Genomic DNA, 139,145 nt, shown 5'->3' on the forward strand with positions numbered 1-139,145 from the left:
GTCTCGTTCGAAAGGTCTTTCCAGGGGCTTTCCAGCGACGCCGGCCCCGAGTCCGTGCGACCCCGTGGACCGGAGATACTTTCGGTCGAATATCCGAATTTCGTTCCCGCGCCGCTCCGGCGCCTCGGGCCCGGGGCCTTCGACCTTCGGGTCGATTGGTCCGCCGGAGGGGCCCTTTCGATCGAGCCCACCCGCGAGTATCTGGCCCTTTCCGCGGCGGAGATACGGGGGGCCGTCTCCGGATTTTCCCACTACCGCTGCTCGGGCGCCTTAAGTCCGAGGACGTCGCCCTCGGGGTCGGTCGCTCTACCCGAGGGGACCTTTCGAACGAGCCCGCCCTCGACCCTCCGACCCTTTCCGCGGCCGAGATACGGCGGTCCGAAAAAAAAAAAACGCTCGTCCGGAGTTCGCGCGCCCGTAGCGTCCGCTGCGTTCGTCCGCCGGAGGCGCGGCCGGTCTCGTTCGAAAGGTCTCTCTCGGGGCTTTCCGGGGACACCAGCCTCGGGTCCGTGCGACCCCGGGGGCCGGAGATACGGACTTCCACCGCTGCACATTTAAACGGCCGTAGCTCGGGCGCCTTAAGACCGAGACCTTAGCCCTTTGGGTCCCTCATCCTCCAGGAGGGGCCCTTTCCAACGACCCCACCCCCGTCTCCGTACCCCCTTCCCCGGCCGAGATACGACCCCGGGAACATCGCCCCGTCAACCCGACCACCGTGCACCCGAGGCCGGCTTTGGACCCCGCGACGGACACCCTGGAGCTCGTACCCGGCGCACCGTTCGGTCCCTGCCATCCCACTCTTAAGCACTCCCCCACCGGACTAAGCCCCATCCTCCCGGCCCTTCTGGAGAACCAAACAGTTGGTCAACCCCAAAATTTCTCCAACCGTTGGTCAACCCGAAAGATTTTCCAGCAGTTGGTCAACCCCAATCGACTTAGGTTTTGGAGCGTTCGCGTTTCCAGCAGTTGGTCAACCTCAATCGACTTAGGTTTTGGAGCGTTCGAGTTTCCAGCAGTTGGTCAACCTCAATCGACTTAGGTTCTAGAGCTTTCGCCTCTCCGACAGTTGGTCAACCCCAATTGACTTAGGCTCTGGAGCTTTCACTTCTCCAGCAGTTGGTCAACCCCATCGACTTAGGTTCTGGAGCTTTCGCCTCTCCGACAGTTGGTCAACCCCGATCGACTTAGCTATATACCTGATGGCACCTGTTCGCCCTACCCGCCGGGTCCGCGGCCGGGAGGGTGCGCCTCGGTCGGCCCGGGGGACCGGAGATACTTCCGGTCGAAAATCCGAATTTCGTTACAGCGCCGCTCCGGCGCCTCGGGCCTGGGTCCTTCGACCTTCGGGTCGGTCGGTCCGCCGGAGGGGCCCTTTCGAACGAGCCCACCCGCGAGTATCTGGCCCTTTCCGCAGCGGAGATACGAGGTGCCGTCTCCGGAATTTCCCACGGCCGCTGCTCGGGCGCCTTAAGTCCCAGGACGTCGCCCTCGGGGTCGGTCGCTCTACCCGAGGGGACCTTTCGAACGAGCCCGCCCTCGACCCTCCGACCCTTTCCGCGGCCGAGATACGGCGGTTCGAAAAAAAAAAAAAACGCTCGTCCGGAGTTTGCTCGCCCGTAGCGTCCGCTGCGTTCGTCCGCCGGAGGCGTGACCGGTCTCGTTCGAAAGGTCTTTCCAGGGGCTTTCCGGCGACGCCGGCCACGAGTCCGTGCGACCCCGTGGACCGGAGATACTTCCGGTCGAATATCCGAATTTCGTTCCCGCGCCGCTCCGGCGCCTCGGGCCCGGGGCCTTCGACCTTCGGGTCGATTGGTCCGCCGGAGGGGCCCTTTCGATCGAGCCCACCCGCGAGTATCTGGCCTTTTCCGCGGCGGAGATACGGGGGGCCGTCTCCGGATTTTCCCACGGCCGCTGCTCGAGCGCCTTAAGTCCGAGGACGTCGACCTCGCGGTCGGTCGCTCTACCCGAGGGGACCTTTCGAACGAGCCCGCCCTGGACCCTCCGACCCTTTCCGCGGCCGAGATACGGCGGATCGAAAAAAAAAAACGCTGGTCCGGAGTTCGCGCGCCCGTAGCGTCCGCTGCGTTCGTCCGCCGGAGGCGCGGCCGGTCTCGTTCGAAAGGTCTTTCCCGGGGCTTTCCGGCGACGCCGGCCCCGAGTCCGTGCGACCCCGTGGACCGGAGATACTTCCGGTCGAATATCCGAATTTCGTTCCCGCGCCGCTCCGGCGCCTCGGGCCCGGGGCCTTCGACCTTCGGGTCGATTGGTCCGCCGGAGGAGCCCTTTCGAACGAGCCCACCCGCGAGTATCTGGCCCTTTCCCCGGCGGAGATACGGGGGGCCGTCTCCGGATTTTCCCACGGCCGCTGCTCGGGCGCCTTAAGTCCGAGGACGTCGCCCTCGGGGTCGGTCGCTCTACCCGAGGGGACCTTTCGAACGAGCCCGCCCTCGACCCTCCGACCCTTTCCGCGGCCGAGATACGGCGGTTCGAAAAAAAAAAAAAAACGCTCGTCCGGAGTTTGCTCGCCCGTAGCGTCCGCTGCGTTCGTCCGCCGGAGGCGTGACCGGTCTCGTTCGAAAGGTCTTTCCAGGGGCTTTCCGGCGACGCCGGCCACGAGTCCGTGCGACCCCGTGGACCGGAGATACTTCCGGTCGAATATCCGAATTTCGTTCCCGCGCCGCTCCGGCGCCTCGGGCCCGGGGCCTTCGACCTTCGGGTCGATTGGTCCGCCGGAGGAGCCCTTTCGAACGAGCCCACCCGCGAGTATCTGGCCCTTTCCCCGGCGGAGATACGGGGGGCCGTCTCCGGATTTTCCCACGGCCGCTGCTCGGGCGCCTTAAGTCCGAGGACGTCGCCCTCGGGGTCGGTCGCTCTACCCGAGGGGACCTTTCGATCGAGCCCGTTTCGACCCTCCGACCCTTTCCGCGGCCGAGATACGGCGGATCGAAAAAAAAAAACGCTGGTCCGGAGTTCGCGCGCCCGTAGCGTCCGCTGCGTTCGTCCGCCGGAGGCGCGGCCGGTCTCGTTCGAAAGGTCTTTCCCGGGGCTTTCCGGCGACGCCGGCCCCGAGTCCGTGCGACCCCGTGGACCGGAGATACTTCCGGTCGAATATCCGAATTTCGTTCCCGCGCCGCTCCGGCGCCTCGGGCCCGGGGCCTTCGACCTTCGGGTCGATTGGTCCGCCGGAGGGGCCCTTTCGATCGAGCCCACCCGCGAGTATCTGGCCCTTTCCGCGGCGGAGATACGGGGGGGCCGTCTCCGGATTTTCCCACGGCCGCTGCTCGAGCGCCTTAAGTCCGAGGACGTCGCCCTCGCGGTCGGTCGCTCTACCCGAGGGGACCTTTCGAACGAGCCCGCCCTCGACCCTCCGACCCTTTCCGCGGCCGAGATACGGCGGATCGAAAAAAAACACGCTGGTCCGGAGTTCGCGCGCCCGTAGCGTCCGCTGCGTTCGTCCGCCGGAGGCGCGGCCGGTCTCGTTCGAAAGGTCTTTCCCGGGGCTTTCCGGCGACGCCGGCCCCGAGTCCGTGCGACCCCGTGGACCGGAGATACTTCCGGTCGAATATCCGAATTTCGTTCCCGCGCCGCTCCGGCGCCTCGGGCCCGGGGCCTTCGACCTTCGGGTCGATTGGTCCGCCGGAGGAGCCCTTTCGAACGAGCCCACCCGCGAGTATCTGGCCCTTTCCCCGGCGGAGATACGGGGGGCCGTCTCCGGATTTTCCCACGGCCGCTGCTCGGGCGCCTTAAGTCCGAGGACGTCGCCCTCGGGGTCGGTCGCTCTACCCGAGGGGACCTTTCGAACGAGCCCGCCCTCGACCCTCCGACCCTTTCCGCGGCCGAGATACGGCGGTTCGAAAAAAAAAAAAAAACGCTCGTCCGGAGTTTGCTCGCCCGTAGCGTCCGCTGCGTTCGTCCGCCGGAGGCGTGACCGGTCTCGTTCGAAAGGTCTTTCCAGGGGCTTTCCGGCGACGCCGGCCACGAGTCCGTGCGACCCCGTGGACCGGAGATACTTCCGGTCGAATATCCGAATTTCGTTCCCGCGCCGCTCCGGCGCCTCGGGCCCGGGGCCTTCGACCTTCGGGTCGATTGGTCCGCCGGAGGAGCCCTTTCGAACGAGCCCACCCGCGAGTATCTGGCCCTTTCCCCGGCGGAGATACGGGGGGCCGTCTCCGGATTTTCCCACGGCCGCTGCTCGGGCGCCTTAAGTCCGAGGACGTCGCCCTCGGGGTCGGTCGCTCTACCCGAGGGGACCTTTCGAACGAGCCCGCCCTCGACCCTCCGACCCTTTCCGCGGCCGAGATACGGCGGATCGAAAAAAAAAACGCTGGTCCGTAGTTCGCGCGCCCGTAGCGTCCGCTGCGTTCGTCCGCCGGAGGCGCGGCCGGTCTCGTTCGAAAGGTCTTTCCCGGGGCTTTCCGGCGACGCCGGCCCCGAGTCCGTGCGACCCCGTGGACCGGAGATACTTCCGGTCGAATATCCGAATTTCGTTCCCGCGCCGCTCCGGCGCCTCGGGCCCGGGGCCTTCGACCTTCGGGTCGATTGGTCCGCCGGAGGGGCCCTTTCGAACGAGCCCACCCGCGAGTATCTGGCCCTTTCCGCAGCGGAGATATGAGGTGCCGTCTCCGGATTTTCCCACGGCCGCTGCTCGGGCGCCTTAAGTCCCAGGACGTCGCCCTCGGGGTCGGTCGCTCTACCCGAGGGGACCTTTCGAACGAGCCCGCCCTCGACCTTCCGACCCTTTCCGCGGCCGAGATACGGCGGTTCGAAAAAAAAAAAAAACGCTCGTCCGGAGTTTGCTCGCCCGTAGCGTCCGCTGCGTTCGTCCGCCGGAGGCGTGACCGGTCTCGTTCGAAAGGTCTTTCCAGGGGCTTTCCGGCGACGCCGGCTACGAGTCCGTGCGACCCCGTGGACCGGAGATACTTCCGGTCGAATATCCGAATTTCGTTCCCGCGCCGCTCCGGCGCCTCGGGCCCGGGGCCTTCGACCTTCGGGTCGATTGGTCCGCCGGAGGGGCCCTTTCGATCGAGCCCACCCGCGAGTATCTGGCCCTTTCCGCGGCGGAGATACGGGGGGCCGTCTCCGGATTTTCCCACGGCCGCTGCTCGAGCGCCTTAAGTCCGAGGACGTCGCCCTCGCGGTCGGTCGCTCTACCCGAGGGGACCTTTCGAACGAGCCCGCCCTCGACCCTCCGACCCTTTCCGCGGCCGAGATACGGCGGATCGAAAAAAAAACACGCTGGTCCGGAGTTCGCGCGCCCGTAGCGTCCGCTGCGTTCGTCCGCCGGAGGCGCGGACGGTCTCGTTCGAAAGGTCTTTCCCGGGGCTTTCCGGCGACGCCGGCCCCGAGTCCGTGCGACCCCGTGGACCGGAGATACTTCCGGTCGAATATCCGAATTTCGTTCCCGCGCCGCTCCGGCGCCTCGGGCCCGGGGCGTTCGACCTTCGGGTCGATTGGTCCGCCGGAGGAGCCCTTTCGAACGAGCCCACCCGCGAGTATCTGGCCCTTTCCCCGGCGGAGATACGGGGGGCCGTCTCCGGATTTTCCCACGGCCGCTGCTCGGGCGCCTTAAGTCCGAGGACGTCGCCCTCGGGGTCGGTCGCTCTACCCGAGGGGACCTTTCGAACGAGACCGCCCTCGACCCTCCGACCCTTTCCGCGGCCGAGATACGGCGGATCGAAAAAAAAAAAAAACGCTCGTCCGGAGTTTGCTCGCCCGTAGCGTCCGCTGCGTTCGTCCGCCGGAGGCGCGGCCGGTCTCGTTCGAAAGGTCTTTCCAGGGGCTTTCCGGCGACGCCGGCCACGAGTCCGTGCGACCCCGTGGACCGGAGATACTTCCGGTCGAATATCCGAATTTCGTTCCCGCGCCGCTCCGGCTCCTCGGTCCCGGGGCCTTCGACCTTCGGGTCGATTGGTCCGCCGGAGGGGCCCTTTCGATCGAGCCCACCCGCGAGTATCTGGCCCTTTCCGCGGCGGAGATACGGGGGGCCGTCTCCGGATTTTCCCACTACCGCTGCTCGGGCGCCTTAAGTCCGAGGACGTCGCCCTCGGGGTCGGTCGCTCTACCCGAGGGGACCTTTCGAACGAGCCCGCCCTCGACCCTCCGACCCTTTCCGCGGCCGAGATACGGCGGTTCGAAAAAAAAAAACGCTCGTCCGGAGTTCGCGCGCCCGTAGCGTCCGCTGCGTTCGTCCGCCGGAGGCGCGGCCGGTCTCGTTCGAAAGGTCTTACCAGGGGCTTTCCGGCGACGCCGGCCCCGAGTCCGTGCGACCCCGTGGACCGGAGATACTTCCGGTCGAATATCCGAATTTCGTTACCGCGCCGCTCCGGCGCCTCGGGCCCGGGGCCTTCGACCTTGGGGTCGATTGGTCCGCCGGAGGGGCCCTTTCGAACGAGCCCACCCGCGAGTATCTGGCCCTTTCCGCGGCGGAGATACGGGGGGCCGTCTCCGGATTTTCCCACGGCCGCTGCTCGGGCGCCTTAAGTCCGAGGACGTCGCCCTCGGGGTCGGTCGCTCTACCCGAGGGGACCTTTCGAACGAGCCCGCCCTCGACCCTCCGACCCTTTCCGCGGCCGAGATACGGCGGATCGAGAAAAAAAAAAACGCTGGTCCGGAGTTCGCGCGCCCGTAGCGTCCGCTGCGTTCGTCCGCCGGAGGCGCGGCCGGTCTCGTTCGAAAGGTCTCTCTCGGGGCTTTCCGGGGACACCAGCCTCGGGTCCGTGCGACCCCGGGGGCCGGAGATACGGACTTCCACCGCTGCACATTTAAACGGCCGTAGCTCGGGCGCCTTAAGACCGAGACCTTAGCCCTTTGGGTCCCTCATCCTCCAGGAGGGGCCCTTTCCAACGACCCCACCCCCGTCTCCGTACCCCCTTCCCCGGCCGAGATACGACCCCGGGAACATCGCCCCGTCAACCCGACCACCGTGCACCCGAGGCCGGCTTTGGACCCCGCGACGGACACCCTGGAGCTCGTACCCGGCGCACCGTTCGGTCCCTGCCATCCCACTCTTAAGCACTCCCCCACCGGACTAAGCCCCATCCTCCCGGCCCTTCTGGAGAACCAAACAGTTGGTCAACCCCAAAATTTCTCCAACCGTTGGTCAACCCGAAAGATTTTCCAGCAGTTGGTCAACCCCAATCGACTTAGGTTTTGGAGCGTTCGAGTTTCCAGCAGTTGGTCAACCTCAATCGACTTAGGTTCTAGAGCTTTCGCCTCTCCGACAGTTGGTCAACCCCAATTGACTTAGGCTCTGGAGCTTTCACTTCTCCAGCAGTTGGTCAACCCCATCGACTTAGGTTCTGGAGCTTTCGCCTCTCCGACAGTTGGTCAACCCCGATCGACTTAGCTATATACCTGATGGCACCTGTTCGCCCTACCCGCCGGGTCCGCGGCCGGGAGGGTGCGCCTCGGTCGGCCCGGGGGACCGGAGATACTTCCGGTCGAAAATCCGAATTTCGTTACAGCGCCGCTCCGGCGCCTCGGGCCTGGGTCCTTCGACCTTCGGGTCGGTCGGTCCGCCGGAGGGGCCCTTTCGAACGAGCCCACCCGCGAGTATCTGGCCCTTTCCGCAGCGGAGATACGAGGTGCCGTCTCCGGAATTTCCCACGGCCGCTGCTCGGGCGCCTTAAGTCCCAGGACGTCGCCCTCGGGGTCGGTCGCTCTACCCGAGGGGACCTTTCGAACGAGCCCGCCCTCGACCCTCCGACCCTTTCCGCGGCCGAGATACGGCGGTTCGAAAAAAAAAAAAAAAACGCTCGTCCGGAGTTTGCGCGCCCGTAGCGTCCGCTGCGTTCTTCCGCCGGAGGCGCGGCCGGTCTCGTTCGAAAGGTCTTTCCCGGGGCTTTCCGGCGACGCCGGCCCCGAGTCCGTGCGACCCCGTGGACCGGAGATACTTCCGGTCGAATATCCGAATTTCGTTCCCGCGCCGCTCCGGCGCCTCGGGCCCGGGGCCTTCGACCTACCGCGCCGCTCCGGCGCCTCGGGCCCGGGGCCTTCGACCTTCGGGTCGATTGGTCCGCCGGAGGGGCCCTTTCGATCGAGCCCACCCGCGAGTATCTGGCCCTTTCCGCGGCGGAGATACGGGGGGCCGTCTCCGGATTTTCCCACGGCCGCTGCTCGGGCGCCTTAAGTCCGAGGACGTCGCCCTCGGGGTCGGTCGCTCTACCCGAGGGGACCTTTCGAACGAGCCCGCCCTCGACCCTCCGACCCTTTCCGCGACCGAGATACGGCGGATCGAAAAAAAAACACGCTGGTCCGAAGTTCGCGCGCCCGTAGCGTCCGCTGCGTTCGTCCGCCGGAGGCGCGGCCGGTCTCGTTCGAAAGGTCTTTCCCGGGGCTTTCCGGCGACGCCGGCCCCGAGTCCGTGCGACCCCGTGGACCGGAGATACTTCCGGTCGAATATCCGAATTTCGTTCCCGCGCCGCTCCGGCGCCTCGGGCCCGGGGCCTTCGACCTTCGGGTCGATTGGTCCGCCGGAAGGGCCCTTTCGATCGAGCCCACCCGCGAGTATCTGGCCCTTTCCGCGGCGGAGATACGGGGGGCCGTCTCCGGATTTTCCCACGGCCGCTGCTCGGGCGCCTTAAGTCCGAGGACGTCGCCCTCGGGGTCGGTCGCTCTACCCGAGGGGACCTTTCGAACGAGCCCGCCCTCGACCCTCCGACCCTTTCCGCGGCCGAGATACGGCGGTTCGAAAAAAAAAAAAAAACGCTCGTCCGGAGTTTGCTCGCCCGTAGCGTCCGCTGCGTTCGTCCGCCGGAGGCGTGACCGGTCTCGTTCGAAAGGTCTTTCCAGGGGCTTTCCGGCGACGCCGGCCACGAGTCCGTGCGACCCCGTGGACCGGAGATACTTCTGGTCGAATATCCGAATTTCGTTCCCGCGCCGCTCCGGCGCCTCGGGCCCGGGGCCTTCGACCTTCGGTTCGATTGGTCCGCCGGAGGGGCCCTTTCGAACGAGCCCACCCGCGAGTATCTGGCCCTTTCCGCGGCGGAGATACGGGGGGCCGTCTCCGGATTTTCCCACTGCCGCTGCTCGGGCGCCTTAAGTCCGAGGACGTCGCCCTCGGGGTCGGTCGCTCTACCCGAGGGGACCTTTCGAACGAGCCCGCCCTCGACCCTCCGACCCTTTCCGCGGCCGAGATACGGCGGTTCAAAAAAAAAAAACGCTCGTCCGGAGTTCGCGCGCCCGTAGCGTCCGCTGCGTTCGTCCGCCGGAGGCGCGGCCGGTCTCGTTCGAAAGGTCTCTCTCGGGGCTTTCCGGGGACACCAGCCTCGGGTCCGTGCGACCCCGGGGGCCGGAGATACGGACTTCCACCGCTGCACATTTAAACGGCCGTAGCTCGGGCGCCTTAAGACCGAGACCTTAGCCCTTTGGGTCCCTCATCCTCCAGGAGGGGCCCTTTCCAACGACCCCGTCTCCGTACCCCCTTCCCCAGCCGAGATACGACCCCGGGAACATCGCCCCGTCAACCCGACCACCGTGCACCCGAGGCCGGCTTTGGACCCCGCGACGGACACCCTGGAGCTCGTACCCGGCGCACCGTTCGGTCCCTGCCATCCCACTCTTAAGCACTCCCCCACCGGACTAAGCCCCATCCTCCCGGCCCTTCTGGAGAACCAAACAGTTGGTAAACCCCAAAATTTCTCCAACCGTTGGTCAACCCGAAAGATTTTCCAGCAGTTGGTCAACCCCAATCGACTTAGGTTTTGGAGCGTTCGCGTTTCCAGCAGTTGGTCAACCTCAATCGACTTAGGTTTTGGAGCGTTCGAGTTTCCAGCAGTTGGTCAACCTCAATCGACTTAGGTTCTAGAGCTTTCGCCTCTCCGACAGTTGGTCAACCCCAATTGACTTAGGCTCTGGAGCTTTCACTTCTCCAGCAGTTGGTCAACCCCATCGACTTAGGTTCTGGAGCTTTCGCCTCTCCGACAGTTGGTCAACCCCGATCGACTTAGCTATATACCTGATGGCACCTGTTCGCCCTACCCGCCGGGTCCGCGGCCGGGAGGGTGCGTCTCGGTCGGCCCGGGGGACCGGAGATACTTCCGGTCGAAAATCCGAATTTCGTTACAGCGCCGCTCCGGCGCCTCGGGCCCGGGTCCTTCGACCTTCGGGTCGGTCGGTCCGCCGGAGGGGCCCTTTCGAACGAGCCCACCCGCGAGTATCTGCGCCTCGGTCGACCCGGGGGACCGGAGATACTTCCGGTCGAAAATCCGAATTTCGTTACAGCGCCGCACCGGCGCCTCGGGCCCGGGTCCTTCGACCTTCGGGTCGGTCGGTCCGCCGGAGGGGCCCTTTCGAACGAGCCCACCCGCGAGTATCTGGCCCTTTCCGCAGCGGAGATACGGGGTGCCGTCTCCGGAATTTCCCACGGCCGCTGCTCGGGCGCCTTAAGTCCCAGGACGTCGCCCTCGGGGTCGGTCGCTCTACCCGAGGGGACCTTTCGAACGAGCCCGCCCTCGACCCTCCGACCCTTTCCGCGGCCGAGATACGGCGGTTCGAAAAAAAAAAAACCGCTGGTCCGGAGTTCGCGCGCCCGTAGCGTCCGCTGCGTTCGTCCGCCGGAGGCGTGACCGGTCTCGTTCGAAAGGTCTTTCCAGGGGCTTTCCGGCGACGCCGGCCCCGAGTCCGTGCGACCCCGTGGACCGGAGATACTTCCGGTCGAATATCCGAATTTCGTTCCCGCGCCGCTCCGGCGCCTCGGGCCCGGGGCCTTCGACCTTCGGGTCGATTGGTCCGCCGGAGGGGCCCTTTCGATCGAGCCCACCCGCGAGTATCTGGCCTTTTCCGCGGCGGAGATACGGGGGGGCCGTCTCCGGATTTTCCCACGGCCGCTGCTCGAGCGCCTTAAGTCCGAGGACGTCGCCCTCGGGGTCGGTCGCTCTACCCGAGGGGACCTTTCGAACGAGCCCGCCCTGGACCCTCCGACCCTTTCCGCGGCCGAGATACGGCGGATCGAAAAAAAAAAACGCTGGTCCGGAGTTCGCGCGCCCGTAGCGTCCGCTGCGTTCGTCCGCCGGAGGCGCGGCCGGTCTCGTTCGAAAGGTCTTTCCCGGGGCTTTCCGGCGACGCCGGCCCCGAGTCCGTGCGACCCCGTGGACCGGAGATACTTCCGGTCGAATATCCGAATTTCGTTCCCGCGCCGCTCCGGCGCCTCGGGCCCGGGGCCTTCGACCTTCGGGTCGATTGGTCCGCCGGAAGGGCCCTTTCGATCGAGCCCACCCGCGAGTATCTGGCCCTTTCCGCGGCGGAGATACGGGGGGCCGTCTCCGGATTTTCCCACGGCCGCTGCTCGGGCGCCTTAAGTCCGAGGACGTCGCCCTCGGGGTCGGTCGCTCTACCCGAGGGGACCTTTCGAACGAGCCCGCCCTCGACCCTCCGACCCTTTCCGCGGCCGAGATACGGCGGATCGAAAAAAAAAAAACGCTGGTCCGGAGTTCGCGCGCCCGTAGCGTCCGCTGCGTTCGTCCGCCGGAGGCGCGGCCGGTCTCGTTCGAAAGGTCTTTCCCGGGGCTTTCCGGCGACGCCGGCCCCGAGTCCGTGCGACCCCGTGGACCGGAGATACTTCCGGTCGAATATCCGAATTTTGTTCCCGCGCCGCTCCGGCGCCTCGGGCCCGGGGCCTTCGACCTTCGGGTCGATTGGTCCGCCGGAAGGGCCCTTTCGATCGAGCCCACCCGCGAGTATCTGGCCCTTTCCGCGGCGGAGATACGGGGGGCCGTCTCCGGATTTTCCCACGGCCGCTGCTCGGGCGCCTTAAGTCCGAGGACGTCGCCCTCGGGGTCGGTCGCTCTACCCGAGGGGACCTTTCGAACGAGCCCGCCCTCGACCCTCCGACCCTTTCCGCGGCCGAGATACGGCGGATCGAAAAAAAAACACGCTGGTCCGGAGTTCGCGCGCCCGTAGCGTCCGCTGCGTTCGTCCGCCGGAGGCGCGGCCGGTCTCGTTCGAAAGGTCTTTCCCGGGGCTTTCCGGCGACGCCGGCCCCGAGTCCGTGCGACCCCGTGGACCGGAGATACTTCCGGTCGAATATCCGAATTTCGTTCCCGCGCCGCTCCGGCGCCTCGGGCCCGGGGCCTTCGACCTTCGGGTCGATTGGTCCGCCGGAAGGGCCCTTTCGATCGAGCCCACCCGCGAGTATCTGGCCCTTTTCGCGGCGGAGATACGGGGGGCCGTCTCCGGATTTTCCCACGGCCGCTGCTCAGGCGCCTTAAGTCCGAGGACGTCGCCCTCGGGGTCGGTCGCTCTACCCGAGGGGACCTTTCGAACGAGCCCGCCCTCGACCCTCCGACCCTTTCCGCGGCCGAGATACGGCGGATCGAAAAAAAAAACACGCTGGTCCGGAGTTCGCGCGCCCGTAGCGTCCGCTGCGTTCGTCCGCCGGAGGCGCGGCCGGTCTCGTTCGAAAGGTCTTTCCCGGGGCTTTTCGGCGACGCCGGCCCCGAGTCCGTGCGACCCCGTGGACCGGAGATACTTCCGGTCGAATATCCGAATTTCGTTACCGCGCCGCTCCGGCGCCTCGGGCCCGGGGCCTTCGACCTTCGGTTCGATTGGTCCGCCGGAGGGGCCCTTTCGATCGAGCCCACCCGCGAGTATCTGGCCCTTTCCGCGGCGGAGATACGGGGGGCCGTCTCCGGATTTTCCCACTGCCGCTGCTCGGGCGCCTTAAGTCCGAGGACGTCGCCCTCGGGGTCGCTCGCTCTACCCGAGGGGACCTTTCGAACGAGCCCGCCCTCGACCCTCCGACCCTTTCCGCGGCCGAGATACAGCGGATCGAAAAAAAAACGCTCGTCCGGAGTTTGCGCGCCCGTAGCGTCCGCTGCGTTCGTCCGCCGGAGGCGCGGCCGGTCTCGTTCGAAAGGTCTTTCCCGGGGCTTTCCGGCGACGCCGGCCCCGAGTCCGTGCGACCCCGTGGACCGGAGATACTTCCGGTCGAATATCCGAATTTCGTTCCCGCGCCGCTCCGGCGCCTCGGGCCCGGGGCCTTCGACCTTCGGGTCGATTGGTCCGCCGGAAGGGCCCTTTCGATCGAGCCCACCCGCGAGTATCTGGCCCTTTCCGCGGCGGAGATACGGGGGGCCGTCTCCGGATTTTCCCACGGCCGCTGCTCGGGCGCCTTAAGTCCGAGGACGTCGCCCTCGAGGTCGGTCGCTCTACCCGAGGGGACCTTTCGAACGAGCCCGCCCTCGACCCTCCGACCCTTTCCGCGGCCGAGATACGGCGGATCGAAAAAAAAAAACGCTAGTCCGGAGTTCGCGCGCCCGTAGCGTCCGCTGCGTTCGTCCGCCGGAGGCGCGGCCGGTCTCGTTCGAAAGGTCTTTCCAGGGGCTTTCCGGCGACGCCGGCCCCGAGTCCGTGCGACCCCGTGGACCGGAGATACTTCCGGTCGAATATCCGAATTTCGTTCCCGCGCCGCTCCGGCGCCTCGGGCCCGGGGCCTTCGACCTTCGGGTCGATTGGTCCGCCGGAGGGGCCCTTTCGATCGAGCCCACCCGCGAGTATCTGGCCCTTTCCGCGGCGGAGATACGGGGGGCCGTCTCCGGATTTTCCCACTACCGCTGCTCGGGCGCCTTAAGTCCGAGGACGTCGCCCTCGGGGTCGGTCGCTCTACCCGAGGGGACCTTTCGAACGAGCCCGCCCTCGACCCTCCGACCCTTTCCGCGGCCGAGATACGGCGGTTCGAAAAAAAAAAACGCTCGTCCGGAGTTCGCGCGCCCGTAGCGTCCGCTGCGTTCGTCCGCCGGAGGCGCGGCCGGTCTCGTTCGAAAGGTCTCTCTCGGGGCTTTCCGGGGACACCAGCCTCGGGTCCGTGCGACCCCGGGGGCCGGAGATACGGAGTTCCACCGCTGCACATTTAAACGGCCGTAGCTCAGGCGCCTTAAGACCGAGACCTTAGCCCTTTGGGTCCCTCATCCTCCAGGAGGGGCCCTTTCCAACGACCCCACCCCCGTCTCCGTACCCCCTTCCCCGGCCGAGATACGACCCCGGGAACATCGCCCTGTCAACCCGACCACCGTGCACCCGAGGCCGGCTTTGGACCCCGCGACGGACACCCTGGAGCTCGTACCCGGCGCACCGTTCGGTCCCTGCCATCCCACTCTTAAGCACTCCCCCACCGGACTAAGCCCCATCCTCCCGGCCCTTCTGGAGAACCAAACAGTTGGTCAACCCCAAAATTTCTCCAACCGTTGGTCAACCCGAAAGATTTTCCAGCAGTTGGTCAACCCCAATCGACTTAGGTTTTGGAGCGTTCGCGTTTCCAGCAGTTGGTTAACCTCAATCGACTTAGGTTTTGGAGCGTTCGAGTTTCCAGCAGTTGGTCAACCTCAATCGACTTAGGTTCTAGAGCTTTCGCCTCTCCGACAGTTGGTCAACCCCAATTGACTTAGGCTCTGGAGCTTTCACTTCTCCAGCAGTTGGTCAACCCCATCGACTTAGGTTCTGGAGCTTTCGCCTCTCCGACAGTTGGTCAACCCCGATCGACTTAGCTATATACCTGATGGCACCTGTTCGCCCTACCCGCCGGGTCCGCGGCCGGGAGGGTGCGCCTCGGTCGGCCCGGGGGACCGGAGATACTTCCGGTCGAAAATCCGAATTTTGTTACAGCGCCGCTCCGGCGCCTCGGGCCTGGGTCCTTCGACCTTCGGGTCGGTCGGTCCGCCGGAGGGGCCCTTTCGAACGAGCCCACCCGCGAGTATCTGGCCCTTTCCGCAGCGGAGATACGAGGTGCCGTCTCCGGAATTTCCCACGGCCGCTGCTCGGGCGCCTTAAGTCCCAGGACGTCGCCCTCGGGGTCGGTCGCTCTACCCGAGGGGACCTTTCGAACGAGCCCGCCCTCGACCCTCCGACCCTTTCCGCGGCCGAGATACGGCGGTTCGAAAAAAAAAAAAAAACGCTCGTCCGGAGTTTGCTCGCCCGTAGCGTCCGCTGCGTTCGTCCGCCGGAGGCGTGACCGGTCTCGTTCGAAAGGTCTTTCCAGGGGCTTTCCGGCGACGCCGGCCACGAGTCCGTGCGACCCCGTGGACCGGAGATACTTCCGGTCGAATATCCGAATTTCGTTCCCGCGCCGCTCCGGCGCCTCGGGCCCGGGGCCTTCGACCTTCGGATCGATTGGTCCGCCGGAGGGGCCCTTTCGATCGAGCCCACCCGCGAGTATCTGGCCTTTTCCGCGGCGGAGATACAGGGGGCCGTCTCCGGATTTTCCCACGGCCGCTGCTCGAGCGCCTTAAGTCCGAGGACGTCGACCTCGCGGTCGGTCGCTCTACCCGAGGGGACCTTTCGAACGAGCCCGCCCTGGACCCTCCGACCCTTTCCGCGGCCGAGATACGGCGGATCGAAAAAAAAAAACGCTGGTCCGGAGTTCGCGCGCCCGTAGCGTCCGCTGCGTTCGTCCGCCGGAGGCGCGGCCGGTCTCGTTCGGAAGGTCTTTCCCGGGGCTTTCCGGCGACGCCGGCCCCGAGTCCGTGCGACCCCGTGGACCGGAGATAATTCCGGTCGAATATCCGAATTTCGTTCCCGCGCCGCTCCGGCGCCTCGGGCCCGGGGCCTTCGACCTTCGGGTCGATTGGTCCGCCGGAGGAGCCCTTTCGAACGAGCCCACCCGCGAGTATCTGGCCCTTTCCCCGGCGGAGATACGGGGGGCCGTCTCCGGATTTTCCCACGGCCGCTGCTCGGGCGCCTTAAGTCCGAGGACGTCGCCCTCGGGGTCGGTCGCTCTACCCGAGGGGACCTTTCGATCGAGCCCGTTTCGACCCTCCGACCCTTTCCGCGGCCGAGATACGGCGGATCGAAAAAAAAAAACGCTGGTCCGGAGTTCGCGCGCCCGTAGCGTCCGCTGCGTTCGTCCGCCGGAGGCGCGGCCGGTCTCGTTCGAAAGGTCTTTCCCGGGGCTTTCCGGCGACGCCGGCCCCGAGTCCGTGCGACCCCGTGGACCGGAGATACTTCCGGTCGAATATCCGAATTTCGTTCCCGCGCCGCTCCGGCGCCTCGGGCCCGGGGCCTTCGACCTTCGGGTCGATTGGTCCGCCGGAGGGGCCCTTTCGATCGAGCCCACCCGCGAGTATCTGGCCCTTTCCGCGGCGGAGATACGGGGGGCCGTCTCCGGATTTTCCCACGGCCGCTGCTCGAGCGCCTTAAGTCCGAGGACGTCGCCCTCGCGGTCGGTCGCTCTACCCGAGGGGACCTTTCGAACGAGCCCGCCCTCGACCCTCCGACCCTTTCCGCGGCCGAGATACGGCGGATCGAAAAAAAACACGCTGGTCCGGAGTTCGCGCGCCCGTAGCGTCCGCTGCGTTCGTCCGCCGGAGGCGCGGCCGGTCTCGTTCGAAAGGTCTTTCCCGGGGCTTTCCGGCGACGCCGGACCCGAGTCCGTGCGACCCCGTGGACTGGAGATAATTCCGGTCGAATATCCGAATTTCGTTCCCGCGCCGCTCCGGCGCCTCGGGCCCGGGGCCTTCGACCTTCGGGTCGATTGGTCCGCCGGAGGAGCCCTTTCGAACGAGCCCACCCGCGAGTATCTGGCCCTTTCCCCGGCGGAGATACGGGGGGCCGTCTCCGGATTTTCCCACGGCCGCTGCTCGGGCGCCTTAAGTCCGAGGACGTCGCCCTCGGGGTCGGTCGCTCTACCCGAGGGGACCTTTCGAACGAGACCGCCCTCGACCCTCCGACCCTTTCCGCGGCCGAGATACGGCGGTTCGAAAAAAAAAAAAAACGCTCGTCCGGAGTTTGCTCGCCCGTAGCGTCCGCTGCGTTCGTCCGCCGGAGGCGTGACCGGTCTCGTTCGAAAGGTCTTTCCAGGGGCTTTCCGGCGACGCCGGCCACGAGTCCGTGCGACCCCGTGGACCGGAGATACTTCCGGTCGAATATCCGAATTTCGTTCCCGCGCCGCTCCGGCGCCTCGGGCCCGGGGCCTTCGACCTTCGGGTCGATTGGTCCGCCGGAGGAGCCCTTTCGAACGAGCCCACCCGCGAGTATCTGGCCCTTTCCCCGGCGGAGATACGGGGGGCCGTCTCCGGATTTTCCCACGGCCGCTGCTCGGGCGCCTTAAGTCCGAGGACGTCGCCCTCGGGGTCGGTCGCTCTACCCGAGGGGACCTTTCGAACGAGCCCGCCCTCGACCCTCCGACCCTTTCCGCGGCCGAGATACGGCGGATCGAAAAAAAAAAACGCTGGTCCGGAGTTCGCGCGCCCGTAGCGTCCGCTGCGTTCGTCCGCCGGAGGCGCGGCCGGTCTCGTTCGAAAGGTCTTTCCCGGGGCTTTCCGGCGACGCCGGCCCCGAGTCCGTGCGACCCCCGTGGACCGGAGATACTTCCGGTCGAATATCCGAATTTCGTTCCCGCGCCGCTCCGGCGCCTCGGGCCCGGGGCCTTCGACCTTCGGGTCGATTGGTCCGCCGGAGGGGCCCTTTCGAACGAGCCCACCCGCGAGTATCTGGCCCTTTCCGCAGCGGAGATACGGGGGGCCGTCTCCGGATTTTCCCACGGCCGCTGCTCGGGCGCCTTAAGTCCGAGGACGTCGCCCTCGGGGTCGGTCGCTCTACCCGAGGGGACCTTTCGAACGAGCCCGCCCTCGACCCTCCGACCCTTTCCGCGGCCGAGATACGGCGGATCGAAAAAAAAAAACGCTGGTCCGGAGTTCGCGCGCCCGTAGCGTCCGCTGCGTTCGTCCGCCGGAGGCGCGGCCGGTCTCGTTCGAAAGGTCTTTCCCGGGGCTTTCCGGCGACGCCGGCCCCGAGTCCGTGCGACCCCGTGGACCGGAGATACTTCCGGTCGAATATCCGAATTTCGTTCCCGCGCCGCTCCGGCGCCTCGGGCCCGGGGCCTTCGACCTTCGGGTCGATTGGTCCGCCGGAGGAGCCCTTTCGATCGAGCCCACCCGCGAGTATCTGGCCCTTTCCGCGGCGGAGATACGGGGGGCCGTCTCCGGATTTTCCCACGGCCGCTGCTCGAGCGCCTTAAGTCCGAGGACGTCGCCCTCGGGGTCGGTCGCTCTACCCGAGGGGACCTTTCGAACGAGCCCGCCCTCGACCCTCCGACCCTTTCCGCGGCCGAGATACGGCGGATCGAAAAAAAAACACGCTGGTCCGGAGTTCGCGCGCCCGTAGCGTCCGCTGCGTTCGTCCGCCGGAGGCGCGGCCGGTCTCGTTCGAAAGGTCTTTCCCGGGGCTTTCCGGCGACGCCGGCCCCGAGTCCGTGCGACCCCGTGGACCGGAGATACTTCCGGTCGAATATCCGAATTTCGTTCCCGCGCCGCTCGGCGCCTCGGGCCCGGGGCCTTCGACCTTCGGGTCGATTGGTCCGCCGGAGGAGCCCTTTCGATCGAGCCCACCCGCGAGTATCTGGCCCTTTCCGCGGCGGAGATACGGGGGGCCGTCTCCGGATTTTCCCACGGCCGCTGCTCGGGCGCCTTAAGTCCGAGGACGTCGCCCTCGGGGTCGGTCGCTCTACCCGAGGGGACCTTTCGAACGAGCCCGCCCTCGACCCTCCGACCCTTTCCGCGGCCGAGATACGGCGGATCGAAAAAAAAAAACGCTGGTCCGGAGTTCGCGCGCCCGTAGCGTCCGCTGCGTTCGTCCGCCGGAGGCGCGGCCGGTCTCGTTCGAAAGGTCTTTCCCGGGGCTTTCCGGCGACGCCGGCCCCGAGTCCGTGCGACCCCGTGGACCGGAGATACTTCCGGTCGAATATCCGAATTTCGTTCCCGCGCCGCTCCGGCGCCTCGGGCCCGGGGCCTTCGACCTTCGGGTCGATTGGTCCGCCGGAGGGGCCCTTTCGAACGAGCCCACCCGCGAGTATCTGGCCCTTTCCGCGGCGGAGATACGGGGGGCCGTCTCCGGATTTTCCCACGGCCGCTGCTCGGGCGCCTTAAGTCCGAGGACGTCGCCCTCGGGGTCGGTCGCTCTACCCGAGGGGACCTTTCGAACGAGCCCGCCCTCGACCCTCCGACCCTTTCCGCGGCCGAGATACGGCGGATCGAAAAAAAAAAACGCTCGTCCGGAGTTCGCGCGCCCGTAGCGTCCGCTGCGTTCGTCCGCCGGAGGCGCGGCCGGTCTCGTTCGAAAGGTCTCTCTCGGGGCTTTCCGGGGACACCAGCCTCGGGTCCGTGCGACCCCGGGGGCCGGAGATACGGACTTCCACCGCTGCACATTTAAACGGCCGTAGCTCGGGCGCCTTAAGACCGAGACCTTAGCCCTTTGGGTCCCTCATCCTCCAGGAGGGGCCCTTTCCAACGACCCCACCCCCGTCTCCGTACCCCCTTCCCCGGCCGAGATACGACCCCGGGAACATCGCCCCGTCAACCCGACCACCGTGCACCCGAGGCCGGCTTTGGACCCCGCGACGGACACCCTGGAGCTCGTACCCGGCGCACCGTTCGGTCCCTGCCATCCCACTCTTAAGCACTCCCCCACCGGACTAAGCCCCATCCTCCCGGCCCTTCTGGAGAACCAAACAGTTGGTCAACCCCAAAATTTCTCCAACCGTTGGTCAACCCGAAAGATTTTCCAGCAGTTGGTCAACCCCAATCGACTTAGGTTTTGGAGCGTTCGAGTTTCCAGCAGTTGGTCAACCTCAATCGACTTAGGTTCTAGAGCTTTCGCCTCTCCGACAGTTGGTCAACCCCAATTGACTTAGGCTCTGGAGCTTTCACTTCTCCAGCAGTTGGTCAACCCCATCGACTTAGGTTCTGGAGCTTTCGCCTCTCCGACAGTTGGTCAACCCCGATCGACTTAGCTATATACCTGATGGCACCTGTTCGCCCTACCCGCCGGGTCCGCGGCCGGGAGGGTGCGCCTCGGTCGGCCCGGGGGACCGGAGATACTTCCGGTCGAAAATCCGAATTTCGTTACAGCGCCGCTCCGGCGCCTCGGGCCTGGGTCCTTCGACCTTCGGGTCGGTCGGTCCGCCGGAGGGGCCCTTTCGAACGAGCCCACCCGCGAGTATCTGGCCCTTTCCGCAGCGGAGATACGAGGTGCCGTCTCCGGAATTTCCCACGGCCGCTGCTCGGGCGCCTTAAGTCCCAGGACGTCGCCCTCGGGGTCGGTCGCTCTACCCGAGGGGACCTTTCGAACGAGCCCGCCCTCGACCCTCCGACCCTTTCCGCGGCCGAGATACGGCGGTTCGAAAAAAAAAAAAAAAACGCTCGTCCGGAGTTTGCTCGCCCGTAGCGTCCGCTGCGTTCGTCCGCCGGAGGCGTGACCGGTCTCGTTCGAAAGGTCTTTCCAGGGGCTTTCCGGCGACGCCGGCCACGAGTCCGTGCGACCCCGTGGACCGGAGATACTTCCGGTCGAATATCCGAATTTCGTTCCCGCGCCGCTCCGGCGCCTCGGGCCCGGGGCCTTCGACCTTCGGGTCGATTGGTCCGCCGGAGGGGCCCTTTCGATCGAGCCCACCCGCGAGTATCTGGCCCTTTCCGCGGCGGAGATACGGGGGGCCGTCTCCGGATTTTCCCACGGCCGCTGCTCGAGCGCCTTAAGTCCGAGGACGTCGCCCTCGCGGTCGGTCGCTCTACCCGAGGGGACCTTTCGAACGAGCCCGCCCTCGACCCTCCGACCCTTTCCGCGGCCGAGATACGGCGGATCGAAAAAAAAAAACGCTGGTCCGGAGTTCGCGCGCCCGTAGCGTCCGCTGCGTTCGTCCGCCGGAGGCGCGGCCGGTCTCGTTCGAAAGGTCTTTCCCGGGGCTTTCCGGCGACGCCGGCCCCGAGTCCGTGCGACCCCGTGGACCGGAGATACTTCCGGTCGAATATCCGAATTTCGTTCCCGCGCCGCTCCGGCGCCTCGGGCCCGGGGCCTTCGACCTTCGGGTCGATTGGTCCGCCGGAGGAGCCCTTTCGAACGAGCCCACCCGCGAGTATCTGGCCCTTTCCCGGCGGAGATACGGGGGGCCGTCTCCGGATTTTCCCACGGCCGCTGCTCGGGCGCCTTAAGTCCGAGGACGTCGCCCTCGGGGTCGGTCGCTCTACCCGAGGGGACCTTTCGAACGAGCCCGCCCTCGACCCTCCGACCCTTTCCGCGGCCGAGATACGGCGGTTCGAAAAAAAAAAAAAACGCTGGTCCGGAGTTTGCTCGCCCGTAGCGTCCGCTGCGTTCGTCCGCCGGAGGCGCGGCCGGTCTCGTTCGAAAGGTCTTTCCCGGGGCTTTCCGGCGACGCCGGCCCGAGTCCGTGCGACCCCGTGGACCGGAGATACTTCCGGTCGAATATCCGAATTTCGTTCCCGCGCCGCTCCGGCGCCTCGGGCCCGGGGCCTTCGACCTTCGGGTCGATTGGTCCGCCGGAAGGGCCCTTTCGATCGAGCCCACCCGCGAGTATCTGGCCCTTTCCGCGGCGGAGATACGGGGGGCCGTCTCCGGATTTTCCCACGGCCGCTGCTCGGGCGCCTTAAGTCCGAGGACGTCGCCCTCGGGGTCGGTCGCTCTACCCGAGGGGACCTTTCGAACGAGCCCGCCCTCGACCCTCCGACCCTTTCCGCGGCCGAGATACGGCGGATCGAAAAAAAAAACACGCTGGTCCGGAGTTCGCGCGCCCGTAGCGTCCGCTGCGTTCGTCCGCCGGAGGCGCGGCCGGTCTCGTTCGAAAGGTCTTTCCCGGGGCTTTCCGGCGACGCCGGCCCCGAGTCCGTGCGACCCCGTGGACCGGAGATACTTCCGGTCGAATATCCGAATTTCGTTACCGCGCCGCTCCGGCGCCTCGGGCCCGGGGCCTTCGACCTTCGGGTCGATTGGTCCGCCGGAGGGGCCCTTTCGATCGAGCCCACCCGCGAGTATCTGGCCCTTTCCGCGGCGGAGATACGGGGGGCCGTCTCCGGATTTTCCCACGGCCGCTGCTCGGGCGCCTTAAGTCCGAGGACGTCGCCCTCGGGGTCGGTCGCTCTACCCGAGGGGACCTTTCGAACGAGCCCGCCCTCGACCCTCCGACCCTTTCCGCGGCCGAGATACGGCGGATCGAAAAAAAAAAACGCTCGTCCGGAGTTCGCGCGCCCGTAGCGTCCGCTGCGTTCGTCCGCCGGAGGCGCGGCCGGTCTCGTTCGAAAGGTCTTTCCAGGGGCTTTCCGGCGACGCCGGCCCCGAGTCCGTGCGACCCCGTGGACCGGAGATACTTCCGGTCGAATATCCGAATTTCGTTCCCGCGCCGCTCCGGCGCCTCGGGCCCGGGGCCTTCGACCTTCGGGTCGATTGGTCCGCCGGAGGGGCCCTTTCGATCGAGCCCACCCGCGAGTATCTGGCCCTTTCCGCGGCGGAGATACGGGGGGCCGTCTCCGGATTTTCCCACTGCCGCTGCTCGGGCGCCTTAAGTCCGAGGACGTCGCCCTCGGGGTCGGTCGCTCTACCCGAGGGGACCTTTCGAACGAGCCCGCCCTCGACCCTCCGACCCTTTCCGCGGCCGAGATACGGCGGTTCGAAAAAAAAAAAACGCTCGTCCGGAGTTCGCGCGCCCGTAGCGTCCGCTGCGTTCGTCCGCCGGAGGCGCGGCCGGTCTCGTTCGAAAGGTCTCTCTCGGGGCTTTCCGGGGACACCAGCCTCGGGTCCGTGCGACCCCGGGGGCCGGAGATACGGACTTCCACCGCTGCACATTTAAACGGCCGTAGCTCGGGCGCCTTAAGACCGAGACCTTAGCCCTTTGGGTCCCTCATCCTCCAGGAGGGGCCCTTTCCAACGACCCCACCCCCGTCTCCGTACCCCCTTCCCCGGCCGAGATACGACCCCGGGAACATCGCCCCGTCAACCCGACCACCGTGCACCCGAGGCCGGCTTTGGACCCCGCGACGGACACCCTGGAGCTCGTACCCGGCGCACCGTTCGGTCCCTGCCATCCCACTCTTAAGCACTCCCCCACCGGACTAAGCCCCATCCTCCCGGCCCTTCTGGAGAACCAAACAGTTGGTCAACCCCAAAATTTCTCCAACCGTTGGTCAACCCGAAAGATTTTCCAGCAGTTGGTCAACCCCAATCGACTTAGGTTTTGGAGCGTTCGCGTTTCCAGCAGTTGGTCAACCTCAATCGACTTAGGTTTTGGAGCGTTCGAGTTTCCAGCAGTTGGTCAACCTCAATCGACTTAGGTTCTAGAGCTTTCGCCTCTCCGACAGTTGGTCAACCCCAATTGACTTAGGCTCTGGAGCTTTCACTTCTCCAGCAGTTGGTCAACCCCATCGACTTAGGTTCTGGAGCTTTCGCCTCTCCGACAGTTGGTCAACCCCGATCGACTTAGCTATATACCTGATGGCACCTGTTCGCCCTACCCGCCGGGTCCGCGGCCGGGAGGGTGCGCCTCGGTCGGCCCGGGGGACCGGAGATACTTCCGGTCGAAAATCCGAATTTCGTTACAGCGCCGCTCCGGCGCCTCGGGCCCGGGTCCTTCGACCTTCGGGTCGGTCAGGTCCGCCGGAGGGGCCCTTTCGAACGAGCCCACCCGCGAGTATCTGGCCCTTTCCGCAGCGGAGATACGGGGTGCCGTCTCCGGAATTTCCCACGGCCGCTGCTCGGGCGCCTTAAATCCCAGGACGTCGCCCTCGGGGTCGGTCGCTCTACCCGAGGGGACCTTTCGAACGAGCCCGCCCTCGACCCTCCGACCCTTTCCGCGGCCGAGATACGGCGGATCGAAAAAAAAAAACGCTGGTCCGGAGTTCGCGCGCCCGTAGCGTCCGCTGCGTTCGTCCGCCGGAGGCGCGGCCGGTCTCGTTCGAAAGGTCTTTCCCGGGGCTTTCCGGCGACGCCGGCCCCGAGTCCGTGCGACCCCGTGGACCGGAGATACTTCCGGTCGAATATCCGAATTTCGTTCCCGCGCCGCTCCGGCGCCTCGGGCCCGGGGCCTTCGACCTTCGGGTCGATTGGTCCGCCGGAGGGGCCCTTTCGATCGAGCCCACCCGCGAGTATCTGGCCCTTTCCGCGGCGGAGATACGGGGGGCCGTCTCCGGATTTTCCCACGGCCGCTGCTCGAGCGCCTTAAGTCCGAGGACGTCGCCCTCGGGGTCGGTCGCTCTACCCGAGGGGACCTTTCGAACGAGCCCGCCCTCGACCCTCCGACCCTTTCCGCGGCCGAGATACGGCGGATCGAAAAAAAAAAACGCTGGTCCGGAGTTCGCGCGCCCGTAGCGTCCGCTGCGTTCGTCCGCCGGAGGCGCGGCCGGTCTCGTTCGAAAGGTCTTTCCCGGGGCTTTCCGGCGACGCCGGCCCCGAGTCCGTGCGACCCCGTGGACCGGAGATACTTCCGGTCGAATATCCGAATTTCGTTCCCGCGCCGCTCCGGCGCCTCGGGCCCGGGGCCTTCGACCTTCGGGTCGATTGGTCCGCCGGAGGAGCCCTTTCGAACGAGCCCACCCGCGAGTATCTGGCCCTTTCCCCGGCGGAGATACGGGGGGCCGTCTCCGGATTTTCCCACGGCCGCTGCTCGGGCGCCTTAAGTCCGAGGACGTCGCCCTCGGGGTCGGTCGCTCTACCCGAGGGGACCTTTCGAACGAGCCCGCCCTCGACCCTCCGACCCTTTCCGCGGCCGAGATACGGCGGTTCGAAAAAAAAAAAAAACGCTGGTCCGGAGTTTGCTCGCCCGTAGCGTCCGCTGCGTTCGTCCGCCGGAGGCGTGACCGGTCTCGTTCGAAAGGTCTTTCCAGGGGCTTTCCGGCGACGCCGGCCACTAGTCCGTGCGACCCCGTGGACCGGAGATACTTCCGGTCGAATATCCGAATTTCGTTCCCGCGCCGCTCCGGCGCCTCGGGCCCGGGGCCTTCGACCTTCGGGTCGATTGGTCCGCCGGAGGAGCCCTTTCGAACGAGCCCACCCGCGAGTATCTGGCCCTTTCCGCGGCGGAGATACGGGGGGCCGTCTCCGGATTTTCCCACGGCCGCTGCTCGGGCGCCTTAAGTCCGAGGACGTCGCCCTCGGGGTCGGTCGCTCTACCCGAGGGGACCTTTCGAACGAGCCCGCCCTCGACCCTCCGACCCTTTCCGCGGCCGAGATACGGCGGATCGAAAAAAAAAACGCTGGTCCGGAGTTCGCGCGCCCGTAGCGTCCGCTGCGTTCGTCCGCCGGAGGCGCGGCCGGTCTCGTTCGAAAGGTCTTTCCCGGGGCTTTCCGGCGACGCCGGCCCCGAGTCCGTGCGACCCCGTGGACCGGAGATACTTCCGGTCGAATATCCGAATTTCGTTCCCGCGCCGCTCCGGCGCCTCGGGCCCGGGGCCTTCGACCTTCGGGTCGATTGGTCCGCCGGAGGAGCCCTTTCGAACGAGCCCACCCGCGAGTATCTGGCCCTTTCCGCGGCGGAGATACGGGGGGCCGTCTCCGGATTTTCCCACGGCCGCTGCTCGGGCGCCTTAAGTCCGAGGACGTCGCCCTCGGGGTCGGTCGCTCTACCCGAGGGGACCTTTCGAACGAGCCCGCCCTCGACCCTCCGACCCTTTCCGCGGCCGAGATACGGCGGATCGAAAAAAAAAAACGCTCGTCCGGAGTTCGCGCGCCCGTAGCGTCCGCTGCGTTCGTCCGCCGGAGGCGCGGCCGGTCTCGTTCGAAAGGTCTTTCCAGGGGCTTTCCGGCGACGCCGGCCACGAGTCCGTGCGACCCCGTGGACCGGAGATACTTCCGGTCGAATATCCGAATTTCGTTCCCGCGCCGCTCCGGCGCCTCGGGCCCGGGGCCTTCGACCTTCGGGTCGATTGGTCCGCCGGAGGGGCCCTTTCGATCGAGCCCACCCGCGAGTATCTGGCCCTTTCCGCGGCGGAGATACGGGGGGCCGTCTCCGGATTTTCCCACTACCGCTGCTCGGGCGCCTTAAGTCCGAGGACGTCGCCCTCGGGGTCGGTCGCTCTACCCGAGGGGACCTTTCGAACGAGCCCGCCCTCGACCCTCCGACCCTTTCCGCGGCCGAGATACGGCGGTTCGAAAAAAAAAACGCTCGTCCGGAGTTCGCGCGCCCGTAGCGTCCGCTGCGTTCGTCCGCCGGAGGCGTGACCGGTCTCGTTCGAAAGGTCTTTCCAGGGGCTTTCCGGCGACGCCGGCCACGAGTCCGTGCGACCCCGTGGACCGGAGATACTTCCGGTCGAATATCCGAATTTCGTTCCCGCGCCGCTCCGGCGCCTCGGGCCCGGGGCCTTCGACCTTCGGGTCGATTGGTCCGCCGGAGGGGCCCTTTCGATCGAGCCCACCCGCGAGTATCTGGCCCTTTCCGCGGCGGAGATACGGGGGGCCGTCTCCGGATTTTCCCACGGCCGCTGCTCGAGCGCCTTAAGTCCGAGGACGTCGCCCTCGCGGTCGGTCGCTCTACCCGAGGGGACCTTTCGAACGAGCCCGCCCTCGACCCTCCGACCCTTTCCGCGGCCGAGATACGGCGGATCGAAAAAAAAAAACGCTGGTCCGGAGTTCGCGCGCCCGTAGCGTCCGCTGCGTTCGTCCGCCGGAGGCGCGGCCGGTCTCGTTCGAAAGGTCTTTCCCGGGGCTTTCCGGCGACGCCGGCCCCGAGTCCGTGCGACCCCGTGGACCGGAGATACTTCCGGTCGAATATCCGAATTTCGTTCCCGCGCCGCTCCGGCGCCTCGGGCCCGGGGCCTTCGACCTTCGGGTCGATTGGTCCGCCGGAGGAGCCCTTTCGAAAGAGCCCACCCGCGAGTATCTGGCCCTTTCCCCGGAGAAGATACGGGGGGCCGTCTCCGGATTTTCCCACGGCCGCTGCTTGAGCGCCTTAAGTCCGAGGACGTCGCCCTCGGGGTCGGTCGCTCTACCCGAGGGGACCTTTCGAACGAGCCCGCCCTCGACCCTCCGACCCTTTCCGCGGCCGAGATACGGCGGATCGAAAAAAAAAAAAAACGCTGGTCCGGAGTTTGCTCGCCCGTAGCGTCCGCTGCGTTCGTCCGCCAGAGGCGTGACCGGTCTCGTTCGAAAGGTCTTTCCAGGGGCTTTCCGGCGACGCCGGCCCCGAGTCCGTGCGACCCCGTGGACCGGAGATACTTCTGGTCGAATATCCGAATTTCGTACCCGCGCCGCTCCGGCGCCTCGGGCCCGGGGCCTTCGACCTTCGGGTCGATTGGTCCGCCGGAAGGGCCCTTTCGATCGAGCCCACCCGCGAGTATCTGGCCCTTTCCGCGGCGGAGATACGGGGGGCCGTCTCCGGATTTTCCCACGGCCGCTGCTCGGGCGCCTTAAGTCCGAGGACGTCGCCCTCGGGGTCGGTCGCTCTACCCGAGGGGACCTTTCGAACGAGCCCGCCCTCGACCCTCCGACCCTTTCCGCGGCCGAGATACGGCGGATCGAAAAAAAAACACGCTGGTCCGAAGTTCGCGCGCCCGTAGCGTCCGCTGCGTTCGTCCGCCGGAGGCGCGGCCGGTCTCGTTCGAAAGGTCTTTCCCGGGGCTTTCCGGCGACGCCGGCCCCGAGTCCGTGCGACCCCGTGGACCGGAGATACTTCCGGTCGAATATCCGAATTTCGTTCCCGCGCCGCTCCGGCGCCTCGGGCCCGGGGCCTTCGACCTTCGGGTCGATTGGTCCGCCGGAAGGGCCCTTTCGATCGAGCCCACCCGCGAGTATCTGGCCCTTTCCGCGGCGGAGATACGGGGGGCCGTCTCCGGATTTTCCCACGGCCGCTGCTCGGGCGCCTTAAGTCCGAGGACGTCGCCCTCGGGGTCGGTCGCTCTACCCGAGGGGACCTTTCGAACGAGCCCGCCCTCGACCCTCCGACCCTTTCCGCGGCCGAGATACGGCGGATCGAAAAAAAAAAAAACACGCTGGTCCGGAGTTTGCTCGCCCGTAGCGTCCGCTGCGTTCGTCCGCCGGAGGCGTGACCGGTCTCGTTCGAAAGGTCTTTCCAGGGGCTTTCCGGCGACGCCGGCCCCGAGTCCGTGCGACCCCGTGGACCGGAGATACTTCTGGTCGAATATCCGAATTTCGTTACCCGCGCCGCTCCGGCGCCTCGGGCCCGGGGCCTTCGACCTTCGGTTCGATTGGTCCGCCGGAGGGGCCCTTTCGATCGAGCCCACCCGCGAGTATCTGGCCCTTTCCGCGGCGGAGATACGGGGGGCCGTCTCCGGATTTTCCCACTGCCGCTGCTCGGGCGCCTTAAGTCCGAGGACGTCGCCCTCGGGGTCGGTCGCTCTACCCGAGGGGACCTTTCGAACGAGCCCGCCCTCGACCCTCCGACCCTTTCCGCGGCCGAGATACGGCGGTTCAAAAAAAAAAAACGCTCGTCCGGAGTTCGCGCGCCCGTAGCGTCCGCTGCGTTCGTCCGCCGGAGGCGCGGCCGGTCTCGTTCGAAAGGTCTCTCTCGGGGCTTTCCGGGGACACCAGCCTCGGGTCCGTGCGACCCCGGGGGCCGGAGATACGGACTTCCACCGCTGCACATTTAAACGGCCGTAGCTCGGGCGCCTTAAGACCGAGACCTTAGCCCTTTGGGTCCCTCATCCTCCAGGAGGGGCCCTTTCCAACGACCCCACCCCCGTCTCCGTACCCCCTTCCCCGGCCGAGATACGACCCCGGGAACATCGCCCCGTCAACCCGACCACCGTGCACCCGAGGCCGGCTTTGGACCCCGCGACGGACACCCTGGAGCTCGTACCCGGCGCACCGTTCGGTCCCTGCCATCCCACTCTTAAGCACTCCCCCACCGGACTAAGCCCCATCCTCCCGGCCCTTCTGGAGAACCAAACAGTTGGTCAACCCCAAAATTTCTCCAACCGTTGGTCAACCCGAAAGATTTTCCAGCAGTTGGTCAACCCCAATCGACTTAGGTTTTGGAGCGTTCGCGTTTCCAGCAGTTGGTCAACCTCAATCGACTTAGGTTTTGGAGCGTTCGAGTTTCCAGCAGTTGGTCAACCTCAATCGACTTAGGTTCTAGAGCTTTCGCCTCTCCGACAGTTGGTCAACCCCAATTGACTTAGGCTCTGGAGCTTTCACTTCTCCAGCAGTTGGTCAACCCCATCGACTTAGGTTCTGGAGCTTTCGCCTCTCCGACAGTTGGTCAACCCCGATCGACTTAGCTATATACCTGATGGCACCTGTTCGCCCTACCCGCCGGGTCCGCGGCCGGGAGGGTGCGCCTCGGTCGGCCCGGGGGACCGGAGATACTTCCGGTCGAAAATCCGAATTTCGTTACAGCGCCGCTCCGGCGCCTCGGGCCCGGGTCCTTCGACCTTCGGGTCGGTCGGTCCGCCGGAGGGGCCCTTTCGAACGAGCCCACCCGCGAGTATCTGCGCCTCGGTCGGCCCGGGGGACCGGAGATACTTCCGGTCGAAAATCCGAATTTCGTTACAGCGCCGCACCGGCGCCTCGGGCCCGGGTCCTTCGACCTTCGGGTCGGTCGGTCCGCCGGAGGGGCCCTTTCGAACGAGCCCACCCGCGAGTATCTGGCCCTTTCCGCAGCGGAGATACGGGGTGCCGTCTCCGGAATTTCCCACGGCCGCTGCTCGGGCGCCTTAAATCCCAGGACGTCGCCCTCGGGGTCGGTCGCTCTACCCGAGGGGACCTTTCGAACGAGCCCGCCCTCGACCCTCCGACCCTTTCCGCGGCCGAGATACGGCGGATCGAAAAAAAAAAACCGCTGGTCCGGAGTTCGCGCGCCCGTAGCGTCCGCTGCGTTCGTCCGCCGGAGGCGCGGCCGGTCTCGTTCGAAAGGTCTTTCCCGGGGCTTTCCGGCGACGCCGGCCCCGAGTCCGTGCGACCCCGTGGACCGGAGATACTTCCGGTCGAATATCCGAATTTCGTTCCCGCGCCGCTCCGGCGCCTCGGGCCCGGGGCCTTCGACCTTCGGGTCGATTGGTCCGCCGGAGGGGCCCTTTCGATCGAGCCCACCCGCGAGTATCTGGCCTTTTCCGCGGCGGAGATACGAGGGGCCGTCTCCGGATTTTCCCACGGCCGCTGCTCGGGCGCCTTAAGTCCGAGGACGTCGCCCTCGGGGTCGGTCGCTCTACCCGAGGGGACCTTTCGAACGAGCCCGCCCTGGACCCTCCGACCCTTTCCGCGGCCGAGATACGGCGGATCGAAAAAAAAAAACGCTGGTCCGGAGTTCGCGCACCCGTAGCGTCCGCTGCGTTCGTCCGCCGGAGGCGCGGCCGGTCTCGTTCGAAAGGTCTTTCCCGGGGCTTTCCGGCGACGCCGGCCCCGAGTCCGTGCGACCCCGTGGACCGGAGATAATTCCGGTCGAATATCCGAATTTCGTTCCCGCGCCGCTCCGGCGCCTCGGGCCCGGGGCCTTCGACCTTCGGGTCGATTGGTCCGCCGGAGGAGCCCTTTCGAACGAGCCCACCCGCGAGTATCTGGCCCTTTCCCCGGCGGAGATACGGGGGGCCGTCTCCGGATTTTCCCACGGCCGCTGCTCGGGCGCCTTAAGTCCGAGGACGTCGCCCTCGGGGTCGGTCGCTCTACCCGAGGGGACCTTTCGAACGAGACCGCCCTCGACCCTCCGACCCTTTCCTCGGCCGAGATACGGCGGTTCGAAAAAAAAAAAAAACGCTCGTCCGGAGTTTGCTCGCCCGTAGCGTCCGCTGCGTTCGTCCGCCGGAGGCGTGACCGGTCTCGTTCGAAAGGTCTTTCCAGGGGCTTTCCGGCGACGCCGGCCACGAGTCCGTGCGACCCCGTGGACCGGAGATACTTCCGGTCGAATATCCGAATTTCGTTCCCGCGCCGCTCCGGCGCCTCGGGCCCGGGGCCTTCGACCTTCGGGTCGATTGGTCCGCCGGAGGAGCCCTTTCGAACGAGCCCACCCGCGAGTATCTGGCCCTTTCTCCGGCGGAGATACGGGGGGCCGTCTCCGGATTTTCCCACGGCCGCTGCTCGGGCGCCTTAAGTCCGAGGACGTCGCCCTCGGGGTCGGTCGCTCTACCCGAGGGGACCTTTCGAACGAGCCCGCCCTCGACCCTCCGACCCTTTCCGCGGCCGAGATACGGCGGATCGAAAAAAAAAAAACGCTGGTCCGGAGTTCGCGCGCCCGTAGCGTCCGCTGCGTTCGTCCGCCGGAGGCGCGGCCGGTCTCGTTCGAAAGGTCTTTCCCGGGGCTTTCCGGCGACGCCGGCCCCGAGTCCGTGCGACCCCGTGGACCGGAGATAATTCCGGTCGAATATCCGAATTTCGTTCCCGCGCCGCTCCGGCGCCTCGGGCCCGGGGCCTTCGACCTTCGGGTCGATTGGTCCGCCGGAGGAGCCCTTTCGAACGAGCCCACCCGCGAGTATCTGGCCCTTTCCCCGGCGGAGATACGGGGGGCCGTCTCCGGATTTTCCCACGGCCGCTGCTCGGGCGCCTTAAGTCCGAGGACGTCGCCCTCGGGGTCGGTCGCTCTACCCGAGGGGACCTTTCGAACGAGACCGCCCTCGACCCTCCGACCCTTTCCGCGGCCGAGATACGGCGGATCGAAAAAAAAAAAAAAACGCTCGTCCGGAGTTTGCTCGCCCGTAGCGTCCGCTGCGTTCGTCCGCCGGAGGCGCGGCCGGTCTCGTTCGAAAGGTCTTTCCAGGGGCTTTCCGGCACGCCGGCCACGAGTCCGTGCGACCCCGTGGACCGGAGATACTTCCGGTCGAATATCCGAATTTCGTTCCCGCGCCGCTCCGGCGCCTCGGTCCCGGGGCCTTCGACCTTCGGGTCGATTGGTCCGCCGGAGGGGCCCTTTCGATCGAGCCCACCCGCGAGTATCTGGCCCTTTCCGCGGCGGAGATACGGGGGGCCGTCTCCGGATTTTCCCACTACCGCTGCTCGGGCGCCTTAAGTCCGAGGACGTCGCCCTCGGGGTCGGTCGCTCTACCCGAGGGGACCTTTCGAACGAGCCCGCCCTCGACCCTCCGACCCTTTCCGCGGCCGAGATACGGCGGTTCGAAAAAAAAAAACGCTCGTCCGGAGTTCGCGCGCCCGTAGCGTCCGCTGCGTTCGTCCGCCGGAGGCGCGGCCGGTCTCGTTCGAAAGGTCTTACCAGGGGCTTTCCGGCGACGCCGGCCCCGAGTCCGTGCGACCCCGTGGACCGGAGATACTTCCGGTCGAATATCCGAATTTCGTTCCCGCGCCGCTCCGGCGCCTCGGGCCCGGGGCCTTCGACCTTGGGGTCGATTGGTCCGCCGGAGGGGCCCTTTCGAACGAGCCCACCCGCGAGTATCTGGCCCTTTCCCCGGCGGAGATACGGGGGGCCGTCTCCGGATTTTCCCACGGCCGCTGCTCGGGCGCCTTAAGTCCGAGGACGTCGCCCTCGGGGTCGGTCGCTCTACCCGAGGGGACCTTTCGAACGAGCCCGCCCTCGACCCTCCGACCCTTTCCGCGGCCGAGATACGGCGGATCGAAAAAAAAAAACGCTGGTCCGGAGTTCGCGCGCCCGTAGCGTCCGCTGCGTTCGTCCGCCGGAGGCGCGGCCGGTCTCGTTCGAAAGGTCTCTCTCGGGGCTTTCCGGGGACACCAGCCTCGGGTCCGTGCGACCCCGGGGGCCGGAGATACGGACTTCCACCGCTGCACATTTAAACGGCCGTAGCTCGGGCGCCTTAAGACCGAGACCATAGCCCTTTGGGTCCCTCATCCTCCAGGAGGGGCCCTTTCCAACGACCCCACCCCCGTCTCCGTACCCCCTTCCCCGGCCGAGATACGACATCGGGAACATCGCCCCGTCAACCCGACCACCGTGCACCCGAGGCCGGCTTTGGACCCCGCGACGGACACCCTGGAGCTCGTACCCGGCGCACCGTTCGGTCCCTGCCATCCCACTCTTAAGCACTCCCCCACCGGACTAAGCCCCATCCTCCCGGCCCTTCTGGAGAACCAAACAGTTGGTCAACCCCAAAATTTCTCCAACCGTTGGTCAACCCGAAAGATTTTCCAGAAGTTGGTCAACCCCAATCGACTTAGGTTTTGGAGCGTTCGAGTTTCCAGCAGTTGGTCAACCTCAATCGACTTAGGTTCTAGAGCTTTCGCCTCTCCGACAGTTGGTCAACCCCAATTGACTTAGGCTCTGGAGCTTTCACTTCTCCAGCAGTTGGTCAACCCCATCGACTTAGGTTCTGGAGCTTTCGCCTCTCCGACAGTTGGTCAACCCCGATCGACTTAGCTATATACCTGATGGCACCTGTTCGCCCTACCCGCCGGGTCCGCGGCCGGGAGGGTGCGCCTCGGTCGGCCCGGGGGACCGGAGATACTTCCGGTCGAAAATCCGAATTTCGTTACAGCGCCGCTCCGGCGCCTCGGGACTGGGTCCTTCGACCTTCGGGTCGGTCGGTCCGCCGGAGGGGCCCTTTCGAACGAGCCCACCCGCGAGTATCTGGCCCTTTCCGCAGCGGAGATACGAGGTGCCGTCTCCGGAATTTCCCACGGCCGCTGCTCGGGCGCCTTAAGTCCCAGGACGTCGCCCTCGGGGTCGGTCGCTCTACCCGAGGGGACCTTTCGAACGAGCCCGCCCTCGACCCTCCGACCCTTTCCGCGGCCGAGATACGGCGGTTCGAAAAAAAAAAAAAACGCTCGTCCGGAGTTTGCTCGCCCGTAGCGTCCGCTGCGTTCGTCCGCCGGAGGCGTGACCGGTCTCGTTCGAAAGGTCTTTCCAGGGGCTTTCCGGCGACGCCGGCCACGAGTCCGTGCGACCCCGTGGACCGGAGATACTTCCGGTCGAATATCCGAATTTCGTTCCCGCGCCGCTCCGGCGCCTCGGGCCCGGGGCCTTCAACCTTCGGGTCGATTGGTCCGCCGGAGGGGCCCTTTCGATCGAGCCCACCCGCGAGTATCTGGCCCTTTCCGCGGCGGAGATACGGGGGGCCGTCTCCGGATTTTCCCACGGCCGCTGCTCGAGCGCCTTAAGTCCGAGGACGTCGCCCTCGCGGTCGGTCGCTCTACCCGAGGGGACCTTTCGAACGAGCCCGCCCTGGATCCTCCGACCCTTTCCGCGGCCGAGATACGGCGGATCGAAAAAAAAAAAACGCTGGTCCGGAGTTTGCGCGCCCGTAGCGTCCGCTGCGTTCTTCCGCCGGAGGCGCGGCCGGTCTCGTTCGAAAGGTCTTTCCCGGGGCTTTCCGGCGACGCCGGCCCCGAGTCCGTGCGACCCCGTGGACCGGAGATACTTCCGGTCGAATATCCGAATTTCGTTCCCGCGCCGCTCCGGCGCCTCGGGCCCGGGGCCTTCGACCTTCGGGTCGATTGGTCCGCCGGAGGAGCCCTTTCGAAAGAGCCCACCCGCGAGTATCTGGCCCTTTCCCCGGAGAAGATACGGGGGGCCGTCTCCGGATTTTCCTACGGCCGCTGCTCGGGCGCCTTAAGTCCGAGGACGTCGCCCTCGGGGTCGGTCGCTCTACCCGAGGGGACCTTTCGAACGAGCCCGCCCTCGACCCTCCGACCCTTTCCGCGGCCGAGATACGGCGGTTCGAAAAAAAAAAAAAAAACGCTCGTCCGGAGTTTGCTCGCCCGTAGCGTCCGCTGCGTTCGTCCGCCGGAGGCGTGACCGGTCTCGTTCGAAAGGTCTTTCCAGGGGCTTTCCGGCGACGCCGGCCACGAGTCCGTGCGACCCCGTGGACCGGAGATACTTCTGGTCGAATATCCGAATTTCGTACCCGCGCCGCTCCGGCGCCTCGGGCCCGGGGCCTTCGACCTTCGGGTCGATTGGTCCGCCGGAAGGGCCCTTTCGATCGAGCCCACCCGCGAGTATCTGGCCCTTTCCGCGGCGGAGATACGGGGGGCCGTCTCCGGATTTTCCCACGGCCGCTGCTCGGGCGCCTTAAGTCCGAGGACGTCGCCCTCGGGGTCCGTCGCTCTACCCGAGGGGACCTTTCGAACGAGCCCGCCCTCGACCCTCCGACCCTTTCCGCGGCCGAGATACGGCGGATCGAAAAAAAAACACGCTGGTCCGAAGTTCGCGCGCCCGTAGCGTCCGCTGCGTTCGTCCGCCGGAGGCGCGGCCGGTCTCGTTCGAAAGGTCTTTCCCGGGGCTTTCCGGCGACGCCGGCCCCGAGTCCGTGCGACCCCGTGGACCGGAGATACTTCCGGTCGAATATCCGAATTTCGTTCCCGCGCCGCTCCGGCGCCTCGGGCCCGGGGCCTTCGACCTTCGGGTCGATTGGTCCGCCGGAAGGGCCCTTTCGATCGAGCCCACCCGCGAGTATCTGGCCCTTTCCGCGGCGGAGATACGGGGGGCCGTCTCCGGATTTTCCCACGGCCGCTGCTCGGGCGCCTTAAGTCCGAGGACGTCGCCCTCGGGGTCGGTCGCTCTACCCGAGGGGACCTTTCGAACGAGCCCGCCCTCGACCCTCCGACCCTTTCCGCGGCCGAGATACGGCGGTTCGAAAAAAAAAAAAAAACGCTCGTCCGGAGTTTGCTCGCCCGTAGCGTCCGCTGCGTTCGTCCGCCGGAGGCGTGACCGGTCTCGTTCGAAAGGTCTTTCCAGGGGCTTTCCGGCGACGCCGGCCACGAGTCCCTGCGACCCCGTGGACCGGAGATACTTCTGGTCGAATATCCGAATTTCGTTCCCGCGCCGCTCCGGCGCCTCGGGCCCGGGGCCTTCGACCTTCGGGTCGATTGGTCCGCCGGAAGGGCCCTTTCGATCGAGCCCACCCGCGAGTATCTGGCCCTTTCCGCGGCGGAGATACGGGGGGCCGTCTCCGGATTTTCCCACGGCCGCTGCTCGGGCGCCTTAAGTCCGAGGACGTCGCCCTCGGGGTCGGTCGCTCTACCCGAGGGGACCTTTCGAACGAGCCCGCCCTCGACCCTCCGACCCTTTCCGCGGCCGAGATACGGCGGTTCGAAAAAAAAAAAAAAACGCTCGTCCGGAGTTTGCTCGCCCGTAGCGTCCGCTGCGTTCGTCCGCCGGAGGCGTGACCGGTCTCGTTCGAAAGGTCTTTCCAGGGGCTTTCCGGCGACGCCGGCCACGAGTCCGTGCGACCCCGTGGACCGGAGATACTTCTGATCGAATATCCGAATTTCGTTCCCGCGCCGCTCCGGCGCCTCGGGCCCGGGGCCTTCGACCTTCGGTTCGATTGGTCCGCCGGAGGGGCCCTTTCGATCGAGCCCACCCGCGAGTATCTGGCCCTTTCCGCGGCGGAGATACGGGGGGCCGTCTCCGGATTTTCCCACTGCCGCTGCTCGGGCGCCTTAAGTCCGAGGACGTCGCCCTCGGGGTCGGTCGCTCTACCCGAGGGGACCTTTCGAACGAGCCCGCCCTCGACCCTTCGACCCTTTCCGCGGCCGAGATACGGCGGTTCGAAAAAAAAAAAACGCTCGTCCGGAGTTCGCGCGCCCGTAGCGTCCGCTGCGTTCGTCCGCCGGAGGCGCGGCCGGTCTCGTTCGAAAGGTCTCTCTCGGGGCTTTCCGGGGACACCAGCCTCGGGTCCGTGCGACCCCGGGGGCCGGAGATACGGACTTCCACCGCTGCACATTTAAACGGCCGTAGCTCGGGCGCCTTAAGACCGAGACCTTAGCCCTTTGGGTCCCTCATCCTCCAGGAGGGGCCCTTTCCAACGACCCCGTCTCCGTACCCCCTTCCCCAGCCGAGATACGACCCCGGGAACATCGCCCTGTCAACCCGACCACCGTGCACCCGAGGCCGGCTTTGGACCCCGCGACGGACACCCTGGAGCTCGTACCCGGCGCACCGTTCGGTCCCTGCCATCCCACTCTTAAGCACTCCCCCACCGGACTAAGCCCCATCCTCCCGGCCCTTCTGGAGAACCAAACAGTTGGTAAACCCCAAAATTTCTCCAACCGTTGGTCAACCCGAAAGATTTACCAGCAGGTGGTCAACCCCAATCGACTTAGGTTTTGGAGCGTTCGCGTTTCCAGCAGTTGGTCAACCTCAATCGACTTAGGTTTTGGAGCGTTCGAGTTTCCAGCAGTTGGTCAACCTCAATCGACTTAGGTTCTAGAGCTTTCGCCTCTCCGACAGTTGGTCAACCCCAATTGACTTAGGCTCTGGAGCTTTCACTTCTCCAGCAGTTGGTCAACCCCATCGACTTAGGTTCTGGAGCTTTCGCCTCTCCGACAGTTGGTCAACCCCGATCGACTTAGCTATATACCTGATGGCACCTGTTCGCCCTACCCGCCGGGTCCGCGGCCGGGAGGGTGCGCCTCGGTCGGCCCGGGGGACCGGAGATACTTCCGGTCGAAAATCCGAATTTCGTTACAGCGCCGCTCCGGCGCCTCGGGCCCGGGTCCTTCGACCTTCGGGTCGGTCGGTCCGCCGGAGGGGCCCTTTCGAACGAGCCCACCCGCGAGTATCTGCGCCTCGGTCGGCCCGGGGGACCGGAGATACTTCCGGTCGAAAATCCGAATTTCGTTACAGCGCCGCACCGGCGCCTCGGGCCCGGGTCCTTCGACCTTCGGGTCGGTCGGTCCGCCGGAGGGGCCCTTTCGAACGAGCCCACCCGCGAGTATCTGGCCCTTTCCGCAGCGGAGATACGGGGTGCCGTCTCCGGAATTTCCCACGGCCGCTGCTCGAGCGCCTTAAGTCTGAGGACGTCGCCCTCGCGGTCGGTCGCTCTACCCGAGGGGACCTTTCGAACGAGCCCGCCCTCGACCTTCCGACCCTTTCCGCGGCCGAGATACGGCGGATCGAAAAAAGAAAAACGCTGGTCCGGAGTTCGCGCGCCCGTAGCGTCCGCTGCGTTCGTCCGCCGGAGGCGCGGCCGGTCTCGTTCGAAAGGTCTTTCCCGGGGCTTTCCGGCGACGCCGGCCCCGAGTCCGTGCGACCCCGTGGACCGGAGATACTTCCGGTCGAATATCCGAATTTCGTTCCCGCGCCGCTCCGGCGCCTCGGGCCCGGGGCCTTCGACCTTCGGGTCGATTGGTCCGCCGGAGGGGCCCTTTCGATCGAGCCCACCCGCGAGTATCTGGCCCTTTCCGCGGCGGAGATACGGGGGGCCGTCTCCGGATTTTCCCACGGCCGCTGCTCGAGCGCCTTAAGTCTGAGGACGTCGCCCTCGCGGTCGGTCGCTCTACCCGAGGGGACCTTTCGAACGAGCCCGCCCTCGACCCTCCGACCCTTTCCGCGGCCGAGATACGGCGGATCGGAAAAAAAAAAAACGCTGGTCCGGAGTTCGCGCGCCCGTAGCGTCCGCTGCGTTCGTCCGCCGGAGGCGCGGCCGGTCTCGTTCGAAAGGTCTTTCCCGGGGCTTTCCGGCGACGCCGGCCCCGAGTCCGTGCGACCCCGTGGACCGGAGATACTTCCGGTCGAATATCCGAATTTCGTTCCCGCGCCGCTCCGGCGCCTCGGGCCCGGGGCCTTCGACCTTCGGGTCGATTGGTCCGCCGGAAGGGCCCTTTCGATCGAGCCCACCCGCGAGTATCTGGCCCTTTCCGCGGCGGAGATACGGGGGGCCGTCTCCGGATTTTCCCACGGCCGCTGCTCGGGCGCCTTAAGTCCGAGGACGTCGCCCTCGGGGTCGGTCGCTCTACCCGAGGGGACCTTTCGAACGAGCCCGCCCTCGACCCTCCGACCCTTTCCGCGGCCGAGATACGGCGGATCGAAAAAAAAAAACGCTGGTCCGGAGTTCGCGCGCCCGTAGCGTCCGCTGCGTTCGTCCGCCGGAGGCGCGGACGGTCTCGTTCGAAAGGTCTTTCCCGGGGCTTTCCGGCGACGCCGGCCCCGAGTCCGTGCGACCCCGTGGACCGGAGATACTTCCGGTCGAATATCCGAATTTCGTTCCCGCGCCGCTCCGGCGCCTCGGGCCCGGGGCCTTCGACCTTCGGGTCGATTGGTCCGCCGGAGGAGCCCTTTCGAACGAGCCCACCCGCGAGTATCTGGCCCTTTCCCCGGCGGAGATACGGGGGGCCGTCTCCGGATTTTCCCACGGCCGCTGCTCGGGCGCCTTAAGTCCGAGGACGTCGCCCTCGGGGTCGGTCGCTCTACCCGAAGGGACCTTTCGAACGAGCCCGCCCTCGACCCTCCGACCCTTTCCGCGGCCGAGATACGGCGGTTCGAAAAAAAAAAAAACGCTCGTCCGGAGTTCGCGCGCCCGTAGCGTCCGCTGCGTTCGTCCGCCGGAGGCGTGGCCGGTCTCGTTCGAAAGGTCTCTCTCGGGGCTTTCCGGGGACACCAGCCTCGGGTCCGTGCGACCCCGGGGGCCGGAGATACGGACTTCCACCGCTGCACATTTAAACGGCCGTAGCTCGGGCGCCTTAAGACCGAGACCTTAGCCCTTTGGGTCCCTCATCCTCCAGGAGGGGCCCTTTCCAACGACCCCACCCCCGTCTCCGTACTCCCTTCCCCAGCCGAGATACGACCCCGGGAACATCGCCCCGTCAACCCGACCACCGTGCACCCGAGGCCGGCTTTGGACCCCGCGACGGACACCCTGGAGCTCGTACCCGGCGCACCGTTCGGTCCCTGCCATCCCACTCTTAAGCACTCCCCCACCGGACTAAGCCCCATCCTCCCGGCCCTTCTGGAGAACCAAACAGTTGGTCAACCCCAAAATTTCTCCAACCGTTGGTCAACCCGAAAGATTTTCCAGCAGTTGGTCAACCCCAATCGACTTAGGTTTTGGAGCGTTCGCGTTTCCAGCAGTTGGTCAACCTCAATCGACTTAGGTTTTGGAGCGTTCGAGTTTCCAGCAGTTGGTCAACCTCAATCGACTTAGGTTCTAGAGCTTTCGCCTCTCCGACAGTTGGTCAACCCCAATTGACTTAGGCTCTGGAGCTTTCACTTCTCCAGCAGTTGGTCAACCCCATCGACTTAGGTTCTGGAGCTTTCCCCTCCCCGACAGTTGGTCAACCCCGATCGACTTAGCTATATACCTGATGGCACCTGTTCGCCCTACCCGCCGGGTCCGCGGCCGGGAGGGTGCGCCTCGGTCGGCCCGGGGGACCGGAGATACTTCCGGTCGAAAATCCGAATTTCGTTACAGCGCCGCTCCGGCGCCTCGGGCCCGGGTCCTTCGACCTTCGGGTCGGTCGGTCGGCCGGAGGGGCCCTTTCGAACGAGCCCACCCGCGAGTATCTGGCCCTTTCCGCAGCGAAGATACGGGGTGCCGTCTCCGGAATTTCCCACGGCCGCTGCTCGGGCGCCTTAAATCCCAGGACGTCGCCCTCGGGGTCGGTCGCTCTACCCGAGGGGACCTTTCGAACGAGCCCGCCCTCGACCCTCCGACCCTTTCCGCGGCCGAGATACGGCGGATCGAAAAAAAAAAATGCTGGTCCGGAGTTCGCGCGCCCGTAGCGTCCGCTGCGTTCGTCCGCCGGAGGCGCGGCCGGTCTCGTTCGAAAGGTCTTTCCAGGGGCTTTCCGGCGACGCCGGCCCCGAGTCCGTGCGACCCCGTGGACCGGAGATACTTCCGGTCGAATATCCGAATTTCGTTCCCGCGCCGCTCCGGCGCCTCGTGCTCGGGGCCTTCGACCTTCGGGTCGATTGGTCCGCCGGAGGGGCCCTTTCGATCGAGCCCACCCGCGAGTATCTGGCCCTTTCCGCGGCGGAGATACGGGGGCCGTCTCCGGATTTTCCCACGGCCGCTGCTCGAGCGCCTTAAGTCCGAGGACGTCGCCCTCGCGGTCGGTCGCTCTACCCGAGGGGACCTTTCGAACGAGCCCGCCCTCGACCCTCCGACCCTTTCCGCGGCCGAGATACGGCGGATCGAAAAAAAAAAAAAACGCTGGTCCGGAGTTCGCGCGCCCGTAGCGTCCGCTGCGTTCGTCCGCCGGAGGCGTGACCGGTCTCGTTCGAAAGGTCTTTCCAGGGGCTTTCCGGCGACGCCAGCCACGAGTCCGTGCGACCCCGTGGACCGGAGATACTTCCGGTCGAATATCCGAATTTCGTTCCCGCGCCGCTCCGGCGCCTCGGGCCCGGGGCCTTCGACCTTCGGGTCGATTGGTCCGCCGGAGGGGCCCTTTCGATCGAGCCCACCCGCGAGTATCTGGCCCTTTCCGCGGCGGAGATACGGGGGGCCGTCTCCGGATTTTCCCACTACCGCTGCTCGGGCGCCTTAAGTCCGAGGACGTCGCCCTCGGGGTCGGTCGCTCTACCCGAGGGGACCTTTCGAACGAGCCCGCCCTCGACCCTCCGACCCTTTCCGCGGCCGAGATACGGCGGTTCGAAAAAAAAACGCTCGTCCGGAGTTCGCGCGCCCGTAGCGTCCGCTGCGTTCGTCCGCCGGAGGCGCGGCCGGTCTCGTTCGAAAGGTCTCTCTCGGGGCTTTCCGGGGACACCAGCCTCGGGTCCGTGCGACCCCGGGGGCCGGAGATACGGACTTCCACCGCTGCACATTTAAACGGCCGTAGCTCGGGCGCCTTAAGACCGAGACCTTAGCCCTTTGGGTCCCTCATCTTCCAGGAGGGGCCCTTTCCAACGACCCCACCCCCGTCTCCGTACCCCCTTCCCCGGCCGAGATACGACCCCGGGAAAATCGCCCCATCAACCCGACCACCGTGCACCCGAGGCCGGCTTTGGACCCCGCGACGGACACCCTGGAGCTCGTACCCGGCGCACCGTTCGGTCCCTGCCATCCCACTCTTAAGCACTCCCCCACCGGACTAAGCCCCATCCTCCCGGCCCTTCTGGAGAACCAAACAGTTGGTCAACCCCAAAATTTCTCCAACCGTTGGTCAACCCGAAAGATTTTCCAGCAGTTGGTCAACCCCAATCGACTTAGGTTTTGGAGCGTTCGCGTTTCCAGCAGTTGGTCAACCTCAATCGACTTAGGTTTTGGAGCGTTCGAGTTTCCAGCAGTTGGTCAACCTCAATCGACTTAGGTTCTAGAGCTTTCGCCTCTCCGACAGTTGGTCAACCCCAAATGACTTAGGCTCTGGAGCTTTCACTTCTCCAGCAGTTGGTCAACCCCATCGACTTAGGTTCTGGAGCTTTCGCCTCTCCGACAGTTGGTCAACCCCGATCGACTTAGCTATATACCTGATGGCACCTGTTCGCCCTACCCGCCGGGTCCGCGGCCGGGAGGGTGCGCCTCGGTCGGCCCGGGGGACCGGAGATACTTCCGGTCGAAAATCCGAATTTCGTTACAGCGCCGCTCCGGCGCCTCGGGCCTGGGTCCTTCGACCTTCGGGTCGGTCAGTCCGCCGGAGGGGCCCTTTCGAACGAGCCCACCCGCGAGTATCTGGCCCTTTCCGCAGCGGAGATACGAGGTGCCGTCTCCGGAATTTCCCACGGCCGCTGCTCGGGCGCCTTAAGTCCCAGGACGTCGCCCTCGGGGTCGGTCGCTCTACCCGAGGGGACCTTTCGAACGAGCCCGCCCTCGACCCTCCGACCCTTTCCGCGGCCGAGATACGGCGGTTCGAAAAAAAAAAAAACGCTCGTCCGGAGTTTGCTCGCCCGTAGCGTCCGCTGCGTTCGTCCGCCGGAGGCGTGACCGGTCTCGTTCGAAAGGTCTTTCCCGGGGCTTTCCGGCGACGCCGGCCCCGAGTCCGTGCGACCCCGTGGACCGGAGATACTTCCGGTCGAATATCCGAATTTCGTTCCCGCGCCGCTCCGGCGCCTCGGGCCCGGGGCCTTCGACCTTCGGGTCGATTGGTCCGCCGGAGGGGCCCTTTCGAACGAGCCCACCCGCGAGTATCTGGCCCTTTCCGCAGCGGAGATATGAGGTGCCGTCTCCGGAATTTCCCACGGCCGCTGCTCGGGCGCCTTAAGTCCCAGGACGTCGCCCTCGGGGTCGGTTGCTCTACCCGAGGGGACCTTTCGAACGAGCCCGCCCTCGACCCTCCGACCCTTTCCGCGGCCGAGATACGGCGGTTCGAAAAAAAAAAAAAACGCTCGTCCGGAGTTTGCTCGCCCGTAGCGTCCGCTGCGTTCGTCCGCCGGAGGCGTGACCGGTCTCGTTCGAAAGGTCTTTCCAGGGGCTTTCCGGCGACGCCGGCTACGAGTCCGTGCGACCCCGTGGACCGGAGATACTTCCGGTCGAATATCCGAATTTCGTTCCCGCGCCGCTCCGGCGCCTCGGGCCCGGGGCCTTCGACCTTCGGGTCGATTGGTCCGCCGGAGGAGCCCTTTCGATCGAGCCCACCCCGAGTATCTGGCCCTTTCCGCGGCGGAGATACGGGGGGCCGTCTCCGGATTTTCCCACGGCCGCTGCTCGAGCGCCTTAAGTCCGAGGACGTCGCCCTCGCGGTCGGTCGCTCTACCCGAGGGGACCTTTCGAACGAGCCCGCCCTCGACCCTCCGACCCTTTCCGCGGCCGAGATACGGCGGATCGAAAAAAAAACACGCTGGTCCGGAGTTCGCGCGCCCGTAGCGTCCGCTGCGTTCGTCCGCCGGAGGCGCGGACGGTCTCGTTCGAAAGGTCTTTCCCGGGGCTTTCCGGCGACGCCGGCCCCGAGTCCGTGCGACCCCGTGGGCCGGAGATACTTCCGGTCGAATATCCGAATTTCGTTCCCGTGCCGCTTCGGCGCCTCGGGCCCGGGGCCTTCGACCTTCGGGTCGATTGGTCCGCCGGAGGAGCCCTTTCGAACGAGCCCACCCGCGAGTATCTGGCCCTTTCCCCGGCGGAGATACGGGGGGCCGTCTCCGGATTTTCCCACGGCCGCTGCTCGGGCGCCTTAAGTCCGAGGACGTCGCCCTCGGGGTCGGTCGCTCTACCCGAGGGGACCTTTCGAACGAGACCGCCCTCGACCCTCCGACCCTTTCCGCGGCCGAGATACGGCGGATCGAAAAAAAAAAAAAACGCTCGTCCGGAGTTTGCTCACCCGTAGCGTCCGCTGCGTTCGTCCGCCGGAGGCGCGGCCGGTCTCGTTCGAAAGGTCTTTCCAGGGGCTTTCCGGCGACGCCGGCCACGAGTCCGTGCGACCCCGTGGACCGGAGATACTTCCGGTCGAATATCCAAATTTCGTTCCCGCGCCGCTCCGGCGCCTCGGGCCCGGGGCCTTCGACCTTCGGGTCGATTGGTCCGCCGGAGGAGCCCTTTCGAACGAGCCCACCCGCGAGTATCTGGCCCTTTCCCCGGCGGAGATACGGGGGGCCGTCTCCGGATTTTCCCACGGCCGCTGCTCGGGCGCCTTAAGTACGAGGACGTCGCCCTCGGGGTCGGTCGCTCTACCCGAGGGGACCTTTCGAACGAGCCCGCCCTCGACCCTCCGACCCTTTCCGCGGCCGAGATACGGCGGATCGAAAAAAAAACCGCTGGTCCGGAGTTCGCGCGCCCGTAGCGTCCGCTGCGTTCGTCCGCCGGAGACGCGGCCGGTCTCGTTCGAAAGGTCTTTCCCGGGGCTTTCCGGCGACGCCGGCCTGGAGTCCGTGCGACCCCGTGGACCGGAGATACTTCCGGTCGAATATCCGAATTTCGTTACCGCGCCGCTCCGGCGCCTCGAGCCCGGGGCCTTCGACCTTCGGGTCGATTGGTCCGCCGGAGGGGCCCTTTCGATCGAGCCCACCCGCGAGTATCTGGCCCTTTCCGCGGCGGAGATACGGGGGGCCGTCTCCGGATTTTCCCACGGCCGCTGCTCGGGCGCCTTAAGTCCGAGGACGTCGCCCTCGGGGTCGGTCGCTCTACCCGAGGGGACCTTTCGAACGAGCCCGCCTTCGACCCTCCGACCCTTTCCGCGGCCGAGATACGGCGGATCGAAAAAAAAACACGCTGGTCCGGAGTTCGCGCGCCCGTGGCGTCCGCTGCGTTCGTCAGCCGGAGGCGCAGCCGGTCTCGTCCGAAAGGTCTTTCCCGGGGCTTTTCGGCGACGCCGGCCCCGAGTCCGTGCGACCCCGTGGACCGGAGATACTTCCGGTCGAATATCCGAATTTCGTTACCGCGCCGCTCCGGCGCCTCGGGCCCGGGGCCTTCGACCTTCGGGTCGATTGGTCCGCCGGAGGGGCCCTTTCGATCGAGCCCACCCGCGAGTATCTGGCCCTTTCCGCGGCGGAGATACGGGGGGCCGTCTCCGGATTTTCCCACTGCCGCTGCTCGGGCGCCTTAAGTCCGAGGACGTCGCCCTCGGGGTCGGTCGCTCTACCCGAGGGGACCTTTCGAACGAGCCCGCCTTCGACCCTCCGACCCTTTCCGCGGCCGAGATACGGCGGTTCGAAAAAAAAAACGCTCGTCCGGAGTTCGCGCGCCCGTAGCGTCCGCTGCGTTCGTCCGCCGGAGGCGCGGCCGGTCTCGTTCGAAAGGTCTCTCTCGGGGCTTTCCGGGGACACCAGCCTCGGGTCCGTGCGACCCCGGGGGCCGGAGATACGGACTTCCACCGCTGCACATTTAAACGGCCGTAGCTCGGGCGCCTTAAGACCGAGACCTTAGCCCTTTGGGTCCCTCATCCTCCAGGAGGGGCCCTTTCCAACGACCCCACCCCCGTCTCCGTACCCCCTTCCCCGGCCGAGATACGACCCCGGGAACATCGCCCCGTCTACCCGACCACCGTGCACCCGAGGCCGGCTTTGGACCCCGCGACGGACACCCTGGAGCTCGTACCCGGCGCACCGTTCGGTCCCTGCCATCCCACTCTTAAGCACTCCCCCACCGGACTAAGCCCCATCCTCCCGGCCCTTCTGGAGAACCAAACAGTTGGTCAACCCCAAAATTTCTCCAACCGTTGGTCAACCCGAAAGATTTTCCAGCAGTTGGTCAACCCCAATCGACTTAGGTTTTGGAGCGTTCGCGTTTCCAGCAGTTGGTCAACCTCAATCGACTTAGGTTTTGGAGCGTTCGAGTTTCCAGCAGTTGGTCAACCTCAATCGACTTAGGTTCTAGAGCTTTCGCCTCTCCGACAGTTGGTCAACCCCAATTGACTTAGGCTCTGGAGCTTTCACTTCTCCAGCAGTTGGTCAACCCCATCGACTTAGGTTCTGGAGCTTTCGCCTCTCCGACAGTTGGTCAACCCCGATCGACTTAGCTATATACCTGATGGCACCTGTTCGCCCTACCCGCCGGGTCCGCGGCCGGGAGGGTGCGCCTCGGTCGGCCCGGGGGACCGGAGATACTTCCGGTTGAATATCCGAATTTCGTTCCCGCGCCGCTCCGGCGCCTCGGGCCCGGGGCCTTCGACCTTCGGGTCGATTGGTCCGCCGGAGGAGCCCTTTCGAACGAGCCCACCCGCGAGTATCTGGCCCTTTCCCCGGCGGAGATACGGGGGGCCGTCTCCGGATTTTCCCACGGCCGCTGCTCGGGCGCCTTAAGTCCGAGGACGTCGCCCTCAGGGTCGGTCGCTCTACCCGAGGGGACCTTTCGAACGAGCCCGCCCTCGACCCTCCGACCCTTTCCGCGGCCGAGATACGGTGGATCGAAAAAAAAAAACGCTGGTCCGGAGTTCGCGCGCCCGTAGCGTCCGCTGCGTTCGTCCGCCGGAGGCGCGGCCGGTCTCGTTCGAAAGGTCTTTCCCAGGGCTTTCCGGCGACGCCGGCCCCGAGTCCGTGCGACCCCGTGGACCGGAGATACTTCCTGTCGAATATCCGAATTTCGTTACCGCGCCTCTCCGGCGCCTCGGGCCCGGGGCCTTCGACCTTCGGGTCGATTGGTCCGCCGGAGGGGCCCTTTCGATCCAGCCCACCCGAGAGTATCTGGCCCTTTCCGCGGCGGAGATACGGGGGCCGTCTCCGGATTTTCCCACGGCCGCTGCTCGAGCGCCTTAAGTCCGAGGACGTCGCCCTCGGGGTCGGTCGCTCTACCCGAGGGGACCTTTCGAACGAGCCCGCCCTCGACCCTCCGACCCTTTCCGCGGCCGAGATACGGCGGATCGAAAAAAAAAAACGCTGGTCCGGAGTTCGCGCGCCCGTAGCGTCCGCTGCGTTCGTCCGCCGGAGGCGCGGCTGGTCTCGTTCGAAAGGTCTTTCCCGGGGCTTTCCGGCGACGCCGGCCCCGAGTCCGTGCGACCCCGTGGACCGGAGATACTTCCGGTCGAATATCCGAATTTCGTTCCCGCGCCGCTCCGGCACCTCGGGCCCGGGGCCTTCGACCTTCGGGTCGATTGGTCCGCCGGAGGAGCCCTTTCGAACGAGCCCACCCGCGAGTATCTGGCCCTTTCCCCGGCGGAGATACGGGGGGCCGTCTCCGGATTTTCCCACGGCCGCTGCTCGGGCACCTTAAGTCCGAGGACGTCGCCCTCGGGGTCTGTCGCTCTACCCGAGGGGACCTTTCGAACGAGCCCGCCCTCGACCCTCCGACCCTTTCCGCGGCCGAGATACGGCGGATCGAAAAAAAAACGCTGGTCCGGAGTTTGCGCGCCCGTAGCGTCCGCTGCGTTCGTCCGCCGGAGGCGCGGCCAGTCTCGTTCAAAAGGTCTTTCCCGGGGCTTTCCGGCGACGCCGGCCCCGAGTCCGTGCGACCCCGTGGACCGGAGATACTTCCGGTCGAATAGCCGAATTTCGTTACCGCGCCGCTCCGGCGCCTCGGGCCCGGGGCCTTCGACCTTCGGGTCGATTGGTCCGCCGGAGGGGCCCTTTCGATCGAGCCCACCCGCGAGTATCTGGCCCTTTCCGCGGCGGAGATACGGGGGGCCGTCTCCGGATTTTCCCACTGCCGCTGCTCGGGCGCCGTAAGTCCGAGGACGTCGCCCTCGGGGTCGGTCGCTCTACCCGAGGGGACCTTTCAAACGAGCCCGCCCTCGACCCTCCGACCCTTTCCGCGGCCGAGATACGGCGGTTCGAAAAAAAAAAACGCTCGTCCGGAGTTCGCGCGCCCGTAGCGTCCGCTGCGTTCGTCCGACGGAGGCGCGGCCGGTCTCGGTCGAAAGGTCTCCCTCGGGGCTTTCCGGGGACGCCAGCCTCGGGTCCGTGCGACTCCGGGGGCCGGAGATACGGACTTCCAACGCTGCACCTTTAAACGGCCGTAGCTCGGGCGCCTTAAAACCGAGTCCTTAGCCCTTTGGGTCCCTCATCCTCCAGGAGGGGCCCTTTCCAACGACCCCACCCCCGTCTCCGTACCCCCTTCCCCGGCCGAGATACGACCCCGGAAACATTGCCCCGTCAACCCGACCACCGTGCACCCGAGGCCGGCTTTGGACCCCGCGACGGACACCCTGGAGCTCGTACCCGGCACACCGTTCGGTCCCTGCCATCCCACTCTTAAGCACTCCCCCACCGGACTAAGCCCCATCCTCCCGGCTCTTCTGGAGAACCAAACAGTTGGTCAACCCCAAAATTTCTCCAACCGTTGGTCAACCCGAAAGATTTTCCAGCAGTTGGTCAACCCCAATCAACTTAGGTTTTGGAGCGTTCACGTTTCCAGCAGTTGGTCAACCTCAATCGACTTAGGTTTTGGAGCGTTCGAGTTTCCAGCAGTTGGTCAACCTCAATCGACTTAGGTTCTGGAGCTTTCGCCTCTCCGACAGTTGGTCAACCCCAATCGACTTAGGCTCTGGAGCTTTCACTTCTCCAGCAGTTGGTCAACCCCATCGACTTAGGTTCTGGAGCTTTCGCCTCTCCGACAGTCGGTCAACCCCGATCGACTTAGCTATATACCTGATGGCACCTGTTCGCCCTACCCGCCGGGTCCGCGGCCGGGAGGGTGCGCCTCGGTCCGCCCGGGGGACCGGAGATACTTCCGGTCGAAAATCCGAATTTCGTTACAGCGCCGCTCCGGCGCCTCGGGCCCGGGTCCTTCGACCTTCGGGTCGATTGGTCCGCCGGAGGGGCCCTTTCGATCGAGCCCACCCGCGAGTATTTGGCCCTTTCCGCGGCGGAGATACGGGGGGCCGTCTCCGGATTTTCCCACTGCCGCTGCTCGGGCGCCGTAAGTCCGAGGACGTCGCCCTCGGGGTCGGTCGCTCTACCCGAGGGGACCTTTCAAACGAGCCCGCCCTCGACCCTCCGACCCTTTCCGCGGCCGAGATACGGCGGATCGAAAAAAAAACCGCTGGTCCGGAGTTCGCGCGCCCGTAGAGTCCGCTGCGTTCGTCCGCCGGAGGCGCGGCCGGTCTCGTTCGAAAGGTCTTTCCCGGGGCTTTCCGGCGACGCCGGCCCCGAGTCCGTGCGACCCCGTGGACCGGAGATACTTCCGGTCGAATATCCGAATTTCGTTACCGCGCCGCTCCGGCGCCTCGGGCCCGGGGCCTTCGACCTTCGGGTCGATTGGTCCGCCGGAGGGGCCCTTTCGATCGAGCCCACCCGCGAGTATCTGGCCCTTTCCCCGGCGGAGATACGGTGGGCCGTCTCCGGATTTTCCCACGGCCGCTGCTCGGGCACCTTAAGTCCGAGGACGTCGCCCTCAGGGTCGGTCGCTCTACCCGAGGGGACCTTTCGAACGAGCCCGCCCTCGACCCTCCGACCCTTTCCGCGGCCGAGATACGGCGGATCGAAAAAAAAAACGCTGGTCCGGAGTTCGCGCGCCCGTAGCGTCCGCTGCGTTCGTCCGCCGGAGGCGCGGCCAGTCTCGTTCAAAAGGTCTTTCCCGGGGCTTTCCGGCGACGCCGGCCCCGAGTCCGTGCGACCCCGTGGACCGGAGATACTTCCGGTCGAATATCCGAATTTCGTTACCGCGCCGCTCCGGTGCCTCGGGCCCGGGGCCTTCGACCTTCGGGTCGATTGGTCCGCCGGAGAGGCCCTTTCGATCGAGCCCACCCGCGAGTATCTGGCCCTTTCCGCGGCGGAGATACGGGGGGCCGTCTCCGGATTTTCCCACTGCCGCTGCTCGGGCGCCGTAAGTCCGAGGACGTCGCCCTCGGGGTCGGTCGCTCTACCCGAGGGGACCTTTCAAACGAGCCCGCCCTCGACCCTCCGACCCTTTCCGCGGCCGAGATACGGCGGTTCGAAAAAAAATAACGCTCGTCCGGAGTTCGCGCGCCCGTAGCGTCCGCTGCGTTCGTCCGACGGAGGCGCGGCCGGTCTCGTCCGAAAGGTCTTTCCCGGGGCTTTTCGGCGACGCCGGCCCCGAGTCCGTGCGACCCCGTGGACCGGAGATACTTCCGGTCGAATATCCGAATTTCGTTACCGCGCCGCTCCGGCGCCTCGGGCCCGGGGCCTTCGACCTTCGGGTCGATTGGTCCGCCGGAGGGGCCCTTTCGATCGAGCCCACCCGCGAGTATCTGGCCCTTTCCGCGGCGGAGATACGGGGGGCCGTCTCCGGATTTTCCCACTGCCGCTGCTCGGGCGCCTTAAGTCCGAGGACGTCGCCCTCGGGGTCGGTCGCTCTACCCGAGGGGACCTTTCGAACGAGCCCGCCTTCGACCCTCCGACCCTTTCCGCGGCCGAGATACGGCGGTTCGAAAAAAAAAAACGCTCGTCCGGAGTTCGCGCGCCCGTAGCGTCCGCTGCGTTCGTCCGCCGGAGGCGCGGCCGGTCTCGTTCGAAAGGTCTCTCTCGGGGCTTTCCGGGGACACCAGCCTCGGGTCCGTGCGACCCCGGGGGCCGGAGATACGGACTTCCACCGCTGCACATTTAAACGGCCGTAGCTCGGGCGCCTTAAGACCGAGACCTTAGCCCTTTGGGTCCCTCATCCTCCAGGAGGGGCCCTTTCCAACGACCCCACCCCCGTCTCCGTACCCCCTTCCCCGGCCGAGATACGACCCCGGGAACATCGCCCCGTCTACCCGACCACCGTGCACCCGAGGCCGGCTTTGGACCCCGCGACGGACACCCTGGAGCTCGTACCCGGCGCACCGTTCGGTCCCTGCCATCCCACTCTTAAGCACTCCCCCACCGGACTAAGCCCCATCCTCCCGGCCCTTCTGGAGAACCAAACAGTTGGTCAACCCCAAAATTTCTCCAACCGTTGGTCAACCCGAAAGATTTTCCAGCAGTTGGTCAACCCCAATCGACTTAGGTTTTGGAGCGTTCGCGTTTCCAGCAGTTGGTCAACCTCAATCGACTTGGGTTTTGGAGCGTTCGAGTTTCCAGCAGTTGGTCAACCTCAATCGACTTAGGTTCTAGAGCTTTCGCCTCTCCGACAGTTGGTCAACCCCAATTGACTTAGGCTCTGGAGCTTTCACTTCTCCAGCAGTTGGTCAACCCCATCGACTTAGGTTCTGGAGCTTTCGCCTCTCCGACAGTTGGTCAACCCCGATCGACTTAGCTATATACCTGATGGCACCTGTTCGCCCTACCCGCCGGGTCCGCGGCCGGGAGGGTGCGCCTCGGTCGGCCCGGGGGACCGGAGATACTTCCGGTCGAATATCCGAATTTCGTTCCCGCGCCGCTCCGGCGCCTCGGGCCCGGGGCCTTCGACCTTCGGGTCGATTGGTCCGCCGGAGGAGCCCTTTCGAACGAGCCCACCCGCGAGTATCTGGCCCTTTCCCCGGCGGAGATACGGGGGGCCGTCTCCGGATTTTCCCACGGCCGCTGCTCGGGCGCCTTAAGTCCGAGGACGTCGCCCTCAGGGTCGGTCGCTCTACCCGAGGGGACCTTTCGAACGAGCCCGCCCTCGACCCTCCGACCCTTTCCGCGGCCGAGATACGGTGGATCGAAAAAAAAAAACGCTGGTCCGGAGTTCGCGCGCCCGTAGCGTCCGCTGCGTTCGTCCGCCGGAGGCGCGGCCGGTCTCGTTCGAAAGGTCTTTCCCGGGGCTTTCCGGCGACGCCGGCCCCGAGTCCGTGCGACCCCGTGGACCGGAGATACTTCCTGTCGAATATCCGAATTTCGTTACCGCGCCTCTCCGGCGCCTCGGGCCCGGGGCCTTCGACCTTCGGGTCGATTGGTCCGCCGGAGGGGCCCTTTCGATCCAGCCCACCCGAGAGTATCTGGCCCTTTCCGCGGCGGAGATACGGGGGCCGTCTCCGGATTTTCCCACGGCCGCTGCTCGAGCGCCTTAAGTCCGAGGACGTCGCCCTCGGGGTCGGTCGCTCTACCCGAGGGGACCTTTCGAACGAGCCCGCCCTCGACCCTCCGACCCTTTCCGCGGCCGAGATACGGCGGATCGAAAAAAAAAAACGCTGGTCCGGAGTTCGCGCGCCCGTAGCGTCCGCTGCGTTCGTCCGCCGGAGGCGCGGCTGGTCTCGTTCGAAAGGTCTTTCCCGGGGCTTTCCGGCGACGCCGGCCTCGAGTCCGTGCGACCCCGTGGACCGGAGATACTTCCGGTCGAATATCCGAATTTCGTTCCCGCGCCGCTCCGGCACCTCGGGCCCGGGGCCTTCGACCTTCGGGTCGATTGGTCCGCCGGAGGAGCCCTTTCGAACGAGCCCACCCGCGAGTATCTGGCCCTTTCCCCGGCGGAGATACGGGGGGCCGTCTCCGGATTTTCCCACGGCCGCTGCTCGGGCACCTTAAGTCCGAGGACGTCGCCCTCGGGGTCTGTCGCTCTACCCGAGGGGACCTTTCGAACGAGCCCGCCCTCGACCCTCCGACCCTTTCCGCGGCCGAGATACGGCGGATCGAAAAAAAAACGCTGGTCCGGAGTTTGCGCGCCCGTAGCGTCCGCTGCGTTCGTCCGCCGGAGGCGCGGCCAGTCTCGTTCAAAAGGTCTTTCCCGGGGCTTTCCGGCGACGCCGGCCCCGAGTCCGTGCGACCCCGTGGACCGGAGATACTTCCGGTCGAATAGCCGAATTTCGTTACCGCGCCGCTCCGGCGCCTCGGGCCCGGGGCCTTCGACCTTCGGGTCGATTGGTCCGCCGGAGGGGCCCTTTCGATCGAGCCCACCCGCGAGTATCTGGCCCTTTCCGCGGCGGAGATACGGGGGGCCGTCTCCGGATTTTCCCACTGCCGCTGCTCGGGCGCCGTAAGTCCGAGGACGTCGCCCTCGGGGTCGGTCGCTCTACCCGAGGGGACCTTTCAAACGAGCCCGCCCTCGACCCTCCGACCCTTTCCGCGGCCGAGATACGGCGGTTCGAAAAAAAAAACGCTCGTCCGGAGTTCGCGCGCCCGTAGCGTCCGCTGCGTTCGTCCGACGGAGGCGCGGCCGGTCTCGGTCGAAAGGTCTCCCTCGGGGCTTTCCGGGGACGCCAGCCTCGGGTCCGTGCGACTCCGGGGGCCGGAGATACGGACTTCCAACGCTGCACCTTTAAACGGCCGTAGCTCGGGCGCCTTAAAACCGAGTCCTTAGCCCTTTGGGTCCCTCATCCTCCAGGAGGGGCCCTTTCCAACGACCCCACCCCCGTCTCCGTACCCCCTTCCCCGGCCGAGATACGACCCCGGAAACATTGCCCCGTCAACCCGACCACCGTGCACCCGAGGCCGGCTTTGGACCCCGCGACGGACACCCTGGAGCTCGTACCCGGCACACCGTTCGGTCCCTGCCATCCCACTCTTAAGCACTCCCCCACCGGACTAAGCCCCATCCTCCCGGCTCTTCTGGAGAACCAAACAGTTGGTCAACCCCAAAATTTCTCCAACCGTTGGTCAACCCGAAAGATTTTCCAGCAGTTGGTCAACCCCAATCAACTTAGGTTTTGGAGCGTTCACGTTTCCAGCAGTTGGTCAACCTCAATCGACTTAGGTTTTGGAGCGTTCGAGTTTCCAGCAGCTGGTCAACCTCAATCGACTTAGGTTCTGGAGCTTTCGCCTCTCCGACAGTTGGTCAACCCCAATCGACTTAGGCTCTGGAGCTTTCACTTCTCCAGCAGTTGGTCAACCCCATCGACTTAGGTTCTGGAGCTTTCGCCTCTCCGACAGTCGGTCAACCCCGATCGACTTAGCTATATACCTGATGGCACCTGTTCGCCCTACCCGCCGGGTCCGCGGCCGGGAGGGTGCGCCTCGGTCCGCCCGGGGGACCGGAGATACTTCCGGTCGAAAATCCGAATTTCGTTACAGCGCCGCTCCGGCGCCTCGGGCCCGGGTCCTTCGACCTTCGGGTCGATTGGTCCGCCGGAGGGGCCCTTTCGATCGAGCCCACCCGCGAGTATTTGGCCCTTTCCGCGGCGGAGATACGGGGGGCCGTCTCCGGATTTTCCCACTGCCGCTGCTCGGGCGCCGTAAGTCCGAGGACGTCGCCCTCGCGGTCGGTCGCTCTACCCGAGGGGACCTTTCAAACGAGCCCGCCCTCGACCCTCCGACCCTTTCCGCGGCCGAGATACGGCGGATCGAAAAAAAAACCGCTGGTCCGGAGTTCGCGCGCCCGTAGAGTCCGCTGCGTTCGTCCGCCGGAGGCGCGGCCGGTCTCGTTCGAAAGGTCTTTCCCGGGGCTTTCCGGCGACGCCGGCCCCGAGTCCGTGCGACCCCGTGGACCGGAGATACTTCCGGTCGAATATCCGAATTTCGTTACCGCGCCGCTCCGGCGCCTCGGGCCCGGGGCCTTCGACCTTCGGGTCGATTGGTCCGCCGGAGGGGCCCTTTCGATCGAGCCCACCCGCGAGTATCTGGCCCTTTCCCCGGCGGAGATACGGTGGGCCGTCTCCGGATTTTCCCACGGCCGCTGCTCGGGCACCTTAAGTCCGAGGACGTCGCCCTCGGGGTCGGTCGCTCTACCCGAGGGGACCTTTCGAACGAGCCCGCCCTCGACCCTCCGACCCTTTCCGCGGCCGAGATACGGCGGATCGAAAAAAAAAACGCTGGTCCGGAGTTCGCGCGCCCGTAGCGTCCGCTGCGTTCGTCCGCCGGAGGCGCGGCCAGTCTCGTTCAAAAGGTCTTTCCCGGGGCTTTCCGGCGACGCCGGCCCCGAGTCCGTGCGACCCCGTGGACCGGAGATACTTCCGGTCGAATATCCGAATTTCGTTACCGCGCCGCTCCGGTGCCTCGGGCCCGGGGCCTTCGACCTTCGGGTCGATTGGTCCGCCGGAGAGGCCCTTTCGATCGAGCCCACCCGCGAGTATCTGGCCCTTTCCGCGGCGGAGATACGGGGGGCCGTCTCCGGATTTTCCCACTGCCGCTGCTCGGGCGCCGTAAGTCCGAGGACGTCGCCCTCGGGGTCGGTCGCTCTACCCGAGGGGACCTTTCAAACGAGCCCGCCCTCGACCCTCCGACCCTTTCCGCGGCCGAGATACGGCGGTTCGAAAAAAAATAACGCTCGTCCGGAGTTCGCGCGCCCGTAGCGTCCGCTGCGTTCGTCCGACGGAGGCGCGGCCGGTCTCGTCCGAAAGGTCTTTCCCGGGGCTTTTCGGCGACGCCGGCCCCGAGTCCGTGCGACCCCGTGGACCGGAGATACTTCCGGTCGAATATCCGAATTTCGTTACCGCGCCGCTCCGGCGCCTCGGGCCCGGGGCCTTCGACCTTCGGGTCGATTGGTCCGCCGGAGGGGCCCTTTCGATCGAGCCCACCCGCGAGTATCTGGCCCTTTCCGCGGCGGAGATACGGGGGGCCGTCTCCGGATTTTCCCACTGCCGCTGCTCGGGCGCCTTAAGTCCGAGGACGTCGCCCTCGGGGTCGGTCGCTCTACCCGAGGGGACCTTTCGAACGAGCCCGCCTTCGACCCTCCGACCCTTTCCGCGGCCGAGATACGGCGGTTCGAAAAAAAAAACGCTCGTCCGGAGTTCGCGCGCCCGTAGCGTCCGCTGCGTTCGTCCGCCGGAGGCGCGGCCGGTCTCGTTCGAAAGGTCTCTCTCGGGGCTTTCCGGGGACACCAGCCTCGGGTCCGTGCGACCCCGGGGGCCGGAGATACGGACTTCCACCGCTGCACATTTAAACGGCCGTAGCTCGGGCGCCTTAAGACCGAGACCTTAGCCCTTTGGGTCCCTCATCCTCCAGGAGGGGCCCTTTCCAACGACCCCACCCCCGTCTCCGTACCCCCTTCCCCGGCCGAGATACGACCCCGGGAACATCGCCCCGTCTACCCGACCACCGTGCACCCGAGGCCGGCTTTGGACCCCGCGACGGACACCCTGGAGCTCGTACCCGGCGCACCGTTCGGTCCCTGCCATCCCACTCTTAAGCACTCCCCCACCGGACTAAGCCCCATCCTCCCGGCCCTTCTGGAGAACCAAACAGTTGGTCAACCCCAAAATTTCTCCAACCGTTGGTCAACCCGAAAGATTTTCCAGCAGTTGGTCAACCCCAATCGACTTAGGTTTTGGAGCGTTCGCGTTTCCAGCAGTTGGTCAACCTCAATCGACTTAGGTTTTGGAGCGTTCGAGTTTCCAGCAGTTGGTCAACCTCAATCGACTTAGGTTCTAGAGCTTTCGCCTCTCCGACAGTTGGTCAACCCCAATTGACTTAGGCTCTGGAGCTTTCACTTCTCCAGCAGTTGGTCAACCCCATCGACTTAGGTTCTGGAGCTTTCGCCTCTCCGACAGTTGGTCAACCCCGATCGACTTAGCTATATACCTGATGGCACCTGTTCGCCCTACCCGCCGGGTCCGCGGCCGGGAGGGTGCGCCTCGGTCGGCCCGGGGGACCGGAGATACTTCCGGTCGAATATCCGAATTTCGTTCCCGCGCCGCTCCGGCGCCTCGGGCCCGGGGCCTTCGACCTTCGGGTCGATTGGTCCGCCGGAGGAGCCCTTTCGAACGAGCCCACCCGCGAGTATCTGGCCCTTTCCCCGGCGGAGATACGGGGGGCCGTCTCCGGATTTTCCCACGGCCGCTGCTCGGGCGCCTTAAGTCCGAGGACGTCGCCCTCAGGGTCGGTCGCTCTACCCGAGGGGACCTTTCGAACGAGCCCGCCCTCGACCCTCCGACCCTTTCCGCGGCCGAGATACGGTGGATCGAAAAAAAAAAACGCTGGTCCGGAGTTCGCGCGCCCGTAGCGTCCGCTGCGTTCGTCCGCCGGAGGCGCGGCCGGTCTCGTTCGAAAGGTCTTTCCCGGGGCTTTCCGGCGACGCCGGCCCCGAGTCCGTGCGACCCCGTGGACCGGAGATACTTCCTGTCGAATATCCGAATTTCGTTACCGCGCCTCTCCGGCGCCTCGGGCCCGGGGCCTTCGACCTTCGGGTCGATTGGTCCGCCGGAGGGGCCCTTTCGATCCAGCCCACCCGAGAGTATCTGGCCCTTTCCGCGGCGGAGATACGGGGGCCGTCTCCGGATTTTCCCACGGCCGCTGCTCGAGCGCCTTAAGTCCGAGGACGTCGCCCTCGGGGTCGGTCGCTCTACCCGAGGGGACCTTTCGAACGAGCCCGCCCTCGACCCTCCGACCCTTTCCGCGGCCGAGATACGGCGGATCGAAAAAAAAAAACGCTGGTCCGGAGTTCGCGCGCCCGTAGCGTCCGCTGCGTTCGTCCGCCGGAGGCGCGGCTGGTCTCGTTCGAAAGGTCTTTCCCGGGGCTTTCCGGCGACGCCGGCCTCGAGTCCGTGCGACCCCGTGGACCGGAGATACTTCCGGTCGAATATCCGAATTTCGTTCCCGCGCCGCTCCGGCACCTCGGGCCCGGGGCCTTCGACCTTCGGGTCGATTGGTCCGCCGGAGGAGCCCTTTCGAACGAGCCCACCCGCGAGTATCTGGCCCTTTCCCCGGCGGAGATACGGGGGGCCGTCTCCGGATTTTCCCACGGCCGCTGCTCGGGCACCTTAAGTCCGAGGACGTCGCCCTCGGGGTCTGTCGCTCTACCCGAGGGGACCTTTCGAACGAGCCCGCCCTCGACCCTCCGACCCTTTCCGCGGCCGAGATACGGCGGATCGAAAAAAAAACGCTGGTCCGGAGTTTGCGCGCCCGTAGCGTCCGCTGCGTTCGTCCGCCGGAGGCGCGGCCAGTCTCGTTCAAAAGGTCTTTCCCGGGGCTTTCCGGCGACGCCGGCCCCGAGTCCGTGCGACCCCGTGGACCGGAGATACTTCCGGTCGAATAGCCGAATTTCGTTACCGCGCCGCTCCGGCGCCTCGGGCCCGGGGCCTTCGACCTTCGGGTCGATTGGTCCGCCGGAGGGGCCCTTTCGATCGAGCCCACCCGCGAGTATCTGGCCCTTTCCGCGGCGGAGATACGGGGGGCCGTCTCCGGATTTTCCCACTGCCGCTGCTCGGGCGCCGTAAGTCCGAGGACGTCGCCCTCGGGGTCGGTCGCTCTACCCGAGGGGACCTTTCAAACGAGCCCGCCCTCGACCCTCCGACCCTTTCCGCGGCCGAGATACGGCGGTTCGAAAAAAAAAAACGCTCGTCCGGAGTTCGCGCGCCCGTAGCGTCCGCTGCGTTCGTCCGACGGAGGCGCGGCCGGTCTCGGTCGAAAGGTCTCCCTCGGGGCTTTCCGGGGACGCCAGCCTCGGGTCCGTGCGACTCCGGGGGCCGGAGATACGGACTTCCAACGCTGCACCTTTAAATGGCCGTAGCTCGGGCGCCTTAAAACCGAGTCCTTAGCCCTTTGGGTCCCTCATCCTCCAGGAGGGGCCCTTTCCAACGACCCCACCCCCGTCTCCGTACCCCCTTCCCCGGCCGAGATACGACCCCGGGAACATTGCCCCGTCAACCCGACCACCGTGCACCCGAGGCCGGCTTTGGACCCCGCGACGGACACCCTGGAGCTCGTACCCGGCACACCGTTCGGTCCCTGCCATCCCACTCTTAAGCACTCCCCCACCGGACTAAGCCCCATCCTCCCGGCTCTTCTGGAGAACCAAACAGTTGGTCAACCCCAAAATTTCTCCAACCGTTGGTCAACCCGAAAGATTTTCCAGCAGTTGGTCAACCCCAATCAACTTAGGTTTTGGAGCGTTCACGTTTCCAGCAGTTGGTCAACCTCAATCGACTTAGGTTTTGGAGCGTTCGAGTTTCCAGCAGCTGGTCAACCTCAATCGACTTAGGTTCTGGAGCTTTCGCCTCTCCGACAGTTGGTCAACCCCAATCGACTTAGGCTCTGGAGCTTTCACTTCTCCAGCAGTTGGTCAACCCCATCGACTTAGGTTCTGGAGCTTTCGCCTCTCCGACAGTCGGTCAACCCCGATCGACTTAGCTATATACCTGATGGCACCTGTTCGCCCTACCCGCCGGGTCCGCGGCCGGGAGGGTGCGCCTCGGTCCGCCCGGGGGACCGGAGATACTTCCGGTCGAAAATCCGAATTTCGTTACAGCGCCGCTCCGGCGCCTCGGGCCCGGGTCCTTCGACCTTCGGGTCGATTGGTCCGCCGGAGGGGCCCTTTCGATCGAGCCCACCCGCGAGTATTTGGCCCTTTCCGCGGCGGAGATACGGGGGGCCGTCTCCGGATTTTCCCACTGCCGCTGCTCGGGCGCCGTAAGTCCGAGGACGTCGCCCTCGCGGTCGGTCGCTCTACCCGAGGGGACCTTTCAAACGAGCCCGCCCTCGACCCTCCGACCCTTTCCGCGGCCGAGATACGGCGGATCGAAAAAAAAACCGCTGGTCCGGAGTTCGCGCGCCCGTAGAGTCCGCTGCGTTCGTCCGCCGGAGGCGCGGCCGGTCTCGTTCGAAAGGTCTTTCCCGGGGCTTTCCGGCGACGCCGGCCCCGAGTCCGTGCGACCCCGTGGACCGGAGATACTTCCGGTCGAATATCCGAATTTCGTTACCGCGCCGCTCCGGCGCCTCGGGCCCGGGGCCTTCGACCTTCGGGTCGATTGGTCCGCCGGAGGGGCCCTTTCGATCGAGCCCACCCGCGAGTATCTGGCCCTTTCCCCGGCGGAGATACGGTGGGCCGTCTCCGGATTTTCCCACGGCCGCTGCTCGGGCACCTTAAGTCCGAGGACGTCGCCCTCGGGGTCGGTCGCTCTACCCGAGGGGACCTTTCGAACGAGCCCGCCCTCGACCCTCCGACCCTTTCCGCGGCCGAGATACGGCGGATCGAAAAAAAAACGCTGGTCCGGAGTTCGCGCGCCCGTAGCGTCCGCTGCGTTCGTCCGCCGGAGGCGCGGCCAGTCTCGTTCAAAAGGTCTTTCCCGGGGCTTTCCGGCGACGCCGGCCCCGAGTCCGTGCGACCCCGTGGACCGGAGATACTTCCGGTCGAATATCCGAATTTCGTTACCGCGCCGCTCCGGTGCCTCGGGCCCGGGGCCTTCGACCTTCGGGTCGATTGGTCCGCCGGAGAGGCCCTTTCGATCGAGCCCACCCGCGAGTATCTGGCCCTTTCCGCGGCGGAGATACGGGGGGCCGTCTCCGGATTTTCCCACTGCCGCTGCTCGGGCGCCGTAAGTCCGAGGACGTCGCCCTCGGGGTCGGTCGCTCTACCCGAGGGGACCTTTCAAACGAGCCCGCCCTCGACCCTCCGACCCTTTCCGCGGCCGAGATACGGCGGTTCGAAAAAAAATAACGCTCGTCCGGAGTTCGCGCGCCCGTAGCGTCCGCTGCGTTCGTCCGACGGAGGCGCGGCCGGTCTCGTCCGAAAGGTCTTTCCCGGGGCTTTTCGGCGACGCCGGCCCCGAGTCCGTGCGACCCCGTGGACCGGAGATACTTCCGGTCGAATATCCGAATTTCGTTACCGCGCCGCTCCGGCGCCTCGGGCCCGGGGCCTTCGACCTTCGGGTCGATTGGTCCGCCGGAGGGGCCCTTTCGATCGAGCCCACCCGCGAGTATCTGGCCCTTTCCGCGGCGGAGATACGGGGGGCCGTCTCCGGATTTTCCCACTGCCGCTGCTCGGGCGCCTTAAGTCCGAGGACGTCGCCCTCGGGGTCGGTCGCTCTACCCGAGGGGACCTTTCGAACGAGCCCGCCTTCGACCCTCCGACCCTTTCCGCGGCCGAGATACGGCGGTTCGAAAAAAAAAACGCTCGTCCGGAGTTCGCGCGCCCGTAGCGTCCGCTGCGTTCGTCCGCCGGAGGCGCGGCCGGTCTCGTTCGAAAGGTCTCTCTCGGGGCTTTCCGGGGACACCAGCCTCGGGTCCGTGCGACCCCGGGGGCCGGAGATACGGACTTCCACCGCTGCACATTTAAACGGCCGTAGCTCGGGCGCCTTAAGACCGAGACCTTAGCCCTTTGGGTCCCTCATCCTCCAGGAGGGGCCCTTTCCAACGACCCCACCCCCGTCTCCGTACCCCCTTCCCCGGCCGAGATACGACCCCGGGAACATCGCCCCGTCTACCCGACCACCGTGCACCCGAGGCCGGCTTTGGACCCCGCGACGGACACCCTGGAGCTCGTACCCGGCGCACCGTTCGGTCCCTGCCATCCCACTCTTAAGCACTCCCCCACCGGACTAAGCCCCATCCTCCCGGCCCTTCTGGAGAACCAAACAGTTGGTCAACCCCAAAATTTCTCCAACCGTTGGTCAACCCGAAAGATTTTCCAGCAGTTGGTCAACCCCAATCGACTTAGGTTTTGGAGCGTTCGCGTTTCCAGCAGTTGGTCAACCTCAATCGACTTAGGTTTTGGAGCGTTCGAGTTTCCAGCAGTTGGTCAACCTCAATCGACTTAGGTTCTAGAGCTTTCGCCTCTCCGACAGTTGGTCAACCCCAATTGACTTAGGCTCTGGAGCTTTCACTTCTCCAGCAGTTGGTCAACCCCATCGACTTAGGTTCTGGAGCTTTCGCCTCTCCGACAGTTGGTCAACCCCGATCGACTTAGCTATATACCTGATGGCACCTGTTCGCCCTACCCGCCGGGTCCGCGGCCGGGAGGGTGCGCCTCGGTCGGCCCGGGGGACCGGAGATACTTCCGGTCGAATATCCGAAATTCGTTCCCGCGCCGCTCCGGCGCCTCGGGCCCGGGGCCTTCGACCTTCGGGTCGATTGGTCCGCCGGAGGAGCCCTTTCGAACGAGCCCACCCGCGAGTATCTGGCCCTTTCCCCGGCGGAGATACGGGGGGCCGTCTCCGGATTTTCCCACGGCCGCTGCTCGGGCGCCTTAAGTCCGAGGACGTCGCCCTCAGGGTCGGTCGCTCTACCCGAGGGGACCTTTCGAACGAGCCCGCCCTCGACCCTCCGACCCTTTCCGCGGCCGAGATACGGTGGATCGAAAAAAAAAACGCTGGTCCGGAGTTCGCGCGCCCGTAGCGTCCGCTGCGTTCGTCCGCCGGAGGCGCGGCCGGTCTCGTTCGAAAGGTCTTTCCCGGGGCTTTCCGGCGACGCCGGCCCCGAGTCCGTGCGACCCCGTGGACCGGAGATACTTCCTGTCGAATATCCGAATTTCGTTACCGCGCCTCTCCGGCGCCTCGGGCCCGGGGCCTTCGACCTTCGGGTCGATTGGTCCGCCGGAGGGGCCCTTTCGATCCAGCCCACCCGAGAGTATCTGGCCCTTTCCGCGGCGGAGATACGGGGGCCGTCTCTGGATTTTCCCACGGCCGCTGCTCGAGCGCCTTAAGTCCGAGGACGTCGTCCTCGGGGTCGGTCGCTCTACCCGAGGGGACCTTTCGAACGAGCCCGCCCTCGACCCTCCGACCCTTTCCGCGGCCGAGATACGGCGGATCGAAAAAAAAAAACGCTGGTCCGGAGTTCGCGCGCCCGTAGCGTCCGCTGCGTTCGTCCGCCGGAGGCGCGGCTGGTCTCGTTCGAAAGGTCTTTCCCGGGGCTTTCCGGCGACGCCGGCCCCGAGTCCGTGCGACCCCGTGGACCGGAGATACTTCCGGTCGAATATCCGAATTTCGTTCCCGCGCCGCTCCGGCACCTCGGGCCCGGGGCCTTCGACCTTCGGGTCGATTGGTCCGCCGGAGGAGCCCTTTCGAACGAGCCCACCCGCGAGTATCTGGCCCTTTCCCCGGCGGAGATACGGGGGGCCGTCTCCGGATTTTCCCACGGCCGCTGCTCGGGCACCTTAAGTCCGAGGACGTCGCCCTCGGGGTCTGTCGCTCTACCCGAGGGGACCTTTCGAACGAGCCCGCCCTCGACCCTCCGACCCTTTCCGCGGCCGAGATACGGCGGATCGAAAAAAAAACGCTGGTCCGGAGTTTGCGCGCCCGTAGCGTCCGCTGCGTTCGTCCGCCGGAGGCGCGGCCAGTCTCGTTCAAAAGGTCTTTCCCGGGGCTTTCCGGCGACGCCGGCCCCGAGTCCGTGCGACCCCGTGGACCGGAGATACTTCCGGTCGAATAGCCGAATTTCGTTACCGCGCCGCTCCGGCGCCTCGGGCCCGGGGCCTTCGACCTTCGGGTCGATTGGTCCGCCGGAGGGGCCCTTTCGATCGAGCCCACCCGCGAGTATCTGGCCCTTTCCGCGGCGGAGATACGGGGGGCCGTCTCCGGATATTCCCACTGCCGCTGCTCGGGCGCCGTAAGTCCGAGGACGTCGCCCTCGGGGTCGGTCGCTCTACCCGAGGGGACCTTTCAAACGAGCCCACCCTCGACCCTCCGACCCTTTCCGCGGCCGAGATACGGCGGTTCGAAAAAAAAAACGCTCGTCCGGAGTTCGCGCGCCCGTAGCGTCCGCTGCGTTCGTCCGACGGAGGCGCGGCCGGTCTCGGTCGAAAGGTCTCCCTCGGGGCTTTCCGGGGACGCCAGCCTCGGGTCCGTGCGACTCCGGGGGCCGGAGATACGGACTTCCAACGCTGCACCTTTAAACGGCCGTAGCTCGGGCGCCTTAAAACCGAGTCCTTAGCCCTTTGGGTCCCTCATCCTCCAGGAGGGGCCCTTTCCAACGACCCCACCCCCGTCTCCGTACCCCCTTCCCCGGCCGAGATACGACCCCGGGAACATTGCCCCGTCAACCCGACCACCGTGCACCCGAGGCCGGCTTTGGACCCCGCGACGGACACCCTGGAGCTCGTACCCGGCACACCGTTCGGTCCCTGCCATCCCACTCTTAAGCACTCCCCCACCGGACTAAGCCCCATCCTCCCGGCTCTTCTGGAGAACCAAACAGTTGGTCAACCCCAAAATTTCTCCAACCGTTGGTCAACCCGAAAGATTTTCCAGCAGTTGGTCAACCCCAATCAACTTAGGTTTTGGAGCGTTCACGTTTCCAGCAGTTGGTCAACCTCAATCGACTTAGGTTTTGGAGCGTTCGAGTTTCCAGCAGTTGGTCAACCTCAATCGACTTAGGTTCTGGAGCTTTCGCCTCTCCGACAGTTGGTCAACCCCAATCGACTTAGGCTCTGGAGCTTTCACTTCTCCAGCAGTTGGTCAACCCCATCGACTTAGGTTCTGGAGCTTTCGCCTCTCCGACAGTCGGTCAACCCCGATCGACTTAGCTATATACCTGATGGCACCTGTTCGCCCTACCCGCCGGGTCCGCGGCCGGGAGGGTGCGCCTCGGTCCGCCCGGGGGACCGGAGATACTTCCGGTCGAAAATCCGAATTTCGTTACAGCGCCGCTCCGGCGCCTCGGGCCCGGGTCCTTCGACCTTCGGGTCGATTGGTCCGCCGGAGGGGCCCTTTCGATCGAGCCCACCCGCGAGTATTTGGCCCTTTCCGCGGCGGAGATACGGGGGGCCGTCTCCGGATTTTCCCACTGCCGCTGCTCGGGCGCCGTAAGTCCGAGGACGTCGCCCTCGGGGTCGGTCGCTCTACCCGAGGGGACCTTTCAAACGAGCCCGCCCTCGACCCTCCGACCCTTTCCGCGGCCGAGATACGGCGGATCGAAAAAAAACCCGCTGGTCCGGAGTTCGCGCGCCCGTAGAGTCCGCTGCGTTCGTCCGCCGGAGGCGCGGCCGGTCTCGTTCGAAAGGTCTCTCTCGGGGCTTTCCGGAAACACCAGCCTCGGGTCCGTGCGACTCCGGGGGCCGGAGATACGGACTTCCACCGCTGCACCTTTAAACGGCCGTAGCTCGGGCGCCTTAAGACCGAGACCTTAGCCCTTTGGGTCCCTCATCCTCCAGGAGGGGCCCTTTCCAACGACCCCACCCCCGTCTCCGTACCCCCTTCCCCGGCCGAGATACGACCCCGGGAACATCGCCCCGTCAACCCGACCACCGTGCACCCGAGGCCGGCTTTGGACCCCGCGACGGACACCCTGGAGCTCGTACCCGGCGCACCGTTCGGTCCCTGCCATCCCACTCTTAAGCACTCCCCCACCGGACTAAGCCCCATCCTCCCGGCCCTTCTGGAGAACCAAACAGTTGGTCAACCCCAAAATTTCTCCAACCGTAGGTCAACCCGAAAGATTTTCCAGCAGTTGGTCAACCCCAATCGACTTAGGTTTTGGAGCGTTCGAGTTTCCAGCAGTTGGTCAACCTCAATCGACTTAGGTTCTAGAGCTTTCGCCTCTCCGACAGTTGGTCAACCCCAATTGACTTAGGCTCTGGAGCTTTCACTTCTCCAGCAGTTGGTCAACCCCATCGACTTAGGTTCTGGAGCTTTCGCCTCTCCGACAGTTGGTCAACCCCGATCGACTTAGCTATATACCTGATGGCACCTGTTCGCCCTACCCGCCGGGTCCGCGGCCGGGAGGGTGCGCCTCGGTCGGCCCGGGGGACCGGAGATACTTCCGGTCGAAAATCCGAATTTCGTTACAGCGCCGCTCCGGCGCCTCGGGCCCGGGTCCTTCGACCTTCGGGTCGGTCGGTCCGCCGGAGGGGCCCTTTCGAAAGAGCCCACCCGCGAGTATCTGGCCCTTTCCGCAGCGGAGATACGGGGTGCCGTCTCCGGAATTTCCCATGGCCGCTGCTCGGGCGCCTTAAGTCCCAGGACGTCGCCCTCGGGGTCGGTCGCTCTACCCGAGGGGACCTTTCGAACGAGCCCGCCCTCGACCCTCCGACCCTTTCCGCGGCCGAGATACGGCGGTTCGAAAAAAAAAAAAATGCTCGTCCGGAGTTTGCTTGCCCGTAGCGTCCGCTGCGTTCGTCCGCCGGAGGCGCGGCCGGTCTCGTTCGAAAGGTCTTTCCCGGGGCTTTCCGGCGACGCCGGCCCCGAGTCCGTGCGACCCCGTGGACCGGAGATACTTCCGGTCGAATATCCGAATTTCGTTCCCGCGCCGCTCCGGCGCCTCGGGCCCGGGGCCTTCGACCTTCGGGTCGATTGGTCCGCCGGAGGAGCCCTTTCGAACGAGCCCACCCGCGAGTATCTGGCCCTTTCCCCGGCGGAGATACGGGGGGCCGTCTCCGGTTTTCTCCACGGCCGCTGCTCGGGCGCCTTAAGTCCGAGGACGTCGCCCTCGGGGTCGGTCGCTCTACCCGAGGGGACCTTTCGAACGAGCCCGCCCTCGACCCTCCGACCCTTTCCGCGGCCGAGATACGGCGGTTCGAAAAAAAAAAAAAATGCTCGTCCGGAGTTTGCTCGCCCGTAGCGTCCGCTGCGTTCGTCCGCCGGAGGCGCGGCCGGTCTCGTTCGAAAGGTCTTTCCCGGGGCTTTCCGGCGACGCCGGCCCCGAGTCCGTGCGACCCCGTGGACCGGAGATACTTCCGGTCGAATATCCGAATTTCGTTCCCGCGCCGCTCCGGCGCCTCGGGCCCGGGGCCTTCGACCTTCGGGTCGATTGGTCCGCCGGAGGAGCCCTTTCGAACGAGCCCACCCGCGAGTATCTGGCCCTTTCCCCGGCGGAAATACGGGGGGCCGTCTCCGGATTTTCCCACGGCCGCTGCTCGGGCGCCTTAAGTCCGAGGACGTCGCCCTCGGGGTCGGTCGCTCTACCCGAGGGGACCTTTCGAACGAGCCCGCCCTCGACCCTCCGACCCTTTCCGCGGCCGAGATACGGCGGATCGAAAAAAAAAACGCTGGTCCGGAGTTCGCGCGCCCGTAGCGTCCGCTGCGTTCGTCCGCCGGAGGCGCGGCCGGTCTCGTTCGAAAGGTCTTTCCCGGGGCTTTCCGGCGACGCCGGCCCCGAGTCCGTGCGACCCCGTGGACCGGAGATACTTCCGGTCGAATATCCGAATTTCGTTACCACGCCGCTCCGGCGCCTCGGGCCCGGGGCCTTCGACCTTCGGGTCGATTGGTCCGCCGGAGGGGCCCTTTCGATCGAGCCCACCCGCGAGTATCTGGCCCTTTCCGCGGCGGAGATACGGGGGGCCGTCTCCGGATTTTCCCACTGCCGCTGCTCGGGCGCCTTAAGTCCGAGGACGTCGTCCTCGGGGTCGGTCGCTCTACCCGAGGGGACCTTTCGAACGAGCCCGCCCTCGACCCTCCGACCCTTTCCGCGGCCGAGATACGGCGGTTCGAAAAAAAAAAAACGCTCGTCCGGAGTTCGCGCGCCCGTAGCGTCCGCTGCGTTCGTCCGCCGGAGGCGCGGCCGGTCTCGTTCGAAAGGTCTCCCTCGGGGCTTTCTGGGGACGCCAGCCTCGGGTCCGTGCGACTCCGGGGGCCGGAGATACGGACTTCCACCGCTGCACTTTTAAACGGCCGTAGCTCGGGCGCCTTAAGACCGAGACCTTAGCCCTTTGGGTCCCTCATCCTCCAGGAGGGGCCCTTTCCAACGACCCCACCCCCGTCTCCGTACCCCCTTCCCCGGCCGAGATACGACCCCGGGAACATCGCCCCGTCAACCCGACCACCGTGCACCCGAGGCCGGCTTTGGACCCCGCGACGGACACCCTGGAACTCGTACCCGGCGCACCGTTCGGTCCCTGCCATCCCACTCTTAAGCACTCCCCCACCGGACTAAGCCCCATCCTCCCGGCCCTTCTGGAGAACCAAACAGTTGGTCAACCCCAAAATTTCTCCAACCGTTGGTCAACCCGAAAGATTTTCCAGCAGTTGGTCAACCCCAATCGACTTAGGTTTTGGAGCGTTCGAGTTTCCAGCAGTTGGTCAACCTCAATCGACTTAGGTTCTAGAGCTTTCGCCTCTCCGACAGTTGGTCAACCCCAATTGACTTAGGCTCTGGAGCTTTCACTTCTCCAGCAGTTGGTCAACCCCATCGACTTAGGTTCTGGAGCTTTCGCCTCTCCGACAGTTGGTCAACCCCCGATCGACTTAGCTATATACCTGATGGCACCTGTTCGCCCTACCCGCCGGGTCCGCGGCCGGGAGGGTGCGCCTCGGTCGGCCCGGGGGACCGGAGATACTTCCGGTCGAAAATCCGAATTTCGTTACAGCGCCGCTCCGGCGCCGCGGGCCCGGGTCCTTCGACCTTCGGGTCGGTCGGTCCGCCGGAGGGGCCCTTTCGAACGAGCCCACCCGCGAGTATCTGGCCCTTTCCGCAGCGGAGATACGGGGTGCCGTCTCCGGAATTTCCCATGGCCGCTGCTCGGGCGCCTTAAGTCCCAGGACGTCGCCCTCGGGGTCGGTCGCTCTACCCGAGGGGACCTTTCGAACGAGCCCGCCCTCGACCCTCCGACCCTTTCCGCGGCCGAGATACGGCGGTTCGAAAAAAAAAAAAATGCTCGTCCGGAGTTTGCTCGCCCGTAGCGTCCGCTGCGTTCGTCCGCCGGAGGCGCGGCCGGTCTCGTTCGAAAGGTCTTTCCCGGGGCTTTCCGGCGACGCCGACCCCGAGTCCGTGCGACCCCGTGGACCGGAGATACTTCCGGTCGAATATCCGAATTTCGTTCCCGCGCCGCTCCGGCGCCTCGGGCCCGGGGCCTTCGACCTTCGGGTCGATTGGTCCGCCGGAGGAGCCCTTTCGAACGAACCCACCCGCGAGTATCTGGCCCTTTCCCCGGCGGAGATACTGGGGGCCGTCTCCGTTTTTTTCCACGGCCGCTGCTCGGGCGCCTTAAGTCCGAGGACGTCGCCCTCGGGGTCGGTCGCTCTACCCGAGGGGACCTTTCGAACGAGCCCGCCCTCGACCCTCCGACCCTTTCCGCGGCCGAGATACGGCGGTTCGAAAAAAAAAAAATGCTCGTCCGGAGTTTGCTCGCCCGTAGCGTCCGCTGCGTTCGTCCGCCGGAGGCGCGGCCGGTCTCGTTCGAAAGGTCTTTCCCGGGGCTTTCCGGCGACGCCGGCCCCGAGTCCGTGCGACCCCGTGGACCGGAGATACTTCCGGTCGAATATCCGAATTTCGTTCCCGCGCCGCTCCGGCGCCTCGGGCCCGGGGCCTTCGACCTTCGGGTCGATTGGTCCGCCGGAGGAGCCCTTTCGAACGAGCCCACCCGCGAGTATCTGGCCCTTTCCCCGGCGGAGATACGGGGGGCCGTCTCCGGTTTTTTCCACGGCCGCTGCTCGGGCGCCTTAAGTCCGAGGACGTCGCCCTCGGGGTCGGTCGCTCTACCCGAGGGGACCTTTCGAACGAGCCCGCCCTCGACCCTCCGACCCTTTCCGCGGCCGAGATACGGCGGTTCGAAAAAAAAAAAATGCTCGTCCGGAGTTCGCGCGCCCGTAGCGTCCGCTGCGTTCGTCCGCCGGAGGCGCGGCCGGTCTCGTTCGAAAGGTCTCTCTCGGGGCTTTCCGGGAACACCAGCCTCGGGTCCGTGCGACCCCGGGGGCCGGAGATACGGACTTCCACCGCTGCACATTTAAACGGCCGTAGCTCGGGCGCCTTAAGACCGAGACCTTAGCCCTTTGGGTCCCTCATCCTCCAGGAGGGGCCCTTTCCAACGACCCCACCCCTTTCCGCGGCCGAGATACGGCGGTTCGAAAAAAAAAAAACGCTCGTCCGGAGTTCGCGCGCCCGTAGCGTCCGCTGCGTTCGTCCGCCGGAGGCGCGGCCGGTCTCGTTCGAAAGGTCTCCCTCGGGGCTTTCTGGGGACGCCAGCCTCGGGTCCGTGCGACTCCGGGGGCCGGAGATACGGACTTCCACCGCTGCACCTTTAAACGGCCGTAGCTCGGGCGCCTTAAGACCGAGACCTTAGCCCTTTGGGTCCCTCATCCTCCAGGAGGGGCCCTTTCCAACGACCCCACCCCCGTCTCCGTACCCCCTTCCCCGGCCGAGATACGACCCCGGGAACATCGCCCCGTCAACCCGACCACCGTGCACCCGAGGCCGGCTTTGGACCCCGCGACGGACACCCTGGAGCTCGTACCCGGCGCACCGTTCGGTCCCTGCCATCCCACTCTTAAGCACTCCCCCACCGGACTAAGCCCCATCCTCCCGGCCCTTCTGGAGAACCAAACAGTTGGTCAACCCCAAAATTTCTCCAACCGTTGGTCAACCCGAAAGATTTTCCAGCAGTTGGTCAACCCCAATCGACTTAGGTTTTGGAGCGTTTGAGTTTCCAGCAGTTGGTCAACCTCAATCGACTTAGGTTCTAGAGCTTTCGCCTCTCCGACAGTTGGTCAACCCCAATTGACTTAGGCTCTGGAGCTTTCACTTCTCCAGCAGTTGGTCAACCCCATCGACTTAGGTTCTGGAGCTTTCGCCTCTCCGACAGTTGGTCAACCCCCGATCGACTTAGCTATATACCTGATGGCACCTGTTCGCCCTACCCGCCGGGTCCGCGGCCGGGAGGGTGCGCCTCGGTCGGCCCGGGGGACCGGAGATACTTCCGGTCGAAAATCCGAATTTCGTTACAGCGCCGCTCCAACGCCGCGGGCCCGGGTCCTTCGACCTTCGGGTCGGTCGGTCCGCCGGAGGGGCCCTTTCGAACGAGCCCACCCGCGAGTATCTGGCCCTTTCCGCAGCGGAGATACGGGGTGCCGTCTCCGGAATTTCCCATGGCCGCTGCTCGGGCGCCTTAAGTCCCAGGACGTCGCCCTCGGGGTCGGTCGCTCTACCCGAGGGGACCTTTCGAACGAGCCCGCCCTCGACCCTCCGACCCTTTCCGCGGCCGAGATACGGCGGTTCGAAAAAAAAAAAATGCTCGTCCGGAGTTTGCTCGCCCGTAGCGTCCGCTGCGTTCGTCCGCCGGAGGCGCGGCCGGTCTCGTTCGAAAGGTCTTTCCCGGGGCTTTCCGGCGACGCCGGCCCCGAGTCCGTGCGACCCCGTGGACCGGAGATACTTCCGGTCGAATATCCGAATTTCGATCCCGCGCCGCTCCGGCGCCTCGGGCCCGGGGCCTTCGACCTTCGGGTCGATTGGTCCGCCGGAGGAGCCCTTTCGAACGAGCCCACCCGCGAGTATCTGGCCCTTTCCCCGGCGGAGATACGGGGGGCCGTCTCCGTTTTTTTCCACGGCCGCTGCTCGGGCGCCTTAAGTCCGAGGACGTCGCCCTCGGGGTCGGTCGCTCTACCCGAGGGGACCTTTCGAACGAGCCCGCCCTCGACCCTCCGACCCTTTCCGCGGCCGAGATACGGCGGTTCGAAAAAAAAAAAATGCTCGTCCGGAGTTTGCTCGCCCGTAGCGTCCGCTGCGTTCGTCCGCCGGAGGCGCGGCCGGTCTCGTTCGAAAGGTCTTTCCCGGGGCTTTCCGGCGACGCCGGCCCCGAGTCCGTGCGACCCCGTGGACCGGAGATACTTCCGGTCGAATATCCGAATTTCGTTCCCGCGCCGCTCCGGCGCCTCGGGCCCGGGGCCTTCGACCTTCGGGTCGATTGGTCCGCCGGAGGAGCCCTTTCGAACGAGCCCACCCGCGAGTATCTGGCCCTTTCCCCGGCGGAGATACGGGGGGCCGTCTCCGGTTTTTTCCACGGCCGCTGCTCGGGCGCCTTAAGTCCGAGGACGTCGCCCTCGGGGTCGGTCGCTCTACCCGAGGGGACCTTTTGAACGAGCCCGCCCTCGACCCTCCGACCCTTTCCGCGGCCGAGATACGGCGGTTCGAAAAAAAAAAAATGCTCGTCCGGAGTTCGCGCGCCCGTAGCGTCCGCTGCGTTCGTCCGCCGGAGGCGCGGCCGGTCTCGTTCGAAAGGTCTCTCTCGGGGCTTTCCGGGGACACCAGCCTCGGGTCCGTGCGACCCCGGGGGCCGGAGATACGGACTTCCACCGCTGCACATTTAAACGGCCGTAGCTCGGGCGCCTTAAGACCGAGACCTTAGCCCTTTGGGTCCCTCATCCTCCAGGAGGGGCCCTTTCCAACGACCCCACCCCTTTCCGCGGCCGAGATACGGCGGTTCGAAAAAAAAAAAACGCTCGTCCGGAGTTCGCGCGCCCGTAGCGTCCGCTGCGTTCGTCCGCCGGAGGCGTGACCGGTCTCGTTCGAAAGGTCTTTCCAGGGGCTTTCCGGCGACGCCAGCCACGAGTCCGTGCGACCCCGTGGACCGGAGATACTTCCGGTCGAATATCCGAATTTCGTTCCCGCGCCGCTCCGGCGCCTCGGGCCCGGGGCCTTCGACCTTCGGGTCGATTGGTCCGCCGGAGGGGCCCTTTCGATCGAGCCCACCCGCGAGTATCTGGCCCTTTCCGCGGCGGAGATACGGGGGGCCGTCTCCGGATTTTCCCACTACCGCTGCTCGGGCGCCTTAAGTCCGAGGACGTCGCCCTCGGGGTCGGTCGCTCTACCCGAGGGGACCTTTCGAACGAGCCCGCCCTCGACCCTCCGACCCTTTCCGCGGCCGAGATACGGCGGTTCGAAAAAAAAAACGCTCGTCCGGAGTTCGCGCGCCCGTAGCGTCCGCTGCGTTCGTCCGCCGGAGGCGCGGCCGGTCTCGTTCGAAAGGTCTCTCTCGGGGCTTTCCGGGGACACCAGCCTCGGGTCCGTGCGACCCCGGGGGCCGGAGATACGGACTTCCACCGCTGCACATTTAAACGGCCGTAGCTCGGGCGCCTTAAGACCGAGACCTTAGCCCTTTGGGTCCCTCATCCTCCAGGAGGGGCCCTTTCCAACGACCCCACCCCTTTCCGCGGCCGAGATACGGCGGTTCGAAAAAAAAAAAAACGCTCGTCCGGAGTTCGCGCGCCCGTAGCGTCCGCTGCGTTCGTCCGCCGGAGGCGCGGCCGGTCTCGTTCGAAAGGTCTTTCCCGGGGCTTTCCGGCGACGCCGGCCCCGAGTCCGTGCGACCCCGTGGACCGGAGATACTTCCGGTCGAATATCCGAATTTCGTTCCCGCGCCGCTCCGGCGCCTCGGGCCCGGGGCCTTCGACCTTCGGGTCGATTGGTCCGCCGGAAGGGCCCTTTCGATCGAGCCCACCCGCGAGTATCTGGCCCTTTCCGCGGCGGAGATACGGGGGGCCGTCTCCGGATTTTCCCACGGCCGCTGCTCGGGCGCCTTAAGTCCGAGGACGTCGCCCTCGGGGTCGGTCGCTCTACCCGAGGGGACCTTTCGAACGAGCCCGCCCTCGACCCTCCGACCCTTTCCGCGGCCGAGATACGGCGGATCGAAAAAAAAAAAACGCTGGTCCGGAGTTCGCGCGCCCGTAGCGTCCGCTGCGTTCGTCCGCCGGAGGCGCGGCCGGTCTCGTTCGAAAGGTCTTTCCCGGGGCTTTCCGGCGACGCCGGCCCCGAGTCCGTGCGACCCCGTGGACCGGAGATACTTCCGGTCGAATATCCGAATTTCGTTCCCGCGCCGCTCCGGCGCCTCGGGCCCGGGGCCTTCGACCTTCGGGTCGATTGGTCCGCCGGAGGGGCCCTTTCGATCGAGCCCACCCGCGAGTATCTGGCCCTTTCCGCGGCGGAGATACGGGGGGCCGTCTCCGGATTTTCCCACTACCGCTGCTCGGGCGCCTTAAGTCCGAGGACGTCGCCCTCGGGGTCGGTCGCTCTACCCGAGGGGACCTTTCGAACGAGCCCGCCCTCGACCCTCCGACCCTTTCCGCGGCCGAGATACGGCGGTTCGAAAAAAAAACGCTCGTCCGGAGTTCGCGCGCCCGTAGCGTCCGCTGCGTTCGTCCGCCGGAGGCGCGGCCGGTCTCGTTCGAAAGGTCTCTCTCGGGGCTTTCCGGGGACACCAGCCTCGGGTCCGTGCGACCCCGGGGGCCGGAGATACGGACTTCCACCGCTGCACATTTAAACGGCCGTAGCTCGGGCGCCTTAAGACCGAGACCTTAGCCCTTTGGGTCCCTCATCCTCCAGGAGGGGCCCTTTCCAACGACCCCACCCCCGTCTCCGTACCCCCTTCCGCGGCCGAGATACGACCCCGGGAACATCGCCCCGTCAACCCGACCACCGTGCACCCGAGGCCGGCTTTGGACCCCGCGACGGACACCCTGGAGCTCGTACCCGGCGCACCGTTCGGTCCCTGCCATCCCACTCTTAAGCACTCCCCCACCGGACTAAGCCCCATCCTCCCGGCCCTTCTGGAGAACCAAACAGTTGGTCAACCCCAAAATTTCTCCAACCGTTGGTCAACCCGAAAGATTTTCCAGCAGTTGGTCAACCCCAATCGACTTAGGTTTTGGAGCGTTCGCGTTTCCAGCAGTTGGTCAACCTCAATCGACTTAGGTTTTGGAGCGTTCGAGTTTCCAGCAGTTGGTCAACCTCAATCGACTTAGGTTCTAGAGCTTTCGCCTCTCCGACAGTTGGTCAACCCCAATTGACTTAGGCTCTGGAGCTTTCACTTCTCCAGCAGTTGGTCAACCCCATCGACTTAGGTTCTGGAGCTTTCGCCTCTCCGACAGTTGGTCAACCCCGATCGACTTAGCTATATACCTGATGGCATCTGTTCGCCCTACCCGCCGGGTCCGCGGCCGGGAGGGTGCGCCTCGGTCGGCCCGGGGGACCGGAGATACTTCCGGTCGAAAATCCGAATTTCGTTACAGCGCCGCACCGGCGCCTCGGGCCCGGGTCCTTCGACCTTCGGGTCGGTCGGTCCGCCGGAGGGGCCCTTTCGAACGAGCCCACCCGCGAGTATCTGGCCCTTTCCGCAGCGGAGATACGGGGTGCCGTCTCCGGAATTTCCCACGGCCGCTGCTCGGGCGCCTTAAATCCCAGGACGTCGCCCTCGGGGTCGGTCGCTCTACCCGAGGGGACCTTTCGAACGAGCCCGCCCTAGACCCTCCGACCCTTTCCGCGGCCGAGATACGGCGGATCGAAAAAAAAAAAAACGCTGGTCCGGAGTTCGCGCGCCCGTAGCGTCCGCTGCGTTCGTCCGCCGGAGGCGCGGCCGGTCTCGTTCGAAAGGTCTTTCCCGGGGCTTTCCGGCGACGCCGGCCCCGAGTCCGTGCGACCCCGTGGACCGGAGATACTTCCGGTCGAATATCAGAATTTCGTTCCCGCGCCGCTCCGACGCCTCGGGCCCGGGGCCTTCGACCTTCGGGTCGATTGGTCCGCCGGAGGGGCCCTTTCGATCGAGCCCACCCGCGAGTATCTGGCCCTTTCCGCGGCGGAGATACGGGGGGCCGTCTCCGGATTTTCCCACGGCCGCTGCTCGAGCGCCTTAAGTCTGAGGACGTCGCCCTCGCGGTCGGTCGCTCTACCCGAGGGGACCTTTCGAACGAGCCCGCCCTCGACCCTCCGACCCTTTCCGCGGCCGAGATACGGCGGATCGGAAAAAAAAACGCTGGTCCGGAGTTCGCGCGCCCGTAGCGTCCGCTGCGTTCGTCCGCCGGAGGCGCGGCCGGTCTCGTTCGAAAGGTCTTTCCCGGGGCTTTCCGGCGACGCCGGCCCCGAGTCCGTGCGACCCCGTGGACCGGAGATACTTCCGGTCGAATATCCGAATTTCGTTCCCGCGCCGCTCCGGCGCCTCGGGCCCGGGGCCTTCGACCTTCGGGTCGATTGGTCCGCCGGAAGGGCCCTTTCGATCGAGCCCACCCGCGAGTATCTGGCCCTTTCCGCGGCGGAGATACGGGGGGCCGTCTCCGGATTTTCCCACGGCCGCTGCTCGGGCGCCTTAAGTCCGAGGACGTCGCCCTCGGGGTCGGTCGCTCTACCCGAGGGGACCTTTCGAACGAGCCCGCCCTCGACCCTCCGACCCTTTCCGCGGCCGAGATACGGCGGATCGAAAAAAAAAACACGCTGGTCCGGAGTTCGCGCGCCCGTAGCGTCCGCTGCGTTCGTCCGCCGGAGGCGCGGACGATCTCGTTCGAAAGGTCTTTCCCGGGGCTTTCCGGCGACGCCGGCCCCGAGTCCGTGCGACCCCGTGGACCGGAGATACTTCCGGTCGAATATCCGAATTTCGTTCCCGCGCCGCTCCGGCGCCTCGGGCCCGGGGCCTTCGACCTTCGGGTCGATTGGTCCGCCGGAGGAGCCCTTTCGAACGAGCCCACCCGCGAGTATCTGGCCCTTTCCCCGGCGGAGATACGGGGGGCCGTCTCCGGATTTTCCCACGGCCGCTGCTCGGGCGCCTTAAGTCCGAGGACGTCGCCCTCGGGGTCGGTCGCTCTACCCGAGGGGACCTTTCGAACGAGCCCGCCCTCGACCCTCCGACCCTTTCCGCGGCCGAGATACGGCGGATCGAAAAAAAAAAAACGCTGGTCCGGAGTTCGCGCGCCCGTAGCGTCCGCTGCGTTCGTCCGCCGGAGGCGCGGCCGGTCTCGTTCGAAAGGTCTTTCCAGGGGCTTTCCGGCGACGCCGGCCCCGAGTCCGTGCGACCCCGTGGACCGGAGATACTTCCGGTCGAATATCCGAATTTCGTTCCCGCGCCGCTCCGGCGCCTCGGGCCCGGGGCCTTCGACCTTCGGGTCGATTGGTCCGCCGGAGGGGCCCTTTCGATCGAGCCCACCCGCGAGTATCTGGCCCTTTCCGCGGCGGAGATACGGGGGGACGTCTCCGGATTTTCCCACGGCCGCTGCTCGAGCGCCTTAAGTCCGAGGACGTCGCCCTCGCGGTCGGTCGCTCTACCCGAGGGGACCTTTTGAACGAGCCCGCCCTCGACCCTCCGACCCTTTCCGCGGCCGAGATACGGCGGATCGAAAAAAAAAAACGCTGGTCCGGAGTTCGCGCGCCCGTAGCGTCCGCTGCGTTCGTCCGCCGGAGGCGCGGCCGGTCTCGTTCGAAAGGTCTTTCCAGGGGCTTTCCGGCGACGCCGGCCCCGAGTCCGTGCGACCCCGTGGACCGGAGATACTTCCGGTCGAATATCCGAATTTCGTTCCCGCGCCGCTCCGGCGCCTCGGGCCCGGGGCCTTCGACCTTTGGGTCGATTGGTCCGCCGGAGGGGCCCTTTCGATCGAGCCCACCCGCGAGTATCTGGCCCTTTCCGCGGCGGAGATACGGGGGGCCGTCTCCGGATTTTCCCACTACCGCTGCTCGGGCGCCTTAAGTCCGAGGACGTCGCCCTCGGGGTCGGTCGCTCTACCCGAGGGGACCTTTCGAACGAGCCCGCCCTCGACCCTCCGACCCTTTCCGCGGCCGAGATACGGCGGTTCGAAAAAAAAAACGCTCGTCCGGAGTTCGCGCGCCCGTAGCGTCCGCTGCGTTCGTCCGCTGGAGGCGCGGCCGGTCTCGTTCGAAAGGTCTCTCTCGGGGCTTTCCGGGGACTCCAGCCTCGGGTCCGTGCGACCCCGGGGGCCGGAGATACGGACTTCCACCGCTGCACATTTAAACATCCGTAGCTCGGGCGCCTTAAGACCGAGACCTTAGCCCTTTGGGTCCCTCATCCTCCAGGAGGGGCCCTTTCCAACGACCCCACCCCCGTCTCCGTACCCCCTTCCGCGGCCGAGATACGACCCCGGGAACATCGCCCCGTCAACCCGACCACCGTGCACCCGAGGCCGGCTTTGGACCCCGCGACGGACACCCTGGAGCTCGTACCCGGCGCACCGTTCGGTCCCTGCCATCCCACTCTTAAGCACTCCCCCACCGGACTAAGCCCCATCCTCCCGGCCCTTCTGGAGAACCAAACAGTTGGTCAACCCCAAAATTTCTCCAACCGTTGGTCAACCCGAAAGATTTTCCAGCAGTTGGTCAACCCCAATCGACTTAGGTTTTGGAGCGTTCGCGTTTCCAGCAGTTGGTCAACCTCAATCGACTTAGGTTTTGGAGCGTTCGAGTTTCCAGCAGTTGGTCAACCTCAATCGACTTAGGTTCTAGAGCTTTCGCCTCTCCGACAGTTGGTCAACCCCAATTGACTTAGGCTCTGGAGCTTTCACTTCTCCAGCAGTTGGTCAACCCCATCGACTTAGGTTCTGGAGCTTTCGCCTCTCCGACAGTTGGTCAACCCCGATCGACTTAGCTATATACCTGATGGCACCTGTTCGCCCTACCCGCCGGGTCCGCGGCCGGGAGGGTGCGCCTCGGTCGGCCCGGGGGACCGGAGATACTTCCGGTCGAAAATCCGAATTTCGTTACAGCGCCGCACCGGCGCCTCGGGCCCGGGTCCTTCGACCTTCGGGTCGGTCGGTCCGCCGGAGGGGCCCTTTCGAACGAGCCCACCCGCGAGTATCTGGCCCTTTCCGCAGCGGAGATACGGGGTGCCGTCTCCGGAATTTCCCACGGCCGCTGCTCGGGCGCCTTAAATCCCAGGACGTCGCCCTCGGGGTCGGTCGCTCTACCCGAGGGGACCTTTCGAACGAGCCCGCCCTCGACCCTCCGACCCTTTCCGCGGCCGAGATACGGCGGTTCGAAAAAAAAAAACGCTCGTCCGGAGTTCGCGCGCCCGTAGCGTCCGCTGCGTTCGTCCGCCGGAGGCGCGGCCGGTCTCGTTCGAAAGGTCTCTCTCGGGGCTTTCCGGGGACACCAGCCTCGGGTCCGTGCGACCCCGGCGGCCGGAGATACGGACTTCCACCGCTGCACATTTAAACGGCCGTAGCTCGGGCGCCTTAAGACCGAGACCTTAGCCCTTTGGGTCCCTCATCCTCCAGGAGGGGCCCTTTCCAACGACCCCACCCCCGTCTCCGTACCCCCTTCCCCGGCCGAGATACGACCCCGGGAACATCGCCCCGTCAACCCGACCACCGTGCACCCGAGGCCGGCTTTGGACCCCGCGACGGACACCCTGGAGCTCGTACCCGGCGCACCGTTCGGTCCCTGCCATCCCACTCTTAAGCACTCCCCCACCGGACTAAGCCCCATCCTCCCGGCCCTTCTGGAGAACCAAACAGTTGGTCAACCCCAAAATTTCTCCAACCGTTGGTCAACCCGAAAGATTTTCCAGCAGTTGGTCAACCCCAATCGACTTAGGTTTTGGAGCGTTCGCGTTTCCAGCAGTTGGTCAACCTCAATCGACTTAGGTTTTGGAGCGTTCGAGTTTCCAGCAGTTGGTCAATCTCAATCGACTTAGGTTCTATAGCTTTCGCCTCTCCGACAGTTGGTCAACCCCAATTGACTTAGGCTCTGGAGCTTTCACTTCTCCAGCAGTTGGTCAACCCCATCGACTTAGGTTCTGGAGCTTTCGCCTCTCCGACAGTTGGTCAACCCCGATCGACTTAGCTATATACCTGATGGCACCTGTTCGCCCTACCCGCCGGGTCCGCGGCCGAGATACGGCGGTTCGAAAAAAAAAAAAATGCTCGTCCGGAGTTTGCTCGCCCGTAGCGTCCGCTGCGTTCGTCCGCCGGAGGCGTGACCGGTCTCGTTCGAAAGGTCTTTCCAGGGGCTTTGCGGCGACGCCGGCCACGAGTCCGTGCGACCCCGTGGACCGGAGATACTTCCGGTCGAATATCCGAATTTCGTTCCCGCGCCGCTCCGGCGCCTCGGGCCCGGGGCCTTCGACCTTCGGGTCGATTGGTCCGCCGGAGGAGCCCTTTCGAACGAGCCCACCCGCGAGTATCTGGCCCATTCCCCGGCGGAGATACGGGGGGCCGTCTCCGGATTTTCCCACGGCCGCTGCTCGGGCGCCTTAAGTCCGAGGACGTCGCCCTCGGGGTCGGTCGCTCTACCCGAGGGGACCTTTCGAACGAGCCCACCCTCGACCCTCCGACCCTTTCCGCGGCCGAGATACGGCGGATCGAAAAAAAAAAAACGCTGGTCCGGAGTTCGCGCGCCCGTAGCGTCCGCTGCGTTCGTCCGCCGGAGGCGCGGCTTGTCTCGTTCGAAAGGTCTTTCCCGGGGCTTTCCGTCGACGCCGGCCCCGAGTCCGTGCGACCCCGTGGACCGGAGATACTTCCGGTCGAATATCCGAATTTCGTTCCCGCGCCGCTCCGGCGCCTCGGGCCCGGGGCCTTCGACCTTCGGGTCGATTGGTCCGCCGGAGGGGCCCTTTCGATCGAGCCCACCCGCGAGTATCTGGCCCTTTCCGCGGCGGAGAAACGTGGGGCCGTCTCCGGATTTTCCCACGGCCGCTGCTCGAGCGCCTTAAGTCCGAGGACGTCGCCCTCGCGGTCGGTCGCTCTACCCGAGGGGACCTTTCGAACGAGCCCGCCCTCGACCCTCCGACCCTTTCCGCGGCCGAGATACGGCGGATCGAAAAAAAAAAAACGCTGGTCCGGAGTTCGCGCGCCCGTAGCGTCCGCTGCGTTCGTCCGCCGGTGGCGCGGCCGGTCTCGTTCGAAAGGTCTTTCCAGGGGCTTTCCGGCGACGCCGGCCCCGAGTCCGTGCGACCCCGTGGACCGGAGATACTTCCGGTCGAATATCCGAATTTCGTTCCCGCGCCGCTCCGGCGCCTCGGGCCCGGGGCCTTCGACCTTCGGGTCGATTGGTCCGCCGGAGGGGCCCTTTCGATCGAGCCCACCCGCGAGTATCTGGCCCTTTCCGAGGCGGAGATACGGGGGGCCGTCTCCGGATTTTCCCACGGCCACTGCTCGAGCGCCTTAAGTCCGAGGACGTCGCCCTCGCGGTCGGTCGCTCTACCCGAGGGGACCTTTCGAACGAGCCCGCCCTCGACCCTCCGACCCTTTCCGCGGCCGAGATACGGCGGATCGAAAAAAAAAACGCTGGTCCGGAGTTCGCGCGCTCGTAGCGTCCGCTGCGTTCGTCCGCCGGAGGCGCGGCCGGTCTCGTTCGAAAGGTCTTTCCAGGGGCTTTCCGGCGACGCCGGCCCCGAGTCCGTGCGACCCCGTGGACCGGAGATACTTCCGGTCGAATATCCGAATTTCGTTCCCGCGCCGCTCCGGCGCCTCGGGCCCGGGGCCTTCGACCTTCGGGTCGATTGGTCCGCCGGAGGGGCCCTTTCGATCGAGCCGACCCGCGAGTATCTGGCCCTTTCCACGGCGGAGATACGGGGGGCCGTCTCCGGATTTTCCCACGGCCGCTGCTCGAGCGCCTTAAGTCCGAGGACGTCGCTCTCGCGGTCGGTCGCTCTACCCGAGGTGACCTTTCGAACGAGCCCGCCCTCGACCCTCCGACCCTTTCCGCGGCCGAGATACGGCGGATCGAAAAAAAAAACGCTGGTCCGGAGTTCGCGCGCCCGTAGCGTCCGCTGCGTTCGTCCGCCGGAGGCGCGGCCGGTCTCGTTCGAAAGGTCTTTCCCGGGGCTTTCCGGCGACGCCGGCCCCGAGTCCGTGTGTCCCCGTGGACCGGAGATACTTCCGGTCGAATATCCGAATTTCGTTCCCGCGCCGCTCCGGCGCCTCGGGCCCGGGGCCTTCGACCTTCGGGTCGATTGGTCCGCCGGAGGGGCCCTTTCGATCGAGCCCACCCGCGAGTATCTGGCCCTTTCCGCGGCGGAGATACGGGGGGCCGTCTCCGGATTTTCCCACTACCGCTGCTCGGGCGCCTTAAGTCCGAGGACGTCGCCCTCGGGGTCGGTCGCTCTACCCGAGGGGACCTTTCGAACGAGCCCGCCCTCGACCCTCCGACCCTTTCCGCGGCGGAGATACGGGGGGCCGTCTCCGGATTTTCCCACGGCCGCTGCTCGAGCGCCTTAAGTCCGAGGACGTCGCCCTCGCGGTCGGTCGCTCTACCCGAGGGGACCTTTCGAACGAGCCCGCCCTCGACCCTCCGACCCTTTCCGCGGCCGAGATACGGCGGATCAAAAAAAAAACGCTGGTCCGGAGTTCGCGCGCCCGTAGCGTCCGCTGCGTTCGTCCGCCGGAGGCGCGGCCGGTCTCGTTCGAAAGGTCTTTCCCGGGGCTTTCCGGCGACGCCGGCCCCGAGTCCGTGCGACCCCGTGGACCGGAGATACTTCCGGTCGAATATATGAATTTCGTTCCCGCGCCGCTCCGGCGCCTCGGGCCCGGGGCCTTCGACCTTCGGGTCGATTGGTCCACCGGAAGGGCCCTTTCGATCGAGCCCACCCGCGAGTATCTGGCCCTTTCCCCGGCAGAGATATGGTGGGCCGTCTCCGGATTTTCCCACGGCCGCTGCTCGGGCGCCTTAAGTCCGAGGACGTCGCCCTCGGGGTCGTTCGCTCTACCCGAGGTGACTTTTCGAACGAGCCCGCCCTCGACCCTCCGACCCTTTCCGCGGCCGAGATACGGCGGATCGAAAAAAAAAACACGCTGGTCCGGAGTTCGCGCGCCCGTAGCGTCCGCTGCGTTCGTCCGCCGGAGGCGCGGCCGGTCTCGTTCGAAAGGTCTTTCCCGGGGCTTTCCGGCGACGCCGGCCCCGAGTCCGTGCGACCCCGTGGACCGGAGATACTTCCGGTCGAATATCCGAATTTCGTTCCCGCGCCGCTCCGGCGCCTCGGGCCCGGGGCCTTCGACCTTCGGGTCGATTGGTCCGCCGGAGAAGCCCTTTCGAACGAGCCCACCCGCGAGTATCTGGCCCTTTCCGCGGCGGAGATACAGGGGGCCGTCTCCGGATTTTCCCACGGCCGCTGCTCGGGCGCCTTAAGTCCGAGGACGTCGCCCTCGGGGTCGGTCGCTCTACCCGAGGGGACCTTTCGAACGAGCCCGCCCTCGACCCTCCGACCCTTTCCGCGGCCGAGATACGGCGGTTCGAAAAAAAAAAACGCTCGTCTGGAGTTCGCGCGCCCGTAGCGTCCGCTGCGTTCGTCCGCCGGAGGCGCGGCCGGTCTCGTTCGAAAGGTCTCTCAGGGGGCTTTCCGGGGACACCAGCCTCGGGTCCGTGCGACCCCGGGGGCCGGAGATACGGACTTCTACCGCTGCACATTTAAACGGCCGTAGCTCGGGCGCCTTAAGACCGAGACCTTAGCCCTTTGGGTCCCTCATCCTCCAGGAGGGGCCCTTTCCAACGACCCCACCCCCGTCTCCGTACCCCCTTCCCGGCCGAGATACGACCCCGGGAACATCGCCCCGTCAACCCGACCACCGTGCACCCGAAGCCGGCTTTGGACCCCGCGACGGACACCCTGGAGCTCGTACCCGGCGCACCGTTCGGTCCCTGCCATCCCACTCTTAAGCACTCCCCCACCGGACTAAGCCCCATCCTCCCGGCCCCGCCCTAGGGAAGCAGAATCGCACGGGGGAGTCTGAGCCGCTTAAATGACAGCGAACGGTAGGCTTGTCTTGGACGCTGCGCGCCGCCCCCTAGATGATTTTTCCCCGCCCCCAAAACGCCGCAGGGGGGTAGTCCCCAGCCCGGGGTACGACGCGGAGCAGTTTTCGGGACCCCAGACCCCAAGGGGGGGTCGCAGGGATTTTCCGAAAACGGCCTCCGGAACGTCGAGTCAGGGGCAGTTCGGGCCTCGGCCATGGGGTGGCTCCACCACTCCCGGCCACAGCTTAGTCGACGTCGTCGATTAGGTGGGGGGTGTCATCCCACAGAACGCCTATCATCCCCCTTGGTGCGCTTTTGGCAAGGGGCGACCGCAGTGGCGCGCGGTCGCCACAGGGGGGCGCCCCGCCTCCCGGGAGCAGCCTAAGCGACCGATCAGTTTAGGTGACGGCCGGCACGTCCACCGGGCGCCTATCGTCCCCCTTGGTGCGCTTTTGCAAGGTCCCGCTCGCAGCTTAAACGACGACCCTGCATCCCGTTCACCGCTTATAGCCGCCACCCCTCCCGCGGAAGGCCTAAACCTCCTGCGGGAAGCTTAGGGGGATCCCGCGGAAAGCCTAAACATCCCCCTGACCGCCTACGTCCCGGAAGCAGCCTAAACGACCACGAGGTCGTCCCCCTGTCAGCCTGTGGCCTCCCGCGGAAGGCCTATCCGTCCCCCTGACCGCCTACGTTCTCCCGCGGAAGGCCTATCCGTCCCCCTGACCGCTTAGCTCCCGTCGGCCACCTAAACGACGGCACGTTCGTCCCCCTGACCGCCCGAGACGTGTCCGGCTGCCGCTTATTTTGACCGCGTGAATTAAGTCGTGAGCGGGATGCCGTTTTGGACTTAGAGTTTTCGTCCGACCTCGTCCGCTCGCAACTTATTCCGCCGGTCAAATTAGGCTAAGGCCGGGACGTACAACGGCAGCTTACGTCCGGCCGTAACTTATTCCACGGGTCAAAATAGGCTGCGGCCGGGATGTACGGCGACAACCTATTCGACGACGTCAAATAAGTGACGGTCGGGATGATATTTAACATTTATATCCCAAATGTAACTTATCTGACACGGTTGAATAAGTTTCCATTGGACATCCCGACTACAACGTATTTGACGCGAAAACCCCCAAGCAATTTAAGCCACGACCGGGAGGCTGTTTTGTCCGGTCGAAACTTATTTTACGGGTCAAAATAGGCCACGACCGGGATGCCGTTTTGGACTTAGAGTTTTTCGTCCGATCTCGTCCGGTCGTAACTTATTCCGCTGGTCAGAATAGGCTACGGTCGGGATGTACGGCGACAGCCTTTGTCCGGTCGTAACTTATTCTAAGGGTCAAAATAGGCTGCGGCCGGGATGTACACCGACAACCTATTCGACGACATCAAATAAGTGACGGTCGGGATGATATTTAACATTTATATCCCAATTGTAACTTATCCGACGTGGTTGAATAGGTTGCCATCGGACATCCCGACTACAACGTATTTGACGCGAAAATCCCCAAGCAATTTAAGCCACGACCGGGAGGCTGTTTTGTCCGGTCGTAACTTATTTTACAGGTCAAAATAGGCTGCGGCCGGGATGTACAGCCACAACCTATTCGACGACATCAAATAAGTGACGGTCGGGATGATATTTAACATTTATATCCCAAATGTAACTTATCCGACACGGTTGAATAAGTTGCCATTGGACATCCCGACTACAACGTATTTGACGCGAAAACCCCTAAGCAATTTAGGCCACGACCGGGATGCCGTTTTGGACTTAGAGTTTTTCGTCCGATCTCGTCCGGCCGTAACTTATTCCGCTGGTCAGAATAGGCTACGGTCGGGATGTACGGCGACAGCCTTTGTCCGGTCGTAACCTATTCGACGACATCAAATAAGTGACGGTCGGGATGATATTTAACATTTATATCCCAAATGTAACTTTCTGACGTGGTAGAATAGGTTGCCATTGTACATCCCGACCACAACCTATTTGACGTAAAAACTCCCAAGCAGTTTAAGTTACGACCGGGATCTTGTATCCCAAATGCAACTTATTTGACATGGTCGATTAAGTTGTCATTGGACATCCCGGCCGTAACCTATTTGACACTACCAAAATAGGCTGTCGTTGTACATCCCGACTGTAACCCTTTTGACGCTACCACATTAGGTTGTTGGTGTACATCCCAGCCGTAACTCATTCGAAAGGGCCCAAATAGGCTGTTGCTGGACAGTGTTAAATAGAGGGTTAACTCGTCAAAATTCATAATTCCAATGGTGTTTTTTCGTTCGTACGCGTACAGGGAGGCGTGTCTGACGTCATAGGGTTAATTTGCATATTTAAATTATGCATAATTAGCTTAAAACGGCTTGTCCAGCAACAGCCTAGTTTGGCCGCGTCAAATACGTTACAGTCGGGATGTACAATGACAGCTTATGGAACTTAAGCTGAATAAGCTACGATCGGGATGCTGTTTTGGACTTAGAGTTTTTTTCCCAACCTCGTCCGGTCGTAACTTACTCCAAGGGTCAAAGTAGGCTAAGGTCGGGATGTACAATGACAACCTAATCGACGACATCAAATAAGTGCCGGTCGGGATGATATTTAGGTTGCCATTGGACATCCCGACTGTAACGTATTTGACGCGAAAACCCCTAAGCGATTTAAGTTACGACCGGGATGCTGTTTTGGACTTAGAGTTTTTCGTCCGACCTCGTCCGGTCGTAACTTATTCCACGGGTCAAAATAGGCTACGTGCGGGATGAACTGAACAAAAGCAGCCTAGTTATTCCAACGGCCGTAGCTCCGGCCCCGTTTGACCCAGGCCCTTGGAACCGGCACCCACGGACGCCCCGCTGAGGGACCTTTCCGACGAGCTATGTCCCGTGTCCGTAGCACCTTCCAAGGCCGAGATACGGCGCTCCTCTCCTGATTTTCCCACGGCCGTAGCTCCGGCCCTGTGCGACCCAGGTCTTCGGGACCGGCACCCACGGACGCCCCGCCGAGGGACCTTTCCGACGAGCCAAGCCCCATGTCCGTAGCACCTTCCCAGGCCGAGATACGACCCCATTAACATTGTCCAGTAACAGCTTATTTTCCACCATGTACAAAGTTAGGAATGGGATGCTGTTTTGGACTTAGAGGTTTTTCGGTCACCTTGTCCGATTGTAACTTATTTGACGTGACCCAAATAGGCTGTTGTTGGACACGATTGTGGAGCTCCCTGGTCGGAAGGGCTGGGTGGGTCGAGCACCCTGAGGCGTGGAAGTGTGTCTCCTGCCCGTGTCCAACTGCAACTTATTTGACGCGACCAGAATAGGCTGTTGTTGGACACCACCGTATCCGGCCATGGGGGTCCTCGGACCCTGAGACGGACACCCTGGAGCTCCCTAGAGACCGTACCCGGCTCTCCATTCGGGCCCGGGCCTCCCACTCTTAAGCACCCCCCCTCCGGACAAAGCCCCACCCTCCCGGCCCTTGTGGAAATTCCGACCGTTGGTCAACCCGAAAAGATCCCCCACCGTTGGTCAACCCCCATCGACTTAGGTTTTGGAGCGTTGGTCAATCCCAGTATCAGCTTATTTTGGCCATGTGAAAAAGCTATGAACGGGATGCTTTTTTGGACTTAGAGTTTTTAAGCTGATCTCGTCCGGTCGTAACTTATTTCATGCACTTAGCATAAGCTGCTGTCGGACACGATAGTGGAGCTCCCTGGTCGGAAGGGCTGGGTGGGTCGAGCACCCTGAGGCGTGGAAGTGTGTCTCCTGCCCGTGTCCAACTGCAACTTATTTGACGCGACCAGACTAGGCTGCTGTCGGGCACCACCCTATCCGGCCATGGGGTACCTTGGACCCCGAGCGCGCACACTGGTGCTCCAAGGGGACGTACCCGGCTCTCCGTTTTGGCCTGGGCATCCCACTTTTAAGCACCCCCCTTCCGGACAAAGCCACATCCTCCAGGGCCTTGTGGACGTTCCGACCGTTGGTCAACCCGAAACAATCTCCGACCGTTGGTCAACCCCCATCGACTTAGGTTTTGAAGCGTTAGTCTATCCCAGCATCAGCTTATTTTGACCATGCTAATAAGTTATGAATGGGATGCTGTTTTGGACTTAGAGTTTTTAAGCTGATCTTGTCCGGTTGTAACTTATTCGAAGCGACCAGACTAGGCTGGTGTTGGACACGATCGTGGAGCTCCCTGGTCGGAAGGGCTGGGTGGGTCGAGCACCCTGGATCATGGATGTGGATAAGCTGCCCGTGTCCAACTGCAACTTATTTGACGTGATCAGAATAGGCTGTTGTTGGACACCACCGTATCCGGCCATGGGGCTCCCTGGTCGGAAGGGCTGGGTGGGTCGAGCACCCTGGATCATGGATGTGGATAAGCTGCCCGTGTCCAACTGCAACTTATTTGACGCGATCAGAATAGGCTGTTGTTGGACACCACCGTATCCGGCCATGGGGCTCCCTGGTCGGAAGGGCTGGGTGGGTCGAGCACCCTGGATCATGGATGTGGATAAGCTGCCCGTGTCCAACTGCAACTTATTTGACGCGATCAGAATAGGCTGTTGTTGGACACCACCGTATCCGGCCATGGGGCTCCCTGGTCGGAAGGGTTGGGTGGGTCGAGCACCCTGGATCATGGATGTGGATAAGCTGCCCGTGTCCGATTGCAACTTATTTGACGCAACCAAATTAGGTTATTGGTGTACATCCCGACTGTAACTTATTCGAAAGGGCCTAAATAGGCTGTTCCCGGACAGAGGGTTAAAAAGAGTGTTAATTCGTCAAAATTCGCAAAGGCAATGGTGTTTTTTCGGTTGTACGCCTACAGGAAGGCGTGTTTGACATCATAGGGTCATTTGCATATGTAAATTATGCATAATTAGGCTAAAAACGGCTTGTCCAGCAACAGCCTAGATTGGACCCATTGAATAAGCTACATTTGGGATGTACAACAACAGCCTATTTAGGTCTTGTCCAATAAGTTACAGTCGGGATGTACAGCAACAGCCTAGGCCGGTCATGTCCAATAAGTGACAGTCGGGATGATTTTTTGAATTTTTATCCCAAATGCAACTTATTTGACATGGTCGATTAAGTTGTCATTGGACATCCCGGCCGTAACCTATTTGACGTGACCGAAATAAGCTGTTGTTGTACATCCCGCCTGTAACTTGTTTGACACCATGGAAATAGGTTGTAGCTGTACATCCCGGCTGTAACTTATTCTAATGGGGCCTAAATAGGCTGTTCCTGGACAGCTCGTTAAAAAGAGTGTTAATTCGTCAAAATTCGTAAATTAAACGGTGTTTTTTCGGTCGTACGCGTACAGGGAGGCGTGTCTAACATCATAGGGTAATTTGCATATGTAAATTATGCATAATTAGGTTAAAAACGGCTTGTCCAGCAACAGCCTAGATTGGACCCATTGAATAAGCTACGTTTGGGATGTACAACAACAGCCTATTTTGGTCTTGTCAAATAAGTTACAGTCGGGATGTACAGCAACAGCCTAGGCCGGTCGCGTCTAATAAGTGACAGTCGGGATGATTTTTTCACTTTTTATCCCAAATGCAACTTATTTGACATGGTCGATTAGATTGTCATTGGACATCCCGACCGTAACTTATTTGACGTGACCGAAATAGGCTGTTGTTGTACATCCCGACTGTAACTTGTTTGACACCATGGAAATAGGTTGTCGCTGTACATCCCGGCTGTAACTTATTCTAATGGGGTCTAAATAGGCTGTTCTTGGACAGCTCGTTAAAAAGAGTGTTAATTCGTCAAAATTCGTAAATGAAACTGTGTTTTTTCGGTCGTACGCGTACAGGGAGGCGTGTCTTACATCATAGGGTAATTTGCATATGTAAATTATGCATAATTAGGCTAAAAACGGCTTGTCCAGCAACAGCCTAGATTGGACCCATTGAATAAGCTACATTCGGGATGTACAACAACAGCCTATTTAGGTCTTGTCAAATAAGTTACAGTCGGGATGTACAGCAACAGCCTAGGCCGGTCGCGTCTAATAAGTGACAGTCGGGATGATTTTTTGACTTTTTATCCCAAATGCAACTTGTTTGACATGGTCGATTAGATTGTCATTGGACATCCCGACCGTAACTTCTTTGACGTGACCGAAATAGGCTGTTGTTGTACATCCCGACTGTAACTTGTTTGACACCATGGAAATAGGTTGTAGCTGTACATCCCGGCTGTAACTTATTCTAATGGGGTCTAAATAGGCTGTTCTTGGACAGCTCGTTAAAAAGAGTGTTAATTCGTCAAAATTCGTAAATGAAACGGTGTTTTTTCGGTCGTACGCGTACAGGGAGGCGTGTCTTACATCATATGGTAATTTGCATATGTAAATTATGCATAATTAGGCTAAAAACGGCTTGTCCAGCAACAGCCTAGATTGGACCCATTGAATAAGCTACATTCGGGATGTACAACAACAGCCTATTTAGGTCTTGTCAAATAAGTTACGGTCGGGATGTACAGCAACAGCCTAGGCCGGTCGCGTCTAATAAGTGACAGTCGGGATGATTTTTTGACTTTTTATCCCAAATGCAACTTATTTGACATGGTCGATTAGATTGTCATTGGACATCCCGACCGTAACTTCTTTGACGTGACCGAAATAGGCTGTTGTTGTACATCCCGACTGTAACTTGTTTGACACCATGGAAATAGGTTGTTGCTGTACATCCTGGCTGTAACTTATTCTAATGGGGCCTAAATAGGCTGTTCCTGGACAGCTCGTTAAAAAGAGGGTTAATTCGTCAAAATTCTTAAATGAAATGGTGTTTTTTCGATCGTACGCGTACAGGGAGGCGTGTCTGACATCATAGGGTAATTTGCATATGTAATTTATGCATAATTAGGCTAAAAACTGCATGTCCACCAACAGCCTAGTTTGGCCGCGTCAAATAAGTTACAGTCGGGATGTACAATGACAGCTTATGTAGCTTAATCTGAATAAGCTATGACCGGGATGCAGTTTTGGACTTAGAGTTTTTTTTGCACATCATGTACATTTGAAGCTTATTTAAGCCATGACTGGGATGTTTATTTCAAGTAAATTAAGCCATGACTGGGATGGCATTTAAGTTACGAATGGGATGCTGTTTTGGACTTAGAGTTTTTCAAGTAATCATCTCCAGCAGTAACTAATTAGCCAATGACAAACAGGCTCCGAAAGGGCCAGGAGCCGCGGGACTCCGGGCCCCGACTCGGGGGCCCTCGCCGTTACGCCGTGCCGAGTTTCGGGCCCCTGCGACCTTCGACCCCTGAGATATAGGCCTGTCCGTCTGCCGCCTAATAAGTTACAGGTGGGACTTCCGGTCGCACCTGGGGCCGCGGAACTCGGGGCCCCGACTCTGGGGCCCCGGGCGATGCGGCGTGCCGAGTTCCGGGCCCCTGCGACCTTTCTGCCAAACAGGAAACTCCCACCGGCGACTTGTTTGACGCCAAACGGACACGGCTCCCGCGCGGCCCCCGAGGGCCCGAGGAGCCCCAAACTTTACAGAAAGTTGCGTCGCGTGGCCCTCGACGACATACGGCGGGGCCGCGTCCCGGAGGTGCAAAAAAGTATTTTTTATTATTTTTAATGCATCTCTCTGCTTTACATAGGCCTCTATGAGACCATGTGCTCGTGTAGGCCTCAAACAGCAGTTTTCTACGAGGTACAAACAGGCCCAAAAAGGGCCGGGAGCCGCGGAACTCCGGGCCCCGACCCGTTGGCCCTCGCCGTTACACCGTGCCGAGTTTCGGGCCCCTGCGACCTTCGACCCCTGAGATATAGGCCTGTCCGTCTGCCGCCTAATAAGTTACAGGTGGGACTTCCGGTCGCACCTGGGGCCGCGGAACTCGGGGCCCCGACTCTGGGGCCCCGGGCGATGCGGCGTGCCGAGTTCCGGGCCCCTGCGACCTTCCTGCCAAACAGGAAACTCCCACCGGCGACTTGTTTGACGCCAAACGGACACGGCTCCCGCGCGGCCCCCGAGGGCCCGAGGAGCCCCAAACTTTACAGAAAGTTGCGTCGCGTGGCCCTCGACGACATACGGCGGGGCCGCGTCCCGGAGGTGCCAAAAAGTATTTTTTATTATTTTTAATAAATCTCTCTGCCTTACATAGGCCTCTATGAGACCATGTGCTCGTGTAGGCCTCAAACAGCAGTTTTCTACGAGGTACAAACAGGCCCAAAAAGGGCCGGGAGCCGCGGAACTCCGGGCCCCGACCCGTTGGCCCTCGCCGTTACACCGTGCCGAGTTTCGGGCCCCTGCGACCTTCGACCCCTGAGATATAGGCCTGTCCGTCTGCCGCCTAATAAGTTACAGGTGGGACTTCCTGTCGCACCTGGGGCCGCGGAACTCGGGGCCCCGACTCTGGGGCCCCGGGCGATGCGGCCTGCCGAGTTCCGTGCCCCTGCGACCTTCCTGCCAAACAGGAAACTCCCACCCGCGACTTGTTTGACGCCAAACGGACACGGCTCCCGCGCGGCCCCCGAGGGCCCGAGGGGCCCCAAACTTTACAGAAAGTTGCGTCGCGCGGCCCCCGACGAACGGCAGGCGCGAGAAAGCGTCTCTCGTTAACCGCTCTTACACCTCCGCACCACACGGTCACCTTAGCGCCATGTGCTCGAGTAGCACTTTTTTTTTGCCACGAGACGCGTTCCGGAAGGGCCAGGAGACGCGGGACCCCGGGCCCCGGGGCGGGGACCCGAGTCGATACGCCGTGGCGAGATTCGGGGCCCTGCGACCTTCGACCCCTGAGATATAGGCCTTTCCGTCTGCCGCTTAATAAGTTACAGGTGGGACTTCCTGTCGCACCAGGAGCCGCGGAACTCGGGGCCCCGACAAAGGGGCCCCGGCAGACGCGACGTGCCGAATTCCGGGGCCCGGGGCCCGAGGGCCTCCCGAACCCTAGCCCTACCGTCGACCGCCTACCGTATAATGGTATAAGTTGGGCGCGTCCGGGGGTTCCGTTCGGCCCCCGAGCGCCCGAGGGGCCCCCGACTTTGCGCCCTGGTTCGCCGGGGGCCCCCGCCCGTCATACCCGAACGCCGGCTCCCGGGGAGCTAGGCGAAAAATTTTTGACCCGTACAAAGAAATCTCTCGTGTGGTCTGACTGCCTAAAGCCTCTAGACCCTTTTGAATGGGAAATTTTCTCAAATGTTTATTTTTCTTAAGAGGCCAAAAATCACACTCGGGAGCGACGCAGAGGGCCGAAACTCGGGGCGTCCGGTCGGGGGCCCCTGGGGAGCCACCGACCCGAATTCCGGGGCCCGGCGACCTTCGACCTCCGAGTAACGAGACGTGACGTAGAGCGCCTAAAATTAGGCTGTTGCTGGCTTTTGGGGCCCGACGAACGCTTAACGAACCCGAGGGGCGGCGGAACTTCTGAGGCGCGGTCGGGGGCCCGCGACGAGAAACAGGAGCCGCGTTTCGGGCCCCTGCGACCTTCGACCCCTGAAATACGGAGGTTTCCCGCCCGCCGCGTATTAAGTTACGGTCGGGATCCGCCCCTGACTTATTTGACGGCGAGCGGGAAGCGGCTCCCGTACGGCCCCCGAGGGCCCGACGGGCCCCAAACGTCGCGCGGGCTTGCGTCGCGCGGCCCTCGACGAACGGCAGGCGCGAGAAAGCGTTTCCCTTTAGCCGTTCTTACACCTCCGCACCGCATGGTCACCTCAGCGCCATGTGCTCGAGTAGCGCTTTTTTTTTTGCCGCGAGACACGCTCCAGAAGGGCCAGGAGCCGCGGGACGCCGGGCCCCGAGGTGGGAGCCCGAGTCGATACACCGTGCCGAATTTCCGGGCCCGGTGACCTTCGACCCCCGAGATACGAAGCTTTTCGTCCGCCGCCTAATAAGTTACGGACGGGACTTCCTGGTTCGCGGGGAAGGCGCCGGGAGCCGCGGAACTCGGGGCCCCGACAGAGGGGCCCCGGCAGGCGCGGCGTGCCGAATTCCGGGGCCCGGGGCCCGAGGGCCTCCCGAACCCTAGCCCTACCGTCGACCGCCTACCGTATAATGGCGTAAGTTGGCCGCGTCCGGGGTTCCCGTACGGCCCCCGAGCGCCCGAGGGGCCCCCGACTTTGCGCCCTGGTTCGGCCGGTGCCCTCGCCCGTCATACCCGAGCGCCGGGTCCCTGGGGGCCGGGAGAAAAAAGTCAGACCCGTGCAAAGAAATCTCTCGTGTGATCTGACTGCTTATAGCCTCTAGACCCTTTGATTTTGTGAAATTATTATTTTTGCCTAAGGGGCCAAAAATGATACTCGGGAACGACGCAGAGGTCCGAAACTTCAGGGGTCCGTTCGGGGGCCCCTCGGGAGCCACCGACCCGAATTTGGAGGCTCCCGCGACCTTCGACCTCAGAGTTACGCCGCGTCCGGTGACTGCCTAAAAAAATAGGCTGTTGCTGGCTTTTGGGGCCGATCGAGCGCTTAACGGGGCCCGGGGCACGCGGAACTTTATATGCGGGGCCGGTGGGTCGCGACGAGAAAAACGAGCCCCGTCTCGAGGCCCCACGACCTACGGTCGCCTAGATACGCCGCCTTACGTTCGCCGCTTATTCGACAGTAGACGGGAGTGTGGGGGATGGGTAGGCGGTCAGGGGGATGAAATAGGACGTCTGCGGACCGAGGAAGACTCCGGTGAGGCTAGGGGGTCAGGGGGACGAATAGGCGCTCGGCGGACGAGATGAAGAAACTAAGCGGTCAGGGGGACGAATAGGCTTTCCGCGGGATGAGGAAGACTCCGGTGCGGCTAGGGGGTCAGGGGGACGAATAGGCGCTCCCTGGACGAGATGAAGAAACTAAGCGGTCAGGGGGACGAATAGGCTTTCCGCGGGTGAGGAAGACTCCGGTGAGGCTAGGGGGTCAGGGGGAGGAATAGGCACTGCCTGGACGAGATGAAGAAAACTAAGCGGTCAGGGGGACGAATAGGCCGTCGAATAGGCTTTCCGCGGGAGCGAGGAAGACTACGGTGAAGGTCGACGGTCAGGGGGACGTATAGGCGCTCGGCGGACGAGATGAAGAAAGAAGGCGGTCAGGGGGACGAATAGGCTTCCCGCGGGAGCCTGTTAACAATGGTATGCACCCAGGTGGACGAATAGGCTTGCCGCGGGAGTACCCCGAATGACGTGAGCTCCCCTGGTGGTGTCCGTACACTGCCTATGCGGTAAATCGGCACCTTGACCACCGCAAGGGTAAAAATGCCCGGTAGTAACTTAATTTAGCGCTCCATGGACGTACACGAAAGGTCTACGAGCCCACCGGTAGCCTAGCGGTACAATGGCAATCTATATGAATAGGCTCAACTCCCACGAAAATGCTAGTTTCCCTTGCCGCAGCGGAGATACGAGGTGCCGTCTCCGGAATTTCCCACGGCCGCTGCTCGGGCGCCTTAAGTCCCAGGACGTCGCCCTCGGGGTCGGTCGCTCTACCCGAGGGGACCTTTCGAACGAGCCCGCCCTCGACCCTCCGACCCTTTCCGCGGCCGAGATACGGCGGTTCGAAAAAAAAAAAACGCTCGTCCGGAGTTTGCTCGCCCGTAGCGTCCGCTGCGTTCGTCCGCCGGAGGCGTGACCGGTCTCGTTCGAAAGGTCTTTCCAGGGGCTTTCCGGCGACGCCGGCCACGAGTCCGTGCGACCCCGGGGGCCGGAGATACGGACTTCTACCGCTGCACATTTAAACGGCCGTAGCTCGGGCGCCTTAAGACCGAGACCTTAGCCCTTTGGGTCCCTCATCCTCCAGGAGGGGCCCTTTCCAACGACCCCACCCCCGTCTCCGTACCCCCTTCCCGGCCGAGATACGACCCCGGGAACATCGCCCCGTCAACCCGACCACCGTGCACCCGAGGCCGGCTTTGGACCCCGCGACGGACACCCTGGAGCTCGTACCCGGCGCACCGTTCGGTCCCTGCCATCCCACTCTTAAGCACTCCCCCACCGGACTAAGCCCCATCCTCCCGGCCCTTCTGGAGAACCAAACAGTTGGTCAACCCCAAAATTTCTCCAACCGTTGGTCAACCCGAAAGATTTTCCAGCAGTTGGTCAACCCCAATCGACTTAGGTTTTGGAGCATTCGAGTTTCCAGCAGTTGGTCAAACTCAATCGACTTAGGTTCTAGAGCTTTCGCCTCTCCGACAGTTGGTCAACCCCAATTGACTTAGGCTCTGGAGCTTTCACTTCTCCAGCAGTTGGTCAACCCCATCGACTTAGGTTCTGGAGCTTTCGCCTCTCCGACAGTTGGTCAACCCCGATCGACTTAGCTATATACCTGATGGCACCTGTTCGCCCTACCCGCCGGGTCCGCGGCCGGGAGGGTGCGCCTCGGTCGGCCCGGGGGACCGGAGATACTTCCGGTCGAAAATCCGAATTTCGTTACAGCGCCGCTCCGGCGCCTCGGGCCTGGGTCCTTCGACCTTCGGGTCGGTCGGTCCGCCGGAGGGGCCCTTTCGAACGAGCCCACCCGCGAGTATCTGGCCCTTTCCGCAGCGGAGATACGAGGTGCCGTCTCCGGAATTTCCCACGGCCGCTGCTCGGGCGCCTTAAGTCCCAGGACGTCGCCCTCGGGGTCGGTCGCTCTACCCGAGGGGACCTTTCGAACGAGCCCGCCCTGGACCCTCCGACCCTTTCCGCGGCCGAGATACGGCGGATCGAAAAAAAAAAAACGCTGGTCCGGAGTTCGCGCGCCCGTAGCGTCCGCTGCGTTCGTCCGCCGGAGGCGCGGCCGGTCTCGTTCGAAAGGTCTTTCCCGGGGCTTTCCGGCGACGCCGGCCCCGAGTCCGTGCGACCCCGTGGACCGGAGATACTTCCGGTCGAATATCCGAATTTCGTTCCCGCGCCGCTCCGGCGCCTCGGGCCCGGGGCCTTCGACCTTCGGGTCGATTGGTCCGCCGGAGGAGCCCTTTCGAACGAGCCCACCCGCGAGTATCTGGCCCTTTCCCCGGCGGAGATACGGGGGGCCGTCTCCGGATTTTCCCACGGCCGCTGCTCGGGCGCCTTAAGTCCGAGGACGTCGCCCTCAGGGTCGGTCGCTCTACCCGAGGGGACCTTTCGAACGAGCCCGCCCTCGACCCTCCGACCCTTTCTGCGGCCGAGATACGGCGGTTCGAAAAAAAAAAAAAACGCTCGTCCGGAGTTTGCTCGCCCGTAGCGTCCGCTGCGTTCGTCCGCCGGAGGCGTGACCGGTCTCGTTCGAAAGGTCTTTCCAGGGGCTTTCCGGCGACGCCGGCCACGAGTCCGTGCGACCCCGTGGACCGGAGATACTTCCGGTCGAATATCCGAATTTCGTTCCCGCGCCGCTCCGGCGCCTCGGGCCCGGGGCCTTCGACCTTCGGGTCGATTGGTCCGCCGGAGGAGCCCTTTCGAACGAGCCCACCCGCGAGTATCTGGCCCATTCCCCGGCGGAGATACGGGGGGCCGTCTCCGGATTTTCCCACGGCCGCTGCTCGGGCGCCTTAAGTCCGAGGACGTCGCCCTCGGGGTCGGTCGCTCTACCCGAGGGGACCTTTCGAACGAGCCCACCCTCGACCCTCCGACCCTTTCCGCGGCCGAGATACGGCGGATCGAAAAAAAAAAACGCTGGTCCGGAGTTCGCGCGCCCGTAGCGTCCGCTGCGTTCGTCCGCCGGAGGCGCGGCTTGTCTCGTTCGAAAGGTCTTTCCCGGGGCTTTCCGGCGACGCCGGCCCCGAGTCCGTGCGACCCCGTGGACCGGAGATACTTCCGGTCGAATATCCGAATTTCGTTCCCGCGCCGCTCCGGCGCCTCGGGCCCGGGGCCTTCGACCTTCGGGTCGATTGGTCCGCCGGAGGGGCCCTTTCGAACGAGCACACCCGCGAGTATCTGGCTCTTTCCGCGGCGGAGATACGTGGGGCCGTCTCCGGATTTTCCCACGGCCGCTGCTCGAGCGCCTTAAGTCCGAGGACGTCGCCCTCGCGGGCGGTCGCTCTACCCGAGGGGACCTTTCGAACGAGCCCGCCCTCGACCCTCCGACCCTTTCCGCGGCCGAGATACGGCGGATCGAAAAAAAAAACGCTGGTCCGGAGTTCGCGCGCCCGTAGCGTCCGCTGCGTTCGTCCGCCGGAGGCGCGGCCGGTCTCGTTCGAAAGGTCTTTCCCGGGGCTTTCCGGCGACGCCGGCCCCGAGTCCGTGCGACCCTGTGGACCGGAGATACTTCCGGTCGAATATCCGAATTTCGTTCCCGCGCCGCTCCGGCGCCTCGGGCCCGGGGCCTTCGACCTTCGGGTCGATTGGTCCGCCGGAAGGGCCCTTTCGATCGAGCCCACCCGCGAGTATCTGGCCCTTTCCGCGGCGGAGATACGGGGGGCCGTCTCCGGATTTTCCCACGGCCGCTGCTCGGAGCGCCTTAAGTCCGAGGACGTCGCCCTCGGGGTCGGTCGCTCTACCCGAGGGGACCTTTCGAACGAGCCCGCCCTCGACCCTCCGACCCTTTCCGCGGCCGAGATACGGCGGATCGAAAAAAAACACGCTGGTCCGGAGTTCGCGCGCCCGTAGCGTCCGCTGCGTTCGACCGCCGGAGGCGCGGCCGGCCTCGTTCGAAAGGTCTTTCCCGGGGCTTTTCGGCGACGCCGGCCCCGAGTCCGTGCGACCCCGTGGACCGGAGATTCTTCCGGTCAAATATCCGAATTTCGTTACCGCGCCGCTCCGGCGCCTCGGGCCCGGGGCCTTCGACCTTCGGTTCGATTGGTCCGCCGGAGTGGCCCTTTCGATCGAGCCCACCCGCGAGTATCTGGCCCTTTCCGCGGCGGAGATACGGGGGGCCGTCTCCGGATTTTCCCACTGCAGCTGCTCGGGCACCTTAAGTCCGAGGACGTCGCCCTCGGGGTCGGTCGCTCTACCCGAGGGGACCTTTCGAACGAGCCCGCCCTCGACCCTCCGACCCTTTCCGCGGCCGAGATACGGCGGTTCGAAAAAAAAAAAACGCTCGTCCGGAGTTTGCGCGCCCGTAGCGTCCGCTGCGTTCGTCCGCCGGAGGCGCGGCCGGTCTCGTTCGAAAGGTCTCTCTCGGGGCTTTCCGGGGACACCAGCCTCGGGTCCGTGCGACCCCGGGGGCCGGAGATACGGACTTCCACCGCTGCACATTTAAACGGCCGTAGCTCGGGCGCCTTAAGACCGAGACCTTAGCCCTTTGGGTCCCTCATCCTCCAGGAGGGGCTTTTTCCAACGACCCCACCCCCGTCTCCGTACTCCCTTCCCCGGCCGAGATACGACCCCGGGAACATCGGCCCGTCAACCCGACCACCGTGCACCCGAGGCCGGCTTTGGACCCCGCGACGGGACACCCTGGAGCTCGTACCCGGCGCATCGTTCGGTCCCTGCCATCCCACTCTTAAGCACTCCCCCACCGGACTAAGCCCCATCCTCCCGGCCCTTCTGGAGAACCAAACAGTTGGTCAACCCCAAAATTTCTCCAACCGTTGGTCAACCCGAAAGATTTTCCAGCAGTTGGTCAACCCCAATCGACTTAGGTTTTGGAGCGTTCGCGTTTCCAGCAGTTGGTCAACCTCAATCGACTTAGGTTTTGGAGCGTTCGAGTTTCCAGCAGTTGGTCAACCTCAATCGACTTAGGTTCCAGAGCTTTCGCCTCTCCGACAGTTGGTCAACCCCAATTGACTTAGGCTCTGGAGCTTTCACTTCTCCAGCAGTTGGTCAACCCCATCGACTTAGGTTCTGGAGCTTTCGCCTCTCCGACAGTTGGTCAACCCCGATCGACTTAGCTTTATACCTGATGGCACCTGTTCGCCCTACCCGCCGGGTCCGCGGCCGGGAAGGTGCGCCTCGGTCGGCCCGGGGGACCGGAGATACTTCCGGTCGAAAATCCGAATTTCGTTACAGCGCCGCTCCGGCGCCTCGGGCCCGGGTCCTTCGACCTTCGGGTCGGTCGGTCCGCCGGAGGGGCCCTTTCGAACGAGCCCACCCGCGAGTATCTGGCCCTTTCCGCAGCGGAGATACGGGGTGCCGTCTCCGGAATTTCCCACGGCCGCTGCTCGGGCGCCTTAAATCCCAGGACGTCGCCCTCGGGGTCGGTCGCTCTACCCGAGGGGACCTTTCGAACGAGCCCGCCCTCGACCCTCCGACCCTTTCCGCGGCCGAGATACGGCGGATCGAAAAAAAACGCTGGTCCGGAGTTCGCGCGCCCGTAGTGTCCGCTGCGTTCGTCCGCCGGAGGCGCGGCCGGTCTCGTTCGAAAGGTCTTTCCCGGGGCTTTCCGGCGACGCCGGCCCCGAGTCCGTGCGACCCCGTGGACCGGAGATACTTCCGGTCGAATATCCGAATTTCGTTCCCGCGCCGCTCCGGCGCTTCGGGCCCGGGGCCTTCGACCTTCGGGTCGATTGGTCCGCCGGAAGGGCCCTTTCGATCGAGCCCACCCGCGAGTATCTGGCCCTTTCCGCGGCGGAGATACGGGGGGGCCGTCTCCGGATTTTCCCACGGCCGCTGCTCGGGCGCCTTAAGTCCGAGGACGTCGCCCTCGGGGTCGGTCGCTCTACCCGAGGGGACCTTTCGAACGAGCCCGCCCTCGACCCTCCGACCCTTTCCGCGGCCGAGATACGGCGGATCAAAAAAAAAACACGCTGGTCCGGAGTTCGCGCGCCCGTAGCGTCCGCTGCGTTCGTCCGCCGGAGGCGGGGCCGGTCTCGTTCGAAAGGTCTTTCCCGGGGCTTTCCGGCGACGCCGGCCCCGAGTCCGTGCGACCCCGTGGACCGGAGATACTTCCGGTCGAATATCCGAATTTCGTTCCCGCGCCGCTCCGGCGCTTCGGGCCCGGGGCCTTCGACCTTCGGGTCGATTGGTCCGCCGGAAGGGCCCTTTCGATCGAGCCCACCCGCGAGTATCTGGCCCTTTCCGCGGCGGAGATACGGGGGGCCGTCTCCGGATTTTCCCACGGCCGCTGCTCGGGCGCCTTAAGTCCGAGGACGTCGCCCTCGGGGTCGGTCGCTCTACCCGAGGGGACCTTTCGAACGAGCCCGCCCTCGACCCTCCGACCCTTTCCGCGGCCGAGATACGGCGGATCAAAAAAAAAACACGCTGGTCCGGAGTTCGCGCGCCCGTAGCGTCCGCTGCGTTCGTCCGCCGGAGGCGGGGCCGGTCTCGTTCGAAAGGTCTTTCCCGGGGCTTTCCGGCGACGCCGGCCCCGAGTCCGTGCGACCCCGTGGACCGGAGATACTTCCGGTCGAATATCCGAATTTCGTTCCCGCGCCGCTCCGGCGCCTCGGGCCCGGGGCCTTCGACCTTCGGGTCGATTGGTCCGCCGGAGGAGCCCTTTCGAACGAGCCCACCCGCGAGTATCTGGCCCTTTCCCCGGCGGAGATACGGGGGGCCGTCTCCGGATTTTCCCACGGCCGCTGCTCGGGCGCCTTAAGTCCGAGGACGTCGCCCTCGGGGTCGGTCGCTCTACCCGAGGGGACCTTTCGAACGAGCCCGCCCTCGACCCTCAGACCCTTTCCGCGGCCGAGATACGGCGGATCGAAAAAAAAAAACGCTGGTCCGGAGTTCGCGCGCCCGTAGCGTCCGCTGCGTTCGTCCGCCGGAGGCGCGGCCGGTCTCGTTCGAAAGGTCTTTCCAGGGGCTTTCCGGCGACGCCGGCCCCGAGTCCGTGCGACCCCGTGGACCGGAGATACTTCCGGTCGAATATCCGAATTTCGTTCCCGCGCCGCTCCGGCGCCTCGGGCCCGGGGCCTTCGACCTTCGGGTCGATTGGTCCGCCGGAGGGGCCCTTTCGATCGAGCCCACCCGCGAGTATCTGGCCCTTTCCGAGGCGGAGATACGGGGGGCCGTCTCCGGATTTTCCCACGGCCGCTGCTCGAGCGCCTTAAGTCCGAGGACGTCGCCCTCGCGGTCGGTCGCTCTACCCGAGGGGACCTTTCGAACGAGCCCGCCCTCGACCCTCCGACCCTTTCCGCGGCCGAGATACGGCGGATCGAAAAAAAAAAAACGCTGGTCCGGAGTTCGCGCGCCCGTAGCGTCCGCTGCGTTCGTCCGCCGGAGGCGCGGCCGGTCTCGTTCGAAAGGTCTTTCCAGGGGCTTTCCGGCGACGCCGGCCCCGAGTCCGTGCGACCCCGTGGACCGGAGATACTTCCGGTCGAATATCCGAATTTCGTTCCCGCGCCGCTCCGGCGCCTCGGGCCCGGGGCCTTCGACCTTCGGGTCGATTGGTCCGCCGGAGGGGCCCTTTCGATCGAGCCCACCCGCGAGTATCTGGCCCTTTCCGCGGCGGAGATACGGGGGGCCGTCTCCGGATTTTCCCACTACCGCTGCTCGGGCGCCTTAAGTCCGAGGACGTCGCCCTCGGGGTCGGTCGCTCTACCCGAGGGGACCTTTCGAACGAGCCCGCCCTCGACCCTCCGACCCTTTCCGCGGCCGAGATACGGCGGTTCGAAAAAAAAAAACGCTCGTCCGGAGTTTGCGCGCCCGTATCGTCCGCTGCGTTCGTCCGCCGGAGGCGCGGCCGGTCTCGTTCGAAAGGTCTCTCTCGGGGCTTTCCGGGGACACCAGTCTCGGGTCCGTGCGACCCCGTGGACCGGAGATACTTCCGGTCGAATATCCGAATTTCGTTCCCGCGCCGCTCCGGCGCCTCGGGCCCGGGGCCTTCGACCTTCGGGTCGATTGGTCCGCCGGAGGGGCCCTTTCGATCGAGCCCACCCGCGAGTATCTGGCCCTTTCCGAGGCGGAGATACGGGGGGCCGTCTCCGGATTTTCCCACGGCCGCTGCTCGAGCGCCTTAAGTCCGAGGACGTCGCCCTCGCGGTCGGTCGCTCTACCCGAGGGGACCTTTCGAACGAGCCCGCCCTCGACCCTCCGACCCTTTCCGCGGCCGAGATACGGCGGATAAAAAAAAAAAAACGCTGGTCCGGAGTTCGCGCGCCCGTAGCGTCCGCTGCGTTCGTCCGCCGGAGGCGCGGCCGGTCTCGTTCGAAAGGTCTTTCCAGGGGCTTTCCGGCGACGCCGGCCCCGAGTCCGTGCGACCCCGTGGACCGGAGATACTTCCGGTCGAATATCCGAATTTCGTTCCCGCGCCGCTCCGGCGCCTCGGGCCCGGGGCCTTCGACCTTCGGGTCGATTGGTCCGCCGGAGGGGCCCTTTCGATCGAGCCCACCCGCGAGTATCTGGCCCTTTCCGCGGCGGAGATACCGGGGGCCGTCTCCGGATTTTCCCACTACCGCTGCTCGGGCGCCTTAAGTCCGAGGACGTCGCCCTCGGGGTCGGTCGCTCTACCCGAGGGGACCTTTCGAACGAGCCCGCCCTCGACCCTCCGACCCTTTCCGCGGCCGAGATACGGCGGTTCGAAAAAAAAAAAACGCTCGTCCGGAGTTTGCGCGCCCGTATCGTCCGCTGCGTTCGTCCGCCGGAGGCGCGGCCGGTCTCGTTCGAAAGGTCTCTCTCGGGGCTTTCCGGGGACACCAGTCTCGGGTCCGTGCGACCCCGGGGGCCGGAGATACGGACTTCCACCGCTGCACATTTAAACGGCCGTAGCTCGGGCGCCTTAAGACCGAGACCTTAGCCCTTTGGGTCCCTCATCCTCCAGGAGGGGCCCTTTCCAACGACCCCACCCCCGTCTCCGTACCCCCTTCCCCGGCCGAGATACGACCCCGGGAACATCGCCCCGTCAACCCGACCACCGTGCACCCGAGGCCGGCTTTGGACCCCGCGACGGACACCCTGGAGCTCGTACCCGGCGCACCGTTCGGTCCCTGCCATCCCACTCTTAAGCACTCCCCCACCGGACTAAGCCCCATCCTCCCGGCCCTTCTGGAGAACCAAACAGTTGGTCAACCCCAAAATTTCTCCAACCGTTGGTCAACCCGAAAGATTTTCCAGCAGTTGGTCAACCCCAATCGACTTAGGTTTTGGAGCGTTCGCGTTTCCAGCAGTTGGTCAACCTCAATCGACTTAGGTTTTGGAGCGTTCGAGTTTCCAGCAGTTGGTCAACCTCAATCGACTTAGGTTCTAGAGCTTTCGCCTCTCCGACAGTTGGTCAACCCCAATTGACTTAGGCTCTGGAGCTTTCACTTCTCCAGCAGTTGGTCAACCCCATCGACTTAGGTTCTGGAGCTTTCGCCTCTCCGACAGTTGGTCAACCCCGATCGACTTAGCTATATACCTGATGGCACCTGTTCGCCCTACCCGCCGGGTCCGCGGCCGGGAGGGTGCGCCTCGGTCGGCCCGGGGGACCGGAGATACTTCCGGTCGAAAATCCGAATTTCGTTACAGCGCCGCTCCGGCGCCTCGGGCCTGGGTCCTTCGACCTTCGGGTCGGTCGGTCCGCCGGAGGGGCCCTTTCGAACGAGCCCACCCGCGAGTATCTGGCCCTTTCCGCAGCGGAGATACGAGGTGCCGTCTCCGGAATTTCCCACGGCCGCTGCTCGGGCGCCTTAAGTCCCAGGACGTCGCCCTCGGGGTCGGTCGCTCTACCCGAGGGGACCTTTCGAACGAGCCCGCCCTCGACCCTCCGACCCTTTCCGCGGCCGAGATACGGCGGTTCGAAAAAGAAAAAAAAAACGCTCGTCCGGAGTTTGCTCGCCCGTAGCGTCCGCTGCGTTCGTCCGCCGGAGGCGTGACCGGTCTCGTTCGAAAGGTCTTTCCAGGGGCTTTCCGGCGACGCCGGCCCCGAGTCCGTGCGACCCCGTGGACCGGAGATACTTCCGGTCGAATATCCGAATTTCGTTCCCGCGCCGCTCCGGCGCCTCGGGCCCGGGGCCTTCGACCTTCGGGTCGATTGGTCCGCCGGAGGGGCCCTTTCGATCGAGCCCACCCGCGAGTATCTGGCCCTTTCCGCGGCGGAGATACGTGGGGCCGTCTCCGGATTTTCCCACGGCCGCTGCTCGAGCGCCTTAAGTCCGAGGACGTCGCCCTCGCGGTCGGTCGCTCTACCCGAGGGGACCTTTCGAACGAGCCCGCCCTCGACCCTCCGACCCTTTCCGCGGCCGAGATACGGCGGATCGAAAAAAAAAAAACGCTGGTCCGGAGTTCGCGCGCCCGTAGCGTCCGCTGCGTTCGTCCGCCGGAGGCGCGGCTTGTCTCGTTCGAAAGGTCTTTCCCGGGGCTTTCCGGCGACGCCGGCCCCGAGTCCGTGCGACCCCGTGGACCGGAGATACTTCCGGTCGAATATCCGAATTTCGTTCCCGCGCCGCTCCGGCGCCTCGGGCCCGGGGCCTTCGACCTTCGGGTCGATTGGTCCGCCGGAGGGGCCCTTTCGATCGAGCCCACCCGCGAGTATCTGGCCCTTTCCGCGGCGGAGATACGTGGGGCCGTCTCCGGATTTTCCCACGGCCGCTGCTCGAGCGCCTTAAGTCCGAGGACGTCGCCCTCGCGGTCGGTCGCTCTACCCGAGGGGACCTTTCGATCGAGCCCGCCCTCGACCCTCCGACCCTTTCCGCGGCCGAGATACGGCGGATCGAAAAAAAAACAAGCTGGTCCGGAGTTCGCGCGCCCGTAGCGTCCGCTGCGTTCGTCCGCCGGAGGCGCGGCCGGTCTCGTTCGAAAGGTCTTTCCCGGGGCTTTCCGGCGACGCCGGCCCCGAGTCCTGCGACCCCGTGGACCGGAGATACTTCCGGTCGAATATCCGAATTTCGTTCCCGCGCCGCTCCGGCGCCTCGGGCCCGGGGCCTTCGACCTTCGGGTCGATTGGTCCGCCGGAAGGGCCCTTTCGATCGAGCCCACCCGCGAGTATCTGGCCCTTTCCGCGGCGGAGATACGGGGGGCCGTCTCCGGATTTTCCCACGGCCGCTGCTCGGGCGCCTTAAGTCCGAGGACGTCGCCCTCGGGGTCGGTCGCTCTACCCGAGGGGACCTTTCGAACGAGCCCACCCTCGACCCTCCGACCCTTTCCGCGGCCGAGATACGGCGGATCGAGAAAAAAAAACGCTGGTCCGGAGTTCGCGCGCCCGTAGCGTCCGCTGCGTTCGTCCGCCGGAGGCGCGGCCGGTCTCGTTCGAAAGGTCTTTCCAGGGGCTTTCCGGCGACGCCGGCCCCGAGTCCGTGCGACCCCGTGGACCGGAGATAATTCCGGTCGAATATCCGAATTTCGTTCCCGCGCCACTCCGGCGCCTCGGGCCCGGGGCCTTCGACCTTCGGGTCGATTGGTCCGCCGGAGGGGCCCTTTCGATCGAGCCCACCCGCGAGTATCTGGCCCTTTCCGCGGCGGAGATACGGGGGGCCGTCTCCGGATTTTCCCACTACCGCTGCTCGGGCGCCTTAAGTCCGAGGACGTCGCCCTCGGGGTCGGTCGCTCTACCCGAGGGGACCTTTCGAACGAGCCCGCCCTCGACCCTCCGACCCTTTCCGCGGCCGAGATACGGCGGTTCGAAAAAAAAAAAAAAACGCTCGTCCGGAGTTTGCTCGCCCGTAGCGTCCGCTGCGTTCGTCCGCCGGAGGCGTGACCGGTCTCGTTCGAAAGGTCTTTCCAGGGGCTTTCGGGCGACGCCGGCCACGAGTCCGTGCGACCCCGTGGACCGGAGATACTTCCGGTCGAATATCCGAATTTCGTTCCCGCGCCGCTCCGGCGCCTCGGGCCCGGGGCCTTCGACCTTCGGGTCGATTGGTCCGCCGGAGGGGCCCTTTCGATCGAGCCCACCCGCGAGTATCTGGCCCTTTCCGCGGCGGAGATACGGGGGGCCGTCTCCGGATTTTTCCACGGCCGCTGCTCGAGCGCCTTAAGTCCGAGGACGTCGCCCTCGCGGTCGGTCGCTCTACCCGAGGGGACCTTTCGAACGAGCCCGCCCTGGACCCTCCGACCCTTTCCGCGGCCGAGATACGGCGGATCGAAAAAAAAAAAACGCTGGTCCGGAGTTTGCGCGCCCGTAGCGTCCGCTGCTTTCGTCCGCCGGAGGCGCGGCCAATCTCGTTCGAAAGGTCTTTCCCGGGGCTTTCCGGCGACGCCGGCCCCGAGTCCGTGCGACCCCGTGGACCGGAGATACTTCCGGTCGAATATCCGAATTTCGTTCCCGCGCCGCTCCGGCGCCTCGGGCCCGGGGCCTTCGACCTTCGGGTCGATTGGTCCGCCGGAGGAGCCCTTTCGAACGAGCCCACCCGCGAGTATCTGGCCCTTTCTCCGGCGGAAATACGGGGGGCCGTCTCCGGATTTTCCCACGGCCGCTGCTTGGGCGCCTTAAGTCCGAGGACGTCGCCCTCGGGGTCGGTCGCTCTACCCGAGGGGACCTTTCGAACGAGCCCGCCCTCGACCCTCCGACCCTTTCCGCGGCCGAGATACGGCGGTTCGAAAAAAAAACCGCTCGTCCGGAGTTCGCGCGCCCGTAGCGTCCGTTGCGTTCGTCCGCCGGAGGCGCGGCCGGTCTCGTTCGAAAGGTCTCTCTCGGAGCTTTCCGGGGACGTCAGCCTCGGGTCCGTGCGACTCCGGGGGCCGGAGATACGGACTTCCACCGCTGCACCTTTAAACGGCCGTAGCTCGGGCGCCTTAAGACCGAGACCTTAGCCCTTTGGGTCCCTCATCCTCCAGGAGGGGCCCTTTCCAACGACCCCACCCCCGTCTCCGTACCCCCTTCCCCGGCCGAGATACGACCCCAGGAACATCGCCCCGTCATCCCGACCACCGTGCACCCGAGGCCCGCTTTGGACCCCGCGACGGACACCCTGGAGCTCGTACCCGGCGCACTATTCGGTCCCTGCCATCCCACTCTTAAGCACTCCCCCACCGGACTAAGCCCCATCCTCCCGGCCCTTCTGGAGAACCAAACAGTTGGTCAACCCCAAAATTTCTCCAACCGTTGGTCAACCCGAAAGATTTTCCAGCAGTTGGTCAACCCCAAGCGACTTAGGTTTTGGAGCGTTCGCGTTTCCAGCAGTTGGTCAACCTCAATCGACTTAGGTTTTGGAGCGTTCGAGTTTCCAGCAGTTGGTCAACCTCAATCGACTTAGGTTCTAGAGCTTTCGCCTCTCCGACAGTTGGTCAACCCCAATCGACTTAGGCTCTGGAGCTTTCACTTCTCCAGCAGTTGGTCAACCCCATCGACTTAGGTTCTGGAGCTTTCGCCTCTCCGACAGTTGGTCAACCCCGATCGACTTAGCTATAAACCTGATGGCACCTGTTCGCCCTACCGTCCCCCGCGAAGGGGGAACCCGCCGGGTCCGCGGCCGGGAGGGTGCGCCTCGGTTGGCCCGGGGGACCGGAGATACTTCCGGTCGAAAATCCGAATTTCGTTACAGCGCCGCTCCGGCGCCTCGGGCCCGGGTCCTTCAACCTTCGGGTCGGTCGGTCCGCCGGAGGGGCCCTTTCGAACGAGCCCACCCGCGAGTATCTGGCCCTTTTCGCAGCGGAGATACGGGGTGCCGTCTCCGGAATTACCCACGGCCGCTGCTCGGGCGCTTTAAGTCCCAGGACGTCGCCCTCGGGGTCGGTCGCTCTACCCGAGGGGACCTTTCGAACGAGCCCGCCCTCGACCCTCCGACCCTTTCCGCGGCCGAGATATGGCGGTTCGAAAAAAAAAAACGCTCGTCCGGAGTTTGCTCGCCCGTAGCGTCCGCTGCGTTCATCCGCCGAAGGCGTGACCGGTCTCGTTCGAAAGGTCTTTCCAGGGGCTTTCCGGCGACGCCGGCCACGAGTCCGTGCGACCCCGGGGGACCGGAGATACTTCCGGTCCAAAATCCGAATTTCGTTACAGCGCCGCTCCGGCGCCTCGGGCCCGGGTCCTTCGACCTTCGGGTCGGTCGGTCCGCCGGAGGGGCCCTTTCGAACGAGCCCACCCGCGAGTATCTGGCCCTTTCCGCAGCGGAGATACGGGGTGCCGTCTCCGGAATTTCCCACGGCCGCTGCTCGGGCGCCTTAAGTCCCAGGACGTCGCCCTCGGGGTCGGTCGCTCTACCCGAGGGGACCTTTCGAACGAGCCCGCCCTCGACCCTCCGACCCTTTCCGCGGCCGAGATACGGCGGTTCGAGAAAAAAAAAAACGCTCGTCCGGAGTTTGCTCGCCCGTAGCGTCCGCTGCGTTCGTCCGCCGGAGGCGTGACCGGTCTCGTTCGAAAGGTCTTTCCAGGGGCTTTCCGGCGACGCCGGCCACGAGTCCGTGCGACCCCGTGGACCGGAGATACTTCCGGTCGAATATCCAAATTTCGTTCCCGCGCCGCTCCGGCGCCTCGGGCCCGGGGCCTTCGACCTTCGGGTCGATTGGTCCGCCGGAGGAGCCCTTTCGAACGAGCCCACCCGCGAGTATCTGGCCCTTTCCCCGGCGGAGATACGGGGGGCCGTCTCCGGATTTTCCCACGGCCGCTGCTCGGGCGCCTTAAGTACGAGGACGTCGCCCTCGGGGTCGGTCGCTCTACCCGAGGGGACCTTTCGAACGAGCCCGCCCTCGACCCTCCGACCCTTTCCGCGGCCGAGATACGGCGGATCGAAAAAAAAAACCGCTGGTCCGGAGTTCGCGCGCCCGTAGCGTCCGCTGCGTTCGTCCGCCGGAGACGCGGCCGGTCTCGTTCGAAAGGTCTTTCCCGGGGCTTTCCGGCGACGCCGGCCTGGAGTCCGTGCGACCCCGTGGACCGGAGATACTTCCGGTCGAATATCCGAATTTTGTTACCGCGCCGCTCCGGCGCCTCGGGCCCGGGGCCTTCGACCTTCGGGTCGATTGGTCCGCCGGAGGGGCCCTTTCGATCGAGCCCACCCGCGAGTATCTGGCCCTTTCCGCGGCGGAGATACGGGGGGCCGTCTCCGGATTTTCCCACTGCCGCTGCTCGGGCGCCGTAAGTCCGAGGACGTCGCCCTCGGGGTCGGTCGCTCTACCCGAGGGGACCTTTCAAACGAGCCCGCCCTCGACCCTCCGACCCTTTCCGCGGCCGAGATACGGCGGTTCGAAAAAAAAAAAACGCTCGTCCGGAGTTCGCGCGCCCGTAGCGTCCGCTGCGTTCGTCCGACGGAGGCGCGGCCGATCTCGGTCGAAAGGTCTCCCTCGGGGCTTTCCGGGGACGCCAGCCTCGGGTCCGTGCGACTCCGGGGGCCGGAGATACTTCCGGTCGAATATCCGAATTTCGTTACCGCGCCGCTCCGGCGCCTCGGGCCCGGGGCCTTCGACCTTCGGGTCGATTGGTCCGCCGGAGGGGCCCTTTCGATCGAGCCCACCCGCGAGTATCTGGCCCTTTCCGCGGCGGAGATACGGGGGGCCGTCTCCGGATTTTCCCACTGCCGCTGCTCGGGCGCCTTAAGTCCGAGGACGTCGCCCTCGGGGTCGGTCGCTCTACCCGAGGGGACCTTTCGAACGAGCCCGCCTTCGACCCTCCGACCCTTTCCGCGGCCGAGATACGGCGGTTCGAAAAAAAAAAACGCTCGTCCGGAGTTCGCGCGCCCGTAGCGTCCGCTGCGTTCGTCCGCCGGAGGCGCGGCCGGTCTCGTTCGAAAGGTCTCTCTCGGGGCTTTCCGGGGACACCAGCCTCGGGTCCGTGCGACCCCGGGGGCCGGAGATACGGACTTCCACCGCTGCACATTTAAACGGCCGTAGCTCGGGCGCCTTAAGACCGAGACCTTAGCCCTTTGGGTCCCTCATCCTCCAGGAGGGGCCCTTTCCAACGACCCCACCCCCGTCTCCGTACCCCCTTCCCCGGCCGAGATACGACCCCGGGAACATCGCCCCGTCTACCCGACCACCGTGCACCCGAGGCCGGCTTTGGACCCCGCGACGGACACCCTGGAGCTCGTACCCGGCGCACCGTTCGGTCCCTGCCATCCCACTCTTAAGCACTCCCCCACCGGACTAAGCCCCATCCTCCCGGCCCTTCTGGAGAACCAAACAGTTGGTCAACCCCAAAATTTCTCCAACCGTTGGTCAACCCGAAAGATTTTCCAGCAGTTGGTCAACCCCAATCGACTTAGGTTTTGGAGCGTTCGCGTTTCCAGCAGTTGGTCAACCTCAATCGACTTAGGTTTTGGAGCGTTCGAGTTTCCAGCAGTTGGTCAACCTCAATCGACTTAGGTTCTAGAGCTTTCGCCTCTCCGACAGTTGGTCAACCCCAATTGACTTAGGCTCTGGAGCTTTCACTTCTCCAGCAGTTGGTCAACCCCATCGACTTAGGTTCTGGAGCTTTCGCCTCTCCGACAGTTGGTCAACCCCGATCGACTTAGCTATATACCTGATGGCACCTGTTCGCCCTACCCGCCGGGTCCGCGGCCGGGAGGGTGCGCCTCGGTCGGCCCGGGGGACCGGAGATACTTCCGGTTGAATATCCGAATTTCGTTCCCGCGCCGCTCCGGCGCCTCGGGCCCGGGGCCTTCGACCTTCGGGTCGATTGGTCCGCCGGAGGAGCCCTTTCGAACGAGCCCACCCGCGAGTATCTGGCCCTTTCCCCGGCGGAGATACGGGGGGCCGTCTCCGGATTTTCCCACGGCCGCTGCTCGGGCGCCTTAAGTCCGAGGACGTCGCCCTCAGGGTCGGTCGCTCTACCCGAGGGGACCTTTCGAACGAGCCCGCCCTCGACCCTCCGACCCTTTCCGCGGCCGAGATACGGTGGATCGAAAAAAAAAAAACGCTGGTCCGGAGTTCGCGCGCCCGTAGCGTCCGCTGCGTTCGTCCGCCGGAGGCGCGGCCGGTCTCGTTCGAAAGGTCTTTCCCAGGGCTTTCCGGCGACGCCGGCCCCGAGTCCGTGCGACCCCGTGGACCGGAGATACTTCCTGTCGAATATCCGAATTTCGTTACCGCGCCTCTCCGGCGCCTCGGGCCCGGGGCCTTCGACCTTCGGGTCGATTGGTCCGCCGGAGGGGCCCTTTCGATCCAGCCCACCCGAGAGTATCTGGCCCTTTCCGCGGCGGAGATACGGGGGCCGTCTCCGGATTTTCCCACGGCCGCTGCTCGAGCGCCTTAAGTCCGAGGACGTCGCCCTCGGGGTCGGTCGCTCTACCCGAGGGGACCTTTCGAACGAGCCCGCCCTCGACCCTCCGACCCTTTCCGCGGCCGAGATACGGCGGATCGAAAAAAAAAAAACGCTGGTCCGGAGTTCGCGCGCCCGTAGCGTCCGCTGCGTTCGTCCGCCGGAGGCGCGGCTGGTCTCGTTCGAAAGGTCTTTCCCGGGGCTTTCTGGCGACGCCGGCCCCGAGTCCGTGCGACCCCGTGGACCGGAGATACTTCCGGTCGAATATCCGAATTTCGTTCCCGCGCCGCTCCGGCACCTCGGGCCCGGGGCCTTCGACCTTCGGGTCGATTGGTCCGCCGGAGGAGCCCTTTCGAACGAGCCCACCCGCGAGTATCTGGCCCTTTCCCCGGCGGAGATACGGGGGGCCGTCTCCGGATTTTCCCACGGCCGCTGCTCGGGCACCTTAAGTCCGAGGACGTCGCCCTCGGGGTCTGTCGCTCTACCCGAGGGGACCTTTCGAACGAGCCCGCCCTCGACCCTCCGACCCTTTCCGCGGCCGAGATACGGCGGATCGAAAAAAAAAACGCTGGTCCGGAGTTTGCGCGCCCGTAGCGTCCGCTGCGTTCGTCCGCCGGAGGCGCGGCCAGTCTCGTTCAAAAGGTCTTTCCCGGGGCTTTCCGGCGACGCCGGCCCCGAGTCCGTGCGACCCCGTGGACCGGAGATACTTCCGGTCGAATAGCCGAATTTCGTTACCGCGCCGCTCCGGCGCCTCGGGCCCGGGGCCTTCGACCTTCGGGTCGATTGGTCCGCCGGAGGGGCCCTTTCGATCGAGCCCACCCGCGAGTATCTGGCCCTTTCCGCGGCGGAGATACGGGGGGCCGTCTCCGGATTTTCCCACTGCCGCTGCTCGGGCGCCGTAAGTCCGAGGACGTCGCCCTCGGGGTCGGTCGCTCTACCCGAGGGGACCTTTCAAACGAGCCCGCCCTCGACCCTCCGACCCTTTCCGCGGCCGAGATACGGCGGTTCGAAAAAAAAAAAACGCTCGTCCGGAGTTCGCGCGCCCGTAGCGTCCGCTGCGTTCGTCCGACGGAGGCGCGGCCGGTCTCGGTCGAAAGGTCTCCCTCGGGGCTTTCCGGGGACGCCAGCCTCGGGTCCGTGCGACTCCGGGGGCCGGAGATACGGACTTCCAACGCTGCACCTTTAAACGGCCGTAGCTCGGGCGCCTTAAAACCGAGTCCTTAGCCCTTTGGGTCCCTCATCCTCCAGGAGGGGCCCTTTCCAACGACCCCACCCCCGTCTCCGTACCCCCTTCCCCGGCCGAGATACGACCCCGGAAACATTGCCCCGTCAACCCGACCACCGTGCACCCGAGGCCGGCTTTGGACCCCGCGACGGACACCCTGGAGCTCGTACCCGGCACACCGTTCGGTCCCTGCCATCCCACTCTTAAGCACTCCCCCACCGGACTAAGCCCCATCCTCCCGGCTCTTCTGGAGAACCAAACAGTTGGTCAACCCCAAAATTTCTCCAACCGTTGGTCAACCCGAAAGATTTTCCAGCAGTTGGTCAACCCCAATCAACTTAGGTTTTGGAGCGTTCACGTTTCCAGCAGTTGGTCAACCTCAATCGACTTAGGTTTTGGAGCGTTCGAGTTTCCAGCAGTTGGTCAACCTCAATCGACTTAGGTTCTGGAGCTTTCGCCTCTCCGACAGTTGGTCAACCCCAATCGACTTAGGCTCTGGAGCTTTCACTTCTCCAGCAGTTGGTCAACCCCATCGACTTAGGTTCTGGAGCTTTCGCCTCTCCGACAGTCGGTCAACCCCGATCGACTTAGCTATATACCTGATGGCACCTGTTCGCCCTACCCGCCGGGTCCGCGGCCGGGAGGGTGCGCCTCGGTCCGCCCGGGGGACCGGAGATACTTCCGGTCGAAAATCCGAATTTCGTTACAGCGCCGCTCCGGCGCCTCGGGCCCGGGTCCTTCGACCTTCGGGTCGATTGGTCCGCCGGAGGGGCCCTTTCGATCGAGCCCACCCGCGAGTATTTGGCCCTTTCCGCGGCGGAGATACGGGGGGGCCGTCTCCGGATTTTCCCACTGCCGCTGCTCGGGCGCCGTAAGTCCGAGGACGTCGCCCTCGGGGTCGGTCGCTCTACCCGAGGGGACCTTTCAAACGAGCCCGCCCTCGACCCTCCGACCCTTTCCGCGGCCGAGATACGGCGGATCGAAAAAAAAACCGCTGGTCCGGAGTTCGCGCGCCCGTAGAGTCCGCTGCGTTCGTCCGCCGGAGGCGCGGCCGGTCTCGTTCGAAAGGTCTTTCCCGGGGCTTTCCGGCGACGCCGGCCCCGAGTCCGTGCGACCCCGTGGACCGGAGATACTTCCGGTCGAATATCCGAATTTCGTTACCGCGCCGCTCCGGCGCCTCGGGCCCGGGGCCTTCGACCTTCGGGTCGATTGGTCCGCCGGAGGGGCCCTTTCGATCGAGCCCACCCGCGAGTATCTGGCCCTTTCCCCGGCGGAGATACGGTGGGCCGTCTCCGGATTTTCCCACGGCCGCTGCTCGGGCACCTTAAGTCCGAGGACGTCGCCCTCGGGGTCGGTCGCTCTACCCGAGGGGACCTTTCGAACGAGCCCGCCCTCGACCCTCCGACCCTTTCCGCGGCCGAGATACGGCGGATCGAAAAAAAAACGCTGGTCCGGAGTTCGCGCGCCCGTAGCGTCCGCTGCGTTCGTCCGCCGGAGGCGCGGCCAGTCTCGTTCAAAAGGTCTTTCCCGGGGCTTTCCGGCGACGCCGGCCCCGAGTCCGTGCGACCCCGTGGACCGGAGATACTTCCGGTCGAATATCCGAATTTCGTTACCGCGCCGCTCCGGTGCCTCGGGCCCGGGGCCTTCGACCTTCGGGTCGATTGGTCCGCCGGAGAGGCCCTTTCGATCGAGCCCACCCGCGAGTATCTGGCCCTTTCCGCGGCGGAGATACGGGGGGCCGTCTCCGGATTTTCCCACTGCCGCTGCTCGGGCGCCGTAAGTCCGAGGACGTCGCCCTCGGGGTCGGTCGCTCTACCCGAGGGGACCTTTCAAACGAGCCCGCCCTCGACCCTCCGACCCTTTCCGCGGCCGAGATACGGCGGTTCGAAAAAAAATAACGCTCGTCCGGAGTTCGCGCGCCCGTAGCGTCCGCTGCGTTCGTCCGACGGAGGCGCGGCCGGTCTCGTCCGAAAGGTCTTTCCCGGGGCTTTTCGGCGACGCCGGCCCCGAGTCCGTGCGACCCCGTGGACCGGAGATACTTCCGGTCGAATATCCGAATTTCGTTACCGCGCCGCTCCGGCGCCTCGGGCCCGGGGCCTTCGACCTTCGGGTCGATTGGTCCGCCGGAGGGGCCCTTTCGATCGAGCCCACCCGCGAGTATCTGGCCCTTTCCGCGGCGGAGATACGGGGGGCCGTCTCCGGATTTTCCCACTGCCGCTGCTCGGGCGCCTTAAGTCCGAGGACGTCGCCCTCGGGGTCGGTCGCTCTACCCGAGGGGACCTTTCGAACGAGCCCGCCTTCGACCCTCCGACCCTTTCCGCGGCCGAGATACGGCGGTTCGAAAAAAAAAAACGCTCGTCCGGAGTTCGCGCGCCCGTAGCGTCCGCTGCGTTCGTCCGCCGGAGGCGCGGCCGGTCTCGTTCGAAAGGTCTCTCTCGGGGCTTTCCGGGGACACCAGCCTCGGGTCCGTGCGACCCCGGGGGCCGGAGATACGGACTTCCACCGCTGCACATTTAAACGGCCGTAGCTCGGGCGCCTTAAGACCGAGACCTTAGCCCTTTGGGTCCCTCATCCTCCAGGAGGGGCCCTTTCCAACGACCCCACCCCCGTCTCCGTACCCCCTTCCCCGGCCGAGATACGACCCCGGGAACATCGCCCCGTCTACCCGACCACCGTGCACCCGAGGCCGGCTTTGGACCCCGCGACGGACACCCTGGAGCTCGTACCCGGCGCACCGTTCGGTCCCTGCCATCCCACTCTTAAGCACTCCCCCACCGGACTAAGCCCCATCCTCCCGGCCCTTCTGGAGAACCAAACAGTTGGTCAACCCCAAAATTTCTCCAACCGTTGGTCAACCCGAAAGATTTTCCAGCAGTTGGTCAACCCCAATCGACTTAGGTTTTGGAGCGTTCGCGTTTCCAGCAGTTGGTCAACCTCAATCGACTTAGGTTTTGGAGCGTTCGAGTTTCCAGCAGTTGGTCAACCTCAATCGACTTAGGTTCTAGAGCTTTCGCCTCTCCGACAGTTGGTCAACCCCAATTGACTTAGGCTCTGGAGCTTTCACTTCTCCAGCAGTTGGTCAACCCCATCGACTTAGGTTCTGGAGCTTTCGCCTCTCCGACAGTTGGTCAACCCCGATCGACTTAGCTATATACCTGATGGCACCTGTTCGCCCTACCCGCCGGGTCCGCGGCCGGGAGGGTGCGCCTCGGTCGGCCCGGGGGACCGGAGATACTTCCGGTCGAATATCCGAATTTCGTTCCCGCGCCGCTCCGGCGCCTCGGGCCCGGGGCCTTCGACCTTCGGGTCGATTGGTCCGCCGGAGGAGCCCTTTCGAACGAGCCCACCCGCGAGTATCTGGCCCTTTCCCCGGCGGAGATACGGGGGGCCGTCTCCGGATTTTCCCACGGCCGCTGCTCGGGCGCCTTAAGTCCGAGGACGTCGCCCTCAGGGTCGGTCGCTCTACCCGAGGGGACCTTTCGAACGAGCCCGCCCTCGACCCTCCGACCCTTTCCGCGGCCGAGATACGGTGGATCGAAAAAAAAAAAACGCTGGTCCGGAGTTCGCGCGCCCGTAGCGTCCGCTGCGTTCGTCCGCCGGAGGCGCGGCCGGTCTCGTTCGAAAGGTCTTTCCCGGGGCTTTCCGGCGACGCCGGCCCCGAGTCCGTGCGACCCCGTGGACCGGAGATACTTCCTGTCGAATATCCGAATTTCGTTACCGCGCCTCTCCGGCGCCTCGGGCCCGGGGCCTTCGACCTTCGGGTCGATTGGTCCGCCGGAGGGGCCCTTTCGATCCAGCCCACCCGAGAGTATCTGGCCCTTTCCGCGGCGGAGATACGGGGGCCGTCTCCGGATTTTCCCACGGCCGCTGCTCGAGCGCCTTAAGTCCGAGGACGTCGCCCTCGGGGTCGGTCGCTCTACCCGAGGGGACCTTTCGAACGAGCCCGCCCTCGACCCTCCGACCCTTTCCGCGGCCGAGATACGGCGGATCGAAAAAAAAAAAACGCTGGTCCGGAGTTCGCGCGCCCGTAGCGTCCGCTGCGTTCGTCCGCCGGAGGCGCGGCTGGTCTCGTTCGAAAGGTCTTTCCCGGGGCTTTCCGGCGACGCCGGCCTCGAGTCCGTGCGACCCCGTGGACCGGAGATACTTCCGGTCGAATATCCGAATTTCGTTCCCGCGCCGCTCCGGCACCTCGGGCCCGGGGCCTTCGACCTTCGGGTCGATTGGTCCGCCGGAGGAGCCCTTTCGAACGAGCCCACCCGCGAGTATCTGGCCCTTTCCCCGGCGGAGATACGGGGGGCCGTCTCCGGATTTTCCCACGGCCGCTGCTCGGGCACCTTAAGTCCGAGGACGTCGCCCTCGGGGTCTGTCGCTCTACCCGAGGGGACCTTTCGAACGAGCCCGCCCTCGACCCTCCGACCCTTTCCGCGGCCGAGATACGGCGGATCGAAAAAAAAAACGCTGGTCCGGAGTTTGCGCGCCCGTAGCGTCCGCTGCGTTCGTCCGCCGGAGGCGCGGCCAGTCTCGTTCAAAAGGTCTTTCCCGGGGCTTTCCGGCGACGCCGGCCCCGAGTCCGTGCGACCCCGTGGACCGGAGATACTTCCGGTCGAATAGCCGAATTTCGTTACCGCGCCGCTCCGGCGCCTCGGGCCCGGGGCCTTCGACCTTCGGGTCGATTGGTCCGCCGGAGGGGCCCTTTCGATCGAGCCCACCCGCGAGTATCTGGCCCTTTCCGCGGCGGAGATACGGGGGGCCGTCTCCGGATTTTCCCACTGCCGCTGCTCGGGCGCCGTAAGTCCGAGGACGTCGCCCTCGGGGTCGGTCGCTCTACCCGAGGGGACCTTTCAAACGAGCCCGCCCTCGACCCTCCGACCCTTTCCGCGGCCGAGATACGGCGGTTCGAAAAAAAAAACGCTCGTCCGGAGTTCGCGCGCCCGTAGCGTCCGCTGCGTTCGTCCGACGGAGGCGCGGCCGGTCTCGGTCGAAAGGTCTCCCTCGGGGCTTTCCGGGGACGCCAGCCTCGGGTCCGTGCGACTCCGGGGGCCGGAGATACGGACTTCCAACGCTGCACCTTTAAATGGCCGTAGCTCGGGCGCCTTAAAACCGAGTCCTTAGCCCTTTGGGTCCCTCATCCTCCAGGAGGGGCCCTTTCCAACGACCCCACCCCCGTCTCCGTACCCCCTTCCCCGGCCGAGATACAACCCCGGGAACATTGCCCCGTCAACCCGACCACCGTGCACCCGAGGCCGGCTTTGGACCCCGCGACGGACACCCTGGAGCTCGTACCCGGCACACCGTTCGGTCCCTGCCATCCCACTCTTAAGCACTCCCCCACCGGACTAAGCCCCATCCTCCCGGCTCTTCTGGAGAACCAAACAGTTGGTCAACCCCAAAATTTCTCCAACCGTTGGTCAACCCGAAAGATTTTCCAGCAGTTGGTCAACCCCAATCAACTTAGGTTTTGGAGCGTTCACGTTTCCAGCAGTTGGTCAACCTCAATCGACTTAGGTTTTGGAGCGTTCGAGTTTCCAGCAGCTGGTCAACCTCAATCGACTTAGGTTCTGGAGCTTTCGCCTCTCCGACAGTTGGTCAACCCCAATCGACTTAGGCTCTGGAGCTTTCACTTCTCCAGCAGTTGGTCAACCCCATCGACTTAGGTTCTGGAGCTTTCGCCTCTCCGACAGTCGGTCAACCCCGATCGACTTAGCTATATACCTGATGGCACCTGTTCGCCCTACCCGCCGGGTCCGCGGCCGGGAGGGTGCGCCTCGGTCCGCCCGGGGGACCGGAGATACTTCCGGTCGAAAATCCGAATTTCGTTACAGCGCCGCTCCGGCGCCTCGGGCCCGGGTCCTTCGACCTTCGGGTCGATTGGTCCGCCGGAGGGGCCCTTTCGATCGAGCCCACCCGCGAGTATTTGGCCCTTTCCGCGGCGGAGATACGGGGGGCCGTCTCCGGATTTTCCCACTGCCGCTGCTCGGGCGCCGTAAGTCCGAGGACGTCGCCCTCGCGGTCGGTCGCTCTACCCGAGGGGACCTTTCAAACGAGCCCGCCCTCGACCCTCCGACCCTTTCCGCGGCCGAGATACGGCGGATCGAAAAAAAAACCGCTGGTCCGGAGTTCGCGCGCCCGTAGAGTCCGCTGCGTTCGTCCGCCGGAGGCGCGGCCGGTCTCGTTCGAAAGGTCTTTCCCGGGGCTTTCCGGCGACGCCGGCCCCGAGTCCGTGCGACCCCGTGGACCGGAGATACTTCCGGTCGAATATCCGAATTTCGTTACCGCGCCGCTCCGGCGCCTCGGGCCCGGGGCCTTCGACCTTCGGGTCGATTGGTCCGCCGGAGGGGCCCTTTCGATCGAGCCCACCCGCGAGTATCTGGCCCTTTCCCCGGCGGAGATACGGTGGGCCGTCTCCGGATTTTCCCACGGCCGCTGCTCGGGCACCTTAAGTCCGAGGACGTCGCCCTCGGGGTCGGTCGCTCTACCCGAGGGGACCTTTCGAACGAGCCCGCCCTCGACCCTCCGACCCTTTCCGCGGCCGAGATACGGCGGATCGAAAAAAAAAACGCTGGTCCGGAGTTCGCGCGCCCGTAGCGTCCGCTGCGTTCGTCCGCCGGAGGCGCGGCCAGTCTCGTTCAAAAGGTCTTTCCCGGGGCTTTCCGGCGACGCCGGCCCCGAGTCCGTGCGACCCCGTGGACCGGAGATACTTCCGGTCGAATATCCGAATTTCGTTACCGCGCCGCTCCGGTGCCTCGGGCCCGGGGCCTTCGACCTTCGGGTCGATTGGTCCGCCGGAGAGGCCCTTTCGATCGAGCCCACCCGCGAGTATCTGGCCCTTTCCGCGGCGGAGATACGGGGGGCCGTCTCCGGATTTTCCCACTGCCGCTGCTCGGGCGCCGTAAGTCCGAGGACGTCGCCCTCGGGGTCGGTCGCTCTACCCGAGGGGACCTTTCAAACGAGCCCGCCCTCGACCCTCCGACCCTTTCCGCGGCCGAGATACGGCGGTTCGAAAAAAAATAACGCTCGTCCGGAGTTCGCGCGCCCGTAGCGTCCGCTGCGTTCGTCCGACGGAGGCGCGGCCGGTCTCGTCCGAAAGGTCTTTCCCGGGGCTTTTCGGCGACGCCGGCCCCGAGTCCGTGCGACCCCGTGGACCGGAGATACTTCCGGTCGAATATCCGAATTTCGTTACCGCGCCGCTCCGGCGCCTCGGGCCCGGGGCCTTCGACCTTCGGGTCGATTGGTCCGCCGGAGGGGCCCTTTCGATCGAGCCCACCCGCGAGTATCTGGCCCTTTCCGCGGCGGAGATACGGGGGGCCGTCTCCGGATTTTCCCACTGCCGCTGCTCGGGCGCCTTAAGTCTGAGGACGTCGCCCTCGGGGTCGGTCGCTCTACCCGAGGGGACCTTTCGAACGAGCCCGCCTTCGACCCTCCGACCCTTTCCGCGGCCGAGATACGGCGGTTCGAAAAAAAAAAACGCTCGTCCGGAGTTCGCGCGCCCGTAGCGTCCGCTGCGTTCGTCCGCCGGAGGCGCGGCCGGTCTCGTTCGAAAGGTCTCTCTCGGGGCTTTCCGGGGACACCAGCCTCGGGTCCGTGCGACCCCGGGGGCCGGAGATACGGACTTCCACCGCTGCACATTTAAACGGCCGTAGCTCGGGCGCCTTAAGACCGAGACCTTAGCCCTTTGGGTCCCTCATCCTCCAGGAGGGGCCCTTTCCAACGACCCCACCCCCGTCTCCGTACCCCCTTCCCCGGCCGAGATACGACCCCGGGAACATCGCCCCGTCTACCCGACCACCGTGCACCCGAGGCCGGCTTTGGACCCCGCGACGGACACCCTGGAGCTCGTACCCGGCGCACCGTTCGGTCCCTGCCATCCCACTCTTAAGCACTCCCCCACCGGACTAAGCCCCATCCTCCCGGCCCTTCTGGAGAACCAAACAGTTGGTCAACCCCAAAATTTCTCCAACCGTTGGTCAACCCGAAAGATTTTCCAGCAGTTGGTCAACCCCAATCGACTTAGGTTTTGGAGCGTTCGCGTTTCCAGCAGTTGGTCAACCTCCATCGACTTAGGTTTTGGAGCGTTCGAGTTTCCAGCAGTTGGTCAACCTCAATCGACTTAGGTTCTAGAGCTTTCGCCTCTCCGACAGTTGGTCAACCCCAATTGACTTAGGCTCTGGAGCTTTCACTTCTCCAGCAGTTGGTCAACCCCATCGACTTAGGTTCTGGAGCTTTCGCCTCTCCGACAGTTGGTCAACCCCGATCGACTTAGCTATATACCTGATGGCACCTGTTCGCCCTACCCGCCGGGTCCGCGGCCGGGAGGGTGCGCCTCGGTCGGCCCGGGGGACCGGAGATACTTCCGGTCGAATATCCGAAATTCGTTCCCGCGCCGCTCCGGCGCCTCGGGCCCGGGGCCTTCGACCTTCGGGTCGATTGGTCCGCCGGAGGAGCCCTTTCGAACGAGCCCACCCGCGAGTATCTGGCCCTTTCCCCGGCGGAGATACGGGGGGCCGTCTCCGGATTTTCCCACGGCCGCTGCTCGGGCGCCTTAAGTCCGAGGACGTCGCCCTCAGGGTCGGTCGCTCTACCCGAGGGGACCTTTCGAACGAGCCCGCCCTCGACCCTCCGACCCTTTCCGCGGCCGAGATACGGTGGATCGAAAAAAAAAAACGCTGGTCCGGAGTTCGCGCGCCCGTAGCGTCCGCTGCGTTCGTCCGCCGGAGGCGCGGCCGGTCTCGTTCGAAAGGTCTTTCCCGGGGCTTTCCGGCGACGCCGGCCCCGAGTCCGTGCGACCCCGTGGACCGGAGATACTTCCTGTCGAATATCCGAATTTCGTTACCGCGCCTCTCCGGCGCCTCGGGCCCGGGGCCTTCGACCTTCGGGTCGATTGGTCCGCCGGAGGGGCCCTTTCGATCCAGCCCACCCGAGAGTATCTGGCCCTTTCCGCGGCGGAGATACGGGGGCCGTCTCTGGATTTTCCCACGGCCGCTGCTCGAGCGCCTTAAGTCCGAGGACGTCGCCCTCGGGGTCGGTCGCTCTACCCGAGGGGACCTTTCGAACGAGCCCGCCCTCGACCCTCCGACCCTTTCCGCGGCCGAGATACGGCGGATCGAAAAAAAAAAAACGCTGGTCCGGAGTTCGCGCGCCCGTAGCGTCCGCTGCGTTCGTCCGCCGGAGGCGCGGCTGGTCTCGTTCGAAAGGTCTTTCCCGGGGCTTTCCGGCGACGCCGGCCCCGAGTCCGTGCGACCCCGTGGACCGGAGATACTTCCGGTCGAATATCCGAATTTCGTTCCCGCGCCGCTCCGGCACCTCGGGCCCGGGGCCTTCGACCTTCGGGTCGATTGGTCCGCCGGAGGAGCCCTTTCGAACGAGCCCACCCGCGAGTATCTGGCCCTTTCCCCGGCGGAGATACGGGGGGCCGTCTCCGGATTTTCCCACGGCCGCTGCTCGGGCACCTTAAGTCCGAGGACGTCGCCCTCGGGGTCTGTCGCTCTACCCGAGGGGACCTTTCGAACGAGCCCGCCCTCGACCCTCCGACCCTTTCCGCGGCCGAGATACGGCGGATCGAAAAAAAAACGCTGGTCCGGAGTTTGCGCGCCCGTAGCGTCCGCTGCGTTCGTCCGCCGGAGGCGCGGCCAGTCTCGTTCAAAAGGTCTTTCCCGGGGCTTTCCGGCGACGCCGGCCCCGAGTCCGTGCGACCCCGTGGACCGGAGATACTTCCGGTCGAATAGCCGAATTTCGTTACCGCGCCGCTCCGGCGCCTCGGGCCCGGGGCCTTCGACCTTCGGGTCGATTGGTCCGCCGGAGGGGCCCTTTCGATCGAGCCCACCCGCGAGTATCTGGCCCTTTCCGCGGCGGAGATACGGGGGGCCGTCTCCGGATATTCCCACTGCCGCTGCTCGGGCGCCGTAAGTCCGAGGACGTCGCCCTCGGGGTCGGTCGCTCTACCCGAGGGGACCTTTCAAACGAGCCCGCCCTCGACCCTCCGACCCTTTCCGCGGCCGAGATACGGCGGTTCGAAAAAAAAAAACGCTCGTCCGGAGTTCGCGCGCCCGTAGCGTCCGCTGCGTTCGTCCGACGGAGGCGCGGCCGGTCTCGGTCGAAAGGTCTCCCTCGGGGCTTTCCGGGGACGCCAGCCTCGGGTCCGTGCGACTCCGGGGGCCGGAGATACGGACTTCCAACGCTGCACCTTTAAACGGCCGTAGCTCGGGCGCCTTAAAACCGAGTCCTTAGCCCTTTGGGTCCCTCATCCTCCAGGAGGGGCCCTTTCCAACGACCCCACCCCCGTCTCCGTACCCCCTTCCCCGGCCGAGATACGACCCCGGGAACATTGCCCCGTCAACCCGACCACCGTGCACCCGAGGCCGGCTTTGGACCCCGCGACGGACACCCTGGAGCTCGTACCCGGCACACCGTTCGGTCCCTGCCATCCCACTCTTAAGCACTCCCCCACCGGACTAAGCCCCATCCTCCCGGCTCTTCTGGAGAACCAAACAGTTGGTCAACCCCAAAATTTCTCCAACCGTTGGTCAACCCGAAAGATTTTCCAGCAGTTGGTCAACCCCAATCAACTTAGGTTTTGGAGCGTTCACGTTTCCAGCAGTTGGTCAACCTCAATCGACTTAGGTTTTGGAGCGTTCGAGTTTCCAGCAGTTGGTCAACCTCAATCGACTTAGGTTCTGGAGCTTTCGCCTCTCCGACAGTTGGTCAACCCCAATCGACTTAGGCTCTGGAGCTTTCACTTCTCCAGCAGTTGGTCAACCCCATCGACTTAGGTTCTGGAGCTTTCGCCTCTCCGACAGTCGGTCAACCCCGATCGACTTAGCTATATACCTGATGGCACCTGTTCGCCCTACCCGCCGGGTCCGCGGCCGGGAGGGTGCGCCTCGGTCCGCCCGGGGGACCGGAGATACTTCCGGTCGAAAATCCGAATTTCGTTACAGCGCCGCTCCGGCGCCTCGGGCCCGGGTCCTTCGACCTTCGGGTCGATTGGTCCGCCGGAGGGGCCCTTTCGATCGAGCCCACCCGCGAGTATTTGGCCCTTTCCGCGGCGGAGATACGGGGGGCCGTCTCCGGATTTTCCCACTGCCGCTGCTCGGGCGCCGTAAGTCCGAGGACGTCGCCCTCGGGGTCGGTCGCTCTACCCGAGGGGACCTTTCAAACGAGCCCGCCCTCGACCCTCCGACCCTTTCCGCGGCCGAGATACGGCGGATCGAAAAAAAACCCGCTGGTCCGGAGTTCGCGCGCCCGTAGAGTCCGCTGCGTTCGTCCGCCGGAGGCGCGGCCGGTCTCGTTCGAAAGGTCTCTCTCGGGGCTTTCCGGGAACACCAGCCTCGGGTCCGTGCGACTCCGGGGGCCGGAGATACGGACTTCCACCGCTGCACCTTTAAACGGCCGTAGCTCGGGCGCCTTAAGACCGAGACCTTAGCCCTTTGGGTCCCTCATCCTCCAGGAGGGGCCCTTTCCAACGACCCCACCCCCGTCTCCGTACCCCCTTCCCCGGCCGAGATACGACCCCGGGAACATCGCCCCGTCAACCCGACCACCGTGCACCCGAGGCCGGCTTTGGACCCCGCGACGGACACCCTGGAGCTCGTACCCGGCGCACCGTTCGGTCCCTGCCATCCCACTCTTAAGCACTCCCCCACCGGACTAAGCCCCATCCTCCCGGCCCTTCTGGAGAACCAAACAGTTGGTCAACCCCAAAATTTCTCCAACCGTAGGTCAACCCGAAAGATTTTCCAGCAGTTGGTCAACCCCAATCGACTTAGGTTTTGGAGCGTTCGAGTTTCCAGCAGTTGGTCAACCTCAATCGACTTAGGTTCTAGAGCTTTCGCCTCTCCGACAGTTGGTCAACCCCAATTGACTTAGGCTCTGGAGCTTTCACTTCTCCAGCAGTTGGTCAACCCCATCGACTTAGGTTCTGGAGCTTTCGCCTCTCCGACAGTTGGTCAACCCCGATCGACTTAGCTATATACCTGATGGCACCTGTTCGCCCTACCCGCCGGGTCCGCGGCCGGGAGGGTGCGCCTCGGTCGGCCCGGGGGACCGGAGATACATCCGGTCGAAAATCCGAATTTCGTTACAGCGCCGCTCCGGCGCCTCGGGCCCGGGTCCTTCGACCTTCGGGTCGGTCGGTCCGCCGGAGGGGCCCTTTCGAAAGAGCCCACCCGCGAGTATCTGGCCCTTTCCGCAGCGGAGATACGGGGTGCCGTCTCCGGAATTTCCCATGGCCGCTGCTCGGGCGCCTTAAGTCCCAGGACGTCGCCCTCGGGGTCGGTCGCTCTACCCGAGGGGACCTTTCGAACGAGCCCGCCCTCGACCCTCCGACCCTTTCCGCGGCCGAGATACGGCGGTTCGAAAAAAAAAAAAATGCTCGTCCGGAGTTTGCTTGCCCGTAGCGTCCGCTGCGTTCGTCCGCCGGAGGCGCGGCCGGTCTCGTTCGAAAGGTCTTTCCCGGGGCTTTCCGGCGACGCCGGCCCCGAGTCCGTGCGACCCCGTGGACCGGAGATACTTCCGGTCGAATATCCGAATTTCGTTCCCGCGCCGCTCCGGCGCCTCGGGCCCGGGGCCTTCGACCTTCGGGTCGATTGGTCCGCCGGAGGAGCCCTTTCGAACGAGCCCACCCGCGAGTATCTGGCCCTTTCCCCGGCGGAGATACGGGGGGCCGTCTCCGGTTTTCTCCACGGCCGCTGCTCGGGCGCCTTAAGTCCGAGGACGTCGCCCTCGGGGTCGGTCGCTCTACCCGAGGGGACCTTTCGAACGAGCCCGCCCTCGACCCTCCGACCCTTTCCGCGGCCGAGATACGGCGGTTCGAAAAAAAAAAAAATGCTCGTCCGGAGTTTGCTCGCCCGTAGCGTCCGCTGCGTTCGTCCGCCGGAGGCGCGGCCGGTCTCGTTCGAAAGGTCTTTCCCGGGGCTTTCCGGCGACGCCGGCCCCGAGTCCGTGCGACCCCGTGGACCGGAGATACTTCCGGTCGAATATCCGAATTTCGTTCCCGCGCCGCTCCGGCGCCTCGGGCCCGGGGCCTTCGACCTTCGGGTCGATTGGTCCGCCGGAGGAGCCCTTTCGAACGAGCCCACCCGCGAGTATCTGGCCCTTTCCCCGGCGGAAATACGGGGGGCCGTCTCCGGATTTTCCCACGGCCGCTGCTCGGGCGCCTTAAGTCCGAGGACGTCGCCCTCGGGGTCGGTCGCTCTACCCGAGGGGACCTTTCGAACGAGCCCGCCCTCGACCCTCCGACCCTTTCCGCGGCCGAGATACGGCGGATCGAAAAAAAAAACGCTGGTCCGGAGTTCGCGCGCCCGTAGCGTCCGCTGCGTTCGTCCGCCGGAGGCGCGGCCGGTCTCGTTCGAAAGGTCTTTCCCGGGGCTTTCCGGCGACGCCGGCCCCGAGTCCGTGCGACCCCGTGGACCGGAGATACTTCCGGTCGAATATCCGAATTTCGTTACCGCGCCGCTCCGGCGCCTCGGGCCCGGGGCCTTCGACCTTCGGGTCGATTGGTCCGCCGGAGGGGCCCTTTCGATCGAGCCCACCCGCGAGTATCTGGCCCTTTCCGCGGCGGAGATACGGGGGGCCGTCTCCGGATTTTCCCACTGCCGCTGCTCGGGCGCCTTAAGTCCGAGGACGTCGTCCTCGGGGTCGGTCGCTCTACCCGAGGGGACCTTTCGAACGAGCCCGCCCTCGACCCTCCGACCCTTTCCGCGGCCGAGATACGGCGGTTCGAAAAAAAAAAAACGCTCGTCCGGAGTTCGCGCGCCCGTAGCGTCCGCTGCGTTCGTCCGCCGGAGGCGCGGCCGGTCTCGTTCGAAAGGTCTCCCTCGGGGCTTTCTGGGGACGCCAGCCTCGGGTCCGTGCGACTCCGGGGGCCGGAGATACGGACTTCCACCGCTGCACCTTTAAACGGCCGTAGCTCGGGCGCCTTAAGACCGAGACCTTAGCCCTTTGGGTCCCTCATCCTCCAGGAGGGGCCCTTTCCAACGACCCCACCCCCGTCTCCGTACCCCCTTCCCCGGCCGAGATACGACCCCGGGAACATCGCCCCGTCAACCCGACCACCGTGCACCCGAGGCCGGCTTTGGACCCCGCGACGGACACCCTGGAGCTCGTACCCGGCGCACCGTTCGGTCCCTGCCATCCCACTCTTAAGCACTCCCCCACCGGACTAAGCCCCATCCTCCCGGCCCTTCTGGAGAACCAAACAGTTGGTCAACCCCAAAATTTCTCCAACCGTTGGTCAACCCGAAAGATTTTCCAGCAGTTGGTCAACCCCAATCGACTTAGGTTTTGGAGCGTTCGAGTTTCCAGCAGTTGGTCAACCTCAATCGACTTAGGTTCTAGAGCTTTCGCCTCTCCGACAGTTGGTCAACCCCAATTGACTTAGGCTCTGGAGCTTTCACTTCTCCAGCAGTTGGTCAACCCCATTGACTTAGGTTCTGGAGCTTTCGCCTCTCCGACAGTTGGTCAACCCCCGATCGACTTAGCTATATACCTGATGGCACCTGTTCGCCCTACCCGCCGGGTCCGCGGCCGGGAGGGTGCGCCTCGGTCGGCCCGGGGGACCGGAGATACTTCCGGTCGAAAATCCGAATTTCGTTACAGCGCCGCTCCGGCGCCGCGGGCCCGGGTCCTTCGACCTTCGGGTCGGTCGGTCCGCCGGAGGGGCCCTTTCGAACGAGCCCACCCTCGAGTATCTGGCCCTTTCCGCAGCGGAGATACGGGGTGCCGTCTCCGGAATTTCCCATGGCCGCTGCTCGGGCGCCTTAAGTCCCAGGACGTCGCCCTCGGGGTCGGTCGCTCTACCCGAGGGGACCTTTCGAACGAGCCCGCCCTCGACCCTCCGACCCTTTCCGCGGCCGAGATACGGCGGTTCGAAAAAAAAAAAAATGCTCGTCCGGAGTTTGCTCGCCCGTAGCGTCCGCTGCGTTCGTCCGCCGGAGGCGCGGCCGGTCTCGTTCGAAAGGTCTTTCCCGGGGCTTTCCGGCGACGCCGGCCCCGAGTCCGTGCGACCCCGTGGACCGGAGATACTTCCGGTCGAATATCCGAATTTCGATCCCGCGCCGCTCCGGCGCCTCGGGCCCGGGGCCTTCGACCTTCGGGTCGATTGGTCCGCCGGAGGAGCCCTTTCGAACGAGCCCACCCGCGAGTATCTGGCCCTTTCCCCGGCGGAGATACGGGGGGCCGTCTCCGTTTTTTTCCACGGCCGCTGCTCGGGCGCCTTAAGTCCGAGGACGTCGCCCTCGGGGTCGGTCGCTCTACCCGAGGGGACCTTTCGAACGAGCCCGCCCTCGACCCTCCGACCCTTTCCGCGGCCGAGATACGGCGGTTCGAAAAAAAAAAAAATGCTCGTCCGGAGTTTGCTCGCCCGTAGCGTCCGCTGCGTTCGTCCGCCGGAGGCGCGGCCGGTCTCGTTCGAAAGGTCTTTCCCGGGGCTTTCCGGCGACGCCGGCCCCGAGTCCGTGCGACCCCGTGGACCGGAGATACTTCCGGTCGAATATCCGAATTTCGTTCCCGCGCCGCTCCGGCGCCTCGGGCCCGGGGCCTTCGACCTTCGGGTCGATTGGTCCGCCGGAGGAGCCCTTTCGAACGAGCCCACCCGCGAGTATCTGGCCCTTTCCCCGGCGGAGATACGGGGGGCCGTCTCTGGTTTTTTCCACGGCCGCTGCTCGGGCGCCTTAAGTCCGAGGACGTCGCCCTCGGGGTCGGTCGCTCTACCCGAGGGGACCTTTTGAACGAGCCCGCCCTCGACCCTCCGACCCTTTCCGCGGCCGAGATACGGCGGTTCGAAAAAAAAAAAAATGCTCGTCCGGAGTTCGCGCGCCCGTAGCGTCCGCTGCGTTCGTCCGCCGGAGGCGCGGCCGGTCTCGTTCGAAAGGTCTCTCTCGGGGCTTTCCGGGGACACCAGCCTCGGGTCCGTGCGACCCCGGGGGCCGGAGATACGGACTTCCACCGCTGCACATTTAAACGGCCGTAGCTCGGGCGCCTTAAGACCGAGACCTTAGCCCTTTGGGTCCCTCATCCTCCAGGAGGGGCCCTTTCCAACGACCCCACCCCTTTCCGCGGCCGAGATACGGCGGTTCGAAAAAAAAAAAAACGCTCGTCCGGAGTTCGCGCGCCCGTAGCGTCCGCTGCGTTCGTCCGCCGGAGGCGTGACCGGTCTCGTTCGAAAGGTCTTTCCAGGGGCTTTCCGGCGACGCCAGCCACGAGTCCGTGCGACCCCGTGGACCGGAGATACTTCCGGTCGAATATCCGAATTTCGTTCCCGCGCCGCTCCGGCGCCTCGGGCCCGGGGCCTTCGACCTTCGGGTCGATTGGTCCGCCGGAGGGGCCCTTTCGATCGAGCCCACCCGCGAGTATCTGGCCCTTTCCGCGGCGGAGATACGGGGGGCCGTCTCCGGATTTTCCCACTACCGCTGCTCGGGCGCCTTAAGTCCGAGGACGTCGCCCTCGGGGTCGGTCGCTCTACCCGAGGGGACCTTTCGAACGAGCCCGCCCTCGACCCTCCGACCCTTTCCGCGGCCGAGATACGGCGGTTCGAAAAAAAAAAACGCTCGTCCGGAGTTCGCGCGCCCGTAGCGTCCGCTGCGTTCGTTCGCCGGAGGCGCGGCCGGTCTCGTTCGAAAGGTCTCTCTCGGGGCTTTCCGGGGACACCAGCCTCGGGTCCGTGCGACCCCGGGGGCCGGAGATACGGACTTCCACCGCTGCACATTTAAACGGCCGTAGCTCGGGCGCCTTAAGACCGAGACCTTAGCCCTTTGGGTCCCTCATCCTCCAGGAGGGGCCCTTTCCAACGACCCCACCCCTTTCCGCGGCCGAGATACGGCGGTTCGAAAAAAAAAAAACGCTCGTCCGGAGTTCGCGCGCCCGTAGCGTCCGCTGCGTTCGTCCGCCGGAGGCGCGGCCGGTCTCGTTCGAAAGGTCTTTCCCGGGGCTTTCCGGCGACGCCGGCCCCGAGTCCGTGCGACCCCGTGGACCGGAGATACTTCCGGTCGAATATCCGAATTTCGTTCCCGCGCCGCTCCGGCGCCTCGGGCCCGGGGCCTTCGACCTTCGGGTCGATTGGTCCGCCGGAAGGGCCCTTTCGATCGAGCCCACCCGCGAGTATCTGGCCCTTTCCGCGGCGGAGATACGGGGGGCCGTCTCCGGATTTTCCCACGGCCGCTGCTCGGGCGCCTTAAGTCCGAGGACGTCGCCCTCGGGGTCGGTCGCTCTACCCGAGGGGACCTTTCGAACGAGCCCGCCCTCGACCCTCCGACCCTTTCCGCGGCCGAGATACGGCGGATCGAAAAAAAAAAAACGCTGGTCCGGAGTTCGCGCGCCCGTAGCGTCCGCTGCGTTCGTCCGCCGGAGGCGCGGCCGGTCTCGTTCGAAAGGTCTTTCCCGGGGCTTTCCGGCGACGCCGGCCCCGAGTCCGTGCGACCCCGTGGACCGGAGATACTTCCGGTCGAATATCCGAATTTCGTTCCCGCGCCGCTCCGGCGCCTCGGGCCCGGGGCCTTCGACCTTCGGGTCGATTGGTCCGCCGGAGGGGCCCTTTCGATCGAGCCCACCCGCGAGTATCTGGCCCTTTCCGCGGCGGAGATACGGGGGGCCGTCTCCGGATTTTCCCACTACCGCTGCTCGGGCGCCTTAAGTCCGAGGACGTCGCCCTCGGGGTCGGTCGCTCTACCCGAGGGGACCTTTCGAACGAGCCCGCCCTCGACCCTCCGACCCTTTCCGCGGCCGAGATACGGCGGATCGAAAAAAAAAAACGCTGGTCCGGAGTTCGCGCGCCCGTAGCGTCCGCTGCGTTCGTCCGCCGGAGGCGCGGCCGGTCTCGTTCGAAAGGTCTTTCCAGGGGCTTTCCGGCGACGCCGGCCCCGAGTCCGTGCGACCCCGTGGACCGGAGATACTTCCGGTCGAATATCCGAATTTCGTTCCCGCGCCGCTCCGGCGCCTCGGGCCCGGGGCCTTCGACCTTCGGGTCGATTGGTCCGCCGGAGGGGCCCTTTCGATCGAGCCCACCCGCGAGTATCTGGCCCTTTCCGCGGCGGAGATACGGGGGGACGTCTCCGGATTTTCCCACGGCCGCTGCTCGAGCGCCTTAAGTCCGAGGACGTCGCCCTCGCGGTCGGTCGCTCTACCCGAGGGGACCTTTTGAACGAGCCCGCCCTCGACCCTCCGACCCTTTCCGCGGCCGAGATACGGCGGATCGAAAAAAAAAAACGCTGGTCCGGAGTTCGCGCGCCCGTAGCGTCCGCTGCGTTCGTCCGCCGGAGGCGCGGCCGGTCTCGTTCGAAAGGTCTTTCCAGGGGCTTTCCGGCGACGCCGGCCCCGAGTCCGTGCGACCCCGTGGACCGGAGATACTTCCGGTCGAATATCCGAATTTCGTTCCCGCGCCGCTCCGGCGCCTCGGGCCCGGGGCCTTCGACCTTCGGGTCGATTGGTCCGCCGGAGGGGCCCTTTCGATCGAGCCCACCCGCGAGTATCTGGCCCTTTCCGCGGCGGAGATACGGGGGGCCGTCTCCGGATTTTCCCACTACCGCTGCTCGGGCGCCTTAAGTCCGAGGACGTCGCCCTCGGGGTCGGTCGCTCTACCCGAGGGGACCTTTCGAACGAGCCCGCCCTCGACCCTCCGACCCTTTCCGCGGCCGAGATACGGCGGTTCGAAAAAAAAAACGCTCGTCCGGAGTTCGCGCGCCCGTAGCGTCCGCTGCGTTCGTCCGCTGGAGGCGCGGCCGGTCTCGTTCGAAAGGTCTCTCTCGGGGCTTTCCGGGGACTCCAGCCTCGGGTCCGTGCGACCCCGGGGGCCGGAGATACGGACTTCCACCGCTGCACATTTAAACATCCGTAGCTCGGGCGCCTTAAGACCGAGACCTTAGCCCTTTGGGTCCCTCATCCTCCAGGAGGGGCCCTTTCCAACGACCCCACCCCCGTCTCCGTACCCCCTTCCGCGGCCGAGATACGACCCCGGGAACATCGCCCCGTCAACCCGACCACCGTGCACCCGAGGCCGGCTTTGGACCCCGCGACGGACACCCTGGAGCTCGTACCCGGCGCACCGTTCGGTCCCTGCCATCCCACTCTTAAGCACTCCCCCACCGGACTAAGCCCCATCCTCCCGGCCCTTCTGGAGAACCAAACAGTTGGTCAACCCCAAAATTTCTCCAACCGTTGGTCAACCCGAAAGATTTTCCAGCAGTTGGTCAACCCCAATCGACTTAGGTTTTGGAGCGTTCGCGTTTCCAGCAGTTGGTCAACCTCAATCGACTTAGGTTTTGGAGCGTTCGAGTTTCCAGCAGTTGGTCAACCTCAATCGACTTAGGTTCTAGAGCTTTCGCCTCTCCGACAGTTGGTCAACCCCAATTGACTTAGGCTCTGGAGCTTTCACTTCTCCAGCAGTTGGTCAACCCCATCGACTTAGGTTCTGGAGCTTTCGCCTCTCCGACAGTTGGTCAACCCCGATCGACTTAGCTATATACCTGATGGCACCTGTTCGCCCTACCCGCCGGGTCCGCGGCCGGGAGGGTGCGCCGCGGTCGGCCCGGGGGACCGGAGATACTTCCGGTCGAAAATCCGAATTTCGTTACAGCGCCGCACCGGCGCCTCGGGCCCGGGTCCTTCGACCTTCGGGTCGGTCGGTCCGCCGGAGGGGCCCTTTCGAACGAGCCCACCCGCGAGTATCTGGCCCTTTCCGCAGCGGAGATACGGGGTGCCGTCTCCGGAATTTCCCACGGCCGCTGCTCGGGCGCCTTAAATCCCAGGACGTCGCCCTCGGGGTCGGTCGCTCTACCCGAGGGGACCTTTCGAACGAGCCCGCCCTCGACCCTCCGACCCTTTCCGCGGCCGAGATACGGCGGATCGAAAAAAAAAAAACGCTGGTCCGGAGTTCGCGCGCCCGTAGCGTCCGCTGCGTTCGTCCGCCGGAGGCGCGACCGGTCTCGTTCGAAAGGTCTTTCCCGGGGCTTTCCGGCGACGCCGGCCCCGAGTCCGTGCGACCCCGTGGACCGGAGATACTTCCGGTCGAATATCAGAATTTCGTTCCCGCGCCGCTCCGGCGCCTCGGGCCCGGGGCCTTCGACCTTCGGGTCGATTGGTCCGCCGGAGGGGCCCTTTCGATCGAGCCCACCCGCGAGTATCTGGCCCTTTCCGCGGCGGAGATACGGGGGGCCGTCTCCGGATTTTCCCACGGCCGCTGCTCGAGCGCCTTAAGTCTGAGGACGTCGCCCTCGCGGTCGGTCGCTCTACCCGAGGGGACCTTTCGAACGAGCCCGCCCTCGACCCTCCGACCCTTTCCGCGGCCGAGATACGGCGGATCGGAAAAAAAAAACGCTGGTCCGGAGTTCGCGCGCCCGTAGCGTCCACTGCGTTCGTCCGCCGGAGGCGCGGCCGGTCTCGTTCGAAAGGTCTTTCCCGGGGCTTTCCGGCGACGCCGGCCCCGAGTCCGTGCGACCCCGTGGACCGGAGATACTTCCGGTCGAATATCCGAATTTCGTTCCCGCGCCGCTCCGGCGCCTCGGGCCCGGGGCCTTCGACCTTCGGGTCGATTGGTCCGCCGGAAGGGCCCTTTCGATCGAGCCCACCCGCGAGTATCTGGCCCTTTCCGCGGCGGAGATACGGGGGGCCGTCTCCGGATTTTCCCACGGCCGCTGCTCGGGCGCCTTAAGTCCGAGGACGTCGCCCTCGGGGTCGGTCGCTCTACCCGAGGGGACCTTTCGAACGAGCCCGCCCTCGACCCTCCGACCCTTTCCGCGGCCGAGATACGGCGGTTCGAAAAAAAAAAAAATGCTCGTCCGGAGTTTGCTCGCCCGTAGCGTCCGCTGCGTTCGTCCGCCGGAGGCGCGGCCGGTCTCGTTCGAAAGGTCTTTCCCGGGGCTTTCCGGCGACGCCGGCCCCGAGTCCGTGCGACCCCGTGGACCGGAGATACTTCCGGTCGAATATCCGAATTTCGTTCCCGCGCCGCTCCGGCGCCTCGGGCCCGGGGCCTTCGACCTTCGGGTCGATTGGTCCGCCGGAGGAGCCCTTTCGAACGAGCCCACCCGCGAGTATCTGGCCCTTTCCCCGGCGGAGATACGGGGGGCCGTCTCCGGTTTTTTCCACGGCCGCTGCTCGGGCGCCTTAAGTCCGAGGACGTCGCCCTCGGGGTCGGTCGCTCTACCCGAGGGGACCTTTCGAACGAGCCCTCGACCCTCGACCCTCCGACCCTTTCCGCGGCCGAGATACGGCGGTTCGAAAAAAAAAAAATGCTCGTCCGGAGTTCGCGCGCCCGTAGCGTCCGCTGCGTTCGTCCGCCGGAGGCGCGGCCGGTCTCGTTCGAAAGGTCTCTCTCGGGGCTTTCCGGGAACACCAGCCTCGGGTCCGTGCGACCCCGGGGGCCGGAGATACGGACTTCCACCGCTGCACATTTAAACGGCCGTAGCTCGGGCGCCTTAAGACCGAGACCTTAGCCCTTTGGGTCCCTCATCCTCCAGGAGGGGCCCTTTCCAACGACCCCACCCCTTTCCGCGGCCGAGATACGGCGGTTCGAAAAAAAAAAAAACGCTCGTCCGGAGTTCGCGCGCCCGTAGCGTCCGCTGCGTTCGTCCGCCGGAGGCGCGGCCGGTCTCGTTCGAAAGGTCTCCCTCGGGGCTTTCTGGGGACGCCAGCCTCGGGTCCGTGCGACTCCGGGGGCCGGAGATACGGACTTCCACCGCTGCACCTTTAAACGGCCGTAGCTCGGGCGCCTTAAGACCGAGACCTTAGCCCTTTGGGTCCCTCATCCTCCAGGAGGGGCCCTTTCCAACGACCCCACCCCCGTCTCCGTACCCCCTTCCCCGGCCGAGATACGACCCCGGGAACATCGCCCCGTCAACCCGACCACCGTGCACCCGAGGCCGGCTTTGGACCCCGCGACGGACACCCTGGAGCTCGTACCCGGCGCACCGTTCGGTCCCTGCCATCCCACTCTTAAGCACTCCCCCACCGGACTAAGCCCCATCCTCCCGGCCCTTCTGGAGAACCAAACAGTTGGTCAACCCCAAAATTTCTCCAACCGTTGGTCAACCCGAAAGATTTTCCAGCAGTTGGTCAACCCCAATCGACTTAGGTTTTGGAGCGTTCGAGTTTCCAGCAGTTGGTCAACCTCAATCGACTTAGGTTCTAGAGCTTTCGCCTCTCCGACAGTTGGTCAACCCCAATTGACTTAGGCTCTGGAGCTTTCACTTCTCCAGCAGTTGGTCAACCCCATCGACTTAGGTTCTGGAGCTTTCGCCTCTCCGACAGTTGGTCAACCCCCGATCGACTTAGCTATATACCTGATGGCACCTGTTCGCCCTACCCGCCGGGTCCGCGGCCGGGAGGGTGCGCCTCGGTCGGCCCGGGGGACCGGAGATACTTCCGGTCGAAAATCCGAATTTCGTTACAGCGCCGCTCCGGCGCCGCGGGCCCGGGTCCTTCGACCTTCGGGTCGGTCGGTCCGCCGGAGGGGCCCTTTCGAACGAGCCCACCCGCGAGTATCTGGCCCTTTCCGCAGCGGAGATACGGGGTGCCGTCTCCGGAATTTCCCATGGCCGCTGCTCGGGCGCCTTAAGTCCCAGGACGTCGCCCTCGGGGTCGGTCGCTCTACCCGAGGGGACCTTTCGAACGAGCCCGCCCTCGACCCTCCGACCCTTTCCGCGGCCGAGATACGGCGGTTCGAAAAAAAAAAAATGCTCGTCCGGAGTTTGCTCGCCCGTAGCGTCCGCTGCGTTCGTCCGCCGGAGGCGCGGCCGGTCTCGTTCGAAAGGTCTTTCCCGGGGCTTTCCGGCGACGCCGGCCCCGAGTCCGTGCGACCCCGTGGACCGGAGATACTTCCGGTCGAATATCCGAATTTCGATCCCGCGCCGCTCCGGCGCCTCGGGCCCAGGGCCTTCGACCTTCGGGTCGATTGGTCCGCCGGAGGAGCCCTTTCGAACGAGCCCACCCGCGAGTATCTGGCCCTTTCCCCGGCGGAGATACGGGGGGCCGTCTCCGTTTTTTTCCACGGCCGCTGCTCGGGCGCCTTAAGTCCGAGGACGTCGCCCTCGGGGTCGGTCGCTCTACCCGAGGGGACCTTTCGAACGAGCCCGCCCTCGACCCTCCGACCCTTTCCGCGGCCGAGATACGGCGGTTCGAAAAAAAAAAAATGCTCGTCCGGAGTTTGCTCGCCCGTAGCGTCCGCTGCGTTCGTCCGCCGGAGGCGCGGCCGGTCTCGTTCGAAAGGTCTTTCCCGGGGCTTTCCGGCGACGCCGGCCCCGAGTCCGTGCGACCCCGTGGACCGGAGATACTTCCGGTCGAATATCCGAATTTCGTTCCCGCGCCGCTCCGGCGCCTCGGGCCCGGGGCCTTCGACCTTCGGGTCGATTGGTCCGCCGGAGGAGCCCTTTCGAACGAGCCCACCCGCGAGTATCTGGCCCTTTCCCCGGCGGAGATACGGGGGGCCGTCTCCGGTTTTTTCCACGGCCGCTGCTCGGGCGCCTTAAGTCCGAGGACGTCGCCCTCGGGGTCGGTCGCTCTACCCGAGGGGACCTTTTGAACGAGCCCGCCCTCGACCCTCCGACCCTTTCCGCGGCCGAGATACGGCGGTTCGAAAAAAAAAAAATGCTCGTCCGGAGTTCGCGCGCCCGTAGCGTCCGCTGCGTTCGTCCGCCGGAGGCGCGGCCGGTCTCGTTCGAAAGGTCTCTCTCGGGGCTTTCCGGGGACACCAGCCTCGGGTCCGTGCGACCCCGGGGGCCGGAGATACGGACTTCCACCGCTGCACATTTAAACGGCCGTAGCTCGGGCGCCTTAAGACCGAGACCTTAGCCCTTTGGGTCCCTCATCCTCCAGGAGGGGCCCTTTCCAACGACCCCACCCCTTTCCGCGGCCGAGATACGGCGGTTCGAAAAAAAAAAAAACGCTCGTCCGGAGTTCGCGCGCCCGTAGCGTCCGCTGCGTTCGTCCGCCGGAGGCGTGACCGGTCTCGTTCGAAAGGTCTTTCCAGGGGCTTTCCGGCGACGCCAGCCACGAGTCCGTGCGACCCCGTGGACCGGAGATACTTCCGGTCGAATATCCGAATTTCGTTCCCGCGCCGCTCCGGCGCCTCGGGCCCGGGGCCTTCGACCTTCGGGTTGATTGGTCCGCCGGAGGGGCCCTTTCGATCGAGCCCACCCGCGAGTATCTGGCCCTTTCCGCGGCGGAGATACGGGGGGCCGTCTCCGGATTTTCCCACTACCGCTGCTCGGGCGCCTTAAGTCCGAGGACGTCGCCCTCGGGGTCGGTCGCTCTACCCGAGGGGACCTTTCGAACGAGCCCGCCCTCGACCCTCCGACCCTTTCCGCGGCCGAGATACGGCGGTTCGAAAAAAAAAACGCTCGTCCGGAGTTCGCGCGCCCGTAGCGTCCGCTGCGTTCGTCCGCCGGAGGCGCGGCCGGTCTCGTTCGAAAGGTCTCTCTCGGGGCTTTCCGGGGACACCAGCCTCGGGTCCGTGCGACCCCGGGGGCCGGAGATACGGACTTCCACCGCTGCACATTTAAACGGCCGTAGCTCGGGCGCCTTAAGACCGAGACCTTAGCCCTTTGGGTCCCTCATCCTCCAGGAGGGGCCCTTTCCAACGACCCCACCCCTTTCCGCGGCCGAGATACGGCGGTTCGAAAAAAAAAAAAACGCTCGTCCGGAGTTCGCGCGCCCGTAGCGTCCGCTGCGTTCGTCCGCCGGAGGCGCGGCCGGTCTCGTTCGAAAGGTCTTTCCCGGGGCTTTCCGGCGACGCCGGCCCCGAGTCCGTGCGACCCCGTGGACCGGAGATACTTCCGGTCGAATATCCGAATTTCGTTCCCGCGCCGCTCCGGCGCCTCGGGCCCGGGGCCTTCGACCTTCGGGTCGATTGGTCCGCCGGAAGGGCCCTTTCGATCGAGCCCACCCGCGAGTATCTGGCCCTTTCCGCGGCGGAGATACGGGGGGCCGTCTCCGGATTTTCCCACGGCCGCTGCTCGGGCGCCTTAAGTCCGAGGACGTCGCCCTCGGGGTCGGTCGCTCTACCCGAGGGGACCTTTCGAACGAGCCCGCCCTCGACCCTCCGACCCTTTCCGCGGCCGAGATACGGCGGATCGAAAAAAAAAAAACGCTGGTCCGGAGTTCGCGCGCCCGTAGCGTCCGCTGCGTTCGTCCGCCGGAGGCGCGGCCGGTCTCGTTCGAAAGGTCTTTCCCGGGGCTTTCCGGCGACGCCGGCCCCGAGTCCGTGCGACCCCGTGGACCGGAGATACTTCCGGTCGAATATCCGAATTTCGTTCCCGCGCCGCTCCGGCGCCTCGGGCCCGGGGCCTTCGACCTTCGGGTCGATTGGTCCGCCGGAGGGGCCCTTTCGATCGAGCCCACCCGCGAGTATCTGGCCCTTTCCGCGGCGGAGATACGGGGGGCCGTCTCCGGATTTTCCCACTACCGCTGCTCGGGCGCCTTAAGTCCGAGGACGTCGCCCTCGGGGTCGGTCGCTCTACCCGAGGGGACCTTTCGAACGAGCCCGCCCTCGACCCTCCGACCCTTTCCGCGGCCGAGATACGGCGGTTCGAAAAAAAAAAACGCTCGTCCGGAGTTCGCGCGCCCGTAGCGTCCGCTGCGTTCGTCCGCCGGAGGCGCGGCCGGTCTCGTTCGAAAGGTCTCTCTCGGGGCTTTCCGGGGACACCAGCCTCGGGTCCGTGCGACCCCGGGGGCCGGAGATACGGACTTCCACCGCTGCACATTTAAACGGCCGTAGCTCGGGCGCCTTAAGACCGAGACCTTAGCCCTTTGGGTCCCTCATCCTCCAGGAGGGGCCCTTTCCAACGACCCCACCCCTTTCCGCGGCCGAGATACGGCGGTTCGAAAAAAAAAAAAACGCTCGTCCGGAGTTCGCGCGCCCGTAGCGTCCGCTGCGTTCGTCCGCCGGAGGCGCGGCCGGTCTCGTTCGAAAGGTCTTTCCCGGGGCTTTCCGGCGACGCCGGCCCCGAGTCCGTGCGACCCCGTGGACCGGAGATACTTCCGGTCGAATATCCGAATTTCGTTCCCGCGCCGCTCCGGCGCCTCGGGCCCGGGGCCTTCGACCTTCGGGTCGATTGGTCCGCCGGAAGGGCCCTTTCGATCGAGCCCACCCGCGAGTATCTGGCCCTTTCCGCGGCGGAGATACGGGGGGCCGTCTCCGGATTTTCCCACGGCCGCTGCTCGGGCGCCTTAAGTCCGAGGACGTCGCCCTCGGGGTCGGTCGCTCTACCCGAGGGGACCTTTCGAACGAGCCCGCCCTCGACCCTCCGACCCTTTCCGCGGCCGAGATACGGCGGATCGAAAAAAAAAAACGCTGGTCCGGAGTTCGCGCGCCCGTAGCGTCCGCTGCGTTCGTCCGCCGGAGGCGCGGCCGGTCTCGTTCGAAAGGTCTTTCCCGGGGCTTTCCGGCGACGCCGGCCCCGAGTCCGTGCGACCCCGTGGACCGGAGATACTTCCGGTCGAATATCCGAATTTCGTTCCCGCGCCGCTCCGGCGCCTCGGGCCCGGGGCCTTCGACCTTCGGGTCGATTGGTCCGCCGGAAGGGCCCTTTCGATCGAGCCCACCCGCGAGTATCTGGCCCTTTCCGCGGCGGAGATACGGGGGGCCGTCTCCGGATTTTCCCACGGCCGCTGCTCGGGCGCCTTAAGTCCGAGGACGTCGCCCTCGGGGTCGGTCGCTCTACCCGAGGGGACCTTTCGAACGAGCCCGCCCTCGACCCTCCGACCCTTTCCGCGGCCGAGATACGGCGGATCGAAAAAAAAAAAACGCTGGTCCGGAGTTCGCGCGCCCGTAGCGTCCGCTGCGTTCGTCCGCCGGAGGCGCGGCCGGTCTCGTTCGAAAGGTCTTTCCCGGGGCTTTCCGGCGACGCCGGCCCCGAGTCCGTGCGACCCCGTGGACCGGAGATACTTCCGGTCGAATATCCGAATTTCGTTCCCGCGCCGCTCCGGCGCCTCGGGCCCGGGGCCTTCGACCTTCGGGTCGATTGGTCCGCCGGAGGGGCCCTTTCGATCGAGCCCACCCGCGAGTATCTGGCCCTTTCCGCGGCGGAGATACGGGGGGCCGTCTCCGGATTTTCCCACTACCGCTGCTCGGGCGCCGTAAGTCCGAGGACGTCGCCCTCGGGGTCGGTCGCTCTACCCGAGGGGACCTTTCGAACGAGCCCGCCCTCGACCCTCCGACCCTTTCCGCGGCCGAGATATGGCGGTTCGAAAAAAAAAACGCTCGTCCGGAGTTCGCGCGCCCGTAGCGTCCGCTGCGTTCGTCCGCCGGAGGCGCGGCCGGTCTCGTTCGAAAGGTCTCTCTCGGGGCTTTCCGGGGACACCAGCCTCGGGTCCGTGCGACCCCGGGGGCCGGAGATACGGACTTCCACCGCTGCACATTTAAACGGCCGTAGCTCGGGCGCCTTAAGACCGAGACCTTAGCCCTTTGGGTCCCTCATCCTCCAGGAGGGGCCCTTTCCAACGACCCCACCCCCGTCTCCGTACCCCCTTCCGCGGCCGAGATACGACCCCAGGAACATCGCCCCGTCAACCCGACCACCGTGCACCCGAGGCCGGCTTTGGACCCCGCGACGGACACCCTGGAGCTCGTACCCGGCGCACCGTTCGGTCCCTGCCATCCCACTCTTAAGCACTCCCCCACCGGACTAAGCCCCATCCTCCCGGCCCTTCTGGAGAACCAAACAGTTGGTCAACCCCAAAATTTCTCCAACCGTTGGTCAACCCGAAAGATTTTCCAGCAGTTGGTCAACCCCAATCGACTTAGGTTTTGGAGCGTTCGCGTTTCCAGCAGTTGGTCAACCTCAATCGACTTAGGTTTTGGAGCGTTCGAGTTTCCAGCAGTTGGTCAACCTCAATCGACTTAGGTTCTAGAGCTTTCGCCTCTCCGACAGTTGGTCAACCCCAATTGACTTAGGCTCTGGAGCTTTCACTTCTCCAGCAGTTGGTCAACCCCATCGACTTAGGTTCTGGAGCTTTCGCCT

The sequence above is a fragment of the Misgurnus anguillicaudatus genome, chromosome 18 (assembly GCF_027580225.2).
Source record: "Misgurnus anguillicaudatus chromosome 18, ASM2758022v2, whole genome shotgun sequence".
Taxonomy (NCBI): domain Eukaryota; kingdom Metazoa; phylum Chordata; class Actinopteri; order Cypriniformes; family Cobitidae; genus Misgurnus; species Misgurnus anguillicaudatus.